The 128,623-nt window shown below is 40.2% G+C and overlaps 3 protein-coding genes, 1 long non-coding RNA gene and 4 pseudogenes across 6 annotated transcripts; 6 read left to right on the top strand and 2 right to left on the bottom strand.

Moving 5' to 3' along the window:
- Positions 1-3,957: 3,957 nt before the first annotated feature.
- Positions 3,958-6,813, top strand: LOC143596721 (receptor-like protein EIX1; annotated as a pseudogene).
- Positions 6,814-11,346: 4,533 nt separating this feature from the next.
- LOC143596724 (uncharacterized) lies at positions 11,347-12,432 on the bottom strand. Of its 2 annotated transcripts, XR_013146760.1 has the most exons (4): positions 12,152-12,432; positions 11,979-12,074; positions 11,764-11,864; positions 11,347-11,598 (listed from the first exon to the last, which is right to left on the bottom strand). It is a non-coding gene; the product is annotated as an uncharacterized LOC143596724 (long non-coding RNA). The 2 variants fall into 2 exon arrangements; XR_013146759.1 differs by having other exon boundaries at positions 11,347-11,864; positions 12,152-12,429.
- Positions 12,433-16,174: 3,742 nt separating this feature from the next.
- Positions 16,175-18,548, top strand: LOC143596720 (receptor-like protein EIX2; annotated as a pseudogene).
- Positions 18,549-23,692: 5,144 nt separating this feature from the next.
- On the top strand, positions 23,693-28,520 carry LOC143596719 (receptor-like protein EIX2; annotated as a pseudogene).
- A 2,348-nt stretch (positions 28,521-30,868) lies between these two features.
- On the top strand, positions 30,869-34,031 carry LOC143596722 (uncharacterized). Its single transcript, XM_077075427.1, has 2 exons — positions 30,869-33,845; positions 33,924-34,031. Exons 1-2 carry the CDS (start codon positions 30,870-30,872, stop codon positions 34,029-34,031), a joined length of 3,084 nt encoding a protein of 1,027 aa, XP_076931542.1. The 5' UTR covers position 30,869.
- Positions 34,032-36,779: 2,748 nt separating this feature from the next.
- On the top strand, positions 36,780-56,016 carry LOC143596718 (chaperonin CPN60-2, mitochondrial-like). The gene is made up of 17 exons (XM_077075426.1): positions 36,780-36,890; positions 36,992-37,123; positions 49,375-49,534; positions 49,620-49,795; positions 49,880-49,975; positions 50,635-50,739; positions 50,823-50,909; positions 51,004-51,093; positions 51,157-51,261; positions 54,459-54,527; positions 54,626-54,703; positions 54,789-54,884; positions 54,965-55,064; positions 55,152-55,255; positions 55,355-55,460; positions 55,720-55,798; positions 55,887-56,016. The coding sequence occupies exons 1-17, from the start codon at positions 36,828-36,830 to the stop codon at positions 56,014-56,016; spliced, it is 1,776 nt and encodes a 591-aa protein (XP_076931541.1). The 5' UTR covers positions 36,780-36,827.
- A 27,744-nt stretch (positions 56,017-83,760) lies between these two features.
- LOC143596726 (transcription factor PIF1-like) lies at positions 83,761-89,155 on the top strand. Its single transcript, XM_077075428.1, has 8 exons — positions 83,761-84,054; positions 84,151-84,572; positions 84,959-85,353; positions 87,699-87,797; positions 87,883-87,948; positions 88,034-88,099; positions 88,187-88,570; positions 89,046-89,155. The coding sequence occupies exons 1-8, from the start codon at positions 83,966-83,968 to the stop codon at positions 89,133-89,135; spliced, it is 1,611 nt and encodes a 536-aa protein (XP_076931543.1). The 5' UTR covers positions 83,761-83,965; the 3' UTR covers positions 89,136-89,155.
- Positions 89,156-89,867: 712 nt separating this feature from the next.
- Positions 89,868-107,658, bottom strand: LOC143596725 (uncharacterized; annotated as a pseudogene). Its single transcript, XR_013146761.1, has 6 exons — positions 107,568-107,658; positions 93,374-93,418; positions 91,375-91,464; positions 90,881-90,969; positions 90,746-90,796; positions 89,868-90,033 (listed from the first exon to the last, which is right to left on the bottom strand). The product of XR_013146761.1 is annotated as an uncharacterized LOC143596725 (transcript).
- Between the last annotated feature and the right edge of the window lie 20,965 nt (positions 107,659-128,623).

The following is a 128,623-nucleotide window of genomic DNA, read 5'->3' as shown; positions in this document are numbered from 1 at the left end:
AAGCCGCACCATTCGAGGCGTTATATGGTCGTAAATGTAGGACGCCCGTGTGCTGGTCTGAAACTGGAGACAATCAATTGTCTGGACCCGAAATAGTCCAAGAAACTACCGACAAGGTTCTTCAAATCCGAGAAGGACTTAAAATGGCACGTGACCGCCAAAAGAGTTACGCCGATGTCCGTCGTAAGCCATTAGAATTCAATGTTGGTGACAAAGTTCTTTTGAAAGTCTCGCCGTGGAAAGGCGTAGTCCGATTCGGCAAGAAAGGCAAACTAAGTCCTCGATTCGTTGGACCCTTCGAGGTACTCGAACGAATTGGTATCATCGCATACCGTTTGCAACTACCCGAGGAAATGCAAGGAATACACGATGTATTCCATGTTTCAAACCTACGAAAATGTCTAGCCGATGAATCTCTAACAATGCCCTTAGAAGACGTAGAAATCAATGAGAATTTAATTTGTAGAACGTCCCATCCAAATTAAAGATTCAAAAACTAAGAAACTTAAAAGACGAACTTTGAAAATTGTGAAGGTTAGATGGGATTCCCGACGAGGACCTGAGTATACTTGGGAACTCAAATCAGAAATGAAAAAGAAATACCCCCACTTGTTCTCGTAAGCAATCTCGATGACGAGATTTATTTCAAGGTGGGAAGGATGTAACATCACGTAAAATTCGGGCCAAAAATGTCAATTTTCAAAGTCGAGGGACCAATTCTGCCAATTTCAAAACCCAGGGACCAAAATGTAATTTCTGGTTTTCAAAAATATTTTAAAGTTTACTAGAGAGTTATTGAGTAACTTTCTTTATAAAGTAACAAATCCATTGTCTTTTCCCTTCATGTTAAAAATTATACTTTTCATTAGTTTATTTACCAACCTAATCGAAGTTTTATTTTTCGTAAAAACCCCAAAATAATTAACGATCTAATGGACAATTTTTTATATTTCACATGGGAGTTACCATTCTTAACGTGTATGCGTGGTTTAACGTTTTCAAGGCTGCTTTTGGTGCGGTTTAATGTTATCGCTACAACTTTTCTTATCGATACCTAACCTTTAGGATCATTAAAAAAAACTTGCTTATTTATGAACATAACATGTAAGCTTTGTGTCAAAATATGATTGAATGTTTATTAATCTAATGACTAGGGCATTGCATTGCTAAAACTAGGTTGCTATGTTTTATATCAAAATGATTTTTTTCACAGTTTACCCCGCCGCAGCGCGGGGGTCACATTACTAGTTATTAACTAATTATTAATCCATGATAAGAGCAAGTGATCGAGATATTATATAACTCAAATTTTGAGCTTTTTGATATGTTTTGTCATAAAATCGATTCTAAAAGAACCTCATATGCTAAAGAAAAAACTGCACATCGATATGTATTTAAGATTATAGTACTATCAATATAGCTATTATAAGATGTAATCATTGACATAAAATAGAGTTCATAAAAAAATATAAAACTCAAAAACCCATACAAATAGGTTAAGAATTGTACCCAAATTGAAGCAAAGAAATATACGAACCGCTTAAGTTTATTCATCATAAATTATGAAATTCGGTGATAGAAGTTTAGAAATGTTTTGGGTAACATGACTTTGAAGAACTAAAGACCAAATGGGAAGTTTTATAATATTTAATGTTTTAAATTTTAGTCAGATTTCAAACTAAGTTTATATGTTCCAAATTTTGAACAAGACTTTGAAACTAAGGACCAAATATTAAGTTTTTAATATTTAATGTTTTAATCAATTTGAATTCATTGAACGTTTTAGTTAATGTTAATTGACTTGAGCAATGTGTAGCAATATAATTTATTGTGTACACTCTCAAAATAATCACCCATTGCCTCTTTTAGCAGGTGAAAACAACATAAGATCCCTAAATGGTGACATCTTGAAAGAGCATATCATGACTTGGAAGAAAATCTAATTTTTGGTTAACTGATTTAAGTTTTTTTTTTTTTTCCGTTAAATAAAAAGCATAAATTATTTTACTAAGAGTGATCGGGGAAAAATTAATGTTATCCAAGTTAAGATTGAGGGATGTTGTGATTAAATTATAACTTGAATATATATAGCTTTGAATAAAGTTATGTAACCGTTAATGGAGTTTATGGAGCTAGATTTTTTTTTACTCTTCACACACACACAATACTTTTCGCCATGGTGACACCATCCATTTGTCACCTTGGGAGCTCCATAACTTTGTTCTATGACCGCATCACTTAATTTCCTCTAAGAAATCCACATTTAAAATTAACTAGTGTCTAAAAACAGCATTAACATGAACAGTGATTTTTAAGCATACTCGTATAACTCACATTATCTCTTCCACAATACTATTTATAATAAGTAATAATTAGTAGAATACAACATGACAACAATGTTTCTACATTATGTTTGTAACAGAACTAGATTCGAGAAAATGATTGTCTCACAAAATAGTAACTAACTTTTAGACTATATAAAGACCAAAACTCGTAGGATAGGTTATTGATTTGTATATGTGGATAATTTGATATTTGACTCGAGTTTCGTTATGCCAAGGCAAAAGAAACCATGTTTATTCCCTAACGATTTGAAACCATGACTGTTTAAAAAGCATGATCCATGGATTATCTTCTTAAACTGTTTTAACTCAATAATGTTATCAATCACAGCTTTAAAAATTCTCTGAGTTATACTTGCTTATTAATATTAACTTTACAGAATCGTAATCTAATTTTATAGCATAGTTCACAAAATTTTGTTCCATAAATTCAAACCGTACCATGCCCCTTTAAATAAATTCAACCCTAATTAATACATCATGTGTGAAAATGTTAAAAATACTGCTTGTTTGAATGCATTGATTCCATATCAATTCATATCATATATAACACCTGTAAACTTTGGTGCCGTAAAGCTTTTATTAGGCCACTTTACGGAACTTTATCGGTGCAAGTATATTTTCTATTTTATTTTAGTTTTTGGCCTGTAACGAACATAACAAAACCAAACGAATGCCAATTTTGTTTTTGTTTTGTTTTGGTTCCGGTATAGTAACCGTAACGAAAGTGATGAAAACCGACCGAATTCCCGAACATTAAAACCGACCGAATACTGATTTTGTTATTTTTTTTAGTTTTATTTTTTTGACTGTAACAAACGTGAAGGAAACCGATACATTTGCGTAGACTGACCATCTCAACGCCCGGAATCGACAACGGCCGGGTTTTACTAGCGACCTATCAACCAACACCATCCATTGGTCCACCTCAATTTTTATAATTTTGTTTGTTTTATTTTTGCTTTAATTCCGGTACAATAACGCGTGTAACCGAAATTGGCTTAATTTGCGTCGATTTGCCGCCCCAACGCTTGGGACTGATAGCACTTGAGTTTTATCATCATCCGGGTCTTACCAACCTACTTGGCGCAACACGCTGAATAAAACACTAGTTTATTATAAAGGTAATTATAAAAACAAAAGAATAAAAAAAATTGTGTGAAATGAAAACAACGTGTTTTTAAATTCCTGAAAAGAAATATATAGAGGGGTCCAAAGAATAAATGTTTGTGAATACAAATGGCCCCCGAATTGACTTTCAAGTCTTCAATAACAAGAAGTTTCTCTTCATTAATTAATCAATAGATTAATTATGTTTATCAATTCAAATGCGTATAACCACCAATTTGATTCGGTGACAAAAGTGTATTCTTTATAACCAAATGCTTATCGATTTTATTCTTCCTTGAGACATGAGGTGGAATGGGTGGAAAAAAAAATAGCTGTAAAAATAAAAAAAAATAAAATTTATATAACTGGAAAGTTTTGTCACTTTGTGTGGAGAATTAGAAAACAGAGCATGACCCAGATGTTATGTGTTTGTGGACACCTATCGCTGTATTGACTTCCAAGTCTTCTAGATCTATAAATGATGGTGAAGTTAATCTCAAGAACACATCACTTCATTATAAGAATCCACCTTTACAGTTCAATATTTTACTAGCTTAATTAATCAGGGCTGTGGGATTAAATTATGGGGAATAAGTGGGGTTTGCGGCTCTATTTCATTTTTGTAACTATATTTTTGGTTACAGCCACAAACACCGGTTTGAGTACTTGTAATACCACTGTGGCTTGCTTTGAGCATGAGCGACTAGCTCTCCTCAAGTTCAAACAAAGTGTCACAGACTGTAATGGTATGTTGTCATCTTGGGTTGGAACTGACTGTTGCCGCTGGGAAAGAGTCACGTGTGATGGTGTGTAACAGGAAATGTTGAAAGTCTTCATCTCAGAGGTGATATCGGTACTTCTTATAGAGAATACTTGGTTAGTAAAGAGCTTGGCACTTCTTTAAGAGAGTTGAAGCATCTGAAATACATGGACTTGAGTGGGAATGATTTTTATGGAAGTCGATTCCTTGAGTTCATTGGATCCTTGAAACAACTGACCTACCTCAATCTCTCCAATTAAGGTTTTTCGGGTATCGTTTCTCATCACTTAGGAAATCTTTCCAATTTAAAGACTCTTGATCTTAGTTCATATGATCCAATAGGAAAGCTGTTCGCTCATGATGTGACATGGATTTCCAGGCTTTCGTTGCTTGAGCATCTTGACTTAAGTTCTGTGAATCTTATGGAAGCGAAAATCCTGGACGTGGTGTTTTACCAAACTCCATCGTTAAAAGTATTAAGTTTGTCAAGTTGTGGTCTTGTAATTGACGACCTTGACGCGCTTCATAATTTGAGCATTACGCTTTCCAACATCGAACACCTGGATCTTAGTAGGAATTATTTCACAGGTCAACTCCCTTACTTTTTTCAAAACATGACATCCTTACAATCCCTAGATCTTTCATTCATTCCTCTTGGTGCAATATCAAACTTTGCATCAAACTTTGAGAACTTGCTAAACATGATTCCTTCTTTATTAGAGCTCCACTTGTCATCTATTAACCACCAAGAGACACATCTGTCTCATATTCTTCATAATTTAACAACCCTTATCCAACACTTAGATCTATCTTCAAACAACTTAACAGGTCCAATTCCAGGATCTGTGAGAAAATTAAAATCATTACAAGTATTTGATCTATCGAATAACAAGTTAACAGGTCCTGTTCCGACATTCCCTCGGAAACTTACTGAAATTTACCTTTCTTATAATGACTTGAATGGTTCAATTCCAGTTTCTATTGGCCAACTCCCTAAACTCCGTTCTCTTGACGTCTCTCATTATTCTTTGGAGGGAGTTGTTTTTGACCATTTTGCTAACCTTTCGATGTTAAAGGACTTGAAAGCAGCTTTTAACAGTAAGTTGATAATCAACGTTTCACACAAGTGGCTTCCTCCATTCCAGTTAATACAAATTGATCTCACATCTTGCCAGATTGTAAACGGATTTCCACAGTGACTTCGAAGTCAGAGGGAACTTCATAGATTAATATTGTCTAATACAACCATGTCAGGACCTCTGCCCACATGGTTGCGAAAGACACCTGTCATTCCTATCTTAGATCTCTCCTACAACAACCTTAGTGGGCCTTTAACCAACCTTCCTAGCGGGGTTCCTAATATTGATGATGATAGAGATTTCGTTCAACTGAGATTATTTCTTCAAAACAACAATTTCAATGAGTCGATTCCGTGGTCCTTGTGCAAGAGGACAGATTTAGTTAATCTTGATCTTTCCAAAAACAAGTTAACTGGGGAAATTCCCAATTGTTTAATGAATCTGCAAGAATTGCAGTTCTTGAGATTAAACTCAAATGAGTTAAGTGGCATCCTTCCAAGTTTTATAGGGAATTTTTCATCATTGAGATCGTTAAACTTGAATGATAATAACTTTAGTGGTGAGCTTCCCATAGGAAATTGGAATTTAACTTGGCTAGAGGTTTTAGATGTGGGTGATAATGCATTTTGTGGAAAAATACCCGAATGGATTGGAGAAAAAATTAAAGGTTTGTGGGTTTTTAGGTTACACAACAATAACTTCACGGGAGATATTCCTCAAACTTTGTGCACAAATTCAGAGATTCAAATTTTGGATGTTGCGAATAACAACTTAAGAGGAACAATCCCTCATTGTTTAGGAGAATTGCAAGGTATGGGTAATAAAAATTACCGTCCTTACTTTGGTGAAGGCACTGAGGAGGTGTTGACTCAGATAATCAAAGGCATCTCTCTTGAATATACGAGCAATTGGTATTATTTCAGTAACATAGACCTTTCAAGCAATAAACTTGTCGGAGAGATACCCGTAGAATTAACTGCACTAAGTGTATTGGTGGGTCTCAATTTCTCCAATAATCATCTTAGTGGAGGCATTCCAGAAAACATTGGAAACATGACAGCATTAAACTCTCTCGATTTATCAGGAAACGAGTAATTGGACGGGCCGATCCCTGAGTATTTCAAAATTGACATTTTTAAGCCATTTGAATTTGTCAAACAGCAACTTGTCGGGCAGAATTCCAACAGGAAATCAATTGCAGACCCTCATCGATCCATCAATATATGCTGGGAACAAAGATCTATGTGGAGCTCCGTTGCCAACGAATTGCTCCAACCATGAAGACCCAACCGCAACAGCCAAGAAGACACAGGGAGCAGCTTATGAGCCCAACAAGGTATGGTTTTATCTGAACATAACTTGTGGTTTTGCAACAGGGTTTTTGGGTGTTGTGATAGTTTTGGTGTTGAAGAAGAAGTGGAGACATAAGATTTTCATGTTTGCTGAAAAGACTATAGACAAGATACACATTGCAATCATGGGAAGCGTTTACAATATGAAGAGAGTAAGAGAAGACATATAGATCCACTAAAATGCAAGTAGTTTACTTATATATTGTCATTGTTAATTCGTTTTTCATTTCAATACTGCTTTTAGGATTTTATAATCGTAAGTCATATACGTGTTGTATGTTGTGAGTGTGCTTCTTATCCCATGGTATATCTATGATTTTTATTTGTTTCCCTGTTACCTGAAAAAGAGAAGTTTCTAACTGAAAAGTATAATTTTACTTAGTAAACAAAATTATGCAGCACGTATGCGACCGCTACTTCTTATCTAGGAGCTGATACATTCACGGGTCTTTTCTATTCAAACATAGTACTGAAATGCAATGAACAAAGTGTTAATCTTGTTTCAAAACTAGTAACAAGAGAAAGAGAAAAAAACAAAGAAAAAAATATATCGTATACTAAATTAAATCGAGTTGTTAGGAACTAGGAATATTATCGGGTATAATATACCGCTGTTACTAAAAATAAAGCAAATCATGTCAAGTATATAATTGGGTAATTAAGCAAGTATGTGTTATCGTGTAATCCGGTCGGGTAGACGTGCATATCAACCAATTCCATACCCATAGGGCGTGTTCGTTTCACGGAATGGAATGGATTGGAATTGGAATTTGCATCGGATTTGGAATTTGAATGAATTGGATTTGGAATCTGAACATTCCAATAGAAATTGGAATTGGGGGGAATTGAAATCCAAATACATTCTTAATGTGTTCGTTTGACAATTGAATAGACATCAAGTTGTTTTTTTTACAATGACACCAGCGAAAACATTCACTACTAGAAAATATACCTTTAGTGACGCGTATTGCGCGTCATTAAAGGGGTAGATGACACGTAAAATCGTGTCAAGGAAGGCCATGTCATAAAGAAAAGCTGACATGCATTTCTTTATCATCTGTTTTTGACACGCATTTATGACACGTTTTTTTACATGCAATTTATGACACGTTTTGGGTCTGCCCGCCAGGTGTTCGATAAAATGTCTCAATGAGTTAATCGGTTTTTTTGGGTTTACGGAGGGGAGAGCAACTGGCGATTGCTCTCCTTTCTCCTCTTAGTTCGGGTTTTTACTCCCAAAACTCAGCTCGAGTTTGTTTGTTAGCCTTTTTGTCGTGAGGGGTTATGACAAGGGCTCGGATTGTCAAAGGAGCCCCATCGGGGGAGGTGGGCACGGGAGGTGGACATGGTTGTCGGTTCGACATCATTTCTCGTGGTGGATTAATTGATAAGGGTGCTATGTCTAAGACCCTAGAAAATAGTGTGGGTTCGGTAGGTGTTTGGCCATGTCCTTTTAGGGGGGGTCCATTGTTGCCCGGATGGACGGGCGGGGGTCAAGGGGGATCTCTCGGTTAATGGCGCATATCAAACGACTTCATTTGTCGTCGGATGAGCGGAAAGGGACCCTACGGGACGCCATTTCCATGGATTGTGATTTATTTATTTCGGTTGGGGAGGCTTTTAAGGCCTCGGACCAGTGGCTATGTGGGGTGTGTATGCGTCCAAATGCTCTTAAACGGACGTGTCATCATGCTGATGGAGTCACCAAGTACAACGAGGGTGTGGGAGCTGTGGAGGAGTTTATTGTGGGGATTGATAAACCACATGTTATGAGGGATGTTGCTCCCTTGGGAGGGATAGTGGTGGATGAGGTTCTCCTTGACCGCGTCTTCTCTCTTCCTATCACAACTGTTAAGAGCATCCCTCATAGTTGTCGTGTTGCTCAAGCGTTAACTGCGGCTCTGGGTAAGGTGGTTGCTATGCCAAACTTTGTTGAGGCATGGGTGAAACTTTTCTTGTTACCGCGGTGCACGCTGCGTGTTTTCAGACCTTCTAAACGTCAGGAGCGCAGGTCCGGTAATAGAAAGTCTTTGCAATGTCAGAGTATTCAACAAGCACTAGCAAGTTGGGGTGCTAAGGATGGTTTTGATGCGCTCATTTTATCCTTTTTTGCCACACCTATAGGGGTGAACTCGAGTCATGGGGAGCCTCTCGCTAAGCACGATGATGTTGTGGTATGCGCCAATGTGAAACAATGTTTACGATAAGTGGCGGACGGGCATTTTACTGCCGCCATTAAAGTATTATGCTCTTCAGGGGTTGCACCTTTCGGCAATGACACTTTGAAAGCGTTAGTGGCTAAGCATCCCAATTTGCCCCCGCCGGTTATGCCTGCTTCATTGCTTTCTGAGCCTCCTCTTGTTGTTGATGAGGATTGTGTGCTTGGATGCATTAAATCCTTCCCTAAAGGGACGTCATGCGGACGAAATGGATTGAGGGCACAACATATTTTGGATGCATTTTGTGGAGAGGGGTCGCCGATCGCTGTTGGGTTACTAAAGGCTACTACTGTGATGGTTAATTTATGTTTGGGGGGGGGGGAGATGCCTAAGGGTTTTGGCAGAGTTCATTGCGTCGGCTCCTCTCACACCGTTGCTCAAACCGGACAATGGGATTAGACCCATTGCCGTAGGTGCCATTTGGAGAAGATTGATCTCTAAGGTGGCTATGAGGGGTGTTGGGAAAGACATTACTAAATACCTGTGCGACTTTCAGTTTGGGGTGGGTGTACCTAGTGGTGCAGAGGCCGTTCTTCATAGCGCGAACAGGTTTTTAAGTAAGTTCCATTCTGATGGGTCATTGGCTATGCTTACTATTGATTTTTGTAATGCCTTCAACTTGGTGGATAGGACTGCCCTTCTGAATGAGGTTCGAGCCCGATGTCCATCTATTTCCTTATGGGTGAACTTTTTATATGGGGAACCGGCCGGGCTATATGTGGGGGATGACCACATTTGGTCCACCACTGGCGTTCAGCAGGAAAACCTTTGAAACCTCTTCTTTTCGCCTTAGTTCTGCACCCACTTATTCATCTAGTCCAGAGTTCCTATAAGCTTCTCTTTCATGCTTGGTACCTAGATGATGGTACAATTATTGGGGACTCTAAAGAGGTTGCCAAAGCTTTAGATATTATCAGGTCGGAGGGTCCCCGCCTGGGCCTTGAACTTAATATTAAGAAAATCGAAGTATTTTGCCCGTCGTGCAATGGGGTTAAGGTGCAGGAGGGGGTGTTTCCCTGTGAGATTGGAAGACCGGTGCTAGGTGTGAAACTCCTCAGGGGAGCCGTTAGCCGGGATGCCGGGTTCATCAGTGAACTTGCTATGAAAAGGGCTTCGCGAGCTGTGGAGTTGATGAGCTATCTCCCGCATTTGCGGGACCCTCAATGCGAGCTCCTTTTGCTCTGCTCATGTATGGGAGTTGGAAAGTTGTTGTTTGGTCTCAGAACATGCCAACCTGTGTATGTAGGGGAAACAGTTTCTGTGTTTGACAATGGCCTTCGGGGGGCGATTGAGGACATCGTGGTTTGTGGTGGTCCCTTCTTTGGAGATTTTCATTGGAGGTTGGCATCACTTCCGACTCGTTTTGGAGGTTTGGGTTTATGTTCAGCTTCAGACGTTTCTACTTATGCGTTTGTGGCCTCGAGGGCGCAATCTTGGGAATTACAAGACCACATTCTTCGAGGTTGTGGTATTGATGGGTTTGACTCCGATTATAAGAGTGCGATAGATCGGTTGCACATTTCACTTCCCGATTTTGAAATTAGCGATTTCTCTAATAAAGACACCGCCCCCCCTAAAGCCCAACATGCTTTGGCGAGTGCTCTTTATAGTGGAATCATCAAGAGTTTGGAAATGAAGTTTGATTTATCCCCTAGTCAGAAAGCGGTGTTTGAGTGTCTTTGGGCTCTTTGGGCTCAAGATTTCTTAAGTGTTCTCCCTATTGAAGGATTGGGCCAACATATGTCGGCTTTGGAGTACCGGGCCATCCTGAAGTATCGGTTAATGATCCCTTTGTTTCCGGTAGATGAGCCGTGCCCGGTTTGCCGTAAGGTTTGTTTAGATTCTTTTGGCGAGTATGCGGTTTACTGCAAAGAGTTGCAAGGGTTTAAGTACAGGCATGATTTGGTGAGGGATGTTCTATGCGATGTTCTTAAACGAGCCGGAATTTCGGCTAAAAATGAAGCCCCCGTAAACTTTCTTACGGATCCTCAAGAAGGAAGATCTACATTACGACCGGCCGATATACTTGTTTTTGGGTGGGTAGGGGGAAAACACGCTTGTGTCGACCTCACAGGAGTGTCCCCTCTTGTTGGGATTAGGGACACTGGATTTGTAGCAGGCCAGACAGCATTGAAGGCGGCATCGGGCAAGGTTGCTAAACACGAGAGAGCTTGTTTGGAGAATTAACACGTGTTTATCCCCTTCGCCTTTGACACTTTTGGTTTCTTAGCTCCGGATGCCGTGGACCTTTTGAATAGGGTTCAGAAAGTTGTGTATAGTAACGTATCATCCCATAAGAATCAAAACTTTGTTTTTAGTAGGATTGGGTTTGCTATCCAAAAGGGGGTTGCGGCGCAGCTTGTTGCCCGCTTACCTGCCACTTCATTGTAAATCGTTTGGATGTTTCTATGAAATATAAAAGGAGCCAATTTTTTACACGCATTTGCGTGTCATGTTTTTAGGTGTTTTATAATAATATTTTTTTTTGATGAATTACTAATTTTCACATTAAATGACAATTAACATCTCAAAATATACAATAAAACAAATACATTGAACATTACAATACATTTCATACAATATTTCATAAAATACAAATTACAAACATCTCAAAATTAACAATATCAATGTCAATGCAAAATTTCACCGGAATATGAAGTTTGCCACAAAAGTCTATCATTCTTCACAAATTCCATCAATATCAACATCGATGCATCTGTCTTCCCTTTTCCCAACCTGAGAAAAAATTTAGGTAACAAGTTGTTTTCACTAAGTAACTAGCAAGAAGATAATTCTTATTAATTCTGGTAACAAAATCTATTTCACTAACTAGCACAAAGATAATATGGTAACAAGTTGTTTTCATGTAAAATTTATTAAAAAGGATGATTGATAACTCACCAGCATGTTGAAACATACTCGGTGTAAGGTGGTTATGAACGATTTCTCGTGCAAATCCAAAATCATATATTTTTATTACATCCTTGGTAACAGAAAGTTATCTGCAACATGATATAGAATTTGCCAACATTCATCCAAAAGAAAGTAGAAATATACTAATACTACCAAACATTAACAGATATCCACATTGATAGTTAAAACGCCATAATAATTACCTTTAAAAGAAGAGATCAGATGTGTTTCCCATTTATTTTTCTTGAACCAGCAAGAATGCCATAACAAGCAATTTCTTTTGCAATGTTTAACAACGCCTGAAGAAAAAAGTTTAAAAAATAAATTTGAGCATGAAAAGAAAACGTATAATTAAAGTGACAATTGTGAAGCTAACCTGGATCTCAAGTTCAGCGACAACAAGGTCACATAAACTGAGCAAAAGCGTCTTCCCTTACAAGAAACTACAGATCAAAAGTAAATTTACATATCAGTCAAAAGATTTCAAATGATATATAATGGAAAATCGGTAGTTAAATACCTGAATTATTGGACTTGAAATTCTATTTGGTTATAAACACCACACAATGCGTCTGTTTCCACCTTGACTATGAATCTTATTAGTAACAAACAAATAGGTATTGCTAAGCAGCAAAAACTTGTGTTGCAGTGAATTATAAACTCAAAAAATAAGAACAGTTTGTTTAGAGATGAAATGATATTAAGAGAAATATAAAAGTACCTTGTCATGTATTTAACAAGTCCTGAAAATGAAGTCTTTATTGAGTGCCTCGCATAACATCTGTTAACACTATCCTCATCAAGAAAATCTTATTTTCTAATGGATGACAAATAAATGTCTGATTTCAAGAAAATAAACTAACATTAAGTAACGAATGTGCCATATGCTTCAACACATAGATCAAAATGCAGGTTTAGAGTGTCCTTACATGAAAAATAACATAACAAAATGATCATCTCATGGCCATTTTTCAACTGGCAAAACAACGGAACTGTGGTGTGCAGTGTGCTAAGTCAGTTGTAGGGGGCTGAAGTCCAGGCCTAGAAATCTTTTGGTCCCTATACGCTTTAAGATCCTAACAGTATAAAATTTAAAATAAATAAAAAGAATAAAATGGCAATACATCATTAGTATGAAAAATTCAAGTACTCACAGTGTTTTAAAAGATGTGTTACCAAAAGGTGAACAAAGTGAGTCTGCTCCTCCCAAGTCACTAATTATCAATTACCACAACTAATCATAATTTCAAGCAAATTAACTAATGTGATATTTAAGATACTACTCACAAGTCTGATAAGTTTGGCAAAAGTGTAATGCTAGAAGGGACTGGCCTGTTCAATCCCACTAGCTTAGATCCATCTGTTATCCAGAAATTCTAATTAAATATGACGGTAAGCAAATGTCTCACAAGCTTTTGAAACTTTGCCATCACCATATGTAATCAGCGATCTTCACATGCACATGCTACTGCCAGACGTCTACATATATATTCATTTGTCAACATAATGAATCATCACAAAACTATATATAACATATTATAGCAAAATAAGGGATGACACATCACAAAACTATATATAACAGATTGTTTTTAGATCATAGTGACCTTGAAACAACAAAATGGTTGCTATTATATATATATATTAAAAAGCCTCCTTCGGTTATCTCACTAATTTTACTATTCATCGGAGGGGCCACTTACGTTTTCACACGTATGAAACCAATCACAAACTTCAAAGTGGGTAGTTAGTTACTAAAGTGATTTCTAGGCAAAACTCCGGCCACCAGCTTTGTAGGAAACATCCACTCCTTCACCCCTCATAACTCACAACCCTTCACTTCTTCCTCCCATCTCGGCCTTACCTTCGTTCTAAGCAGAGACCCTTGGCAGCAACAACACCATGATGGCATTTATGGCGACTTGGTTTGGTTTCGATGGTGTCACGCTGCACTTCTGTCGACTGTCACGGTATTTGCAAGTTTCACCTTTGATTCCGGTCCGTTGAATATATTACAAGTTCCACCTTTAATTTCACCCCTAACTAAAAACTAGGGTTAAGGATATTGATTGCAATTTTCCTTACCATCTCTACACAAGTCACAAAGCAGCTGCAGGTACATGTTTATCTTTGATTATTATGTATGATTTTAAATTTAATTTGAATTTGTGATATCCCATTATGTGAAGTCAAATTATTTGCCATCGGTGTTATGAAAGATATGTGCTTGCAATTTTTAAAATAGTTGTAAGTCCACTAATTATTCTTTTTAGCCGTTTGGTGTAACAGTTTGATTATGTGTTTTGAGTCATGACCGCAAGTAATTGAGTAGTACCCACAAGCCATGCCATCGGCACCATCTAATATGCTAATTTTTTTACCATCTTCATGTCATAGGATCTTATTAACAAACAACGACTTTTACTGAACTTACTATTATTTGTATGCCTCAAGTGTTGTAATGGCTGCATTCTCAACAACTTATACATGTTGAAATGAACAACACTAACAATTCTCTTTAAGCAGAGTGCTGCACACTAAATATTATATCACCATATTTGACTTTTACATTGAACCATATGTACTAAAAAAGGTCAACTTATTAACTCCAAACTGCAGTTTGACTTTATACAGTCAAAATTAAATTGTATTAACCCGTAACACAAATTGATCAGACCGAGAATGTAGTAACAAAAACGAACACAATTAAATACAGACCGAGAATGTAGTAGCAGACCCGAACACAAATAAATAACAAAAATATTGCAGTAAATTACTTTAGAAACTGCAGCTTGACTTTCAAGTAATCAAAAAACGAATTTAACTGCTTGTCATTGACTTAATATGCATTGTTGGAATTTTTCAAAGCCTTTTGTGTGAAGAAAAAGATAAAACATAGCATGGCCAAAAGATTATGTAATTGTGGAGTTATTTGAAAATTATTTATCAAAATGGATGTTTTATTGAAAACTAGAATTTCTTACTCCTAGTTTTATTGGATAAGAATCATTTCTATTATCATTTTCCTATTTAAGTAAAATATAAAAGAAAACGTATTGAAAATAATAAAACTCACTTTTTCTTTGCATCTGGTTTTAAAAAATGATTTAGAAATTGTTTAATATTAGATTTTATTACATAACAAAACCGATCTGAAAAAAAGTTTTATATTTCTGTTTTTGAGTTTTTTATTACCTTTATTATTTTTATTAAGGGGTATTGCTTTTATTTCTACTTAATATCGATAACGGTAACGAAGTTAATCGGTCGAAATTGGTCTTGGGATATGGTTGGTTGGCTTATACAGATCAAGTTAACTTGCTAGTATGAGCTTAATTTAAATAATTTCCTACTAATCTACTATTCATACTGTGATCAAAACCGTTTTAACCTAAACCAAACTTTCGTTTCTGACTGACCCTGACTGGCCCGTTACATGGCCCCACCCAACTTACCCATTTTTCCAGGCCTAGATTTCTCATCTTGAGAAACCTCCAAATAAGACTTGGACTCTACACATTTAGTTTGGTTAAACAATAAGTTTCTAAACTTGAATAATTACAACTCTTTCAACCTCATTCTTATCACATAGTCTTTTTGGTAAAGTAGTAGTCCTGTTATATCTTCTCAAATATTATGTAGCTTTCTTAAGATAATATTTACTACTATCTTGTTAAAATAAAAAAGTATTTTTTTTTATATAAAGTATAGTGATTTAAGGGGTGTAGAAACCAATATATATCTAATGGTGGCATAAGCACGAGTTCATGATCTTCTCCAGTTGCCAAACTCAGTTGGTTGACATCCCTTCTTGATGAAAGGATTAAGGCTTAATGTGAGGGGGATGAGTAAATGAGGCTTCTCCAATGTCAGTTCCTTATTCTATTGGCCAAGTTCTATTTGGGAAATAATAGTTTCCTAAAAGTGCCAGGTATGATGATTTTATATTTTAAACCTACAGCAGGATGATCTAACTTGAAAGACTGAATCGATCCCGCTCGAGAACGAAAAAGTTGTATAAGTCATGAGACTATTTTGTTTGTACGTACAGCCATTTGAATGCTAAGGTTATTTATTCATAATGAATTACATCTCTCAGTAAAAGTTATAAATAGTTAGATTTATAAACTTTTAAACATGTAATTAAATTTGTAAATAGCATATCAAACTTTATTTACATAAATCTTTTGGGCAAAAACTAAGGTCTTTTTACAAAACACTTTTAAAAATAGGCTAAATTTAAGAAGTATGAAAGAAAAATTAAATTTATTTTATACATTTTAAAGTTTTGTACTATTTTGTGGAATGTTCAAAAAAATTTAGTGTTTGTTTGTAAAGCATCGTTTTCCGATCAATTCATATATCGTGTGGAGAAAAGAAACACAGAGTAGAACCCAAAGATTACTAGTTTGTGGATATAAAATGCCTCATTGACTTCCAACTTCCAAGTCTTCCATGGCATAATTTTCTGTTCATTTCTATTATCTATAAATGAACAGTTTAGATAATCTCAAGAGCCCATCACTTCATTATAATAATCCACCTTCAAAGTTCAGTATTATACTAGCTTAATCAGGGTTGTGGGATCAAATAATGGGGAATAAGTGGGGTTTGAGGCTCCATTTCATTTTTGTAACTATATTTTTGGTTACAGCCACAAATATCAGTTTGAGTGCTCATAATACCACTGTGGCTTGCTTTGAACATGAGCGACTAGCTCTCATCAAGTTCAAACAAAGTGTCACAGACCGTGATGGTATGTTGTCATCATGGGTTGGAAATGACTGTTGCCGCTGGGAAAGAGTCACGTGTGATGGTGTAACCACCAAGAGACAGATCTATCTCATATTTTTCATAATTTTACAACCCTATCTAACATCCAACACTTGCATCTATCTTCCAACGAGTTAACAGGCACAATTCCAAGATCTGTGAGAAAATTAAAATCGTTACAAGTATTAGATCTATCGTCTAACAAGTTAATTGGTCCTGTTCCGACATTCCCTAGGAAACTTACTAAACTTCACCTTTCTGGTAATGACTTGAATGGTTCAATTCCAGAATCAATTGGAAGATTAGCTTCTTTAACAACTTTGCTTCTAGCAGGCAATAAGTTAAGTGGGACTATTCCAGTTTCAATTGGGCAACTCTCTAAACTTATTTCCCTTGATGTCTCTCATAATTCCTTGGAGGGAGTTGTTTTCGAATGCCATTTTGCAAACCTTTCGATGTTAAAGGACTTGAATGCAGGTTTTAACAATAAATTGATAATCAACGTTTCACATGAGTGGCTTCCTTCATTCCAGTTAATACAAATTGATCTCACATCTTGCCAGATTGTAAACGGATTTCCACAGTGGCTTCGAAGTCAGAGGGAACTTTATACATTAATACTGTCCAATACAACCATTTCAGGACCTCTGCCCACATGGTTGCGAAAGATGCCCATCATTCCTCTCTTAGATCTCTCCCACAACAACCTTAGTGGGCGTTTAACCAACATTGCTAGCGGGGTTACTAATATTGATGATGATGATGATGATGATGGAGATTTCGTTCAACCGATATTATTACTTCAAAATAATATTTTTAGTGAGTCAATTCCATGGTTCTTGTGCAAGAGGACAGATTTAGTTTATATTGATCTTTCCAATAACAAGTTAACCGGGGAAATTCCAAATTGTTTTAAGAATCTACAAAAATTGTGGTTCCTAAGATTAAGTTCAAATGAGTTACATGGTGTCATTCCGAGTTTTATAGGGAATATGTCATCATTAGTCTTTTTAAACTTAAATAAAAATAAATTTAGTGGTGAGCTTCTCGTTGGAATTTGGAATTTAACTAGGCTAGAGGTTTTAGATCTGGGAGATAATGCATTCTGCGGAAAATTACCCGAATACCTTGGAAAAAAAATTAAATCTTTGCGGGTTTTTAGGTTACACAACAACAACTTTACAGGAGAAATTCCTCGATCTTTGTGCACAAATTTAGGGTTTCGAATATTAGATGTAGCACATAACAACTTAAGAGGAACACTCCCTCATTGTTTAGGAGAGCTAGAAGGTATGATTCACGTTGATATGGGTATCATTATTGACTATGGTATCGAGGAGGGGTTGACTCAGGTAATGAAAGGCATTGCTCTTGAATATACAAAAACATGGTATTTAGTTATAAACATGGACCTTTCAAGCAATAATTTTGTCGGAGAAATACCTGTAGAGTTGACGGCACTTCGTGCATTGGGGGGTCTCAATTTGTCCAGTAATCATCTTAATGGAGGCATTCCAAAGAGCATTGGAAACATGACAGCATTAAACTCTCTTGATTTATCAGGAAACGAGTTAGACGGCCCGATCCCTCCAAGTATTTCAAAATTGACATTTTTAAGCCATTTGAATTTGTCAAACAACAACTTGTCGGGACGAATTCCAACAGGAAATCAATTACAGACCCTCATCGATCCATCAATATATGGTGGGAACAAAGATCTATGTGGAGCTCCGTTGCCAAAGAATTGCTCCAACCATGAAGACCCAACTACAACGGCGAAGAACAAATATGAAGCAGCTGATGAGCCAAACAAGGTATGGTTGTTTTTGGACATAACGTGTGGGTTTGCAACAGGGTTTTGGGGTGCTATTGTAGTCTTGGTGCTGAAGAAGAAGTGGAAACATAAGATATTCGTGTTTGTTGAGGAGACCTTGGACAAGATGCACGTTGCAGTCATGGTAAGAGTTAACAAGATCATGAGGAGAGGAAGAGAAGCCACATAGTTAACAAGATCACGTTGCAATCATGGTATGAGTTAAATGATCTTAGACGAAAGAGAAAAGAACCAAGAAAGAATCAAAACGAAAGAATTGATCAAACAATCTTACTCTCCAGTATTAGATATCGTATATACCAAAATTAAATCGAGTTGTTAGGAACTAGGAATAATATACCGCTCATACTAAAAACAAAGAAAATCAAGTCGAGTATTTAATTGGGTAAACATGTATGTGTTATCGCGTAATCCAGTTTAGTAAATAGGTATATCACCCAATTCCATACCCATCCAAAACGGTAAAAAATTTCAAATGTAATCATATACACATACAAGTCCCATATGTTTCCTTGTCATCTCTGATTCTACCCTTAATTCACTCATCTATCTTTTCCCAATCCTGGAGAAACCAATCTCGCCACCATCAAATTCAAAACCACCAGCATTGCGTATATACGCTTGCAAATCAATCCCCAGAATGGTCTATATATGTTTTTGAATGAATGCCCACCACGTGGTCGTGGGTTCGAGTCCCACGGATGGCGCCAATAAAGAAACACGGATCCGCTCCCCGGGTATGGGTCCTGGATCCAATGAGTCCACATGGTACAATATGATAACTACTACCACGATATGAGTAAGACTTCCCAAAGTTCAGTGACCGGAACCTGCAAAACAGACACCGTGAGTCTCGTTATAGGAAGGACAAGAGGGGGGGGGGTCTTCCTGTAACCACCCTCTGGCGTGAGAATCAGTAACGTTCGTTATGAAGAGGGTACTGAAGTAAATAGACTAAGTGTAGTCAGAATGTAGGTGAGTGAATGAATATCGCATACCTTTTGACAAGGTATTTATAGCCGAATGATGAAGGAAGATCATTGGGCAGCTGTCCTCTTCTAGAAGATCTCTGATAACCATCTGGACAAGTGTCCTCTTGTGATAGGTTGAGCTATACGTCTCATGTGCATGAGTATAACAACCTGGACACTTGTTACCAAATGATAGGACGGATCGCACCCTGGCCATGTGCACGGTTATAACAACCTGGCCAGGTGTCCTTTATTCATTGGTTAGTATGTCACGTATTACCCAAGTTAGAATCGTAAACCTTCTTCTAGAGAGTACTTGAGTGATGACAGCTGTCCCGCTGGCACTGTCTTCCGGTTGTTTAGGCGGACAGATGTCCTGTCTTGCGGATGACTTTTGAGGATGCCAGGATGCTTCTGCGTGTGTTATGAGGACGTTCCTCCTCAATCGTGATATGTGGGTGACCCATGTGTCCCGCGGGTGTCCTACAAGAGGATTTTCTATGACCCACGGGTGGTACTTAAGGGTATTTGGGTCTTTTTGGTACCCTACCTCTACAATGATTATAAAACACTGAATAGTCTCCACATTTTACTAAAGACAATGTCAGCATATGTAGATGTTGTTTGCTAAGAATAATATCATCTGCAACTTAGATTTGATTAATATATATGGTGCTACGGAAAAGACACGATTATAGAACTAGCTTTGGACCTCCAAAAATGTCGAGTCACCCTGGCCGAAAACTTATTGTTTTCCACCACTCGGTCTTCCATTAGTCGGTTTTCCTTCGTCCATAGTTGCTTTGTTTTCGACGATTTTAAGATGAAAATACCGACTTTAACAGAATGACTTCCCACTAAGTCGGAATTTTACCATCACTCTACCATTAACGACCATCATCTTGGTTGTTAATCCACTTTAACTCTATTTTGGACAAATCATGGCTCCTTACAAAGCTCATGAATAGCACAAACCCATAAGTGAAGCAGCTCATGAGCCCAACAAGGTATGGTTTTATCTGGATATAACATGTGGTTTTGCAACAGGGTTTTGGGGTGTTATCATAGTTTTGATGTTGAACAAGCAGCAGAGACGTAAGCTTTTCATGTTTGCTGAGGATATGACGGACGAGATGCACGTTGCTGTCATTGTAAGAGTTAACAAGATGAAGAGATCTATAGAAACCATATAGATCCTTTCGAATGGAAGTAATTCCACATATATATTAGGGATTTGTTATATGGTGTGGAACTGTGGGCTTGTGAATGTATTAATATGTAAACAATTATTTTTCACAAAAAACCTAACTATAAAAAAATATTCCAGGCAGAAAATACGTGCTTCTGTTAATCTGGTTTTAAAACCCATAGGACTTTTATTTTCTTGAAGGCATCAAATGGCCTGACGAAAAAAAAATTAAAAGAAATAAAAGAGGAACCATACCGAACGATTTTACCAGGTGTTCATTTAGAATCATCAGCCTCAGCAAATTAGTTAGAAAGGGTGATGGTGGTGGGTGGTGTTGATTGTCTTGGGATATGGTTGATTAGCTGCTGCTCATCATGTTACTATGTTGGCATGCTAGTATGAGCTTTATTGCAATAATTTTCTTCTACTCCATTGTGACTTTCTTTTCATTAAAACTTCTCATTTCAATCCGAACCCATTTTGATTAAACTCGATTTTGACACAAACCAAACTGACCCGTTTCCGACTGAGCATGCCTGCCTGACCTGTTACATGACCCTACCCTACCCACTCGTTTTGCCTCGCTTAGTTTAGACCAATTCTTATCTCGAGAAGTCTCAAAATAAGACTTGGATTCGACAATTTTATATGGGTTAAACAAAAAGTGTGTTAGTTAAATTTGAGTAATTAACGAGTCTTTCAGCCTTCTTAGTTAGAATGATTCCTAAGGTTAAGTATAGTGGGGCGGCAATTTAGGCGACAAAGGGGTGACTTTGGCAAGGAACACCGCCCAGGGGTGAAAAGTAGGTGGGTGGGGGAGGGGGGGCATATATTTGTCGCCAGCTTGTTTGATGGCCGGACTTGGTGATGTGGCGAGCAAGTAATGGAGGGTGAGGCGATTTGTGGGCTACAACCCACCACCTGGGCTACATATCGCCCCCTTGGCCACGTTTCAAAAATTCTCCAATTTTGTAGTCCATTCACTACACACAGCCTAATATATATAAGCTGCAAAACATTTTAGTGTGTGACTGACTATGTTCCTCTATCAAGTGTTATACATTGGCGAAGTTTACTTAGGGCTGGATGCCCCCCCCTTGTTTTTTTGTGGAGTATTGTAAATCTACCCTCTTTCGGCTGAGATTTATTATACGTAGTGTAAATTTAGCTATGTATGGTCGAAAACTTGAGCCCGACCCTCTTGTTTGTGAAATTTTGTATACATTTTGAGTTCGGCCCTCCCGGTGTCTTAGTCCAAGCTTCGACACTGGTGTTATACATATCATATCATAACATGCGATGAATGGTTGTTTAATTACTGATGCTTGAAATCAAGTAACAAGTATTAAATTCTAGCTAAAAATTTTGGGCTGATCATTTACATTTACAATGGGCTGGCAACGGGTTGGAATGTTGGATAATGAGTCAAAATGGCTCCTATTATAATATTATTTTGAAGAATTTCTATTATTATCATCTCATATAACAAGTTATTTTAAGCATAATTATGTTTGGTATTTTTTTTTTATTAATAACGGGTCACATTCATGGTGTCCGGTTCCATAAAAAGACTAGGTCATGTAAAATAGTGACTGGTCATGCAACCAACTCTTATTATTCTTCTAACTGGACTTCCCGGAATATAGCCCAGTTTTAATTTGACCGGTTTTATTACAATTTTAACCGGGCTATATTGACCAGAGTGTAGTACTGATTAGAAGCATAAAGAGGAGATAGTATTTAAAAAAAATGTTATGAAAAACTATATAAAGACCAAAACTCGTTGGATAAGTTATTCATTTGTATATGTGGATGATTTGATATTAGACTCGAGTTTCGTTATGCCAAGGCAAATTAAAAACTATTTTAACTTTATAATGTTATCAATCACAGTAATAAAAATTCTCCGAGTTATACTTATTAATATTTACTTTATATAATCATAATATATATTTTATAGTTCACAAATTTCGTTTCATAAACTCAAACCGTACCAATGTTTAATTAAAGACATAATTACAAATTTTGTCATTTAAACATATGCAATTTATGGATCAGGTTATTTAAACAGTTTATTTGCAGGCAGTGTCATTTACATTGCATGTTTGTTTGATTTTTGTTATTTTGACTAACTGGCATCCAAAAACCTCTTTAAGTCTTGGCATGTGAGGGCATTTAAGTCTTTTTACGCATACTATTTAAGTGTTTATAATTAAAAAACAAGATAAATATATTATTAAAAAGAAACTAAATAAAATATGTTAAAAAAAACCCGTCAAGTCTTGGAATGTTTGGATTTAACTGAGTTATTAGATGACAACTAATGTAAAGGACAAAAAGCGAATGCATTGTGATCCATATATCGCATATATTTTAAAGACAAAATTTGTAATTCTATCTTAAATAAATTCAAACTTAATTAATACATTATATGTGTGAAAACTGTTTGTTTGAATGCATTGATTCCATATCATATTACATTTATTATAAATATAAATATAAAAAAAAAGATTAAAAAATTTGTGAAATGAAATCATTCCTACCTTGGTGATGGAGTATGATAAATAGAGTGTTAAATAGGAGGTCAAAGGTTCAAACCTATAGATTACAAATATAAATATAAAAAATAATCGTGTTCTTCAATTCCAGAAAAGAAATATAGATAGAGGGGCCCAAAGAATACATGTCTATGACTACAATGGTTGAATTGACTTGAAAAGTCTTCAATAACAACACGTTTCTCTTCATTAATCAGTATATTAATGTGTTGTTATCAATACAAACTTTTATATACAATCACTAACTTGGTTTAATAACAAAGATGTATGTTTTACAACTACACGATTATCGATTCTAGTCTCACTTGAAATATGGGATGAAATTGATTGAAAAAAATTAGTTGTTAAAATAAAAAACCAAATATTTGTATAACCGGAAATATCTAGGAGACAACTGACTTTTAACTTTAAAGTTTTATGGGGAGAAAAAGAAAACAGAGTAGGACCCAAAGAACATGTGTTTGTGGACCAAATATTTGTATAACCGGAAATATCGCTGTATTGATTTCCAGTCTCCACGTCAATAGTTGTCATAGTTTCTGTTCATTTCGAGATCTATAAATGACAGTGAAGTTAATCTCACCCATCACTTCATTATAAGAATCCACCTTCAAAGTTCAACATTTTACTAGCTTAATTAATCAGGGCTGTGGGATCAAATAATGGGGAATAAGTGGGGTTTGAGGCTCCATTTCATTTTTGTAACTATATTTTTGGTTACAGCCACAAATACCGGTTTGAGTGCTCGCAATACCACTGTGGCTTGCTTTGAACATGAGCGACTAGCTCTCATCAAGTTCAAACAAAGTGTCACAGACCGTAATGGTATGTTGTCTTCATGGGTTGGAAATGACTGCTGCCGCTGGAAAAGAGTCATGTGTGATGGTGTAACTGGAAATGTTGACAGTCTTCATCTCAGGGGTGATTTTTCAGTTTCTTTTGGAGAATACTTGGTTAGTAAAGCGCTAGGCACTTCTTTAAGAGAGTTGAAGCATCTGAAATACATGGACTTGAGTGGGAATGTTTTTTATGGAAGCCGATTCCCCAAGTTCATTGGATCCTTGAAACAACTGACCTACCTCAATCTCTCCAATGCAGGTTTTTCTGGGATCATTTCTCATCACATTGGAAATCTTTCCAATTTAAAGACTCTTGATCTTAGTTCAGACATCTATAATGTACATGACCTAATTGCACATGATGTGTCATCGATTTCCAGGCTTTCGTCGCTTGAGCATCTTGACTTAAGTTACGCAAATCTTAGTCAAACGAAAATCCTTGACGTGGTGCTTTATCAGACTCTATCGTTAAAAGTGTTAAGTTTGTCACGTTGTGGTCTTGTAATTGATGAACGTGACCTGCTTCGTAATTTGAGCACTACACTTTCCAACATCGAACACCTGGATCTTAGTTGGAATTATTTCACAAGCCAACTCCCTCACTTTTTTCAAAACATGACATCTCTACAATCCCTAGAGCTTTCATTCATTCCTCTTAGTGCAACATCAAACTTTGTGAACTTGCTAAACATGATCCCTTCTTCATTAGAGCTCCACTTGTCATATTGTAACAATCAAGAGACACATCTGTCTCATGTTTTTCATAATTTAACAACCCTTTCTAACATCCAACACTTAGACCTATCTTCAAACAACTTACCAGGTTCAATTCCATTATCTGTGAGAAAATTAAAATCATTACAAGTATTAGATCTATCGTCTAACAAGTTAACAGGTCATGTTCCGACATTCCCTCAGAAACTTACTGAACTTCACCTTTCTGGTAATGACTTGAATGGTTCAATTCCAGTTTCTATTGGCCAACTCTCTAAACTCCGTTCTCTTGACGTCTCTCATAATTCTTTGGAGGGAGTTGTTTTCGAATCCCATTTTGCAAACCTTTCAATGTTAAAGGACTTGAATGCAGCTTTTAACAATAAGTTGATAATCAACGTTTCACATGAGTGGCTTCCTCCATTCCAGTTAATACAAATTGATCTCACATCTTGCCAGATTGTAAACGGATTTCCACAGTGGCTTCGAAGTCAGAGGGAACTTCATAGATTAATATTGTATAATACAACCATTTCAGGACCTTTGCCCACATGGTTGAGAAAGATGCCCAACATTCCTTTCTTAGATCTCTCCCACAACAACATCAGTGGACCTTTAACCAACCTTCCTAGTGGGGTTACTAATATTGATGATGATTGGTATTTTTTTAACCAAAGATTATTTCTTCAAAATAACACTTTTTATGAGTCGATTCCGTGGTCCTTGTGCAAGAGGACAGATTTACTTTATCTTGATTTGATCTGTCCAATAACAAGTTAACTGGGGAAATTCCCAAATGTTTCAAGAATCTGCATGGATTGCAATTCTTGAGATTAAACTCAAATGAGTTAAGTGGCATCCTTCCAAGTTTTATAGGGAATTTTTCAATGTTGAAATTGTTAAACTTGAATGATAATAACTTTAGTGGTGAGCCTCCTGAAGATATTTGGAGGTTAAGTTGGCTAAATGTCTTAGATTTGGGTGATAATGCATTATGTGGAAAAATACCCAAATGGATTGGAGAGAAAATGAAAGGTTTGTGGGTTTTTAGGTTACACAACAATAATTTTACAGGAGAAATTCCTCGATCTTTGTGCACGAATTCAGAGCTTCAAATTTTGGATGTTGCGCATAACAACTTAAGAGGAGCAATCCCTCATTGCTTAGGAGAATTGCAAGGTATGGTTAACGATCATTACCTTGTTGACTTTGGTGAAGGTACTGAGGAGGCGTTGACTCAGATAGTTAAAGGCATTTCTCTTGAATATACGAGCAATTGGTATTATTTCACTAACATGGACCTTTCAAGCAATAAACTTTCCGGAGAGATACCCGTACAATTAACTGCACTAAGTGGATTGGTGGGTCTCAATTTCTCCAATAATCATCTTAGTGGAGGCATTCCAGACAACATTGGAAACATGACCGCGTTAATATCTCTCGATTTTTCAGGAAACGAGTTGAGTGGGTGGATTCCTCCAAGCATTGCAGCTTTGACTTTTTTAAGCCATTTAAATTTGTCAAACAACAACTTGTCGGGCCGAATTCCAACAGGAAATCAATTGCAGACCCTCATCGATCCATCAATATATGGTGGGAACAAATATCTATGTGGGGATCCATTGCCAAATAATTGCTCCAATCAACAAGACCCCACTGCAATTGCAAAGAAAAAATATGAAACAGCTAATGAGCCGAACATGGTATGGTTTTATATGGACATAACGTGGGGTTTTGCAATAGGGTTTTGGGGTGTTATCATAGTTTTGATGTTGAAGAAGCAGTGGAGACGTAAGCTTTTTGTATTTGCTGAGGAGACCATGGACAAGATACACGTTGCGGTCAAAACAAGATCATGACGAGAGGAAGAGAAGCCATATAGATCCACTCAAATGGAAGTAATTAATTCACCTATATGTTATCATCACGTGTGTTTTTTTTAATGTTAGCTGCTTAATTTAGGATTTTATACATGTAAGCATATGTGTTGTGTCACTGTATTTTTATGATTTTAATTGTTTCCAACGTTATTACCACAAAAATTATAAATTCTTTAAATATATAGTTGTTTAACTTGTTTTTCACTTTTTACTTAAATAACTTTTATATATATATGATTTAAAGTTCAAATATTTAACATTTATTTATTTTATTTTATTTAGAGTTCAGTTTTTTAACAAAATGCAACTTAAATTTTAAATAGTATGTGAAAAAAAGGATTAATTCTTTTTCATGTGTCCCAAAAGTTTATTCCGCTCTAGGGCTTCAAAAATGTTTGCCGGCTCATTCTCTTTGACCCGACCTATTTTTTACCCGGTCCATTTGTGCCCCCCGTAATGAAAATTTCTAGATCCGCCTCTGTATGTAGCTTCTAACACTAAGTTGACATTTAATATTTCACGTGAGTGGCTGCCTCCGTTCCAGTTGATAGCTATAAATCTCAGTTATTGCAAGATTGCAAACACATTTCCACGATAGCTTCGAAATCAGAGGAAACTTACTATTTTAGACTTGTCTAATGCTTACATTTCGGGACCTCTGCCCACATGGTTGCGAAAGATGCCCATTATTCGTTTCATAAATCTTTCTCACAACAACCTGAGCGGACGCATTACCAACCTTCCTAGTGGGGGAACTGAGCATGGTATAAGTTACCCGTTATTATCTCTGAACAATAACATTTTTAATGGGTCAATTCCAAGGTCATTGTGCAAGTGGAAACATTTATATGAACTTAATCTTTCCAAAAATAAGTTAACTGGGAAAATTCCCGACTGTCTTAAGAATCTGCGAAACTTGTATGTCATGATGCTAAGCTTAGATGGGCTGAGTGGCGTCATTCCAAGTTTTATCATGAATCTTTCATCCCTGGGAACGTTACACTTGAATGACAATAACTTTCATGGTGAGCTTCCTCAAGATCTCTGGAATTTAAGCGAGTTAATGGTTTTAGATTTGGGTGATAATGTATTATGTGGAGAAATACCAGAATGGATCGGAGAGAAACTTAAATCGTTGCGTGTGTTTAGGCTACACAAAAATAACTTCACTGGAGAAATTCCTCAATCTTTGTGCTCGAATGAAAATGTTCGAATTTTGGATGTTGCACACAACAAGTTAACAGGAACCATCCCTCGTTGTCTAGGGCAATTGCAAGGCATGGTTTATTATAATGAACATGTGCCGCTGACATTTGATGGCACAGAGGAGGTATTGGTTCAGGAAATGAAAGGCAGTTTTCTTGAATACACGAAAACATGGCAATTTGTTATTAACATGGACCTGTCAAGCAATAAACTTATCGGAGAATTACCTGTACAGTTAACTGCACTTTGTGCACTCATGGGTCTGAATATTTCCAATAATCATCTTACTGGAGGCATTCCAGGCGACATTGGAAACATGAAAGCGTTAATGTCACTCGATCTTTCAGGAAACGAGTTGAGCGGGTTGATCCCTCTAAGCATTGCATCTTTGAATCTTTTGAGCCATTTGAATTTGTCAAACAACAACTTGTCCGGAAGAATTCCAACAGGAAATCAATTGCAAACCCTTCTCGATCCATCAATATATGCCGGAAATAAATATCTATGTGGGACTCCATTGCCTAAGAATTGCTCTTATTCTGAAGACCGAAACACGACGTCCAAGAACAAATATGGAGCAGCTGATGAGCCGAACAAGGTATGGTTTTATGTAGACTTAATGTGTGGTTTTGCAACAGGGTTTTGGGGTGTCATTACAGTTTTGGTGTGGAAGAAACAATGGAGACATAAGCTTTTCGTGTTTGCTGAGAAGACCATGGACAAGATACACGTCGTAGTCATGGTAAGAATTAACAAGATGAAGAGAGGAAGAAAAGCTATATAGATCAAGTATTCTACATCTATATCATCAATGCATGTTTTTCCTTTTAAGACATTTGTTACTTGGTGTTTCTGGTGTGTATAACTGTGTCATGTTTAGTACAACGAATGTTAATCCCCTACAAATGCTATATGTGCAGCAGAACATGTACAATATGTTTCGTTATATATTGGTATATATGTGCAGCAGAATATGTTTCATTATATATGTTTCGCTATAGAGGGGAGGAGGGGTAGAGGACGACCGAAATTGACTTGGGATGAGAGGATTAGGCATGATTTGATAGACCTAAACCTCTCCGAGGACATGGTTGAGGATAGGAATTCGTGGAGAAGTAGAATTAAAGTTAAGGATTTTTAGAGAGAATTGAATACCTTAGGGCTTAGACTTAACTTATTTAGGTCACATACCATAATGGTATTTCCCTTACATACTTTATTATTATTATTATTAGCTTTTATATTGCGGTTAAACTGTGACCTTTTTATTAATATTATTATAATTAGTAGTAGTTTTTTATATAACTGTTAAACTTTGATTTCCTTTTTTGCTTCATACACATGTTCTTAGAGCCGAGGGTCTCTCTGGAAGCCACCTCTTTATTCTTTTGGATAGAGGTACGGTGTGCCTACATCCCACCCTCCCCAGACCCTACCTATAGCTCTGCTGTCGGTGGGATTTTACTGGGTATGATTGATTGATTGATTGATATATATTGGTATACATATTTGACAATTATAATTACTTCATGAAAGTTTCCATTTTCCAAATTTTTTTTGTAATTACTTCATTGAAATGAGAAACTATTTCACTCTCTAGATGAACAGTGGGCAAGATCTATGGTTCTGATTCAATATTGTTACGAGCTTTCTTTGTTCTCTAGATCTACGCTTCTAATTCAATATTGTTGCCAGGTTTACTTTGGTGGATTATGGCAATGAGGATTTGTGTCGGGCCTTTTGCACGTTTGTCGGGCCTTGTGGCTGATTGTCGGTTCGAATCCTGAGTCCACCTGGGTTTTCGTCCCACCGTGTGTTATGCAAGAGATCGAGTTCTGCTCTTATGATCGACGGCACAAACTATCAAGTGGTAGCCGGCGGTATATGCTTCTAAGGAACGCCCGAGTCAAACTCTGAAGTCAGCGTGGACCCGGTTAAAACAACATAGTCTGGCGGGTGTGGGGCAACGGGACTCTCCAAATTTAAAGAGTGCGATAGCTTAAACACAAGAAAGTCGATGCTCTTAAACAAAAAATGTTTTGAGATTGTATATGTCAATACAATTTTAACTATTTCTGTTGATTCTAACATTTACAAGAATGATAAAGTTACTTGAAAATTTTCCTTTATTATTGTTAATATTATAATTATGTTACTTTCTCTCTATTCTTCCTGGTGATGACGGGTTTTGTACAAGTTTAAATAATAACCTCATACCCGTCCCAGTCGCCAATGACGAACCCAGGAATTTTTTTAATGTGGGCAATGGAGGGGCTTAACACTAATTTAAGGTGTGCAATCGGGGTTCTCACATACGAATAACACTAAAATATATATCATACCGTTTATACTTTACCATAAATCATGTATATTATATAACGCATATACTTGACATAATTTGTGTTGGTCGGAACTATGAATATCATTTGGTATATTAAATACCCGAGTTTCTTTATGTCAAGGCAAATGAAACCATGTTTACTTTTTAACAATTTCAGTCGAAGAAACCAAGACTGTTTAAAAAGCATGATTCATGGATTATCTTCATAAACTCTTTTAACTCTTACATATTATCAGTCAGTAATAAATGTTCTTCTGAGTTATATACTCTTATTAAATATATGAGCTAATACTAAGTAACTAACTTTAAAGAATCATAATACAAGTTTTAAAGCATAATTTGTTCACAAACTTTCATTTCATACAAACCGTAGGACACTAGGACGCATGTTTGAATATAGTCAAGTTTAATTAATACATTAGACTATGTGTGAAAAATTTTAGAAATACTAATGCCTGTTTGAAACCATTGCATTCCATACCAATACGTATTTATTATAAATGTAAACACAAAAAAATGTGGGAAATTGCAATCCATATCAATTTGTATTTATTATAATTTTATAAATGTAAACATAAACAAAACAAAAAAACAAATTGTGTGAAATGTACAAAGGGGTCTGTTGACCAAGAATACATATTTGTGAATACAAATGGCCGAACTGATTTTCCAAGTCTTCAACAATAACACGTTTCTCATCATTTATGGATATATAAATAAACTACATCCTTAATCTAATGAAGCCATCAATTCATCAAAAAAAAATCATTTTTAGTGAGTTCTGGCTGAATAATGGGGAATAAGTGGGGTTTGGGGTTCTACCTCATTTTTGTAACTATTTATTTGGTTGCAACAATAAACACTTGTTTGTCTTGCTTTGAGCACGAGCGACTAGCTCTTCTCAAGTTCAAAGACAATGTCACTGATGCCTATGATATGTTGTCATCATGGGTTGGCGATGATTGTTGCAGGTGGGATAGAGTCATGTGTGATGATGTCACTAAAAATGTTGTAAGTCTTAATCTGAGAGCTTATCTTTTTGGTGGTGATGAGTACTTAGTTAGTAACGAGGTGAGCGCCTCTTTGGGAGAGTTACGGAGTCTGAAATACTTGGACTTGAGTGGGAATGATTTTCAAGATAGCCCGATCCCTGAGTTCATTGGATCCTTGAAACAACTAAGATACCTCAATCTTTCTCTAGCAAAATTCTCAGGTATTATTCCTCATCACATTGGAAATCTTTCTAATTTAAAGAAGCTTGACTTCTATGCAAACTCATTCGAGGTACATGATATGGCATGGATTTCTGGTCTTTCATCGCTCGAGTATCTTGATTTGGGTTATGTGCCTCTTAGTGGAGCGAAAAACCTTGATATGGTGTTTTACATGATTCCTTCGTTGAAAGAGTTGCATTTGTCAAAATGTGATCTTGTCAATTCTGATTTTGGTCTTCTTCGTAACTCGAGCACTACACTTTCCAAAATTAGACATTTAGATCTTAGCTCCAATTTTTTCGAAGGTCAACTTCCTCCCTTTTTTCTAAACATGACATCCTTACAATACCTAGATCTTTCATCCTTTAATCTTAGTCTCACACGGAACCTTGCAAACTTTCTTAGCATGATCCCTTCTTTGTCAGAGCTTCATTTGTCATCATGTAACCTCAAAGAGGCCCATCTGTCTCATATCCATCATAACTTCACTAGCCTTTCTAATATCCAACACTTAAATCTTAGCAAAAATTTCTTCCCATGGAGATTTCCATCCATTTTAGCAAACATGACTTCCTTACGAATCCTTGACCTTTCTGGTAGCGTTTTGAATTCATCTGTTCCAATCATGCCTAAACTTCAAAAACTTGACCTTTCGAATAATCAATTTAAGCACGTCGAGGATGTGGGAATATGGAGACAATGTTATCTAAAACAATTGAGGGTGTCTTCAAATTATATCCGAATGCAATCTCTTGACTCGCCAACAAACTCATCACAATGCTACCAATATGATTTGGAAAGTTTGGATTTAGCTGGGAGTTTAAATGGTACATTTCCAGAATCCCTCGGAAGAATGTCCAATTTAAGAGGCTTATATTTATCTCGTAACAAGTTAGAGGGTTCTATACCTGAATCGCTAGGAAGATTAAGATTATTACAAGTATTAGATTTACATGAAAACGACTTAACGGGACCCATTCCAACATTTCCCGAGAAACTTATAAAACTTGACCTTTCTTTTAATCATTTGAATGGTTCAATTCCAGAATCTATAGGAAGACTTGTTTCATTAGAATCATTTTCAGTGTCTTCAAATTTCTTAAGTGGGGCACTTCCGATTTCAATTGGCCGACTCTCCAAACTTCGTTCTCTTGATATGTCTCGTAATTCTTTGGAAGGAGTAGTCATTGAAGCTCATTTTGCTAAACTTTTGATGTTGAAAGACTTGAATGCAGATTCTAACAGTAAGTTGGCATTCAACTTTTCACGTGAGTGGATACCTCCATTCCAGTTGATCACCGTTGATCTTAGCTCTTGCAATCTTGCAAATGGATTTCCAGAGTGGCTTCGAAATCAAAGGAAACTTGATAAATTCGACTTGTCTCATGCAAACATTTCAGGACCTCTACCCACATGGTTGCGAAAGTTGCCCATCATTCGTTCCTTGGATCTCTCTAATAACAACCTTAGTGGGCCTTTAACAAACCTTCCTAGCGGGAGACCTTATATTGGTTTTGGTGATTTTTATAATCAACCGGAACTGCGTTTGCAAAACAACCTTTTCAATGAGTCGATTCCATGGTCATTGTGCACGAGGATAGATCTGGAACTACTTGATCTTTCTAGAAATAAGTTAACAGGAAATATTCCTAAATGTCTTAGGAATATGCAAAGGTTGAATTTCTTGATGCTAAGCTCAAATGGACTAAGCGGCGTCATTCCAAGTTTTGTAGGGCCAACTTCCACGTTGGTATGGTTACGCTTGAATGACAATAACTTAAGTGGTGAGCTTCCTCAAGAAATTTGGAATTTAAGTGCATTAATGTTCTTAGATTTGGGTAATAATGCATTCAGCGGAAAAATACCAGAATGGATTGGAGAAAAAGAAAGTATGTTGTTGGTTTTCAGGTTACACAAAAATAACTTCACTGGAGGAATTCCTCGATCTCTGTGTAAAAATGCATATCTTCGAATTTTGGATGTTGCACACAACAATTTAACAGGAACCATCCCTCGTTGTCTAGGAGAATTGTATGGTATGGCTAGCTCTCCTGATGGTGGACCTAGAAGTATTGAGGAGGGGGTGACTCAGGTAATGAAAGGTGTTGATCTTGACTATACAAAAACACTGGACCTTGTCATAAACATAGACCTTTCAAGCAATAAACTTGTGGGAGAAATACCTACAGAGTTAACTGCACTTCATGCATTGGTGGGTCTTAACTTGTCTAATAATCATCTTAGTGGAGGCATTCCAGATCACATTGGAAACATGAAAGCGTTAAATTCTCTCGATTTATCAGGAAACAACTTGAGCGGGCCGATATCTCCAAGCATTACAGATTTGAATTTTTTGAGCCATTTGAATTTGTCAAACAACAACTTGTCAGGACGAATTCCAACAGGGAATCAGTTGCAGACCCTCATCGATCCATCAATATATGTTGGGAACAAAGGTCTATGTGGGGCTCCATTGCCAAAGAGTTGCTCCAATCATGAAAACCCAATCACAATTGCCAAGAAGATATATGAAGCAACTAATGAGCCCAACAAGGTATGGTTTTATGTGGACGTAGCATGTGGTTTTGCAACAGGGTTTTGGGGTGTTATTGTAGTTTTGGTGCTGAAGAAGCAATGGAGACAAAAGCTTTTCATGTTTGCTGAGAAGACCATGGACAAGATACACGTTGCGATAATGGTAAGAGTTAATAAGATGAAGAGAGGAAGAGAAGCCATATAAAGTTAGTGTGTCTAGTCATTATATGTTGCAAATGATTTTTTGTATTTTCCTTGTTTATTTCTCCATGGCATTGTTAAATTTTCTTTCTATGAAACTATGTAGAAAAGAATGTTTTTTTCTGATAAGAAATTGATCTAATACTCATCTCTATAAACAATCTAAACATCTAAATCATGTTTCTTTAACATTAAGTTATATATTTAAAAAGTAGTGGTTACATCGAAACAAAATGCAAACGAGCAATAATCATGTTTGTTAATAATTCGAACTTTCTTCCATAAATAGTAAATATGTGCAATGACTTTAATAAAATGGCAAAATGATTCGAGCATGATTATTGTGTATATATGGTTGTGGCAATTTCAACCTTACACTTGAGCATGGCCATTGTGTATTTATAGCTTTGGCAATTTTAGTCTTTTTCATATATAAACCGGTTGATTTGCTTGTGTATTTTGTGATTAACTAGTTTTTCTACCCGGCGCGTTGCGTCGGGCAGCTGGCAAAACCCCAGCGTTGAAACCCGGGCGTTGGTAAAATTTGAGCGTTACAATTATGAGTCGACACGAATTCGATCAGTACCAGCTGCGTTCGTTACGACATTGGTAACATTGAAGGGTTAAAACACAAAAAAATAATTTGTCAAATTAACATATAAAACATTAAATATAAGAAAACAAAATATATAAGATTATGTTTATTTGGTTGGCAAACCCGAGCGGTGGCAAAACTCTTGTTGGCGGTCCCGAGCATTGAGGCGATAACTTGACACGAATTTGGTTGGTTTTAATTACATACGTTACGATACTGGGACTAAAAAACGGAAAAAATATAAAAATTGAGATTGACCAACGACCATTTTTTTAATGGGGGGGGTTTTGGTTGGTAAACTTGTCCATTGGTAAAGTGGAGCGTTGTCGGTCATGGGCTTTAAATAAGGTCGCAAGTCTATATGAACTCAGTTGGTTTCTATAGGTTTGTTATGGTATTAGAACTAAAACAAAAAAATGAAGTTTGGTCGATTTTCATTACATTTGTAATGGTAACTGAACTAAAAAAACAAACAAACAAAATGTACTGATCAATAGGGTGCCGCCAAGTGGCTCAATAGGCCACTTGCGGCACCAAACTTTTAAATTATATATAGTAATAATTGTAATTGATTAAAAAGCTTAAGATTAACAACTTTAACTAAAAGAAAATAGTTAAATGGGTTGAAAGTGGCCAAATTTAGAAAAATTAATTTTCCTGTAAAGCCCATGCACAACGACGTAATTATCAGGGGCACACTCTACCACTGAGCTAATAGTCCGTCGTGCTAGCCCCCATCGGAGCCCACTATGCCAAAAGCGAGAGAAACCCCATCCCTCTCTTTCCATTTTTCGTCCTCATGTCGCCAGTATGGTGACATGGGGACAAAAAAGGGGGTCTTATCAACTTGTTCCGACCTGAAATAATAAACTCATGAGTTTGGTCTTACTTCACTATCTAGAAACGAAAGAAGACACCTCCAAGTTTAACTCAAATGCATCTCCCTTCTTTTTGGTTGTGAAGCAGTGTCAAACCAAAATACCCAATAAGCATTGCTCTCACTGAAAATGAGGTGATCCAACCGTACGTACCAACCCCAATTTTGTGCACAAGATAAAGTTTGAACTAATTAATATCTTTGCTAATACTAAGTTTCACTGTAAACATTGTTAACAACGTAAAATAGGCTTAGTATACCTTACTTAGACATAGCCTTCTCTTTCGATAGAAAATCCTCCATTGGGATTGGATTTTAATAAAAGCATTATACCAAGACCCTTCAATTATGTGATTATGGGGGCTTAACCATAACAATAACCATAACTATAAGACCCATTCACATTTTAACTCACAACATTTAATGCTCCTTAACTCATGAAGGGAGTGATATACCACTCGTTAACTCTTACCAACTCAACTTTAACGTTTTGAGCGTTAAGGTATACCCCTGAACAACTTACGAAATGCGAGTATACCATTGTTAGGGATAAAAGTGCACAAAAAACCCGAACCCGGAACCGAACCCCAAAAAGAACCTGGAACCAGTTTTTTTTATACCCAATTTTTTAATACCCGAACCCGTACCCGTACCAGACCCTACCCGTATGGTACGAATAGGGTATGCATTTCGGTACTAAAACCTGAAAACCTGAACTGGTTCCATACCCGGGTTATTTCTATACCCGATTTATACCCGAAAAATACCTATAAAATACCCGAAAAATACCTCTAAAAAGTGCAACCTTTTAAAAAATCCACTATATACTCGAAAAATACATGGAAAAAATCCTGAAAATAGGGTTCTTTCAATACCCGAAAATAGGGTATTCAAATACCCGGTTCTATAGCCGACCCGAACCCGATGCATAGGATATGGTTTTTAGAGACAATACCCGAACCCGAACCCGACCCGGGTAATATCAAAACCCGATTTTTCTGTACCCAGTCATACCTGAACCCCAATTCATATCCAAAACCGGGTATTTGAAAAACCCGAATTGTTAGGGAAATAACATAAGTAGGGCTGTAGGGCCGAAAAGTATTTGTTTCAGGGCAGGCCCAATAACTTTTTCGGGTCGGATCATCAACCCAACCCGATAACTCAAGCTGGCATCCGGGTCATCGTAAAACCCTAAACCCAATCTGAACTACTGCTTCTGGATCCTTCTCTCTCTCGTTATATTATTATTAATATTCTCCACATAGTCTCAACTCATTCTACACTCTTCGACTAATCTAATAATAATCTCAACAACCGCCGCCGCAATGTACCGTGTCGCCGCCAACCTCGCATCCAAATCAAGGATCGCAAGAGCCAATGCTCAGCAGGTAATATTATTATTATTATTAATATTATTGTGTTATTGTATATATGTATAATAATATGTTATACGTGTTTGTGATATATTTGTAATTGTGTGGTGGTTCAGGTGAGTTCAAATTTAAGCTGGAGGAGAAACTATGCAGCTAAAGATATTAAGTTTGGAGTGGATGCAAGGGCTTTGATGCTTAGAGGTGCTGAAGAGCTTGCTGATGCTGTTAAAGTTACTATGGGACCCAAGGTTGTTTATAGATCTGTTTATTAAATCACAATACATTTCTTATTTGATGGTGTTATGATAAATGATAAAATGATAATTAACTTGATTTGCATAGGAGTTTTAGCTTCTTATAATAATAAAAATCTTATTTTTATCACAATAATGTTCTTTCAATAGCTCATTTGTTAACCTTTTGTGTAGGTTCCCTGGATGGATCTGCACGGGATATCTTGATCTACACAGGTGCGGAATCCCTGCGTAAGTCGTTACGAGCGTAGAACACGACTCAAACAAACACACGATACGAATAAACGAACACACGTTATATTATAACCGAAACACGTGATATAATCACTGAATACAGACTCAATACTCTCTGGTTCTCACGTCTCTCGACTCACACACGTCTGTATACTATTACCTTCAACAACTCTAAACAAGTCGTATAAATACACGACAACTTCGCCTGATATGTTCAGGCGAAGTTGTTGCTAACTTCGCTTGACTAACAAGTTCGCCTGATAAGCGAACTTGTCAGTAACTTCGCTTAAACATAAACAAAACACAATTAACATTACAGACTAGATTACAGACACTAGACTATGAACTACTGACATTATGCACCAACAGACTCCCCCTTGGCAGTAGCTTCATATCTTTATCTTTAAGCACTTGTCTTGTAATCTTCATGCATGCACTCCCTCTCTTACACAGACCGTGACTACTCGCTGATATTTCCTCGCTTCGTCTTTCCAAGCAGGAATATAGAATATCTTCTTCTCGTTTAACACCTGCAGATCAGCTTTAGATAAATTAACAAGATGCATCGGATCATACACTCTTAGCACTTCTTGTTCGTCTTCGTCTTCCATCACGGCTTCAGCAGTCTGGCAATCCACATACCACCATTTCAGATCTTTCAGCACATCTTGAGGCATAGTCTTCATTGGAACCTCTTTCAAACACCGAATCGGCTGATATTTCATCACCATCCAAGGTTTGCCATCTGCTCTCATTCCTCTTTCAGTATCTTCAACTAATTTTTCTTTCTATGGTTTTAACAACTCAAACTTTTTCTCTTTAATACTTTCTTTCCATACTATCTTCCCGATAACTCTGGCCATATTATCATCACTTCTATTAATCAACCCAAGTCTGGCCAAATCCTTTACCTCACACTCAGGTAAGGTATTTAGAGATCTCAACGTCCTCTTAAAGTATTGGATCCCATCATATCTTTTCACCACGAACACTTTTAGCTGTTCATCATATAACCAACAGATAATGCCTTTCTTTGACTCAGCGTACCCTTTAATATTATAACTTTTCTTGAACATTGTAGGTACCACTGGCTTCTTCGTTTTGATAAACCAATGAGCATAGCCTTCCTTCCATCTAGGCTGCTCCTCTCATTCTGTATCATCAACTACTGTATCTTCACATACATTCGACTTCTCAACGGTTGGAAGCTCGTGTTCAACATTCTCCTCTACAATTTCACCTTCTTCAACATCATCTTCTATCACTATCTGTGCACCAATCTTCTCAATTTCTTCTAATGGCAGCACATCATCATCACACACATCATCATCATCTAACATATCATCATCCAACTCCTTCAAGGCATCGATCACATCATCTCCCATCTCCTCGTCATCTACCATCACCACCTCATCACCACCAGAACCGCCAGCTGCACCTGCAGACTCCCCCTGAGCTGTGGTTGTCCCAAGAGCTTGAGTAGTTCTTGGCAACTCACCACCTGCACCTTTCGATGCATTGGGATCATCGTCTCTGTCATTCTTCTTCTTTGTCCTGAGCTCGTCGCCTTTACAGCTCGTCTCCCCCTGAGATGCCAAGAACTCCTTCATAGCATCTATAATTTTTCCATGTTCAACCAGGAGGAACGACTATAGTTGATTTTCTGCTACTAGGCGCTGAATAGCCTGGGTCTGGATAAGATTCACCCTTGATTGTTCTACCACGACCCGTTCAAGTGCAGCTATTCTTTCCGAGTCTGATAGGGTTGCATCGAAATCGAACCTCATGTGAGATATGGCTTGAGAAATCCTCAATGTTGGGCAAGGAAATCGGCAGAGTTGTCGTAATGGCGTGGAATATCCGCGAGCGTAGCAGGAATGTGATGATTTCGCGGAAATCATCTACTCCACTCGCGTCTGGGTCAAGTGTGATATACATGTTGTGACCCGGGAAGAACTGTCTTTGTTGATCACCTCCGTCATCACCGCCTGCACCACCTGCTCCAGCAACAGCAGCCATATCTGCAACAAACGAACCAAGTTAGATAAACGTTAAGGCATAACACAAGTTCGCTTGTTACCATGAGCGAAGTTGTGATAAAATCTGTATAGGCGAAGTTAAAGGTGGGGCGAAGTTGGGAACAACTTCGCTTCATCTTTAAGTTCGTCTAATAACTAATAAGTAAAAAGGTCCAGGCGAAGTTAATGATAACTTCGCCTCACTACAACATCGCCTCAGGCGAAGTTAAACCTCAGGCGAAGTTACGGATAACTTCGCCCAAACTGTAAGTTCGCCTGAATCTGAATCGGCGACAGTAAGGCGATTCGAACGACGTGCAGTTGGCGATTTTGGAGATCGAGGACTCAAAAACGCAAGATTTTAAGAACCTCTGGACGATTAGTTTGTTCATGACCACGTAAAAACAATGTTTGAAATCGGTTTTAAGGTCCGACCAACCGAGGTCACGACAGAGATCGAAACGACCGTCGATAAACAAGAATGAACATATAACACGAAGTACCGACACCACATACCGTGAATCGATAATCGAAACTGAGAAAGAAAAAAAAAAGAAGGATTCGAAAATTTTATCGATAAGTTCGCCGGTTGACAGGGAGTTAAGTTCGCTGGGTTTTTGAAATTATAATCCTGTTTGACCTTAAAACTTCTTTATATAGGGTCAAAGTTAGTACAGGCGAAGTTATCGACAACTTCGCCTATTCCAGGCGAAGTTATCAACAAGTTCGCCTGTATTTACAAAACACACCCCTATACTTTTAATAATTTTCAATAAAGTTTTAAAAACATCCTTTAAAGCGTTAAATGATACGATCAAGACCAAGTAACCAGGTATAAAATCAAACAATTTCAAAAGTAACAAAAATTTGAAAAATTAAAGTACACGGGATCAAATTTCAGTCTCGACGGGGACTACCTTGTTTTAGAAAAGATCCGAACAGGAATCATACTAATTTCGTGACTGTCACACAGATCCGTGTTCAGCTGTATTATGACATAAAGAAACAGGTTGTAAGCAGGTAATCTACTTAGAATAGTTTTCATCGTTTCTGTTATACGAGTTAGGTTCAATTAAGCTCAAAACTTAAGTGGGCAACAACTCAGAGATTATGATGCCTCCTATCTATTCTCAAAGCGTATTTGGCTTTCCCCAAGTCACCCCGAATTGACTTCAACCCATAGTGTCTGATTAAGTTTGTAAGTACTCTTCATCTGCTTCCCGTTCTCTTTCTTACTCCATGATTGAGAAGTCTTGACATTGTCAGCTCTAGAATGTTTCAATAACTCATAAGGTTTTTTTTTTTTTTTTTTTTTTTTTTTACGATAAACATGTACATAGACTTCAGAGTAGTAAACAACTGCAAGTCCCGAAACTGGATCACTGCAGTTTCTTCACACACTATCTTTACGGGAATCAGAACACTTACGGGCTCGTGTATGACTGGGTAATCGCTTTTCTGCATATCATTCGGAAAGATATATATGAAGACATGCAAAACTCTTAAGGAGTTTCCACGTAAAATCGAGTAGATTTAGTTAGTATCACTTCTACTTTTACGCACCATAAAAAGCTACCATGACATACAATGATTGTTCTAAAGCCTTTTACGCCTAATAACTTCACTAGTTAAGCACACAGAATCAGTAAATCTATCATTTTCCAAGGTTGGATCAATTTTCTGTTAAAACATAGTAACAGAACTTCTTACGAAGTAGTAGACTTGAAAAATAATTTCATTTCCCTGGAAAAATTTTTGACTTCAATCGCCCCGATCAGTTCAAAGTCTTCAGGTAAACGGTTATCCTGAGGATCCAATGGATCCGCTGGACCGACCACATACAAGTATGTGTCCTTCTAACTAAGTATGAACGACTAATTTTCAGCGAAAGAATAAAAACACATCATAAACCGCCCCGGTCACATTCAGTCATCTGGTTAATGGCAACCCTCAAACTCTACAAGTAGAAAATGAGGACCAAACATATCCGAGGATATGTCCTTCAAACTGAGGTAACCGACATAATTTTAAGCGATAGTGACATTTTTTTTATATATATGCACAAAAAGCATGGTTACTCGGGATTGATCATCCCATTCAACTCAACAAGGTTTTGAAATCTTGATTTTTCAAATGCTTTAGTATATAAATCAGAGAAATTATCAAGCGTATCCACCTTTTCAAGCACAATCAGTTTCTTCTCAGCACAATCCCGTATAAAATGATGACGTATGTCAATATGTTTAATTTTACTGTGCTTTACGGGATTATTAGTTACTGAGATCGCAGCAGTGTTATCAATACAAATTGGAGTAAGTGAGAAATTCAGACCATAGTCGCGTAACTGTTGTTGAATCCACAGAACCTGGGAGCAGCAGTTGGATGCTGCCATGTATTCTGCCTCACATGTTGAAATGGCGACTGATGTCTGCTTCTTGCATTGCCAGGACACTAATCTGCCTCCTAGAAACTGACATCCTCCAGTAGTTGACTTCCGACTCTGATTGCACCCTCCATAATCAGAATCTGTGTAAGCTACCAACTCCAAGTCTCCTCCCTTCGCGTACCACAACCCCAGCTTAGGTTTGCCTTTGAGATATCGCAAGATCCTCTTCACACCCTTCATGTGAGATTCCTTTGGGTTTGCCTGAAAACGAGCACAAAGACAAACTGCAAACATAATATCAGGCCTAGAAGCAGTTAAGTACATTAAAGAACCTATAATAGCCCGATACTGAGTTGGGTCCACATCTGCGTCATTGTCTGTCTCAGCACCCAATTTATGGTTGACGCAGATTGGAGTATCGAATGGAGTGCTGTCCTCCATCTTGAAGCGTTTGAGCACATCATGGACATACTTGGTCTGATGAATGAACATCCCATCCTTCTTCTGATCAACCTGCAATCCTAAAAAGAAAGTTAGTTCACCCATACCACTCATTTCAAACCTTTTCTTCATGACGGCCTCAAACTCCTGACACATGGAGACTTTTGATGCAGCAAAGATAATGTCATCCACGTAGACTTGCACCAGCAGGAAGTCGCTTCCTTCTCTCTTGAAGAACAACGTGCTATCTATCTTCCCTCTTTCAAACCCATTTTCAAGCAAGTAATCTGATAAGGTTGAGTACCAGGCACGAGGTGCCTGATGTAGTCCATACAACGCCTTGCTTAACTTGTACACGTGGTCTGGAAAGTCTAGGTCAGGAAAACCCGGAGGTTGCTCAACGTACACAACCTCATCAACTTTCCCATTTAGGAACGCACTTTTCACGTCTAACTGAAATACCTTCATCTTCTTATAAGCAGCAAATGCCAAAAACAATCTAATGGCTTCCAATCTTGCCACAGGAGCGAACACTTCATTATAATCAATCCCCTCTTGTTGATTAAAACCTTTAACGACTAGCCTCGCCTTGTTTCTTATAATAATCCCTTTCTCATCTCTCTTGCACTTAAAAACCCATTTTGTGCCTATCGCATGCACATTCTTTGGTTTTTCAACCAAAGTCCAAACTTCCATTTTCTTGAATTGAGCCAGCTCTTCTTGCATGGCTTCGACCCACGAGCTGTCCTTTAGAGCCATTTGATAATTCTTTGGTTCAATCTGGCTGATAAAGCAGGTGTACAAGCATTCGTTGATTATGCCTGTCTCCTTAATGCTTGTGTAAACACAGGTGTGCTCATTCAAGCTACGTCTTGTTTGTACACCGGAGGACACATCACCAATCACATTCTCCAAAGGGTGATCTCTATGAATTCTCGTGGTCGGAACCGAACCGACATGCAAATTGTCTTCCAAGTTAGAAGAGAGCTCGTCAATGGTTGTTTCTTGCTGAGAGTGAAACGGATTGAAAAATTCTTCTTCAGGAGAGGCAGCAGGGGTATCGATAGCATTTGATGAGGAAGGTTGACATTTATCAAACAGCTGTCTTTGCACTAGATTTTCTTCCTCATCAAGGATCATCTTCGTAGCAACTCTTTCTTCTACTTCTGCACTATCCAAATAAGGTATGTTAAAAGACTTAAAAAGTCTATCATAGTCGAAAAACTCAGCAGGTCCGTTGCTTGGTTTTGGCGGTTTGTAACTTGTGATATCGGTGTTACACACCACCTCAACCTTGCCGGTCGATGTATTAAAGACACGTCTGTTGGGAGTCCCAACAACATAACCGACTAAGATTCCTTCATCGGCTACTTCACCAAATTTAGAATTTGTCTTTAAAATCGAACAAGGGGACCCGAATGGTTCAAGACCACTCAAGTTGGGCTTCCTCCCATGCATAAGCTCATAACACGTTTTATTAAGTCTTTTAACAGTCAAGACTCTATTCAGGATATAACAGGCTGTAGCAACAGCTTCAGCCCAGAACACCACAGGAAGCTTCGAATCAGCCAGCATAGTTCTGGCTCCTTCAATTAACGTTCTATTCTTCCTCTCAGCCACTCCATTCTGTTGCGGAGTATACGAAGCGCTGTACTGGTGCTCAATCCCTTTCTGAAGGCAGAAGATCTCCATTTCAAAATTCTTGAACTCCGTTCCATTGTCACTCCTGATGAACTTAACCCTTTTATCCATAACGTTCTCAACTTTGGTAATCAAATTCTTCACCATCTGAGCCGTTTCATCTTTTGATTTCAGGAAATATACCCACGAATATCGTGAGTAATCATCAGTGATCACCAAGCAATAAGAAGTACCTCCTAGACTTTTAGCATTCACGGGACCGAAGAGATCCATGTGAAGCAATTCTAGAGTACTGACAATAGAATTGACCTTCTTGGTGTGATGGGATTTCTTGTGCTGCTTTCCCTTCTTGCACGCTAGATATTTGTCTTCAAAGTTGAAACTTTTCAAGGGAACGCCCAGCACAAGTCCATTCTTGACAATGTGGTTCATCTTCCGAAGATGAATGTGCCCCATTCTCCTATGCCACAATTCGGACTCCGATTCGCTCGCTTTTGTCATAAGGCATGATTCTTCCGTGGCCATTTCAGTCGACCTCATATCCATAATATACGTATTCCTCTCACGTGGAGCCTTCATCACAATCCACTCCTCTGGTATCTGAAAACCAGGATGCAACACAATCGCCTCATTCTTTGTAAAATGTACGGTGTACTCCTTATCACAGATCTGCGACACACTCAGCAGATTGTGCTTCAATTCTTCGACAAAGTTTACTTTCTCTAGAGTCATCTTTCCATTAGACACCGTTCCCATTCCTGTAATCTTGCCTCCACTTTCTCCAGCAAAGCTCACTCTTCCTCCTTGAACAGGTTTCAAATCGTGTAACAAGATTTTGTTACTCGTCATGTGCCGGGAACAGCCGCTATCCACAACCCAAAGATTATTGGCAGCCCTGTTCAACTGTTCCTGCACGATTAAAGCAAAAGATTAGAATCTAGGGACCCAAGACCAATTGGTCTTGGATCTATACATCCCGAACTTTGGCTTTCCAAAGTTAGTCTCTGTATAATTCATGTAAGTCCTATTAGTATACCTCCTTGTAGATTGATTGTGAGGCCTTCCAAACCTTTGTGAATTGAAAGAATTATAACTTACTGTTTGGTTATCAGCAGTGTGAAACTGAGATTGGTTTCTTTGAAAACCTGAATTAGTCTGATTTCTAAATTTTAAATGGTTTTCACTTTTACCAGTATTATAATTACCATTAGGCTTAGTCTCAGTTTTGGTATGCCTCACACCTCTGAATCGCTGCTTCAGAGGGCAATCTGCAACTAGGTGCCCTAATTGATTACACCTAAAACAACACCTATGCTCAACTTTCTTTTCAACAGTTGTTTTGGTTGTCGAGGCTGTACTACCGCCCGTTCGTCTCACATATGGTGGGACATAAGGGTTTAGCGGAGAACTCTTTTTAGTTGTTTTATCTTTCTCTCCACTATTTGGTAATACAACCTCCTCCTTTGTCTTACCCGACTCGAATGACTTATCCGAATCTGATGAGACCGGACTCGGAACAGAAATTTTAACACTTGACACAGGCGGACTTGTTTCGCCTCTACTAACATCTGGTTCTTTACTAGTTACCTTAATTGGAACTGTCTGAACAACCTCAAAGTCAACAGATTTCTGATTACTAGGATTAAAAGTGTAATTGTGATTATAAGGTGGTGGAACCTCATGATAACCAATTCCTCCCCTCTTAACTGAGGAACCTTGATCACTAACAAGGTGATCAAGAATAGCAGAGGAATTTCTGAACTGCTCAAGTTTTCTATTCAGTTCCACCATTTTCACCTGGTGATCAGCAATCTGTTTTTCTCTTTCAGCTATTAGTTTGGTTTTTTCTTCCAAAACTTCATAGCTTAGATCAATCACTTGAATTTTTTCAGCAAGTTTTGCTTTTAGACTTTTAATATCTTTTTCACAAGCTTTTATTTTAACTTTATAGCTATTTTCTCTTGCTTTTGTAAAATGATGATCTTCTTTTAGAGTTTTAAACTCAGCATCCAAACTAACATACTGATCAGTTATAGTTGCTAATTGCTCAGACAAGTTTTCACATTTAGAACAAGTAGGTTTAGAACATACCTCGGAGAGCTGGTCTTTAGCATCAGCCATGAAAGCTTTTTCTTCTCCAGTAGCTTTCTCACCTTCTTCATTTTCCACATTCGCCAAATTTGCCTGTTCAAAGATTTCTTCAGAATGCAGGTTCCAGTTATATTCACCATCTTCTCTGGAAATCATGGCACTATAATCTTTACTACCCCCATTATGCTGTGTAGACTTGCCTTGACCACGTTCTACACGCTCATTTCTGCACTCCTTAGCAAAGTGGCCGTTTTGCTGACAGTTGTAGCATCTTACCTTCATCTTGTCAAACCCTGGCCTTCCACCGACAAACTTTCTTCCGGTCTTTTTCATAAACCGTTTCACTCTTCTCACGATCATAGCCATCTGCCATTGCAGATCCATTTCTTCCATATCATCAGCATCAATCTGGTCATAGTCTTCATCCAACATAGCTGGATCAACAATCTTCCCCTGAATGTAGTTCTCATAGGAAGCAATAAAAGAAGCATAGAGAGCAAACTGCTCTTCAGCAGATTTGACACTCATAGGCATCTTAGAGTAGTTGTTGCTAGGAATACTTGGAGAGCAACTACTCTTGCTTGCTTGCGGTTTAGATGCACTAGATCCACCTGCTACAAAGCAAACATCACCATTCGTGTTGACTGACACATGCCCCTCATGTGATGAGTTGGCGCCCGACTCTCCCTTCGAGTAATAGGCAGCTGATTCAGTCTTCAAACCTGAACTAGAGTTGACTTTAGCACCATACATACCTGGATCTTGAACCTGATCCGTAGGTGTCTCCTTTCTAACCATGTTAAGCTCAAAGGTTCGGAGCTTGTTAACTGCTGTCTCAAGGTCATAGTCAGCAAAGTCTTTATCTTCTCTCATCAACACAGTATACATCTCCCATTTTGGTGGGAGAGCATCAAGAAGCTTCTCAACAATCTCATTTTCTTTGTATGCAATTGAATAGTTGCTGAGTTCAGTCATCAGATGATAATATCTGGTGATGATATCATCAAGTGATTCGTTTTTCAGATACTTGAAGACCGAGAATTGAGTTTTGAGCAATTTGATCTTCGAAGCACGGATTCCCACATTTCCTTCAAACCGTTTCTCAAGAGCTTCCCAAAGCTCTCTTGCTGTCTTGTACTTTCTAAAAGTATGAAGGATCTCTTGTGGAAGAGCCATAGTGATAGCAGCATGAGCCTTGCTCTCGGCCTCATACATCTTTTTCTCTTCTTCTTCCATTTTGCTGTACTTTTTGATCTGATCACGACCTTCGTACTCCATAGTTGGTGGAATATAACCATCCTGGATGCATACCCACATTTTTGCATCCTGGTACTTGACATATTGTTCGAACCGATCCTTCCAAGCAACGAAGTCGGTTCCTTTAAGCAACTTTGGGGCATTAGTAGCTGACCCTGCTTCTACTTCCATCTTAACTAACTCTGAGATGTTAATTGACGACATCTTTCTCAAAAACTAAGAAACCCGAAAAAAAAAATTTCTTCTGAAAAGTACTGTAGGCGAAGTTACGGATAACTTCGCTTAAGTCTTAACTTCGCTGAAGAACTTCGCTGATTCTTAACTTCGCTTGAGGTAAGCGAACTTAGGAGGTAGGCGGAGTTGTAGAGTACTTCGCTTGAGTTAGGCGAACTTGAGAAGGTAGGCGAAGTTGTGGATAACTTCGCTTAACCTTATATCTTCGCCGAAACCCTACGAACAGTGACGGCAACTTCGCCTGATGAACACGAAGTTTCTGCAGATCTGATTTCTGGGTTTTTCGAGGTTTTTGACGGTGTAAAGGGTTGAATACGATGGTAGGAGGTAAGAATGACACAAAAACACAGAAAACACGTCCCGCGAATAGTCGAAACGGGACGATTTCTACACCCGCGTGAATATCCCGAACCACACAATTGAGCAATCGCTCTGATACCAATTGTAGGTTCCCTGGATGGATCTACACGGGATATCTCGATCTACACAGGTGCGGAATCCCTGCGTAGGTCGTTACGAGCGTAGAACACGACTCAAACAAACACACGATACGAATAAACGAACACACGTTATATTATAACCGAAACACGTGATATAATCACTGAATACAGACTCAATACTCTCTGGTTCTCACGTCTCTCGACTCACACACGTCTGTATACTATTACCTTCAACAACTCTAAACAAGCCGTATAAATACACGACAACTTAGGCTGATATGTTCAGGCGAAGTTGTTGCTAACTTCGCTTGACTAACAAGTTCGCCTGATAAGCGAACTTGTCAGTAACTTCGCTTAAACATAAACAAAACACAATTAACATTACAGACTGGATTACAGACACTAGACTATGAACTACTGACATTATGCACCAACATTTTGTAATAAAAATCCTATTTTTATTACAATAATGTTGTTTCGATAGCTCATTTGTTAACCTTTTTGATAAAAATCCTATTTTTATCAAAATAATGTTGTTTCGATAGCTCATCTGTTAACCTTTTTAATAAAAATCCTATTTTTATCAAAATAATGTTGTTTCGATAGCTCATCTGTTAACCTTTTTGATAAAAATCCTATTTTTATCAAAATTATGTTGTTTCAATAGCTCATTTGTTAACCTTTTTGATAAAAATCCTATTTTTATCAAATAATGTTGTTTCAATAGCTCATTTGTTAACCTTTTTAATAAAAATTCTATTTTTATCAAAATAATGTTGTTTCAATAGCTCATTTGTTAACCTTTTTAATAAAAATCCTATTTTTATCGCAAGAACTCGCTAGGCGCTGGTGAGGTACCAACCAGGGATTAATCGGGTTGGTTATATACACACACAAAAACCTTTTTATATATAGTTTTCTGTTTTTTATATATGGCGATTTGGTTTGACTAGGATTGATTTGGCCCGACTAGGGTGTTTTAGTTCCTTATAATGATAAATATCATTTCTTTTTTCAGAATAATGTCCTCTCAATAGCTCATTTGTTAACCTTTTCGTATTTGTAGAACTTGCTAGGCGCTAGTTGGCCGGTGGAGTACTGACTAGTGATTAATCGGGATTAATCTGATTGGAATTTTTATATGTAAACTTCGGTTTTATATACACACAGAAAAACTTTTTTGTATATAATTTTCTGTTTTTTATTTGTATCTTGAAAATGGCTGGTGATTTGGTTTGACAAGGACTGATATGGCCCGACTAGGGGTGATTTGTTCGATTAGCGACTAAGTTGGCTGATTAGCTAAAAACTTGTCGGTTGATCTCCAACTTATTAGGCCAATTAGCGACTGGTAGTTTTCTTGATTTTCCCAGCACTGTGCATACTCTAATCTAGATTTGTTACAAACTCTGTAGGAAGATTGATGTTATATTGCACTTTAAACTCTTGTTTGTTTTAATGGTGTTTATTGACACGATAGCTAATTTTAAACCTTTTTTAAAGGGACGGAATGTGGTCATAGAACAAAGTTATGGAGCTCCCAAGGTGACTAAGGACGGTGTCACAGTGGCAAAGAGTATTGAGTTCAAAGACAGGGTTAAGAATGTTGGTGCTAGTCTTGTAAAACAGGTTGCTAATGCCACCAATGATGTTGCTGGTGATGGTGAGTTTTTTTTAATTTTCTTATTTCTGTATTTTTTTAAAGTTGAATCATTTTCTTAAAGCTTACATGATTCATTATATTTCAGGCACCACTTGTGCAACGGTTCTCACACGTGCAATCTATTCTGAAGGCTGCAAGTCAGTTGCAGCTGGAATGAATGCCATGGATCTTAGACGTGGGATCACCATGGCTGTTGATTCAGTAGTTACTAACTTGAAGAGTAGAGCTAGAATGATTAGTACATCTGAAGAAATAGCTCAGGTGTGTTAGGTTTAGTAAAAGTTAGTTAATTTTTAGTAATAAATAATTAATTACTAAGCGGTTTTGCTTCTTTGGCACTGAAAGGTTGGGACAATATCAGCAAATGGAGAACGAGAGATTGGTGAGCTTATTGCCAAGGCTATGGAGAAAGTTGGCAAAGAGGGTGTTATTACAATATCTGTAAGTTATGCGTAAAGTTCTTACTTTTAGGCTTGTAAAGAACCGAGCATTCAGTGAACCGTTTTGCAGGAAGTTTGTTTATGTTCGTTTATTAAATAATTTATTAAATAAACGAATGAACACGTGTCTCATTTGTTTGTTTATGTTTGTGAAAGTTCGTTTAAGTTCGTTTATGCTCATTTGTTTGGGTTCATTTTTGTTCATGAATATATTCATTTGTATTTTTAGGCTGTTACAATTTAGTCTAGTTTTGATAACTTTTTTGGACCAACTCATTTTTCATATTTACTTTTATCTGTTTTTAGCATAGTTGTGTTCATTTGTCTATGTTTAATATTCAAACGTGTACGTTCGTGACAGTTTGTTTATAGTGTTAATGAATGAACCTAAGTAAACACTAACGCGTTCATTTTCTTACTGAATGAACAAGGACGAGACAACCCTTTTCGTTTAGTTGTTCGTGTCCGATTGTTTGTTTGGTTAAAGTTAAGCCAAAGAACATGAACATGCTTTGTTTGTTTTTGTTCAGTTTGTTTACAAGCCTACTTACTTTCATTTACTTTAACCATGCAACCACTAGACTTGTGAAAGTTCAGATCTTTAGTGGTGTGAACTCTTAAAAACTTAGCATCTTTAATTGCATTGATATTCTGTTGTAGGATGGGAAAACACTTAACAATGAATTGGAAGTTGTTGAGGGAATGAAGTTGGACCGAGGCTATATATCACCTTACTTCATCACCAATACAAAGAACCAAAAATGTGTAAGCATGAAAACTCATCGAAATCATTAATAAGAAAGTCTTTGATGCTTACAACATTTATGATGATTTCTCTATTTCTGCAGGAATTAGAAGACCCTTTGATTCTAATACACGAGAAAAAAATCTCTAGCTTAAACTCCATTGTTAAAGTTCTAGAACTGGCTTTGAAGGTAATAAATGATTGAATATACATGATACTTGATACTTAGTTTTTGTTGGTTATTTTTGATTGAACTCATTGTTTACTATTTTTACGCATTTCAGAATCAAAGATCACTTCTGATTGTTGCTGAAGATATTGAAAGTGAGGCATTAGCTACACTCATTCTTAACAAGCTCCGTGCTGGCATTAAGGTATTAAATTACTTTTTTTTCCTTGTATCTATTTCTTAGTTTTCTAAAACATATTTTTTGTAGGTCTGTGCCATTAAAGCCCCAGGCTTTGGAGAGAACCGAAAGTCAAACTTGCAAGACCTTGCAGTTAGAGGTGCACAAATCGGTTTTTTTGAAAAAACCGGTTCGGTTATTAACCGGACCGGTTTTTTTTATCCAGAAAAAAACCGGTTCGGTTAATAACCGGACCGGTTATTAACCGGTTTTTATTGCTGAAAACTCAAACCGGCCAAACCGGTTTGGACCGGTTTAAAAACCGGTTAGAACCGGTTATTAAACCGGTTTTTTATAACCGGTTTTTAATAACCGGTCTAACCGGTTAACCGGTTTTTTTTTTTTTTTTTTTTTTTTTTTTTTTTTTTTTTTTTTTTTTTTTCTTTAGGGTTTAGGGTTTAGGGTTTCGTTGTTAGCATTCTTTGCTTGGAAGATTAAAAACACATAACTTTCATTTATAGCTTTTACATTAAAAATACAAACATTAAATCGTTATCGCATATTCGTAACTCAAAAATACAAACATTAAAGAATGCTTAGACACGATTACATTAACAAGTTGATGTTTGTTACTCATTTTCTTCGCTACCCGATCCCGAGCTATTCCTTAGGTAATCGTCGTACGCGGCTTCTTCATCGGTCATTGGTTGAATGTGTCCTTGATTGACCTCGTCTTCATACAAGGCCGCCTCATAGTCCATTTCCCCCTCGAGTGAGCGTTGATGTTGTGCCCTGTCTAAAGAGTCCAAGTAATCCTTGTAGCAAATCGACATCTCTACAGCTGCTGGAGTGAGTCGAGTCCTCCTAATCGATATAACCCTGCCAGAAACAGAAAAAGCAGACTCCGAAGCTACCGTGGAAGCTTGGACCGTTAGTAAATCTTTGGCCATGGCGGCGAGGATCGGAAACTCATCCTCCTTACCTCTCCACCAAGCCAGCAAATCAAGACTTCTAAATTCATCCGGAGTCATGTGTTTCACAAAGTTGGTACCACCATACCTTCCAAGTTCACTGCTTGGGGTGTTTACCCTTTGACGTTTACCGGCGTCTTCCCAAATCATGTAGTACATCCCCATTTCAAGGTCGGTTTGGGATTGGGATTGGGCAACAGCTCTTAACGAGTCATGAATTTGGGAAGACGACCCGTGTTTTGTAAGGTAAACATCATACATGTTTGCCAATGTGGTGTTGAAATCATTCTTTAAAGTTTGGCTATAATAGGGGTTTTGATCGTCGTTTAACCCTAGCTCATCACAAATTTTTTCTATTAAAGCTTCAACACCACCAACATTGATGCAAGGGTTTAACGCAGCCGCACAGGTCAAAACAGCGGGTAGTTGTTGAAAATATTTTATAAATTTTTCTTTCATTTTTGCACCCATATCAAAATAAGGTGCACCCCTACAATGAATTTCAGTCAACTTTGTGCACATGACAGCAATTTTTGGTAAAGCAATGGGGCTTGTTGGATAGTAAACCCCGGATAAACTAGTTGTGCAAGATTTAAAAATTTGAAGAACCTCCGTAACGATCTCAATCAATAACCAGTTTCTAGGATCGTACGGTGCACATTTACCCCTACTTGACATTATTTGATGAAACGCAACTAGTGATTCTTTTTGTTGGATGGCTTTCTCAAACATATCACAAGTCGAGTTCCATCTTGTTGGACAATCCCAATTGGGCCCCAACCATTGACAATTAGCTTCATCACAAAATTTTTTGTATCTTGAAAATGTTTTATTGTTGCTAAAAACATCTCGTAACATTCTTTTAAAATTGTTTCTTTGCGTTTCGATCACGTTTAACCCATCTTGCACGGCCAAGTTGATAATATGTGCAATGCATCGGCTATGAAAAAACGCTCCATCACAAATAGGTTTATACTTTAATTTTAAATGGCCAACCGCGGCCGTATTGTTGGACGCGTTATCAAACGATATTGAAAAGATTTTATCTTCAATCTTGTATTGTCGAATGACTTTATCCAAGAGTTTAAAAATATTTCTACCCGTGTGCGGGTAATCAAACAATTGAAACGCAACGGTTCGTTTCATCATTTGCCACGACCGGGGGTCAACCCAATGAGCCGTCACACAAATGTATGAGTCGGGCGAACCATTAGGTACCGACCACACATCCGTTGTTAAGTTCACACCAGTTTGTAAGTTTGAAAAGTATGAAATTAGTTCGGATTTAGCGTTTTTCCATGCTTTAAGCATATCTCTTCTAAGGGTCGAACGACTTACGTGTTGGTAGCGTGGTTGAACATACTTTTGCATCATCTCCGTGAATTGAGGGTTGTCGAAGTGGTTGAAAGGAAGTGATTGTTGAATCACAAAGTTGCCAAACTGTTGACGTACCGCTTCAAGGTCGTACGTAAACACCGTTCCTTGATTCGTCATCTCCGGCTGCGAACTACTTCCGGATTCGTCCTTCAAGACCTTGCAAGAGGGCCTTTCTACATGAGCTCTTAAACTGGAGTTTGCTTCTTTGTTATAAAACTTCAAACAATGTTTGCATCTAGCTTTTTGGGTTCCGTTAGACATTTCGCATAGGTCGAAATGTTGCCAAATATCTTGGTTTTGTTTCGTGGGGATGACCCGAACGACGGTTTCTCCCGTGTTCGAGGCACCCATGTTGACCGATGAAGCAGCACTTTGGGAGGCCATGATAATCGACTACGAATTAAGAGTGGTATACTCGAGTATGAAATAAACGACTACGAAAGAAGAGCGTTTGGAGTTATAATCGCGTATGAAATAAACGTTTAGAGCTTTTGGAGTTGTATAATCAAGTGTGATCTAACCAATACCCAACCTAAACTATATATAGATGTTTGTGGGGGTAAAAAAACCAAAAAAACGGCTAAAAAAACGGGCAAAAAAAAAAAAAAACGGCTATAAAGCCGTTTGGTAACGTTCGAAAACCGGTTTAACCGGTTAACCGGTTATTAAAAAACCGGTTAACCGGTTTTTTTATAACGGCTATAAACCGGTTATTTTAAAAACCGGTTAACCGGTTTTTTAATAACCGGTTATTAAAAAAAACCGGTTTTTTTTATAACCGGTTATAAAACCGGTTTTGGCTCCAAAAAGTATAACCGATACGTAAACCGGTTACGTAAACCGGTCAAACCGGTTTTTAAAAAAACCGGTTTTTAAAAAACCGGTTTTCCGGTTAACCGCCCAAACCGGTTCCGTAACCGGTTTTTTTGAACACCTCTACTTGCAGTCCTTACCGGTGGAGAGTTTTTTTTTATACTTAACCATGATTATCATGCGTCACTTTTGTAACCCTAATAATAAAATACGCTTGCAAATTTGGTTTAGGTCATAACCGATGAACTTGGCATGAATCTAGAAAAAATGTCACCAGAAATGCTAGGAACTTGCAAAAGGGTAAACCCTAGCTTTCTCACCATTGCTATTATTTACTGTAACTGTATATATCTGTGTATAAAGTTATGCTAAGTTTTTGAACACATGTATAAATTTAGGTTACAATATCAAAGGATGATACGGTTATTCTTGATGGTGCTGGTGATAAGAAAACCATTGAAGAAAGATGTGAACAGGTTTGTTATTTGTACACCAACCGATAGTTATTAATAAATGAATTTCAATACGACTTACATGTATTGTTTTTTTATATTGTTACAGTTGAGATCATCAATCGAGTTAAGCACTTCTGACTATGATAAGGAGAAGCTGCAGGAGAGACTAGCTAAGCTCTCTGGCGGTGTTGCTGTTTTGAAGGTTTGCCTTTCATCTTTATATTAACAACCTTATTAGTTATTTCATTATAAAAATGAAATAATAAGTTATAAATTGATCAGATTGGAGGAGCTAGTGAAGCTGAAGTTGGTGAGAAGAAGGATAGAGTTACCGATGCTTTAAATGCTACAAAAGCAGCAGTTGAGGAAGGAATTGTACCAGGTAAACTTAAATTTTAAGCTAAAACCAAAACGGGCTAGATCAGTTTTTTTTCTTCTAATTTGTTAACGTTAACTTATGTATGTGCAGGTGGTGGTGTCGCTCTTCTATATGCTTCAAAGGAGCTTGAAAAGCTTCAAACCGCCAACTTTGACCAGAAGATTGGTGTTCAAATAATCCAAAATGCTCTCAAGGTATATACTTTAAATCCATCACATTTTATATTGTACATTAAATAACCAATATCATCAATTTGCTTGTTTCTTTATTTTATTTTGTTTTTTTATGTGAAGGCACCGGTGCACACAATTGCTTCTAATGCTGGAGTCGAAGGTGCGGTTGTTGTTGGAAAATTGCTGGAGCAGGATAACCCTGATCTTGGATATGATGCTGCTAAAGGTATCTCTATATACATACATACATATACATGTATGTGTGTGTGCATCTCTCCTTATACTCGTGTGTCATGAATTTACGTTTCTTTTAACTATGATATGATGCTGCTAAACGAGCCCGTGCCAGCCCGTTTAATAAATGGATTAGCCCGACCTGAATCTGTTTATGTTAACCGATCTTTATGTCTTCATGGTTGAATAACCAATCTTTTTACTCAACATGATCATGATGCTTAATATTATCATTATCGTTTTTCGAATAGGTCAATATGTAGACATGGTCAAGGAAGGAATCATCGACCCCCTGAAGGTTATCAGGACAGCATTAGTAGACGCTGCAAGGTAACTTTAGCTTTATACCCCTTCTTACAAAACCATTCATACGTTTTTCACATGTAAAAACTAAGTTTCTTTTTATTGTTGTATTCAGTGTGTCATCTTTATTGACCACAAACGAAGCTGTAATCGTTGAGCTTCCAAAAGAGAAGGAATCACCGGCAATGACTCCAGGCATGGGTGATGAAGAAACACTAAGTGAACCCTGGGCAGATTATAGATAATCTGGGGGTTAAGTAATGTTTCCCACGAGGATGAGGTCTAGCAGAGAAGGTTGTTCTTCAGGGGACCTGCAAAACAGACACCGTAAGCTCGTCACTGAGAAGGGGGGGTTCCTCCTTGTGACCACCCTCCGGCGTGAGAATCAGACTAGATTGCTCTGAATATAAGTGTATATTAAGAGATTGCTAGATAAGATTGAGATATCAGATCCTGTCCTTACCATTCCAAGGTGTTGGAGTATTTATAGCCGAAGGTAGGTTTCCTAGAAGGTACAGCCGGCTGAATAGTATTCCTGTTCCACCAACAGTGGACTACGCACAGGACATGCTGGTTGGTGGATAGGCTACGGCCAACAGTAAAGGTCGGCTGTATACTGTTCCTTTACTGCCGGCTACGCATTGTTCCACCAACTGTAGGCTGCGCACGTCCCATCGTAAGGGTTGGTGAGTAGGCAGCGGCTAATAGTGACAAACAGTACTAGAGGGTGCTCCTCCTCGTATTGTTGTTGGTGAGCTGTCACCCTGTGATTGGTTCATGGGCTGCTCTGGTCAAATTGTCTGTTCCGCCCATACCTTAGTAGGTATAGTACGAAAGACCTTCCAGAAGCATACGGACTGGCTCATTTAGGCGGGAGTATTCCCGCCTTGCTCATGCCTTCATGTGACTACTGAAGTAGCGAATGCCTTGTGCGTGTAGCCTTGCTGTTAGTGCGGGTAGCCTTCCCTGATGGCTTGTATCCGCAGCTGCGGGAACAGGCGGGGTACTTTACCATTGGGAGGCTTTCCCTGCGGGTACAGCTGGCGTACTGCGCGTAAGGTTCTCTGAGCATGGTGGGTCCTGCTGGAGCAGTTGGTCATTGCGCAGACGTCCCTATTCAAGGTGAGTCTTGCGGGTCCAACTGGGCTCTGCTGGGACCTACCTCTTCAAGTCCCCCCAGTCCAATGTTCTTCTCATGAATTATTAATAAGTGAGGTGAACTTTTGGACTTAGCAAGGGGTTTTTGAAAAGGGTTTAGTTTTTAGGTTTTCCGTGGTGATTCTTCCCGCGGATTTCCTGATGTCACGCAGAAATTCCCGACTTTTCTGCTTGATCTTTGGGTGTGAAGCGGGTAGGTTTGTAACCTCCTCGTACGTCAGGAGCGTTGAGTCCCACTTGTGTGGATTCTCCATGGGGTTTTGGTAGTTTTCAACATACTGATCAATTATGCTAAAACCACCAATCCCATCATGGAGTTTCGAACAATATAGTTCTCGACGTTCCCGTCATGCGGGGATGTTATTCCCGTTTCCGCAAGCATGGCCCAGAAGATCCTTCTTGGTTTGAATTCCCTGCAGAGTGCTAAGTATGTGAAGGGTTTTGCCTTGACACTGTACCCGCACTCGTCTTACGGTTACTTTACTTCCAAGGTATTCCTGGCGTCAATTCCCTGCGGGTGCTAAGTATGTGAAGGGTTTTGCCTTAACACTGTACCCGCATCCGTCTTACGGTTACATGGTTGCCAAGGTAAGGGGTATTTTCCCGCTTACTTTTGAATCTTTTTGAATTTTGAATTTTGAAATTCGAAGAGTTGGTGGAAGGATAAGAACAGTCCAAACCTCTGAAACGTCGTGCGACGGTTTCTTCTGACTGTGTCAGGACGTGCAGGAAGTTATGGTGACGTGACAGTACATGGTCATTCCAGACGCTTTTTCAGGCGCGTAGGCGCGATTTTTCGGGCGCGTGGCCGCGAAATTAATGGTATGCGTCCTATCAACAGCTGTTGCCAGCTTGCTTTTTGCCACGTGTCATAGTTTCATTGCACCTTCGATTTCTCTCTCTTCCGCATTAAATGCATCGCATTAATTGCGATTAGTATATAAAGGGGGAGAGGGTTCTTTGTAATCCACACTTTCACTCTTCTCTTCATCTTCTAAGCGATTTCCGGCGAATACTCACCTTTTTAGGCAAGCATTCTCCCGAATTCGTTTTCTTCTTTCTTTTGCAAGATGTCGTCTCGTGATCTCGATTCTACAGCCGATGACAAGAGTACTGCTGGCGAGTGCCAGTGTGCTCTGCCTGGCGATCTGTATCATTACATCGTCAGGAAGTTCATGCTCGAGTCTCTCGAGCCTGAGTTTCCTGAACCCCACCAGACGGTGTATGATGCCCCCAGAGGCAAGATCGGGGTTTATGCTGCATTCTTTGTTTATGGGAATCTTAGGTTCCCATTGACAAAGTTTGTTTACCGTGTCCTTGAGAGGCACGGTGTGCACCTGACCGAGGTGCACCCGATGGCGATTGCCAAGATTCGGCACTTCGAGTGGGTGTGCCGGATTCTGGGCATTGAGCCCTATGTTGACCGCCTAATGACCTTCTACACTTGGAGGTGCATCCAGGGGTGGTACACGTTGATAACCCGGATTAAGGGTTTGAAGATTTGCGCAACCGAGTGCAGTCTTCGCTCGTGGAAGAGGGAGTTCTTCTACATCTCCGCTCGCGCCATCCCCCTTGCCATGAAATTCAAGAACGGGCAAGCACTTCCCAGCCTTCACGCCTCCAACTACGAGGAGGCGGAATGGTTTTCGAATATATCCCGGGTCCAATCTCCGGTTTACCGGTTTGCGGAGTCCGGGATGGTGATGTTGGGGATGAGCCGAGTGTGGAAGGAGGCGGATGCGCGAAAGATTCCGATCGTCCTCGAATACGGTTCGAACTCTGTTCCTTACGGTATGCTTTGTTTCCTTTTGTTGATTTTGAATTTCTTCTAACTTGTTTCCTGTTTATTTCAGAGGGGAACGACTTGCAGTCGCTCCTGATCCCGCGGGAGGCTGACGGTCCCGTTCGGATGGGTACTCGCGCTCTAGACGAGAACGAGTTGCCCATCCTAGAACAAACGGCGGATCGGTTCGTGGAGGTCTACCCGCTAGGCCACGAGATCCTGAGCGTCAGGCGGCCAGGTAAGGCGCTCTTCAACCCTCGACCCCTCAATGTTGAAACCTCTGCTGGAATTCCTCTAATCGTATGTTCTGATGAGGAATCCGCAGATGGTCCTCCATTGGTGCGGAAGAAGAAGGCTGCCGGCGGGAAGGGGAAGGAGAAGGTGGCCTCCACTGCCGATCCGGCGCCTCGGTCTGATTCGGAGACCGAGAGCGAAGAGGTGGTGGGGAATCCCGGTGGTGATAAGACCACCGCTCCGGAGGCTGCGACTGTCACCTCCGGAGAGCCCAAGAAGACGACGGTGATCGGCGCAAAGAGGCCGGCTCCATCGGGTTCGTCCCCGCCTCTCCGTACCTTTAGGCTCAAGAAAACCCGTAAGTACAATCTTCCTTTCTTTAACTTCGTAGTTTAATATCATTAACACTTATCTTCTTTACGCAGGCGTGGATGTTGACGCATTCCAGGGTGGAGCGCAGAGGAGTACCTCTCCGCCAATGACGGTAGGCTTGGTCAGCCTTCCTGAGGCGACAACCCAGGCGCCTGCACCTGCTTCCGCTGGTTCAGTCGCTCACTCCTTTGAGCCGACTGTTCCAGCTGTGATGACGTCACCGCCGGCTGTGAGTGCTATTTTTACAGCATCTTTCACCGAGCCGGCGGTTACTATTGCTGCGGATTCTGCAGCGGCCACCGTGGCGGCCGCCACCATGCCTCCTCCGTCATCGGCAACGACGGCCGATCCTTCAGGTATGCATGGGGCGTATCGCCAAACTCTGCCACCTTCCCATCTGCCTGACCTCTTGGATGGATTTCCCTTGGGTTCAGGTGATGGGTTCGGCGGCTATCGGCCTGTTATTGACCCTACAGGTGCGTAGGGTTCTTTTGGCCTATTTTATATTTTTCAATCATCTTTTCCTAACTGCTCTTTGTTTTTTGCAGTGTCGGATTCCAATGAAGTGTATGTTCCACGATGGAACATTCGCCGAGGAACAACCCTTCGCACACCTGTGGAGTGCGTGGAGTGGGCTCGTCACGCTGCTCCCAGTGGTGCGTTGGGGGAAGCCATGGCTAGCTACCAGGAGGGTAGGCTAAGCAATGAGCTTCGGGTTCTCCTTGCCCGGATGCAGCCACGCGTCGAGCTGCTTTGTCGTGAAAACGACAAGTTAAAAGCAGCTCGCCTTCAGGAAGTAGCTCAGGCGCGGGCTGTCCGGGAGGAGAATAGGAGGCTTTCCGCCGCGGCGGCGGAGAAGGAGAAGGCGTTCAAGGCCCTTGAAGTCGAGGTTCAGGCCCGTCTCGAGGCTCGCTCCAAGGCTGCCCAAGCTGTTAATGAACAGCTTCGGCTGGCTAAGGAGACTGCTAGGAACGCGACTGAAAGGGCCACCAAGGCTGAAGCTGTTGCCGAGCCTCTACGCCTGGAGAATGAAGAGCTTAAAGCCAAATTAGAGGCTCTCCAGCAGGCTCATGATGCCTTGGCGATGGAGGACGCTAAGAAGCTTCAAGAAATCCTGGACCAGAGGGGGGTGCTTGACCATACCGAGCGTAAGCTAAAGTGCGTCGAAGAGGCTGCGGCTAAAGATGTGTTGCTTGCCAACCTCAACAAGAGTGAAGCCGAACGCGCCCGTAACGAAGCTCAAGCTGCCCTCCAAGAAGCTCTGGTTGCCAAGGAATGGCTTCTTCGAGAAGCGTTGTCTCAGGTATGTTTAGCTTTATGTCTTCACGCTTTTCTTTGTAAATAGAAAAGGTTCTGATACTTGTATTTTTTCTTTGTAGGTTGTGCATCGGGTCTTCTCAGAGACGTCTTATGACGATGCTATGAGCGCAGCCCTCAACGCTTCTCATGAGGATGGGGAAAAGGCCGGCTTCCTGCTTGGTCTAGGGTTCGTTGAGAAAGGCATCCCGCCTTCCAACTTCCCTTTGTATGATGTGGATACTGAAGCTATTTACGACCAAGCAGTGAACCAGTATGCCGCCTTCCCGCATCCGGTGGTGGAGAAGGTGAACGAAGTCGCTGCTGCTGATGATGGGCTAGCTATTCTTAAAGCCTTCCTTGAACCACCCCGCTCTACTGATGGAGCGGGTTCAAGTGGAAGTGGTCCTGAAGCTTGATTCTGAAGATCCCTTTCCACAATTAGCGTAGATTTTTGCTTTTGTATAGCTATCTTTGTAATATTTGAATTTGATGAAATAAAGATTGTGTTAGTTTTTTGCCTTGTTTATTTTACGCATGTTTTGATCTAACTTAGCAATTTCTTTAGTACTTAGATAAGTTAACTTTTTAACGTGGTAAATTATAAGTTTGTTTCGCTTCCTCTTTCATGATTGTGCGGGTATGACCGTCACTTACACTTAGTAGGATGGCTTAACTTTACTTATATCTGACCTGCGTGGAAGTTTTCCTCATCTTTTCCTTCGAAATTTTCTAAGTGTTCAGAATAAGTTAACCTTTGAACGTGGTGGATGATAGGTTGAAGTTTTGCTTCCTTGTTCGTGATTGTGCGGGTAAGACCGTCACTTGCACTTACAAGGATGGCTAAACTTTACTTACATCTGACCTGCGTGTAGGTTTTCCTTAAAACTTTAAGATTTTTAGCGTTGTGTTTATGCGGGTTTGCCGCCTTCCACACGTAACGACTTACTTCTTCCCCCATTTATGCGGTGAATACCGGCACATCAGTGTGGGAAGTTCATAAGTATAAAGGTAAGGCTATCAACACATTGTGAAAGGAGAATCATTTCCATTAGAAGTGGCTCTAGGCCTTTTCTTTACAAGTTTGGAATTGATCTACATATAACATTTGCGTAATTGAGCTCAATTCCATGTTCTTGGGATGGGAGTGCCATCGAGCCTTTCGAGCCGGTACGCGCCCTTTCCCAGAACTTCTTTGATAATGTATGGCCCTTCCCAGACCGGGGCCAGTTTTCCTGGGCGTTGTTGGTTCGAAGCCTCGTTGTTACGCAGTATGTAGTCTCCTACATTGAAGTTGCAGAGTTTTACCCGCGTGTTGTAGTACTTTTGCATTTGTCGCTTGTAGTTCTCTTCACGCACTGCGGCTAAGTCTCTGCGTTCCTCGGTTAGCATAAGGTCCAACCGTCTTTCAGCATCATTGTCTTCTGGCTGAATCAAGACCCTTGGTGAGGGTAAACCAATTTCGACCGGGACCATGGCTTCTGTGCCATAAGTGAGGCTGAACGGGGTTTCTCCCGTACTGGCCTTCTTCAGCGTTATGTTTGCCCAAAGGACGTGCGGAAGCTCGTCCACCCAGCCGGATCTGTGTTCCAAGAGTCTTTTCTTGATGCCTTCGACGATGCTCTTATTTGCTCTTTCCACCTCACCATTACCTTGCGGGTGTGCCACTGAGGTAAAGGTGTGGGTGATTTGAAGTTCTTTGAGCCACTGTTGTAGCTTCTTGTCAGCAAAGTTGGTGCCGTTATCGCTCACCAAATTCTGTGGAAGTCCAAAACGACAAATAATAAATTCCCAAATAAATTTTTTGATATGTTTTGCGGTTGTTTGGGCTAAGGGTTTTGCTTCTATCCACTTGGTGAAGTAGTCGATGGCTACCACTAGGAACTGAACATTTCCTGCTGCTGTAGGAAATGGGCCTGTCACATCGATGGCCCACTTCTGAAATGGCCATGAAGAAGTGACTGGAACAAGTTCATTCTTCGGGCGGTGCGTGTTGGGTGCGTAAAGCTGGCAAGACCTGCATTTTCTGATGTATGCCAGTGCATCCGTATGCATCCCCAGCCAAAAGTATCCCGCGTTGTTTAGCTTAGCTACAACAGCGCGGGGACCTGCGTGTACTCCACAGATGCCTTCGTGTACTTCCCTTAGGAGGTAGTCAGCATCTTGGTTGTCCACGCATCTTAAGAGTGGGCCAAGAAAGTTACGTCTGTAAAGGATGTCATCGATGAGTTGATAATTCAGTGCTTTACAGCGTAGTTTTCTTGCCTGTGTTTTTGATTCTGGTAGTGTACCTGCCGCAAGGTATTTTATTATTGGTGTCATCCACGTTTCCGTGCCGGTTTGGATGACACAAATTTCCTTGTGCGGGACCGAAGGTGCCTCGTGGAGTTCAATGCGGATATCCTTTCCTAAGTGGGTGAAGGCTAATGATGCAAGCTTGCTTAACGCATCCGCAGATTTGTTTTCACTTCGCTTGACGTGTATGACTTTGCAGTCGTTGAAATCGCGCATAAGGGATTTTGCTTGTGCGAGGTACAGGGCCATTGTGTCGTTCACGGCCGTGTACGTCCCGTTGATTTGATTGGCTACCAACATGGAATCCACATGGGCTTCCAAGTTTTTCACCCCCATCTTACGCGCAATTCTCAGCCCAGCCAAGAATGCCTCATACTCGGCTTCGTTATTCGTACTTGGAAAATCCAGTCGAATAGCGTAAGTGTATTCTTGGCCTGCTGGGTTGGTTAGTTTCAGCCCTGCGCCTGAACCCTCGTTACTGGCTGCTCCATCAGTGTAGAGTCGCCAGACGTCATTGATGTCTTGTGCTGGAGAGGGTTGAGCCTCTTCCTGGCACTCTTTTTCCCGCGATGCAGGCACTTCTGCAATAAAGTCGGCCAGAACCTGGCCTTTTATGGCTGGTCTTGGCTTATACTTTATCGCGTATTCCCCCAACTCAATTGCCCATTTGGCTAGGCGTCCCGATAACTCGGGTTTGCCTAGAACGTTTGCAAGTTTGAAGTTTGAGAGAATGGTGATTGGGTGACCCTGGAAATATCGTCTTAACCTGCGTGAAGCGTGTATAAGTGCTAAGACTAATTTTTCGAGGGTAGAGTACCGGGTTTCTACGTCTGTTAGGATACGGCTGAAATAATAGATTGGCATCTGGATGCCTTTTCGCTCTACTAGCAGGACTGCCCCGGTTGCTCTATCTGTTGCGGAAAGGTATAGGATTAACTCCTCTCCCGCTTTTGGTGCTGTGAGCGTTGGGAGTTCGATCAAGCGTGACCGAATCTCCTGAAAAGCTGCTTCCGCTTCTGGTGTCCAGCGGAAGTGCGTTTTCTTTAAACAGTTTCTCAACGTTGACACGAAAGGAAACGACTTTTCTGCGTGGTTTGCCAAAAAGCGATTAAGTGCCACTAGTCGTCCATTCAGTGTCTGAGCCTGTTTGATGGTAGTAGGTGATTCCATTTTGATAATGGCTTCGACCTTTTCAGGGTTCGCTCTAAAGCCATCTTTAGTGACGATGACCCCCAAGAACTTCCCTTCTTCCATTCCAAAGGCACACTTGCTCGGGTTGAGCTTCATGTTTATCTTCCTGAGCGTGTTGAAAGTCTCTTCGATGTCTTTCAACATCGCTTCTGGGTCAGGGCTTTTGATGACCAAGTCATCCATGTAGACTTCCAAGTTCCTCCCAATTTGGGCATGAAACTGGTTGTCCATCAGGCGTTGGTATGTGGACCCGGCATTCTTAAGTCCGAATGGCATCATTTGGTAACAAAATGTGCCATCGGGCGTCCGAAATGCGGTTTTGTCCTGATCATCAACGGCCATGTGGATTTGATGGTACCCCTTATACGCGTCCAGGAAGCATTTAAGGCGGAACGGTGCCAACGAGTCCACCTTAAGATCAATTTCGGGTAACGGATAACAATCTTTGGGGCATGCTTTGATCAAGTCCTTGAAATCTATGCACATGCCCATTGTTTGTAATTCTTCGGTACCATAACGGGATTTGCAACCCAAGTTTGATATCTACTAACGCGTACGATGCCTGCGTCAAGGAGTTCCTTGACTTGGGTTCTACACGCGTTAGTTTGTTCTGGCCCCATTACTCTGCGCTTTTGTACGATCGGCGTAACAGCCGGATCGCATTTGAGCTTATGCTCTGCCTTACTTCGGGGTACACCAGTCATGTCAGCTGGTGTCCACGCGAAGATGTCAGCGTTTTTTTGTAATAAGCGCTTGAGTAAGGTGCGTGTGGGATCAACAATTGTTGGGCCAATGGTGACGGCCTGGTCAGGGTACTTGCCGTTGAAGGCCCATCTTTCTGGTTCGGTGATGGTTGGTTTAGCCATCTTTGGTTTGGGTTTAGATGAGACAGATGCGATGCATACCTGGGGAATGCCGGTGATCATCGCTACACCCTCAGCTGTTGGCCATCCCATCATGCCGTGGACTGAGGATATCACGGCGTTGAATCTTGCCATCCCGTCTCTCCCGAAGAGGATGTCGTATGTGTGGTGTGGCTTCCTCATCACGACAAAGTCCACATCTTCTGTGCGGGAGTGTTTCCCTTCCGTAAGAGTGACGGGAAAAGATAGGATACCCAGGGGGGTGTTTGTGCTGCCATCAAACCCTTCCATCGAGGCGCAGATCGTTTCTAGGCGTTCCTTGTCCTCGTCATCTAGCTTGTCGAAGAACTGCCTGTACATCACCGTTGACGAGGCGCCGTTGTCAGCAAGAGTGCGAGAAGTGATGTAGTGCCCCAGCTGGCTTTTGATGATGATAGGGCCTTCTTTGCTGGGTCCTCCTGGCACTCGCGGGAAGCGCACTTCAGCTTCCTTCCACGCACACGGTTCTGTCGTTCGCCTTTTTCTTCCTCTGATCTTACCATGAACCATGTTGATGCTGATGTCAACGGGCTTTCGTCCGTTGCCTCGGTACCGGTTGTCGTTCCTTCCTCCCTTCTTGATTGATGCCACCAGGTGTGCCAGTCTTCCATCATTGACGAATGCTTCAATAATATCCTTCAAGGATGTACACTCTTCCGTACTATGACCTTTTGTCCCGTGGAAGTCACAGGATTTACTCTGATCCGCATTAGGTCGCTGCCGGATCATTGGAGCTTTTGGCCATGGTAGCTTTTCAGTGGCAAATATCTCCGTGACGCTTTTGGTAAGTGGCGTCCACCGGTGCTTTTGGCTTGAAGGGTGTGTGATTTCTTCCGCCAACAAGAGGGTGAGAGCTGGATGAGGTGTCAAAGTTTACCCTTGACTGCCAGATACCTAGCTTCCTCTTTTTGTTCTGCCGGGCGATCCGAACATTGTTCTCTCTTATCCTCTGCGTGTAGAGGTGTGTACTCTGGGGAAGATCCCTTCCCAGTTGCTTCTCTGTCTCGGCAAAGCGCTTTGCCGCCGTCATGATGGCATCCCATGTTGATGGCATGCCATCCTTACCCGTCAATGTGCGGATAAGCTCTGGGTATTCGGCGCCTTGGATGAAAGCGGCGCGAACAAGATCTTCACTTATGTTGCCGAGACTTAGCTTTTTGGAGTTGAAGCGGGTGATGAAGTCTAGTAAAGATTCATCCTCCTCTCTAACGCAGTTGAGGATCGTCCACTGTTTTTCAGTATATTTCCTCTGCTGGCTGAAGTGCTGGCTGAACTTGTTCTGAAAGTCCGCCCAATCATAAATGTGGTGGACCGGCAAACGATCGAACCATGCCCTGGCCGCTCCAACCAGAGTCATCTGGAACATATAACACCACGTGGGTTCTGTCCAGTTACTGACGGTTGCCCCCGCAATGAATCTGTTCAAGTGGTCGTCTGGGTCGGATACACCATCATAAGTGCCAATGTTGGACATTTGTTTGGCACTTCTCGGGGCGATTGCTTCCGCAATGTCCCTTGCGAACTTTGACTTTCCTGCATTTGTAGCAGTTGGTCTAAAGGTTTTGGAGAAGTCACGCGGGTTTCTCTCCGCATTTGTTGGTTTAAAAGCTTCCCCAAAATTCCTTTTCGGTTGGAAGTCCGTTTCCTTACGCTTCCCTTTCGCCTTATGGCGAGGGTTTGCGTCGGTATCGGATTCTTCCCTCTCGTCGTCTGAGTACTCGCACTCACTGTTCATATTGAGATGTTGGCGAGTACTGCCGAATTCGTCAGCCTGTTGAACTGAACGCAAGCGTTCATCCAATTCAGCTTGGAACTCTCTCTGACGTGCTTCGGCCCACGCCTTCACTTGATCTAGTGTTTGGCGAGGGACCCTCGTTCGTTTTTCCAACTGGGCATCAGTGAACCCCAGTGGAATATTTACTGCACTTGCCCCGGCTTGGGTAGCCGGGGTAGTGTTCGTAAGATTTGTATAACCGCCGGTGTTCCCAGTTATTGGGGTTGTGGTCACCGGAGTTTCTTGGTCACTTACTGGTCTTGGGACCGGAGTAACGTTAACCATTTCTTCAGAAACTTTGAAAAAACTAAGAATTAGTTCTAGCTTTTATGCACGGATGGCGCCAATGAAGAAACACTAAGTGAACCCTGGGCAGATTATAGATAATCTGGGGGTTAAGTAATGTTTCCCACGAGGATGAGGTCTAGCAGAGAAGGTTGTTCTTCAGGGGACCTGCAAAACAGACACCGTAAGCTCGTCACTGAGAAGGGGGGGTTCCTCCTTGTGACCACCCTCCGGCGTGAGAATCAGACTAGATTGCTCTGAATATAAGTGTATATTAAGAGATTGCTAGATAAGATTGAGATATCAGATCCTGTCCTTACCATTCCAAGGTGTTGGAGTATTTATAGCCGAAGGTAGGTTTCCTAGAAGGTACAGCCGGCTGAATAGTATTCCTGTTCCACCAACAGTGGACTACGCACAGGCCATGCTGGTTGGTGGATAGGCTACGGCCAACAGTAAAGGTCGGCTGTATACTGTTCCTTTACTGCCGGCTACGCACTGTTCCACCAACTGTAGGCTGCGCACGTCCCATCGTAAGGGTTGGTGAGTAGGCGGCGGCTAATAGTGACAAACAGTACTAGAGGGTGCTCCTCCTCGTATTGTTGTCGATGAGCTGTCACCCTGTGATTGGTTCATGGGCTGCTCTGGTCAAATTGTCTGTTCCGCCCATACCTTAGTAGGTATAGTACGAAAGACCTTCCAGAAGCATACGGACTGGCTCATTTAGGCGGGAGTATTCCCGCCTTGCTCATGCCTTCATGTGACTACTGAAGTAGCGAATGCCTTGTGCGTGTAGCCTTGCTGTTAGTGCGGGTAGCCTTCCCTGATGGCTTGTATCCGCAGCTGCGGGAACAGGCGGGGTACTTTACCATTGGGAGGCTTTCCCTGCGGGTACAGCTGGCGTACTGCGCGTAAGGTTCTCTGAGCATGGTGGGTCCTGCTGGAGCAGTTGGTCATTGCGCAGACGTCCCTATTCAAGGTGAGTCTTGCGGGTCCAACTAGGCTCTGCTGGGACCTACCTCTTCAGGTGACTATTAAAGTCAAAAGTAACTTGGTTTATTTTCCTCATTTAATCATGATTAATTTTCAAACTGTACAATAATTTGTATCAGTACCATTTTTGGTAGCCATTTAGATACGTATCTCTTCCGCTGAGTTTTTCTTTTTTCGATATGTGATTCTTACGGATGCCATCATGTCATGTATTGACTGAACTGTTACGCTACTAAAACTAAATTATCAATAACCTGGATGCTATATTATAATATGATCAGTTCATTACCTGATAATCAACACATTAAGCTAGTACAAAAATATTGCATTTATAAACTGTTAGAAACCGATTGAATCGGTAAGCTTAGCTGGTTTAAGATTTATTCAGCCGGGTGTGTGGTTAATGGTTGGAATCCAGTTTAATGGTTGAAACTTGATTAAATCGGTAAGCATAGTTGGTTTAAGATTATTTAGTCGGACGTGTGGTTAACAACGGTTAGGAAGCAAAATTAGAGGTGCACAAAAAGGTTGGATCCGGACCCGACCTGTGTCCCGGTGTACCCAACCCGGAACCGGTTACTACATGTACCCAACCCGCGGGTAGGACTAGGCACCGGAATCGACCCGGAACTGGTGGAATCAGAGGAAATATCGGGTCAAAACCTGACCCTACCCCTACCCGAAACCTAATAAAAAACCGGAGGAACTAGTCAAATACCTTATTATACTCGGAACCGGTTCCTACCCGGACCTGGTTTGACTTTTGTTGACCATACCTAGACCCGGTTCCGGGTTTAAAAAATATCCGATTTGTGCATGTCTAGTTTAATGGTTGAAACTTGAAAAACGTTTTGTAAGTTTAATCTAACTGGTACAAATTTTATTATGTAAAAAAAGTTTACTGTTAAGTACATGTATAAAAATCGATCCGAACTGTTTTATTGGTTTCATTAATATTGATTTTTAATCGGATTCTAAACATTAGTTTAACCGATCTAACATGTGGCGACTTAAATCTTTCTCTAATTCAACTCAAGTCGAAACCCGAGTCTTGTATGAAACCCAAGCCGACGCCAAGAAGAGTTTGTGACAAACCGATTTTATAAATTTCGATTGTTACCGGAAACAAAGTAAGATTGGTTTTGTTTTGTTGTATGAATACAAGTACACATGGAACTTAAAATAATAAGAATGTTTATGACCTAATTTTCTGACACTGATATATTTGTTGGTGGGGTTGTGGGAGACAAATTGGGGAAGTTGAACTTGAATGAGTCTAGTGCACATGCAAAGTATCTGTGGCCATAATGTTGATTGATATATAATACTATATCATATCCACTGCCCAACAATTACTTTGATGCCATTCAAACCCCCTTTTCGTGTGCAAATAATTACATGATAATAATAAGTGGATAGAATAACATAATCTTTCCATGTACAAGTTTTGATAATAAGATGTCAAGTTTAAGAAAAGAATAAGTAAAAAGTTTCATTTACATGTTTGAAAGCTATCATGCGACAGAAAGCTGGTCGGTATCGGTTCGGTTTATTATGGTAAAAGTTGTGGCAAAAGTTTTTTTACGAAGTTGATGAGCCAAAAAGTAAATATGTAAATAAAAAGTGTAAAAGTTTCATCATCAAAGTTGATGGGCTAAAAAGTAACTATGTGAAACTAAAGTTGGGAGGCCAAAAAGTATTTATGTAAAATTTTGGTGGCAAATGTCTAAGAAACCAGAGTTTGTATTTAAAATTAAAGGGTCAAAACTAAATATATTTTTGTAGCAGAATTTTAAAAAACTAAAGTTTGCAACTTGTCTTTATAATTATAAGAAAAGAAGTGTGTATGAGTATTTACATAAATTTTGAAAAAACACTATGTTAAAAGTGACTGTGAAACGGGTTATCAAGAAAGTTGAAGGAGTTAAGTAAAGTGTTTTAATATGCTTATTTTAGTATGGTAAGAATATTATGGCTTATTTAGTTTCCTAGAATAAGTTTTCTTGTGAAACGGGTATTGTAATTTGTTTTATAATAATAAAAAAAGTCGAACAAGTTGTTTAATCTCGTGTTTATATGTTCGATTAATGGCCTGATTTTCAACACATAAAGAATATGATTTGAAAATGAATGTCTTAGACTAGAAAATAATATTTATGTTTATAATTCCACGATCGTATGCGTTACAAAAATATTTTAATAACAAAATTAGTCAATAGTGAACCAATTCTTTTTTTTAATTGGTCATATTATGATATTTAATTCAAATTTTAGTAAACTCTAAAAACGAAAACGTTTGAAGTCGAATTTAATACTTTAACCACAAATGGACACCCTTAGAAAAAAATAGTAATAAATGTATACACGTCATATTTATCATATATACTGATCACTTTGTAAAAAGTTAACGTAAGAGAACAATACATGTGAAATCATTAAAAATATATAAAGGAAAAAAAATTGATTTGCACAATATAAAAGCAATCTCACCATTCTATATGTATATAGATTTTAGTGTGGTCTAGCACAGGATATGCATAATTTAAAGTTCCTTTTTTAAAAAATATGAACATATAAACCAAGCATAGGCAGGAATATAATAGTTAAGAAATTGAGCATCAAAACTATATCTATAAACGCCAAATAAAAACAACAAAATGAATTGATATATACTTGTAAGATCTAAAGATAAATATGCTATTTATACATGAAAACCATTTAAAACGAAGATACAACATTAAAATTTGTATGTTGTAAGATAATATATAAAAAGATATCGCCACACTTGCACAATGATGGATAGTTATTTTGATGGATTTTAATTAATTCACCTTATGTTCAATCCTCAATTCTTCTGTCAAGAGTTTCTTGACTATCTACTTTCTAAATCACAATATTACCATTAATAAACTTCATAATTATATGGTGCATATTTTCAACAACTTCTTTATCTTGGCAAAGATAACCATTCTTTCTAATTCTTCTTTCAAATTAAGGTATGGACTATTGGACCATACTTATATCCTCATATGGATCAACAAGTTTCAGTCTGATCAAAATACGATCGGATTTGACAAATTTTTAATTAATTCACCATTTCACCTTATGTTAAGTAGGCCGTGCACAATAACTTATCGATGCCGAAGAATTTATTTTCAGTATAAACGAATTTGTCATTCAAAAAGAAGTGGTGGTGCAACTTATTTCCCGCTTACATGCCTCTATATTGTATTAGATCCTTTTATGTTAATTCAATATATTGTTTATAATTAGACATCACCTTTAAAACAAATCCTAATTTTTTATAGAAATCACCACTTATAACATAAACTTGTTTTGAACCAAACACTACGATCGAATTCAACGCAAAACACTTCTCTTGGTAATACATGACCTCACTTCTAATACAAGAAGTGTTTATAGAACCATAAATCACTTAGCAATGTATATGAAAACTATTGCAAAACTTTAAAAAGTATAAGGGGAATGCAATATGCATAGTTGCTTAAATAATTAAATCAAACACCACTAGCATTAATAACATATATCCTCAAATATTAGTTGATTTTTACTAAAACTTGCACACAAACAATGTCTCATATTAAAAGCTAATTTAACACACTTATGAAAGAGCCTTTTTACCAAACCAATCATTTCAATTTTGAAAGGAGATTGAAGGTTGGTTTGTCAATGAGTAAAGCAAAGGATGTTTAAGTATTTTAATTAACAAATTATTATCTTAAAATATCCTTTAAACGGAAGATTCTTTCTAACTTTTTGTTTTATCAAAATAAGCTTAGCCATGAAAATAAACTTCCACATGCGTTATTGTTAATATCCAAATTGAGTTAAGCAATTAAAACACGCATAGCCTTAAAATAGACATATTTTAGTATACCTATTTAGGAAAATTAAAAGCTATATACTCACGTTAGCATAATAAGCTTCTAAATTATTATTGTTTTTTTAAGCGGCAAAATGATTATTGTAACATCCTAAAATTTAATGTAATATCTTATAATATAGTACTGGAATAAAATAAACGTGTGAGTTACGTAAGAAATTACGTATAAATAACTAAATATGGTATGCTGGTAAACTTCATATGAATCAACTTTAAGATTTAGTGCACAAGAAATATATGGGTGAGTTTTTTATCTCTTGAACTATATCTCTCTTTTTTAACTATCATAGGAAAGCCATCATAAAAGAGAAAACTAATATCCGGCCTAGAACCCCTGTTTTGTTACTTATATTATATACGGTTGAGGTAGTGAACCATTTTGCCATATTATGATAAGAAAAATGAGAATTAAAAGAATAGAAACTCTTGTCTTGGTCAATATGGACGAAAAAGTCGTAGGGGTGATCTAAGGCTAAGAGTTTAATATGGTTCTAGAGAGAGACGATCATAGAGAGAGAGAGAGTCAATAAGGATTTTGAATTTTCGGAAAGAATTGACAATCAAAAAGCCTGGTAAGTTTTGACTTTCGACCTTAAACATTAATGTGTAGAAACTAGGTTATGAATTTATGCATCATGAAACTAATTCTAGGACGGTATTATCACTTTTAGCAGTTTAGAAATGCTACAAATGTTTTATTAATGGTTTCTAATATACTCATATATATATATATATATATATACACGTCTTGTAAGATTTAAACATTCTACTTCTAAGATAGAAGAGATACACCTTACCTTTACGCTCTAGGATATCCGTTGGGGATTGCTACAATTGGTATCTAAAACTAGACAATACATGTTTAATTGGTAAAACTTAAAAGGATATTATCTTACTCATGTGTGTGTGAGTACATTGTGACGAAATAAGTCAAGAACAACACGATGAAAATTTTAGAAATTGGTGTAATTAAGACACAAAATTATTAGTCTAAATTAAGTACAAATTTATGGATTTTTTAAACAAAATATAACTAAAAAATTTCATAAAAAAATATCCGTGTAATTGAATGATATCAATTATTAACCCCATTATTCATCTATAACATCAAACCAACATTTACAAAAAAATGTGTTACCCGGTCAAGTCGACCATTCTAACCAATATATTGTTTTTACATGTAGAACCCACCTAACACGTCCATTCTATCACTTCTAACTCGAATAAAAACAAATAACATTTAAGTATAAGTTAGAATAATAAAAATATCGTTGCACGTAGGGGTGTAAATGAGCTGAGTCTAAGCTCGACTAGGCTCGTTTTGACTTATGGGTGCTCAAGCCTAAGCTTGTTTCGTTTTGAGTTCTTTTTCTAAAGCTCGAGCTTTACTCGTCAGTTGATTTTTCAAGCTCAGTCTCGGCTCCTTTTTCATTTATAATTACTTTATATACTTTTTTAAATTACTTTAGAAAAAACTTTAAAAAAGCCTAATACACAGAAGTCTAAAATTAGGTAGAACTTAAAAACACACATGGCTCGTTAAGGCTCGGCGAGCCGAAACGAGCTTTCAATGCAAAGCTCGAGATTGGGCTCAGGATCGATAACTCAACGATCTTATGAGAGCTCGAAAAAGTTCGCCTCGTTTTGAGCTTTTTATCAATCCGAACTTGAGCTACTTACAGTGTTTTAAAAACTGGTTCGTATAGGCCAGCTGAACCAGTAATACCAGGTTTCGCATAACATACCGGTATTAGGAGCCTGGTATTTTTGGGAAGTTTGCTAAAACATAGAACCAACATTTTTTCTAAAATACCGGTTTAAACCGGCAAACAAAGTTTTTAAATTACAACGATTAAGGGGTTGTTTGTTTACATCTGAATGGAACCATTCAGATGTAAACATCTGATTCATTCAGACTTCAGACTGTTTGGTTCCAAACAAAAAAACATCTGAATGGTTAAAATTAGGTCTGAATCATTCAGACTCATTGTTGTTACTGAATGGGACAGAGGTTCATTCAGATCTGACTCATTCATATCTGAATAAACCAAACAGCCCCTAACACTGATACGAGTAAACTTTGGGATTATATTTTGAAAATCAAGTGCTTTTGTATTTTTTTTTATTATGGATTAACTTTGGGATTATATTTTTACATAATCATATACCTTTGGGTTATTTTTGGTGTTGAAGATGCATTTATTAAAATTAGAAGTTAAAATATTCAATCCTGTTGAACCACCTGATATAACCCAATTTAACCGGTTATATAAGTTTTTAGTTTAATTCGGTACGAGTGAAAAACCGACTTTTAAAACATTGGTTACTTACAAGCGACTTGACTCGAGTTGCACAATGTCAAAAAGAAAATATCCTCTCTCATGATTATCATAAGATTAAGAAAGGTGCTCTCTCACAACATATGGCATATATTAAGTCCAAGGGTGACAATGATATTGACAATTCAACCCTACAGTTTTGATATTAACGTAAATGGACCCAATTGAATTGACGACTACAAGTGTATGGTCCCCCATTGGTAAAGTTTGATTGTAATTGATTCATTCATTCCCCACTAGTTCCCATTTTTCAATCAGTTTTATATGTATGTAATTTGTGGGTTATTGTAAAATTTGAATTTTTTTTCACTTGCATAACGTATAAAAAAATTAGTATGTGACATGTGTATTTGTGTTTTTTAAATTACTAATGGCTTTAGATGCATCGTATAATATATAATGGTTTGAAGACGTCGTTATATTTATATGCATACAGTTTGGTCATGTATTTGATCTTGACAACTTAGATGTGTTGTTCTAATTTGTTTAAATACGTCATTGTAATTTGACAACTAAGGCCCACCTTTATAAGTAGTCTATATATATTGTTTTAGACAAGATTGTGTCAACATTTTATTTAAGCAGTGTCGTTTTTAATGAGAAATATAGTTATTATGTACGTGATGACAAATTTTCAGTTTTGTTTTATGAGTTTGTTAAAAGTATAATAAAATATATAAAATTACTTAAGCTTAAAACAATTAATGAAACTAAATTTAAATAAAAACTAAAGTCAACAGTTGAGTGTGATTCATATTTTGGCATCCTGGCTTCTTCTTTTTTTTTTAACTTGCTAATATTTACAATTAAGATATTGAGATTAACTTTGCACGTCACTTTGTATGTTTCTCTTGTAATTCTTCTTTAAAAAAGTTATATATATGTTGTACTTTTCTCGTCTCATTAAAAGTGTCATGATTTGAAAAACACAAAGTTTAAAATTAATTATATGATTATTTTTTTTCTTACTAAATGACAATAATGTCCTTAAAAATGAGTCCATGAATATTGTTTATTAATGTTAGTTGAGTGTGTTTAAGGGTAAATTTAGAAATTGGCTAATTAATTTTAAAAGTGGACATTTGTAACAAAACAAACAAAAAGGAATTATGGATTGGACGGGTGAGTATATATATAAAGGGTCATTCATTTTAAAAGACAAATAGCATGTTAAGAGCATTCTCATTCAACCCTTTATTTTATGTGAGTGGTGTGTTTACAATTTAGAGAATGTAAAGTTTTTATATTTTAGAAAACATAATGATTTTTCTGTATATTTGAAAAGCTACTGTTCACCTCTTATAGTTTTTTAATATATTTTGAAAGTGGTTGGAAGTGAATGAAAGATAAATGATAATAATAAAATTATAAAAGAATATTATTTAATTGAAAAGAGAGAGAAAATGTAGTGTGTTATAATGTAATTTTAAATTTAAGGATAATGAATTGGATGAGAATACTCTAACAATCGTAAAATTATTAAAAAATGTAAAAGAGAGAATAAAGTACATTGTTAGAGGTCAGCTAATTAAACTTAATTGACTAATATAGATTTATTACTTTATTAAGCACTTAAGTAGCTATCATTAAGATTTGATTGTGTCGGATGACATCACAGTTATAAGTTATTATTTTATAAATATTTTATATCGTTATATCCTGCTTACTCAATAAAAAAATTAATATATCTTGATTCTTGAACATCATTAAGGCCGAGGGGTGCGGAGCGCTAGGAGGGGCGCGAGAAGGCGTTCGATAGCGCCCCGGGGCGCGAGAGCCACACCACCGGGGCGCGAGTGGGGCGCGAGAGGGGCGCGAGAGCGGAAAACGAGGCAGGCGCAAGGGAGGTAGCGCTCGTTATGGGCTGTGGGAAAAGGAAAGAGCCGTTGGGAGGCTTAAATAATTAATAAAAAAATATTTTTTTTTTTAATAAAATCATCTATATATATCACAATACATATCAAACACCAACCATTCTCACATATCAAACTCCAACCATTCTCACATACTACAACCAAAACCAATATCACATACCACACACAAAACCCAAAATCACCCTATCTTCGAAACCTTTAAAAATAATGTCGTCGTACTCGTCTGATTCCGACTCCTCAGAAGAGGATGATTTGCTTCTTCAAGTAGGGGGAGTTTTGACCGCAGCCGTGGTCAATCTCTTGCAAAATCAAGCCCATCAACCCCGACTCCCGAGGGTTAGAGCACCACCTCGTGATCGTGATCGATCGGGTGCTAACGAAACTTTGATGAGGCATTATTTTAGCCCTCAACCGGTATACGCGGAGTCGGATTTTCGAACTCGTTTTCGAAAGAGCAGGCAATTGTTCACGTCGTACTCGTCTGATTTCGAACTCGTTTTCGAATATTATTGTTTGTTTAATTTTTAGTATGTTTTTTTTATTATGAATTTTCAAAAAAATGTGTGTTTTTTTAAATAATTTATTGTTTTTTTAATAATACGTTTTTTTAATACATTTATAAAAAAATAAAAAAATAAACCGCTCGCGCCCCCTCTCGCGCCCCTCCACACCATGCCCCGGGGCGCTATCACCACTACCAACACCCATCTTATCAAGCTTCTCTCTCTGCCACACGTCACAATATTATTGGATGGCGCCCCCACTCGCGCCCCCTCTCGCGCCCCCCACACCCCTCAGCCTAACATGAGACTACAAACAAAAAAACCTAACTTAGAGTCATTTAAATGGTATAAAAATCCAACAACTCTTAGATGTTAAAGTTAAAGCTATTATGTTTATCAATATAAACAATAGAAAGTAATATTTTCGATCAATTTAGTAATTTAATGAATTTCTAGTTGAATTTCACATTTTGACCGTCACGGGTGTTAAATTAGTCATATGCATACTTGACAGATCCATTTTAATAGACATTCCATAATTATGGCAGTCAATTCCACTAATTATGCCAGCCAATATTATTTTTATTGTATTGTATTTACTGTATGAATCATCTCCAAATATAGGAGATCTCATTGTATCTTTATATACTGAATATTGTGAATGAAGAGGGGCAAGCATTTTGACAAAATCATAATTCTTATATGGTATTATACCTACGATCCTAAACTTTCTCTCCCTGCCATCTCTCTGTTTGTTTCCGATCCTCCTCCTCACCCTATCAATGGCCGATAACAAGATTCATCCAGCAGTCACGATTACCAACATCCGAGCCTCTATCCCCATCACCCTTGACAATGAGGCTGCCGACTATAACACGTGGTCGGAACTGTTTCGTATTCACTGCACGGCGTTTCTCGTATCTGATCATCTAGCCCCTCGCCCCACGCTTTCTGCTACCTCCTCAGCCGACAAAGACAAACAACCGGCAGCCTCGTCTGATGCCTCGTGGGAACGCCTTGATGCCATAGTCCTTCAATGGATCTATGGCACCATCTCCACGGACCTCCTCAAAACCATCATTAAACATAAAACCACCGCCTATGACGCTTGGAAGGCCATTGAAAATCTCTTCCAAGACAACAAAGCACTCCGAGCCCTCTACCTTAAACAAAAATTCAACAACATCCGCCTGGAAAACTTCTCTTCCATGCATGCCTATTGTCAAGAGATCAAGGTCTTGGCAGATCAATTGACGAACGTCGATGCTCCAGTTGACGAACAAGATCTTGTTCTACAAACTCTTGCAGGCCTCACTGAACAATATGAAACCGTGGCTACCATACTACAAAACACCAAACCCCTTCCAACTTTCTTTGAGGTTCGGTCGCAATTATGTATGAATGAGACCACCAAAGCTAACCAAGCTCTCCATCTGGCCTCCCAATCCGCCACTGCCCTACACGTCCAAAGCCAAACCCGTACTCCCTCCTCGGTCAACCCAAACTCACCCGGTTCTCAGGTTTCATCTGACACACGTCAGGACTTCGGTCGTGGCCGAGGACGGTCCCGTGGACGTGGGAGGGGCCGGCCCACCTCTTCTCAGCCGAACCGGTCACCAGGTCAATCCTCCTATACGGATCAACAACATCCATATATCATCTTTCCAAACAATTGGGCCATTAACAAGTGGACTTCCCTCCCGAACAACCCGGCTCCACCCTGTCCTTACCCATCTATGCCTCGCCCCAATGGAATTCAAGGGATACTGGGCCCGCGGCCTGCTCAGGCCCATATGGCCACTTACAGTCCAACACCAACTGACATTGCTCAGGCCCTTTACACTCTCTCTATGAACCAGCCACAAGACCCAGTTGGATACATGGACACCGGCGCCACAGGCCACATGGAACAACCAGGTAGTCATTCTCCTTCTATTTTTAATGCTTGCACTAATAAACAAATAATAGTTGGCAATGGCACGACCATTCCTGTTGTTGGACAAGGCAACAAAACTCTACCACCACCCTTCCCACCATTCAAACTAACAAATGTCCTATATGCCCCTAACATAATTAAAAACCTCATATCAGTCCGTCGTCTAACGACGGACAACTTACTTTCAATTGAATTTGACCAATTTGGTTTTCTTGTGAAGGATCTCAAGACCAAGGCTCCTATCCTACGATGCAATAGCTCGGGCGACCTCTACTCTCTGACCACCAACTTCATCAAGTCTCCCACCTCCCCTACTGTTTTTGCTGCTATCACTCAAGACCGTTGGCACCAACGCCTTGGGCACCCGGGCACCTCTTTATTGCAATCGTTAAAGTCTAGTTCCTTTATTAATTTTAGTAAAACGAACCATGAACTTTGTCAATCTTGTGTTTTTGGCAAAAGTGTCAAACTTCCATTTCATGACTCTATCAATAAAACTACTTTACCTTTTGATATTATTCACAGTGATTTATGGACCTCCCCGGTACTAAGTACCGGTGGTCACTGTTATTATATTTTGTTTCTTGATGATTTAACGAATTTTCTATGGACATATCCTCTTACCAATAAATCTCAGACTTACAAAACATTCAACAATTTTTATAATCACATCCACACCCAATTTGAACGAAAAATAAAGCAGTTTCAGTGTGACAATGGCATAGAATACAAAAACAACAATTTTAAACAATTCTGTCAAGTCAATGGGATGCAATTTCGTTTCTCCTGCCCGCACACCTCCTCTCAAAATGGAAAAGCGGAAAGAAAAATTCGAACCATTAACAATATGATCCGCACATTGTTAGCCCAAGCCTCCTTACCCCCCACCTTCTGGCACCATGCTCTAGAAACTGCCACCTATCTCATCAATATTCTCCCAAAGAAAAATCATAAATTTATGTCTCCCACTACCCTCCTCTACAACGTCCTTCCAACCTACACGCATCTTCGCGTGTTTGGCTGTTGCTATCCCATCACTCCATCCACCACCATACATAAACTCACAAACCGCTCCAAACCCTGTATATTTCTTGGCTACCCCTCAAACCATCGCGGATATAAATGTTTGGACCTCACAACTAATCAAATATATATCTCGCGACACGTTCAATTTGAAGAATCCATTTACCCATTCTCCATACAACATCCCACCACAACCCAAACATATAACTTCCTTTCCTATCCTATCTCTCCACAGTTGTGGAATCACATTCATAGCCCTCCACCCACTGTCCCACCTAGAGGTGCACAAAAAAACCGGTTTCGGAACCTAACTGGTGGAACCGAACCGGAACCGGTTCCAGTTCCTACCCGGTTGGCCCAATACCCGGTTTGGGTATTTTTATACCCGAAAATCGTACCCGGTTCTCCTATTTGTATGTCCCCATCGGTTCCAACCCGGTTCCTACCCGGTTCTTAATTGTAACCGGTTCGGATCCTACCCGAAAAAACCGGTTCCGGCGGGTTTTTTTTTATTAGTCAAACATTGGTCAAATTAGCCGTTGGAACCGGTTCCAACGGTAATATAGCCGTTGGAACCGGTTTTTGAGATACAAAATAGCCGTTGGAACCGGTTCCAACGGTAATATAGCCGTTGGAACTGGTTTTTGAGAGAGAATAGAGCCGTTGTAACCGGTTCCAACGGTAATATAGCCGTTGTAACCGGTTTTTGATGCCCGAAACCTATATATAACTTGTTTTCCACCACTTGTTTCACCACCAAACTCAAAAACAAACTAAAATACTACTCCGTCGTTGTTATGGTGATCTCATGTGAGTCGGTCATTAGACACAAATCGTAATGAACCCAAACATCGGGGCATCTTGTTGTTTCGATCACCATAACAACGTCGTCATTAGTTGCCATTTGTTGTCGGTTTAAGCTTAATTGTGTTTTGGAGTGTGTTTTATAGTTTTGGAAGTGATTTAACAAGTACACACTCATACATTGGTATTTATAGAATGAAAAATTGCTAAATATAGTAATAAAACCGGTTCCAACGGTCAAAAACGGCTATATAGCCGTTGGAATCGGTTTCTAACGACTATATTGTTTGAATTTCAAAAAAAACCGGTGGAACCGGTTTTTACGTAATAACCGGTCCGGTTCCAACCCTACCCGGTTCCTAAAAGTTTGCATTTCTGGGCATCGGTTCGGGTTGGGAACCGAACCGGTTCTTGACTGGAACCGGTTTCATTTTCTACCCGGTGTGAAAAAAACCGGTTCCGAACCGGTTCGGGTTTTCAAGGTGAACCCGATTTGTGCACCTCTAGTCCCACCCTCTTCAACTCCGAACACACCCCACAGCCCATCACAAGCCAGCCCATTTCATGTACCCATCTCCATTAATCAACAATCCACCCCATCCAGCCAAATAACCCCCACCTCACAGCCCCACTCTCCAGCTAACATCAACCTACCAGACCAAACACCCACTGTCCCAAACACCTCGTCGACCTCGACGCCACCACAGCCAATCCACTCGCCTCTTGCTACTCAAAATCCTACCCGTACAATGCGAACTCATGCAATGGACGGCATAACCAAACCCAAACAATTATTCAACCTTAACACTACTACCATTCTCCCTATTCCCAAGACCCCACACGATGCCTTGTCCACACCCGAATGGTAAAATTCCATGCACAACGAATTTAGTGCACTTATTAAAAATGACACTTGGGAATTGGTACCTCGTTGCCCAGACATGAACATCATTCGTAGTATGTGGTTATTTAAACACAAATTCCGTTCGGACGGCACTTTAGAGCGTTACAAGGCAAGGTTGGTTTGTGATGGTCGTAGTCAACAAGTTGGAATGACTGTGGTGAAACATTCAGTCCGGTGGTCAAACCAACCACTATTCGGACCGTTCTTACACTGGCGCTTTCTCGGTCTTGGCCAATCCATCAGTTAGATGTTACCAACGCCTTCTTGCATGGGAACCTGCAGGAGACCGTATTTATGCATCAACCAATGGGTTTTCGACATCGTAACCACCCTGATCATGTCTGCCGTCTCAAGAGGTCACTCTACGGCCTAAAACAGGCCCAAGGCCTGGTACCAGAGATTCACTGATTTTGTCATGCAACACGGGTTTTCTCAATGTAAAACGGATAACTCCTTATTTATCTATCACCATGGTCATGATATCGCATATCTTCTAATTTATGTCGATGACATCATTCTCACCACCTCTTCGGACCTACTACGACAGCAGCTAATGAGTATTCTTGCAGGGGAATTTGCTATGAAGGATTTGGGGCCGTTATCTTACTTTCTGGGTATTTCGGTCACTCGGACGGGTGACACACTGTTTCTGTCTCAACGTGCATATGCGAAGGACATCATTCAGCGCGCAGGCATGGATACGTGCAAGCCTGCGACTACCCCTGTTGACACTCAGAGTAAATTAGGTAGCAATCCGGATTCGTTATTCGATAACCCTACCACATACAGAAGTCTCGCAGGTGCCTTGCAATATTTAACCTTCACCAGGCCTGACATTACATACGCGGTTCAGCAGGTATGTATGCATATGCACTCTCCTTGTCTCGCTCAATGGAATGCCCTCAAACGCATTATACGGTATCTTCAGGGCACCACCGACTATGGTCTGCACCTTACCCCCTCCCATGCGCTCTCCATTCGCGCATATACTGATGCTGACTGGGCTGGTTGTCCTGACACCAGGCGCTCTACATCCGGCTACTGTGTTTACCTCGGCGATAATCTAGTATCCTGGTCCTCTAAGAGACAGTCTACCATCTCTCGTTCCAGTGCAGAAGCCGAATACCGCGGTGTCGCAAATGTTGTTGCCGAAATATGTTGGTTGCGAAATCTACTTCTGGAGCTTCATCGTCCCCTGTCAAAAGCCTCCTTGGTTTACTGTGACAACGTCAGCGCTATTTACTTATCTGGAAACCCGGTTCACCACCAACGAACCAAGCATATTGAGCTTGATATTCACTTTGTGCGGGAACATGTTCAAAAAGGTCTTTTACCTATATTGCATATGCCATCTCGCTTCCAAGTTGTGGACATCTTCACCAAGGGTGTGCCTCGGGTTCTATTCGATGACTTTCGGTCCAGTCTACGCATCCGGTCGCCTCCCGCTTCGACTGCGGGGGTGTAATAGACATTCCATAATTATGGCAGTCAATCCCACTAATTATGCCAGCCAATATTATTATTATTATTGTATTGTATTTACTGTATGAATCATCTTCAAATATAGGAGATCTCATTGTATCTTTATATACTGAATATTGTGAATGAAGAGGGGCATGCATTTTGACAAAATCATAACTCTTATACATTTGTTGGGTCACCAATGCTGGATAGTGTATAGCCGACATGACGCGTTCACCTTTCACTTGCCTGTGCGTACATTTCACTTGTACCCACACCCACAAACAAATCCTTAAATGTTTACTTATCGTGCCCGCATGTTAAAATTTTTTCTTATCTATGTTAAGTTAGTTACTATATTAGATATTTTTATTAATGTTGTGTTAAAATTAAAGTTAATAGCATAGATTTTGAAGTACTTTATATTATTATATAGTCTGATACTAAATAAATAAATATTAAATGTTTTTCTAGGAGTTTTCATCGTTTTCTAAAGATGAAACAAACATGATCGATCAGATCAGGTGGAATGATGAATCACTACTCATTAGTGTTTTAATGTAACATCCGGCTCCTCACACCACCAATATTGTCTGCTAATACTTCTTAGGAGGTCATTCATCCTGTTAATACTCCCACTTGAGCACGCTAGCTTAATTGAGGAGTTATCCTCTCGTCCACTACCATTAAACCCAAAACGCGTTGGTGATTTAAGAGACGAGACATCTATTTATAAACCAAGAATCTCTCATGTTCACGACCGATGTAGAATTTGCCTCGAATGTTATATTTAAATAGCCGTTGTAAAAACTAAGATGAAACGTAGAAACAAGTAGATTGCTATTTACATATGCTATTTACATAACATTTAATACTTCATGATTAAAATGCCACACATACTAATAAGTCAATGGTGGCTCTCACCCAAAATAAAATTTGAACAAATACACACAATCAAATACACAGCCAGCACACACCTTATCTTCTTCTTCCTCCTTCGTCTTCATACAACTTCAATTCCCACCTAACAAAATTACCTTCTCACTTTCTTACCACTCCACATCATAATCATATAGTTTCGTAAACCTTGTTCATCTTCCCGCGGTTGATAGTAGACTAAACCAGTCCATCAAGATTTACATGTGTTTATTTCGATTCAGAGGATGAATCATTACGTTCCTGATTTCGAACTGGACGACGACTACTTGCTTTCGGATTCTTCGAGCTTAAAACGACACAAAAAATCAACTATGTAATTTACTTATTAATATTTATATTAATATTATTATTGTTGTTGTTGTAGTTCTTCTTGATATGAATTTGTTTAGATCACTTTATTAACTTTTAGGGGAGACGAAGATATAATGGAACTACTCTGGCAAAACGGCCAGGTAGTAATGCAAAGCCAAAACCAGAGATCTGGTAACAATAACATTAACAAGAAGCCGGAAACGACGTCGTGTAGAGACAACAGATCCGGTGGTATGGAGGATGAAACGACGCCGTCGCCGTGTAATTTGTTCATGCAGGAAGATGAGATGGTGACGTGGCTTCATTATCCTACTGATGATAATAATAATTTAGATATGTACCTTCATAATAATAATAATAATGATGAGATTTTGTATTCTGGACATTTTGGAATTCAGTCGTCCGGTTCGGTTGTTATTCCTTCGCTTTCGCAGCCGCCGCCACCACCGTTACCGGTTGTTTCTGCTCCGTCGCCTCGGCCTCCGATTCCACCGTTGAAGCGCGTGGATGAGGAACCAGGTAGTTAAACTATTATGTGTGTGTAATTAGTTATAGTTGTATTGATAAGGTGTAATTAGAGTATGTGTGATGTGTCTATTTGGCTCATACTCTAATTACATTGTGTGGCTGTCATACTTTGACTATCTGGTTTTCGGGTTTGAAAATTGACGAATGTCACAGTCTCTACTTGGTCTGGTTTCGGGTTTGAAAATTGACGAATGTCACAGTTTTTTACTTGGTATGGTTTTCGGGTTTGAAAATTGACGAATGTCACAGTTTTTTACTTGGTATGGTTTTTGGGTTTGAAAATTAACGAATGTCACAGTTTCTATACTTGGTATGGTTTTCGGGTTTGAAAATTGACGAATGTCACAGTTTCTACTTTTACATTGTGTATAATACAGGTCAACAGAAGTTGTCAAACTTCTTACATTTCTCGAGGCCAGATAAACAAGGCCTGGCCCGATCGGCTCCTGCGACTGCGACGTCTAACAAGGCGTCGCAGTCGCAGGCACTGACGCAGTCAACGGTTGTCGAATCAAACGATCGGCCGCCATCACGAGCTTCGCGCGTGGATAATGGAGCTAACGTAGGGTTTCGAGGGAGTATGAGTAGTTTTGGAGTCGCCAGTGCATCGAGAGAACCCGAAACTTATGATCTCAGTGCTTCGTCGTCTCCAGGCACCGGCGGCTCGGGTGCGAGTGCTAGCGTTCAGCCGGTTTCGCAGAAGCCGCCGCCGGTGACCGAGGACCGGAAGAGGAAGGGAGTGGATACCGATGATAATGAATGTTACAGTGAGGTAAATGACTAACTATTTACTGCTTGTGCAATCATGGAGTTGTACTTTAGCATGAATTATGCAACTTCTAACTGCATTGATTGTGGTACCTTTTCACAACCATACAACATATAAGACACAAATAGTGTTTATGGTCCAGTTTGTTCGGTTCGGTTAAAAATGATAGATTAGAACCGATAGGTTGGATCGGTTCGGTTAAAAATGATAGATGAGAACCGATAGATTGGATCGGTCTAGCTTCAACTGGACTGATTCATTTCATTTGTTAGTTTAGTTCATGCTGTTTGAACTTGGTTTTTTATAAATCACTATGTTGTATTATAATTTTTAAAGAGATCAATACGATTCATGATTATAAGAATTTATAATTATTTCAAACATGCATACTAAAGATTAAACATTTGTTCAGTTATATGACCAGTTTATATTTTATCAAATTAAATCATTAATCTCTGAAAATCAAACTATTCGGATTTAAACCGGTCAACCTAGCAGACTTGTGGTTTAGATCTTTTAATTGGTTTCGGTGGGACCAAAAGCATTATTATTTTTTTAAATTAATATCAAATAATAACTTTTATATATGTTATTTTTTAACGACGTTTTATTTCACCGTAAGTCAATAAATCTATCAATTATCAATATCTGAATTTGAGTTTTGAAATGAAATTTCAACCGTTAATTATTAGTATGAGGTTACATACAATACATATGTAGAGTTTCAAACATACTTTTTTATACCTTTTAATTCACAATTTTTATGTGATTTTTATTTTATAATAAAGGATATTTTAAAACATTAGAATACTATAAAAATAACTAAAAATATCGTTGGTGAAATCCAAGCTAATGTATAAATGTTGGTGCAGAAAGTATAAATGATTACATCATTCTCAATGAACCTTGATCGACTCTGTGAACAAGATTATTATGTTATATTTTGTAGCTTTTAGTCGTTAGTTAATTTGTCGTCTAGTGGCAGGACTCTTAACGAACCCATTACATGCAAGTTTCGATGCACTTTTGGACCGCTGCTAAAACCGTATTTGCCACGTCGAACAACGGCTTCACACGTGGCTTTATACACTGACACGTGTATTCGTAGTGGACCCTCATAGACTCCACACACTTTCATACATTTTTAGAGATTACAATGGACACCATCTTCATTTTCTTATAAGTATCCATAAGTATAATAGTTTTTTTTGCCATATATTTTATTATCCTCGCACTATTTTAAATGGTCATCCAGATAAAGATAAAGATTAGACGGTTGTTTTAACTAGAAATTTTAAACATTTGATGGTATATGGTTTTTGTCGTTCAGAATTCCTCCAAAAGACCATTTTGACCTATAACTTTCAAAGTTTGACCATACTCTCCTACTGTGGTCATAATGTTTGCTTCGACATTGTTCAAACGACCAGTTATTATTTATGTTTTGACTTTTCTTGGTCAAAACGACCGTCTGGGTGTTTTGTAGACGGTCGTTTATGATGTGAAAGGAGAAAGGGGTGGTGTAACTAAGCATCACCCTGTTAGGGTCTCCGTAGTGGTGCGACAAATTCCCACCAAGTTGGGCCATTTTGTGGGTGAACTCCGCCCACAGGCGATAAATGGGGCGATAAGTGAGGGAGGGGAGTGTTTTTTGTCGCCGAAGAACTTTTAAAGAATATTATTATTATATTGTGTTGTGTGTGGTGTGTGTGTGTGTGTATATATTGGCCTACAACATCACTACACCCTTAAAATAAAAACTCATCATTTGATGACTGGACGTCAAATGTCACAAAACGCCCCATTTTGTAGTCCCTCCACTACACATAGCCTTAGAAAATGTAAAGCATTTGTGTACGTGTCATGTATCATGCATGTGCAGGTTGTACGTTTACAATTCTCGATCTTTATAGTACAAGTCTTTTAAGCATTTTATATAATCAGTCTCAAGTGTACCAATGTACCATAAGCATGCTCTGCTATTTTTTTGTTCAATACTATCATGCTACAATTTGTTCATTAATTTTATGCACGTTTCTAATTCCAATTTTGGTTGTACGGTACAAGTGGTTCATGCATGCAGTACCAAGTTACCAACCATGTGGTTGCATTTACTTTGCCTCCTTTTTTGCCTTCATTTTTAACATTGTTTGCCTATATTTGGATCATAGTGTCAGGTCACCAGTTTTATTAATTTCAATAAAGTCTTAACATATTTGTTCATAATAATAATTGGTGTTCAGTGTCTTTTGAAACTATTTTAATGTGACATGAAATAATGCAAATTTGAACATAATGTTTGTTAGTTGCACTAATAATAATTTGTAATGTTTTATGTTTAAACAAAGGATGCCGAGTTCGAGTATCACGACACGAAGAAGCAAAAACGTGGAACGACGTCAGCCAAAAGGACTCGTGCTGCGGAAGTTCACAATCTCTCAGAAAGGGTTTGTACTTTGTCCGCTTACAATTTTTTTTATAAGTTTTAATATTATTTTATAATAATTATGCGTCTGAATTTGATTTATGTAGAGACGTCGCGATAGGATTAATGAAAAGATGAGGGCGTTACAAGAACTAATACCTCGTTGCAACAAGGTTTGTTTGCATAATTACATATGTCTATGAGGTCGTATATTATTAATGCGTGTTAACACGTATTTTTAACATTTTTGATTGACAGTCTGATAAAGCTTCAATGCTCGACGAGGCGATCGAGTATCTAAAGTCACTTCAAATGCAAGTCCAGGTACTTTAATATTGTATTGTTTGTATATAAAAAATTGTAAGTAAACAATATGTATACATATATGGATGATTATGTGTATATATGCAGATGATGTCAATGGGATACAACATGGTTCCGATGATGTTCCCAGCCGGCGTCCAAAGTTACATGCCAGCGATGGCTCCAATGGGTATGGGAATGGGGATGGAACATGTTGGAATGAACCGGCCCATGGTTCCATACCCGCCGGTTCTTCCTGGTTCAGCTGCCATGCCGAACCCTGCTCATGCTGGCCAACGGTTTCCTGTTCCTCGGTTTCAAATGGCACCGGTCCCCATCATGGGGCCCACAAGTGGTCAAACGGCTAACCCGCCTGCAGACCCAATGATGAACTCGTTTCCTATGCAGAACGAGAACCAACCGCAGGGCCCATTTGCGGATCCGTATCAACAGTATATTAGTCTCCCTCAAACACAAATGCTACAACCCCAGGCACGTTGAATATTAAGACTTCTTTTAGAGCAAAATTTATTAACTTATGTTTAAATATTGAAAGTTTTAAACATATATGTATATGATTATGTAGTGTTGGGTGAAAAAGTTGGTTGTCATATATTGATTTTAACATTATGAAATGTAAATAAAAATATATACATATATTTTGAGGCATATAACTGTAAGCATGTATGACCTGTAAACTGTAATTTACACATTGTAAACGGTCGTTTACTCGTTTACAATGCTTCTTTTTTTGGGGTCTTTATATGTAAACGTTTGAACCGAAAAAGGTATTTCTCAATAAGAACAAAACTTAAAAGACTTATAGCTACTCGTGTTCATAAATAAAACTCATAAAAGGCTACACATTTACACATCACATGTAATGGATATTACGTATTTTGTTTAGAGCTTACGCCTTGTTTCATACGTATTTTCATGAATACTCACGGAACCAATCTTCGTGCAGAATCAAACAGGCATGCCAGCAGCTACTAGTAAGCCTAGCAGCAGCAAAGATGCCAGAGATCCGCAGCACCACCCAGCCAGTAAGTCTTAAGTAGCCCTTATGGACAATAACTTAATATCCATTTGATACTATTTAAGATGGCTGTATCGACCAATATGCTGGATTATGCAGGTTGACGTCAGCGGAGATGAGGTTCATATAGCTGACTAAATTTTGTAGTTAAAAACGGGATATGAGAATCGGATGCATTCTAAACCGGATCGGTTTTACACACCATATAACATAGTTGGCGCGTGATTATTATACCACACGATAGCAAGCACGCACGCATTGTGTAAAAGGTCAAAGAAATGCGTCTTACGTATTTTAACTATTTCGTGACGGATTTGTTTGTAAGTTTTTCACAGGAAAACAAATAAAGGAAAAAGAAAGGTGAGTTACACTATGTGAAATAACAGGTATATACTTTATGAATGAGAATGTAGCTTTTTTGGTTTGTGGGCACTGATACATGTGATATAAGAATCTGTGTTGGAATCAATTGTGTGACTTTAGATCCAGAAGAATATGGGCCATGATTCTAAGGGGACTCTGACAGCCAGAGTTTTAGAACATATACCTTTACATTATTTGCAACTTGTATACAACGAACCGGTATTATTTGAATGGATGTCTGAGAACTCGTGGAATAAACGACTTTTTATCAGGCATGTACTTTTCAACACGTGTGGGTTCAACTCAACTCAGTTACATCACTATACTACATAAATAGAAAGCTTCGATATCGAATAAGTAGTGTTTTATAACTTGCATGATATTGAATATATTGTCTTGAAATATAAAAGATTACATAAACCATTATAGGGCTCGGATTGAGATGAGACCGTTTTAAGTAACAAACTTCACATAAATATTAAGCATTCCTCATTCGCATCGCTTCACATAGCTATAATTGTTGATTGTTGGGCTGATTTAGGGTAGATAAAATCTAACAGAAGAGAAAACAATAGGAACATATTATTTATTGCAGAAACGAATAATATACCGAGAAGTAGAGGTGGCAATGTGAGTGGGTTGGGTTGGATTTGGGTGATGGGTTAGAATGGGTATGGGTTAGGATGGGTATGGGTCATGATGGATTTTTAAAATAGAAGGTTAGGATGGGTATGGGTCAAGATGGGTAAATTAACCCATCTTGACCAAGTGAAGGTTAAAATACAAAGGGTTTCAAAAACCCCTCAAAAAATATTCAAAAAAATTAATAAAAAAATAATATCTCAAAAACGCAAAATGTAAAAAAAACTAAAATGGTTCCCCCGTCATCCTCGTTGATTAAAAAAATAAATAAAATAAAAAAACCGGTTTTGTATCGGTTCAGGTTCGATTTCTTCGGGGTTTTTTTGGGTTCGGTTTTGCTAATTTTCATTTCGGTCGGTTTCGGTATCTTTTCGGTTTCGATTTCTCGGTTTTGTGGGTTTTGCTGAAAATAAAATTGGATTTAGCTTGTTTTAATCCATTCTAACCAATAACCAAAAGTCACTAGTATTTCCCCAACCCATCTTGACCTCCTTGGAAAATTCTTTTGATCCATCCTAACTTATTCCAATTTTAAAAATTATTCATATTGACCCAAAACAACCCATTTGGGTTTGTTTTGCCATCCCTACCGAGAAGTATATCGAATCATAAAAGATGATTACCTTTTCTGTAAATAGGCGAAATGTTTCATCATCCATTGCTTTATCGAGTTCCTAATTAGATTAACAAATGATATTTAGTGTTGTTAATTGTGAATTTAATTGGATATATTAGATAATTAGGATTATATCACTTACAGTTTCAGCATCTGTAGAAGAATCTATTTTGTGTATTAGCTTTTGTAGCTCCTTGTCTTTCAAAGCATCAATGATTTCGGTGTTTGAAGCTGTAGTCATATTATTATGTGTCAACCAATGGGGTCGTTTTGTTGAATTAATAAAAAGTAAAATGCGTGGGCATGAGTCGAAACAGGTCCAAGTAATCAACTGATCATCTTTGGGTCGAAACAGGGCTATAAATGTTTTGTATCCATTTATTTTACAATCATTTATAAATACCAATTACTCAATAGTTACATGATGACAAGTACAAAAACAATATTATTATATTGGAATAAAACGATGTAGGAGTGATAGACATTAGGTGACTTTCAACCTATTTGATTTGTTTGAGCAGATTGACCCGCTCTCCTTTTAACTAATTTTACTTCGACCCGTTTTAAATAAAACGTAACCAAATCGACTCATTAGTAATAATAAACTTTAGGACAAAATATGCATAAAAAGCATACCTATGCACTCTAGTTGTGACCTCTATAGCACCTCATCAGCAGCATCAACATAACATGGTCTATCAACATCAACTGTTGTAACAGGTGCGCCTGAAAATAGTTAAATTAGTTTCAGATTAAAAACTCTAATCGAAACTTAGGAAGCGGAAATACTTAAATTCCACCCCAAAACGAGTGCCTCGGGGTTTCAGTATTGGAGGGTGTGACATTGACCATCAGTGGCGGAGCCATAAAATTTTTCTTATGGGTTCGCTATCATTTACAGAATTGATTTATTATTATCTAGCATCAAAGTTTTCGGGTCGGATCGGGTCACATAGCATACATTTGCTGACGGGACGATATATAACCTTTTAACTCAAAAATTATTCTACCATAACTAAAACTCTAGAAACACAAAAACAAGACATAGCTCAAATATTTCATTGCCAATATCCATCCAAAAATGACACAAGTGGGATTCGAACTTTAGAAAGTTAAAATGATTAAAGAAAAACTTTAGAAATTTTAACAAATCTAGTTATAAAAAGTAAAAGGAATTCCTCAATTATTTGCGAGAAAAAATAGAAAAAACTATAGCGAAAATCACAAAATCTAATAAATATTCTAATTATATATAGTAACGGTTAAATAAAAATAAAATAAAAACTACTATATAAATATATGAAGAATAAAATCCTAGAAAATTAACATACTAATATACTATTATCTCTCAAAGTAAGATAAAACAAAATTTGAAAACATTATTTTCTACATGGTGTCAGTGCTTTGTTTCTTCTTCAGCAAATAGAGTCAACTACCAATTCCTCCATCAACGTTCCTTCCGTTCACCGGAAAAATTATGATATGCTTTCTTCGGTTTTTCGTTTCTTAATGAATGGGTTCGGTCACTAAAAATGAATGGGTTCGTTCATTAATACACTACTCATCATCATCATCATCATCATCATCATCATCATCATCATCATCATCATCGTACTCAGTATATCCCACCAATAGCAATGCTATGGTAGGGTCTGAGGAAGGTAAGATGTAGACAGCCTTACCTCTATCCCATAGGGATAGAGAGGCTGCTTCCGGTGAGACCCCCGGCTCGATAGTAGTTTTGCATCAAGCCTTGGACATAAGGCACATAACACTCAATCATCGGGACACCGGCTGATTGGTGCATGTGCCCTTGTCTTTCGGCTATCAACGCCACCACATGATGCCGGATTAACCTTCCGCCACTTTTAACGTTATTTTCACGTGATTAGTAAAATAACGTCAAAATTAGTGCAATTTTACTTTTGTCCACCCAAGGGTTCACACATACGCTCTAAATAAAACCGAAAATAGAATGGGTTCGGGCGAACCCGGTGCCGTATGAGTGGCTCCGCCACTGTTGACCATATCCTCGTATTATTGATATATGCTTTAATCTACAATGTGATTTGTTTATCTTATTGGAATGTTTATAAAACTTGTTTTTTATAGAGTTATAAAATTCACTTTCAAGAACTATTTTACACCAAAAGGTAGCACATCATATCGGGTAGCAATATAAACTTACTTGCATCATTCTCAGAAGCAGCAACTGGTTTAACACGTGGAATTTCTGCACAAGATCACGCATCGTCAAATTAGCTTGCAAATCATAGTAGTCAAAGTTGCAGACCACACCAAAACTAATAACAATTCACAAAAAACAGCATTCATTGTAGGAACGCAAATACAGGTTAAAATAAATCTCTGCACACATCTAAACACGTAGGAGTGCGTTTTTGATTCCTATGTTGCAAACTACTCTACTACCCCAAAACGAATGCTTATGGGTTCCACTATTGAAGGGTGTCGCATTGACCATATCCTCGTATTATTGAATGTTTTAATCTACAATGTGATTTGTTTCTCTTATTGGAATGTTTTTAAAACTTGTTTTTTATAGCGTTACAAAATTCACTTACGAGAACTATTCTACACCAAAAGGTAGCACATCATATCGGGCAGTAATATAAACTTGTATCATTCTCAGAAGCAGCAACTGGTTTAACACATGGAATTTCTGCACAAGATCACACATCTTGAAATTAGCTTGCAAATCATAGTAGTCAAAGTTGCAGATCACATTAAAACTAATAACAATTCACATAAAACAGCATTCATTGTAGCAATGCAAAAACAGGTTAAAATAAAACTCTGCACACATCTAAACACGTAAGCGCGCGCCTTGTGCGTTTTTTATTCCTATGTTGCAAACTACTCTACTGCTCAAGAGTAAGACAAAATAGAAACCTATGTTAATAATAATAAAACAAATAAGACATGCACGAGCTACACTAGAATCCTACGTTTTCCAGACAAATAACATACATAATATAGTCCTGTATTTTATTATAAAAGCAAAATGTATCTTCCTGCTCCCATGTATTTCATCAGTATGACAGTATGACGGTGCGTCCACCTCTGCAGGGCCGGCTCTTAAGGAAGGCTTAGTGAATCGACGGACCCTGGCCTGACACCCTGCTAGGCCCAAAATTTTTATTTTATTTTTAAATTTATATATATTTTTATGAAAAAAAATAGGTATTTTTGATGTTTAAACTCATTTACTCAACTCATTTAAGCCTATTTTTATACAAAATTATTTTTGCACAACCCAAATCATAACCAAGTAAGCCCATTTAAAAACTTAATTATTTAAAGTTTAAACCCAACCAAAAACCCTTTAACTAAAGCCACAAAAAATATTTCGCCTTCGGCCCAAAATATTTTACAATTCTAGAGACGCCCTACAGGCCAACTTTGCCCAACATACCTAGAGTCATGCAAGGCTCTAACTTTTAATTTACTACACATACCTCACAAACATAACTACAATTGTAGTGCTGTTCAAAACTTAAGCGAAATTATGTTTCATCCGAATAAAACTTTCCATAAATTACTTCAACAACTAATAACACTATCTAATAAATTTAGTAACAGCTTCAGTTGTACTCTCAATTGATTTGTTTTATCTTCAAAGATCAACTGCTGCAAAACTGTTCAAATAAGAAGACTCAACCGCCCCTAATCCTTAGAAGATATGCATCCAGTTAAAGAATAACTAAATGATTAACTTCATGTAGGGCTGTAAACAAACACGAACAAGGCCTTGTTCATGTTCGTTTGTTAAGAAAATAATGTGTTCGCGAACGCTTGCCGAACGAGATTTTATGTTCGTGTTCGTTTGTTAAGAAAATAATGTGTTCAGTGGCGAAGCTTGGACAAGTTCGTCCGGGGGAGGGGGGGGGGGGCTCAAAATGTATTTAAAAAACCATAAACGAGGGGGAGGGTGGGGCTCAAATTTTGGGCCACAAAAAGGTAAATTTACACTACGTATACAAACTTTCAGGCGAAAATGAGTCAATTTACACTACTGCGCAAAAAACAGGGGGGCGGGGCCATCCCGGGCCCTAAAGAAGCTTCGCCCATGAATGTGTTCACGAACACAAAAAAATCGGCGGAGCCTAGAGTTTGAGATCGATGAACTCACCAATGTGAATGATGGAAAAGGAAGTGTGAACAACGCAAAAACAATGTGAGAATATGATTTCTTATTTTATGTTAGAGGTAATAAATTAAATAATATAAAATATTTAGATAAATTATATAAATCTAAAAATATTTATTTATCCATATAACTCGAAAACAATTGTATTCGTAAAAATTGTTTATTTTTTAAACTTCTCATACATTTGATTCCTCATATTTATTATGTATATTCAACTAAAGAATATTTATTTATCCCCTTTTTCCTATGATTTCTTTTTCTCATACTCACAACAAATAATATATGGAGTCCATATATATAATGCAAAATATGATAAAACTTTTACATGTTTTCTTAAATTTTATGATTTTAGATGATACAGGGATCCAATGTGTGTAACATTTGCCCATCCCAACTTTTGAGGTTGTTATGTAGAATGCAAATATAAATATTTATTTTAGTCTTAAATGAAACAATTTCTCCATCACTATATTTCTTTATTCCTTTTTTAATCTATTTGTTTCTGTTTCTTTTGTGCTTAAAGTACAAATCATAATATATCTTTAATTTTAAAGATTTCATCAATAGTAAATCTCTACAATTTAACCTTCAAATTTTCAAGATGGCGATAAAGATTAGGACGAGGAAGAGAGCTAGACTGAACAGGTAGGTCCCAGCAGAGCCCAGTTGGACTCGCAAGACTCACCTCAAAGAGGGACGTCTGCGCAGTTGAACCCGCAAGACTCACCTTCAAGAGGGACGTTTGCGCAAACACTAAACTCGCAAGACACCCCTTGAAGAGGGACGTCTGCGCAAAAACAAACTGGATCCGCAGGACCCACCATGCTCAGAGACGTGACGTCCTTATGCGCAGTACGCAAGCTGTTCCCGCAGGAAAAACCTCCCAATGGTCGACGTACTCCGCCTGTTCCCGCAGCAACGGATACTAGCCATCAGGGAAGGCTACCCGCGCAGCAAGGCTACACGCACAAGACACTAACTCTTAAATAATTCAGCAATGTCACCTGAAGAAGGAGTGAGCAAGCCGGGAATACTACCGCCCAAAGCCGGGAAAACTCCCGCCCAAATGAGCCAGTCCGTACGCTACTGGAGGATCTTTTGTACTGTACCTGCCAAGGTATGGACAAAAGATCTGACCAAAGCTGCGACAGCTCACTGACAACAGTACGACGAGCAGCACGCTCTACTACTTAATGTCACTATCAGCCGCTGCCTACTCACCAACCTATCGTAGCACGTGCATAGCCTGCAGTTGGTGGAAAAGGAATAGTACACAGCCGGCCTGGTCACTATCAGCCGCTGCCTACCCACCAACCATCAGCATGGCACGTGCGTAGCCCACAGTTGGTAGAACAGGAATACTATTCAGCCGGTTGTACCTGCTTGGAAACCTACATTCGGCTATAAATACTCCAACACCTTGGAACGGTATCATTATCTTATATCTTCATATATTATCTGATATCTGCTCGTCATTTCTCTTAATATACACTTATATTCAAGAGCAATCTAGTCTGATTCTCACGCCGGAGGGTGGTCACAAGGAGGTACCCCCCCCTTCTCAGTGACGAGCTCACGGTGTCTGTTTTGCAGGTCATCAGAAGAATAACCATCTTGCCGGACCTAACCCTCGTGGGAAACATCTATTTAACCCCCAGATTATCCGTAATCTGCCCGGGGTCGATTAGTGTTTCTTCATTGGCGCCATCCGTGCATAAAAGCTAGAACTTATTCTTTTTCAGTTTTTTCAAAACTTCTGGAAAGATGGTTAAAGTCACTCCGGTCCCAAGGCCAGCGAGTGACCAAGAAACCCCGGTAATCACAACCCCAGCTACTGGGAGGAACACCGGCGAGTACACATATTTTACGAACACTACCCCGGTTACCCAAGCCGGGGCAAGTACAGTAAATTTTACGAACACTACCCCGGTTACCCGAGCCGGGGCAAGTGCAGTAAACAATCATCCCCTGGGATTCATTGATACCCAGGCGGAAAGACGACAGACGAGGTTCCCCCGCCAAACACTTGATCATGTTAAAGCGTGGGCGGAAGCACGTCAGAAAGAATTCCAAGCTGAGTTGGACGAACGCTTACGTTCCATCCAACAAGCTGACGAATTCGGAAGCACTCGACAACAGCTCAACATGAGCAATGAGTGCGAGTCCTCGGACGATGATCGGGAGGAATCCGACAGTGACGCAAACCCTCGCCATAGGGCGAAAGGGAAGCGTAACGAAACGGACTTCCAACCAACAAGGAATTTTAGAAAAACCTTCAAACAAAGGAACACGGGGGGAAACCCACGTGACTTCTCCAAAACCTTTAGACCAACTGCTGCAAATGCAGGAACGTCCAAATTTGCAAGGGACATTGCGGAAGCATTCGCCCCGAAGAGTGCCAAGCAGATGTCCAACATCGGCACTTATGATGGTATATCCGACCCAGACAATCACCTGAACAGATTCATAGCGGGGGCAACCGTCAGCAACTGGACGGAACCCACGTGGTGTTATATGTTCCAGATGACGCTGGTTGGAGCGGCTAGAGCGTGGTTTGACCGTCTACCGGTCCACCACATCTACGATTGGGCGGACTTCCAACACAAGTTCAGCCAACACTTCAGTCAACAGCGGAAATATACTGAAGAGCAGTGGACGATCCTCAACTGTGTTAGAGAGGAGGATGAATCTTTACTAGACTTCATCACTCGCTTCAACTCGAAAAAGCTGAGTCTGGGCGCTATAAGCAAAGATCTTGTTCGCGCCGCTTTCATCCTGGGCGCCGAATACCCAGAGCTTATCCGCACGTTGACGGGTAAAGACGGCATGCCATCCACGTGGGATGCCATCATGACGGCGGCCAAGCGCTTTGCCGAAACAGAGAAGCAACTGGGTGGGGATCCGCCCCAGAGTACAAACCTCTACACGCAGAGGACTAGAGAAAACAACGTCCGGACCGCCCGGCAAAACAAAAAGAGGAAGCTAGGCATTTGGCAGTCAAGGGTAAACTTTGACACCTCATCCAGCTCTCGCTCTTTAGTAGGCAGAAGGGATAACACGCACCCATCAAGCCGACACCCCCGGTGGTCGCCGCTTACCAAAAGCGTCACGGAGATATTTGCCACTGAGAAACTCCCATGGCCAAAAGCTCCAACGGTCCGGCACCGACCTGACGCGGATCAGAGCAAATACTGTGACTTCCACGGGACAAAGAGTCACACCACTGAGAAGTGTACATCCTTGAGGGATATTGTTGAATCATTCGTCAAGGATGGAAAACTTACACACCTTGTGGCATCAATCAAGAACGGAAGGAAGAATGACAACCGATACAAAAGCAACGGACGAAAGCCCGTTGACATCAGCATCCACATGGTTCATAGTAACATCAGAGGAAGAAAAAGACGGACGACAGAACCATGCGCATGGAAGGAAGCTGAGGTGCGCTTCCCGCGAGTGCCAGGAGGACCCAGCAAAGAAGGCCCTATCGTCATCAAAAGCCAGCTGGGGCACTACATCACTTCCCGCACTCTTGTTGACAACGGCGCCTCGTCAACAGTTATGTACAGGCAGTTCTTCGACAAGCTAGACGACGAAGACAAAGAACGCCTGGAAACGGTCTACGCCTCGATGGAAGGGTTTGACGGCAGCACAAACACCCCCTGGGTATCCTATCCTTCCCCGTCATTCTCACAGACAGGAAACACTCCCGCACAGAAGACGTGGACTTTGTCGTAATGAGGAAGCCACACCACACATACGACATTCTCTTCGGGAGAGACGGGATGGCAAGATTCAATGTCGTGGTATCTTCAGTCCACGGCATGATGGGATGGCCAACAGCTGAGGGCGTAGCGATGGTCACCGGTATTCCCCAGGTATGCATCGCATCTGTCTCATCAACGCCCAAACCAAAGATGGCTAAACCGACCATCACCGAACCAGAAGAATGGGCCTTCAATGGCAAATACCCCGACCAGGCGGTTACCATTGGCCCAACAGTCACTGATCCTACGCGCACATTACTCAAACGCTTACTACAGAAAAACGCTGACATCTTCGCATGGAAACCAGCTGACATGACTGGGGTACCTCGAAGTAAGGCAGAGCATAAGCTCAAGTGTGACCCGGATTTTACGCCGGTCATACAAAAGCGCAGAGTAATGGGGGCGGAACAAGCTAACGCGTGTAGAACCCAAGTCAAGGAACTCCTTGACGCGGGCATCGTACGCGTCAGCAGATATCAAACATGGGTTGCAAATCCCGTCATGGTACCGAAGTCTAACAAACAATGGCGCATGTGCATAGATTTCAAAGACTTGAACAAAGCATGCCCCAAAGATTGTTACCCGTTACCCGAAATTGATCTTAAGGTAGATTCGCTAGCACCGTTTCGCCTTAAATGCTTCCTTGATGCGTATAAAGGGTACCATCAAATCCACATGACCGTTGACGATCAGGACAAAACCGCATTTCGGACGCTCGATGGCACATTTTGTTATCAAATGATGCCATTCGGACTTAAGAATGCCGGGTCCACATACCAACGCCTGATGGACAAAGAGTTTCATGCCCAAATTGGGAGGAACTTGGAAGTCTACATGGATGACCTGGTCATCAAAAGCCTTGACCCATAAACGATGTTGAAAGACATCGAAGAAACATTCAACACACTCAGAAAGATAAACATGAAGCTCAACCCGAGCAAGTGTTCCTTTGGGATGGAAGAAGGGAAGTTCTTAGGAGTCATTGTTACTAAAGATGGCTTCAGAGCGAACCCTGAAAAGGTCGAAGCCATTATCAAAATGGAATCACCTACTACCATCAAGCAAGCTCAGACAATGAATGGACGCCTAGTCGCACTTAACCGCTTTTTGGCAAACCATGCGGATAGGTCGTTCCCATTCGTGTCAACGCTGAGAAACTGTTTAAAGAAAACGCACTTCCGCTGGACACCAGAAGCGGAAGAAGCTTTTCAGGAAATTCGGTCACGTTTGATCGAACTCCCAACGCTCACAGCACCAGAAGCGGGAGAAGAATTAATCCTATACCTCTCCGCCACAGATAGAGCAACCGGGGCCGTCCTGCTAGTCGAGCGAAAAGGCATCCAGATGCCAATCTACTATGTTAGCTGTCTCCTAACAGACGTCGAAACCCGGTACTCTACCCTGGAAAAATTAGTCTTAGCACTTGTACAGGCTTCACGCAGGCTAAGACGATATTTCCAAGGTCACCCAATCACCATTCTCACCAACTTCAAACTTGCAAACGTTTTAGGCAAACCCGAACTGTCGGGACGCCTAGCCAAATGGGCAATTGAAGAGGTAGGTCCCAGCAGAGCCCAGTTGGACCCGCAAGACTCACCTAGAACAGGGACGTCTGCGCGGTTGGACCCGCAAGACTCACCTCAAAGAGGGACGTCTGCGCGGTTGGACCCGCAAGACTCACCTCGAAGAGGGACGTCTGCGCAGTTGAACTCGCAAGACTCACCTTAGAGGGACGTCTGCGCAAAGACCAACTGGATCCGCAGGACCAACCATGCTCAGAGACGCGACGTCCTTACGCGCAGTACGCAAGCTGTTCCGCAGGAAAAGCCTCCCAATGGTGACGTACTCCGCCTGTTCCCGCAGCTACGGATACTAGCCATCAGGAAAGGCTACCCGCACAGCAAGGCTACACGCACAAGGCACTAACTCTCAAATAATTCAGTAATGTCACCTGAAGAGGGAATGAGCAAGCCGGGAACACTCCCGCCCAAAGCCGGGAATTCTCCCGCCCAAATGAGCCAGTCCGTACGCTACTGGAGGACCTTTTGTACTGTACCTGCCAAGATATGGACAAAAGATCTGACCAAAGCTGCGACAGCTCACTGACAACAGTACGACGGGCAGCACGCTCTAGTACTTAAAGTCACTATCAGCCGCTGCCTACTCACCAACCCCTGTCGGGGCACGTGCATAGCCTGCAGTTGGTGGAAAAGGAATAGTACACAGCCGGCCTGGTCACTATCAGCCGCTGCCTACCCACCAACCATCAGCATGGCACGTGCGTAGCCCACAGTTGGTAGAACAGGAATACTATTCAGCCGGCTGTACCTGCTTGGAAACCTACCTTCGGCTATAAATACTCCAACACCTTGGAATGGTATGAACACATTATCTCATGATCTTATATCTTCATATATTATCTAATATCTGCTCTAGTTATTTCTCTTAATATACACTTATATTCAAGAGCAATCTAGTCTGATTTTCACGCCGGAGGGTGGTCACAAGGAGGTACCCCCCCCCCCCCTTCTCAGTGACGAGCTCACGGTGTCTGTTTTGCAGGTCATCAGAAGAATAACCATCTTGCCGGACCTAACCCTCGTGGGAGACATCTATTTAACCCCCAGATTATTCGTAATCTGCCCGGGGTCGATTAGTGTTTCTTCAGCAATAGAATTGGGAGAATACGCGATAAAGTATAAGCCGAGGCCAGCCATAAAAGGCCAGGTCTTGGCCGACTTTATTGCAGAAGTCCCCGCCTCGCGGGAGAAAGAATGCCAGGATGAGGCTCAACCCTCTCCAGCACAGGACATCGATGATGTCTGGCGACTCTACACTGATGGAGCAGCCAGCAACGAGGGCTCAGGCGCAGGGTTAAAACTAACCAACCCAGTGGGCCAAGAATACACTTACGCTATTCGACAGGATTTTCCAAGTACAAATAACGAAGCGGAGTATGAAGCATTCCTGGCCGGGCTGAGGATTGCGCGTAAGATGGGAGTAAAGAACTTGGAAGCCCACGTGGATTCCATGTTTGTAGCCAATCAGATAAACGGGACGTACACGGCCGTGAACGACACAATGGCCCTGTACCTCGCTCAAGCAAAAACCCTCATGCGCAATTTTAACGATTGTAAAGTCATACACGTCAAGCGTAGCGAAAACAAATCTGCGGATGCGTTAAGCAAGCTTGCGTCATTGGCTTTCACCCACTTGGGAAAGGACATCCGCATTGAACTCCTTGGAGCACCATCAGTCCCACACAAGGAAGTCTGTGTCATCCAAACCGGCACGGAAACGTGGATGACACCAATAATAAATTACCTTGCGGCGGGTATACTACCAGAGTCGAAAAAACAGGCAAGAAAACTACGCTGTAAAGCACTGAACTATCAACTCATCGATGACATCCTTTACAGACGTAACTTTCTTGGTCCACTCCTCAGATGCGTCGACGACCAAGATGCCGACTACCTCCTAAGGGAAGTACACGAAGGCAAAAGGGAAGCGTAAGGAAACGGACTTCCAACCGAGAAGAAATTTCGGAGACACCTTCAAACCAAGGAACGCGGGGGGAAACCCACGCGACATCTCCAAAACCTTTAGACCAACTGCTGCAAATGCGGGAACATCCAAGTTTGCAAGGGACATTGCGGAAGCAATCGCCCCGAGAAGTGCCAAACAGATGTCCAACATCGGCACTTATGATGGTATATCTGACCCAGACGATCATTTGAACAGATTCATAGCGGGGGCAACCGTCAGCAACTGGACGGAACCCACGTGGTGTTATATGTTCCAGATGACGCTGGTTGGAGCGGCTAGAGCGTGGTTTGACCGTCTACCGGTCCACCACATCTACGATTGGGCAGACTTCCAACGGAAGTTCAGTCAACAAAGAAAGTACACTGAAGAACAATGGACGATCCTCAACTGCATCCGAGAGGAAGATGAATCTTTGCTAGACTTCATCACTCGCTTCAACTCAAAGAAGCTGAGTCTGGGCGCTATTAGCGAAGATCTTGTTCGCGCTGCTTTCATCCAGGGCGCGAAAGATCCAGAGCTCATCCGCACCTTAACGGGTAAAGACGGCATGCCATCCACATGGGATGCCATCATGACAGCAGCTAAACGCTTCGCGGAAACGGAAAAGCAACTGGGTAGAGATCTTCCCCATAGCACAAACCTCTACACCCAGAAAACAAGAGAAAACAACGTCCTTACCGCCCGACTAAACAAAAAGAGGAAGCTAGGTATTTGGCAGTCAAGGGTAAACTTTGACACATCATCCGGCTCGCACCCTCGGTTAGGCGGAAAGGACAACATGCAGTCGTCGAACCGGAACTCCAGATGGACGCCACTCACCAAAAGCGTCACCGACATATTCGCCACTGAGAGGCTCCCATGGCCAGAGGCTCCAATTATCCGACAGCGTCCAAACGCTGATCAAAGCAAATTCTGTGACTTCCACAGGACAAGAGGCGACACTACCGAAGAATGCTTAGACTTGAAGGACATCGTCGAAGCATTTGTCAGAGATAGGACGCTCACGCACCTCGTGGCGTAATGAACGCTGAGCAGGCTAATGCGTGTTGAACCCCAGTTGGGAAAAACACGAATGAAACTGCAGCTTCAATGTTGGAGACTACATACTGCGTAAACAACGAGATTCCGAACCAAGTGCATATCGGCTCGAAAGGCTCGATGACACTCCCATCCCAAGAACATGGAAGGGAGCTCAATTACACAGGCTGCATGTAGATCAATTCCAAACTTGTAAAGAAAAGGCCCAGAGCCACTTCTAATGGAAATGATTCTCCTTATCACATTGACGCTGATGGTCTTACATTTATACTTATGAACTTTCCACACTGATATGCCGGTATTCACCGCATAAATAAGTGTGAAAGGAAGTCGTTGCGTGTGGACAGCGGCAAAATCCGCATAAACACAAAAAACGGCAAACCTTCACGCAGGTCAGTTATAGGTAAAGTTTGGTCATCCCACTAAATGAAAGTGACGGTCCTACCCGCACAATCATGATAGAGGAAACTGAACATTAACCTATTGACAACCGCGCGTCGAACGGTTAACTTATTCAAAACACTGATGCCGGTATTCACCACATAAATAAGTGGAGACGTCGTTGCGTGTGGACGGCGGCAAAACCCGCATAAACACAAAAAACGGAAAACCTTCACGCAGGTCAGTTACAGGTAAAGTTTGGTCATCCCACTAAATGAAAGTGACGGTCCTACCCGCACAATCATGATAGAGGAAACTGAACACTAACCTATTGACAACCGCGCGTCGAACGGTTAACTTATTCAACACTGATATGCCGGTATTCACCGCATAAATAAGTGGAGACGTCGTTGCGTGTGGACGGCGGCAAAACCCGCATAAACACAAAACGGCAAACCTTCACGCAGGTCAGTTATAGGTGAAGACTGGTCATCCCACTAAATGAAAGTGACGGTCCTACCCGCACAATCATGATAGAGGAAACTGAACACTAACCTATTGACTACCGCGCGTCGAACGGTTAACTTATTCAAAACACTTGGAAAATTGCTAAGTTAAACTAAAGTATGTACGAGCGAATCATATATTGTTTATGCGGCAAAACAAGTGCCAAATTAACCTATAATATGCATGAGCAAGTCATATAACGTTTATAAAGCAAGTCATCCAGTGAAAGTGGCAGTCCAACCCGCACAAACATTTATATTTCATAAAAATTCAAACATTACAAGAATGGCCGGGTATCTACCCGCCTACAGAAATATAAATCTATCCTAGCGGTGGGAAGGGATCTCAAGGTTCAAACTTCAGGACCACTCCCTCCAAACCCACTTGTACCCGCACCATCAGTTGGCTGTGGCGGTTCAAGGAAAGTCTTGAGAATGGTTAGCCCATCATCAGCAGCAGCAATCTCGTTCACCTTCTCCACCACCGGATGCGGGAAGGCAGCATACTGGTTCACTGCTTGGTCATAAGAAGCTTCAGCATCCACATCATATAGAGGGAAGTTGGAAGGCGGGATGCCCTTCTCAACAAACCCTAGACCAAGCAGGAAGCCAGCCTTTTCCCCATCCTCATGAGAAGCGTTGAGGGTTGCGCTCATGGCATCGTCATAAGATGTATTCGTGAAGACTCGATGCACAACCTACAAGAAAAAATACAAGTATCAAAACCTTTTCTAAGCACAAAGAAAAGCGTAAAGATATTATGAAGCTACGCATACCTGCGACAACGCTTCTCGTAGAAGCCATTCCTTGGTAATCAGAGCTTCTTGGAGGGCAGCCTGAGCTAGGTCACGGGCGCGTTCGGCTTCATTCTTGTTAAGGTTGGCAAGCAACACTTCCTTAGCAGCAGCCTCTTCAACGCCCTTCAGCTTACGCTCAGTATGGTCAAGCATACCCCTCTGATCCAAAATCTCTTGAAGCTTCTTGGCGTCTTCCATAGCCAAAGCATCATGAGCCTGCTGAAGCCTCTCTAGTTTGGCTTTAAGCTCCTCATTTTCGGCGCGCAGAGGTTCAGCAACGGCTTCAGCCTTGGTGGCCCTCTCGGTCGCGTTCCGCGCAGTTTCCTTAGCCAACCGAAGCTGTTCGTTAACAGCTTGGGTAGCCTTGGAACGGGCCTCGAGCCGGGCCTGCACTTCAACCTCGAGGGCCTTGAAGGCCTTTTCCTTCTCCGCAGCAATTGCGGAAAGTCTCTTCTCCTCCCGGATAGCCCGCGCCTGAGCCACTTCTTGGATACGCGCAGCCTTTAACTTGTCGTTTTCACGACAAAGCAACTCGACGCGCGGCTGCATCCGGGCAAGGAGAATCCGAAGCTCATTTGTCAGCCTACCCTTCTGGTAGCTAGACATGGCTTCCCCCAACGCGCCACTTGGGGCCGCGTGACGCACCCACACGACGCAGTCCACAGCCGTCCGAAGGGTTGTTCCCCGGCGGATGTTCCACCGTGGAACATACACCTCATTCGAATCCGACACTACAAAAACAGAAAGCAGTTAAGAAAAGATGATAAAAATATAAAAAGGCCAAAATAACTCTACGCACCTGTAGGGTCGACAACAGGCCGGTAGCCGCCAAACCCATCACCCGAACCTAACGGATAACCATCCAAGAGGTCAGGCAGATGGGAAGGAGGCAGAGATTGGCTAGAAGCCCCGAACATAACTGCTGAACCGGCCGGGGACGAGGTAGTCGCCAATGCCGGAGGCACGGTTGAAGCCGCCGCGGTAGAGACCATCGGAGGTGAACTCACTGGAGGTGAACTCACAACCGTGGCCGCCGCTGCGGAGGAGCCCACGGAAACAATCACCGCCGGCTCAGTGAAGGATTCCGTGAAGATCGCACTGACAGCCGGTGGGGATGATGTTACAGTTGGAACAGTTGCCTCAACAGGATGAGCAACTGAACCAATACTGCAAACAGGCGTAGCCGCCTGGGTCATCGCCTCGGGTAGATTGACCAAACCTACCGTCATGGGTCCAGAACTGCTCCTCCCCGCATCACTTTGGAATGCAGTAGCATCCACGCCTGCATGAAGACAAGATATTAAAAACAATGGCGGAAAGAATTGCGGGTAAGATTAATTTACACTTACGAGTTTTCTTGAGCTTGAAGGTTCTGACAGGCGGGGACGAACCCGATGGAGCCGGCCTCTTCACGCCGGTCACCGTCATCGTACTGGGCGGATCGGAGGTGACAGCTGTCTCAACCTCCGAGACAGTTGTCTCACCACCACCAGGGTTCCCCGCCGCCTCCTCACTTTCGGTCTCCGACTCAGACCGGTTCCCCTGATCGGCAGTGGAGGCAACCTTCGCCTTGCCCTTCACGCCGGCAGCTTTCTTCTTCCTCACGAAGAAAGGACCATCTGTGGATTCCTCATCAGATGACAAAATTAGAGGAATTCCAGCAGAGGTTTGAGCATTGAGAGGGCGAGGGTTAAAGAGTCCCTTACCTGGCCGCCTGGCGCTCAGAATCTCGAGGCCCGGCGGGTAGACCTCCACAAACCGATCCGCCGTTTGCTCCAAGATGGGCAACTCGTTCTCGTCGAGAGCACGAGTACCCAGCCGAGAAGGACCACCGCTCTCACGCGGTTGCAGAAGCGACTGCAAATTATTCCCCTCTGAAAATAAACAGAAAAGCAGTTAGAAGGAAAACTCTAAATCAGCAAAAAGATATGAAGCATACCGTAAGGGATAGAGTTCAAACCGTATTCGAGGACGATGGGAATCTGTGGCGCCTCTGCCCCAGCATCCTTCCATACCCGGCTCATCCCAAGCATCACCATCCCAGACTCCGCAAAGCGGTAAACCGGAGTCTGGATCTGGGAGATCTTGGCGAACCATTCCGCCTCTTGGTAATTGGAGGCGTGAAGGCTAGGGAGCGCCCTCCCGTTTTTAAACGTCATCGCAATGGGGACGACGCGAGCGGAGACATAGAAAAACTCCCACTTCCAAGAACGAAGACTGCGCTCGGTAGCGCAGATCTTCAAACCCTTGATCCGATTGACCAAGGTATACCAGCCCTGGATGCACCTCCAGGAATAGAAGGTCATCAGGCGGTCGACGCGGGGCTCAACGCCCAGAATATGGCACACCCATTCAAAATGGCGAACCTTTGCGATCGCCATCGGGTGAACCTCCGTTAGGTGTACACCGTGTCTCTCCAAAACACGGTACACAAACTTCGTCAATGGGAACCTCAGATTCCCATAGAAGAAGAATGCAGCATACACCCCTATCTTGCCCTTGGGGGCATCATACACCGTCTGGTGAGACTCGGGAAACTCAGGCTCGAAAGGCTCGAGCATGAACTTCTTGACGATGTACTGGTACAGGTCGACGGAAAGAGCACACTGGCACTCGCCAGCAGTACTCTTATCATCCTTATCAGACGCGGACATCGGATTCTCGGTGTATACTTCGGACTCCTCGGCAATAGCCTCAGGATCACGAATGGAAGACATGTTTTGGAAGATGGAAAGAAGAACGATTTGAGGAGAATGCTCGACAAAAGGAGAGTATTCGCCGGAAATCGCTTAGAAGAAGAAGTGAAACTGTGAATTGAGATGCATCCTCTCCTCCCTTTATATACCCATCGCAATGAATGCGATGAATTTAATGGGGGAGAGACGGAAAAGCGCAGGTGCAATGAAACTATGACACGTGGAAAAAGCAAGCTGACAACAGCTGTCGACAGAACGTGCGCCGTAAACTTCGCGGCCACGCGCCCGAAAACTCGCGCCCACGCGCCTGAAAAAGCGTCTGGAATGACCATATACTGTCACGTCGCCATAACATCATGCACGTCCTGAAACTGTCAGAAGAAACCGTCAGACCACGCTGACGTCCCTTCAACAGTTGGACTGTTCTTATCCTTTCACCAACTCTTCGAATTTCAAAAAGATTCAAAAGTAAGCGGGACTTTACCCCCTTACCTTGGTAACCAAGTAACTATAAGACAGGTGTGGGTACAGTGTCAAGGCAAAACCCTTCACATACTTAGCACCTGCAGGGAATTGAAGCCAAGAATACCTCGGCAACCAAGTAACTATAAGACGGGTGCGGGTACAGTGTCAAGGCAAAACCCTTAACATACTTACCACCTGCAGGGAATTGACGCCAGGAATACCTTGGAAGTAAAGTAACTATAAGACGAGTGCGGGTACAGTGTCAAGGCAAAACCCTTCACATACTTAGCACTCCGCAGGGAATTGAAACCAAGAAGGATCTTCTGGGCCATGCTTGCGGAAACGGAAATAACATCCCCGCATAGCGGGAACGTTGAGAACTAGATTGTTTGAAGCTCCAAGATGGAATTGGTTGTTTAACATAATTGATCACTATGTTTAAAACTACCAAAACCTCATGGAGAATCTACACAAGTGGAACTCAACGCTCCTGCCTTGCGAGGAGGTTACAGACCTACCCGCATCATACCCAAAGATCAAGCAGAAAAGTCGGGAATTTCTGCACGTGACATTAGGACTTCCGCGGGAAGAATCCCTATGGAAAACCTTAAAACTAAACCCTTTTCAAAAACCCCTTGCTTAAGTCCAAAAGTTCACCTCATTAACAATTCATGAGAAAAACATTGGACTGGGGGACTTGAAGAGGTAGGTCCCAGCAGAGCCCAGTTGGACCCGCAAGACTCACCTCAAAGAGGGACGTCCGCGCGGTTGGACCCGCAAGACTCACCTTCAAGAGGGACGTCTGTGCAAACACTAAACTCGCAAGACTCACCTTAGAGGGACGTCTGCGCAAAGACCAACTGGATCCGCAGGACCAACCATGCTCAGAGACGCGACGTCCTTACGCGCAGTACGCAAGCTGTTCCCGCAGGAAAAGCCTCCCAATGGTGACGTACTCCGCCTGTTCCCGCAGCTACGGATACTAGCCATCAGGAAAGGCTACCCGCACAGCAAGGCTACACGCACAAGGCACTAACTCTCAAATAATTCAGTAATGTCACCTGAAGAGGGAATGAGCAAGCCGGGAACACTCCCGCCCAAAGCCGGGAATTCTCCCGCCCAAATGAGCCAGTCCGTGCGCTACTGGAGGACCTTTTGTACTGTACCTGCCAAGGTATGGACAAAAGATCTGACCAAAGCTGCGACAGCTCACTGACAACAGTACGACGGGCAGCACGCTCTAGTACTTAAAGTCACTATCAGCCGCTGCCTACTCACCAACCCCTGTCGGGGCACGTGCATAGCCTGCAGTTGGTGGAAAAGGAATAGTACACAGCCGGCCTGGTCACTATCAGCCGCTGCCTACCCACCAACCAACAGCATGGCACGTGCGTAGCCCACAGTTGGTAGAACAGGAATACTATTCAGCCGGTTGTACCTGCTTGGAAACCTACCTTCGGCTATAAATACTCCAACACCTTGGAACGGTATCATTATCTTATATCTTCATATATTATCTGATATCTGCTCTAGTCATTTCTCTTAATATACACTTATATTCAAGAGCAATCTAGTCTGATTCTCACGCCGGAGGGTGGTCACAAGGAGGTACCCCCCCTTCTCAGTGACGAGCTCACGGTGTCTGTTTTGCAGGTCATTAGAAGAATAACCATCTTGCCGGACCTAACCCTCGTGGGAAACATCTATTTAACACCCAGATTATCCGTAATCTGCCCGGGGTCGATTAGTGTTTCTTCATAGACAAATACTCAGCAATATATAGATGGAAAGATAGAGAATAGTATATCAATGCTCATAAGATCAGAAATTATGTTGGATTTAGTGATAGAATATAAATTATTGGTAGATACATTGATTATTAAAATATATTATTTTTATTACTACAAATAAACGTATTTTTGCACTCTATTTCAAGATGTGGTAAGCAAAAAAAAAACGTATTAAATTGACAAGATTAATTGTTACACGGAGAGAAGACATGTGATTGATACAATTATCAACTATAGAATGATCACAAACTTATGATTTATAAAGAGTAGCTCAAAACGTGCATGATAACCACATAGTCGATAAGAGAATCATCATAGATTACCACAAGATTTCAAATGGGTAACATGGTCGATCCTTGATCCACGATCGTACCTTGCATAGACCATATGGTAATCGAATAGAGGTTAACAATTTGATAATTTATTAGTTTCCTCAACAGTATAAAAAAAACACACAACAAAGATGGATATTTTATATTAAACAATGTACACAACCAAAACTGATAATACCACAATAAAAAAAATAATAATTAATTAGGACAAAGTTTTAGAAGGTATATGATGAAAAATCATCTAAAAGGTATCATAAATTTCAAACAAAGTTTTTGTTAAAGTAAGATGCTTATAGAGAAATTCTTATAAATTCAAAGGAGGTTTTATAACACTTAAAACTTTTATAAAACCAAATACTAATAAAATAAAAATTAAGACTTTAATATTTTATTAAATAAATCAGGTTTTTATAAAGTTATCAACTCTTTTTATGTTAAAAACTAGTCGAGTAGTTACTTATTTAAAATAGGTAATTCAAATTCATGCCGTTCAAGAAAAACAAAAGAAAAGTAATTCACATTCAAATCAAATAAAACAAATAAAGCTTCTCTTTTTGTTTATAAAGAAAAGTTTTACGAATAAAAGTTTTTTTCTTTTTTTTAAAATATAAAAATACCATAAGTTTTGAATTTGTTTAGGTGGAAAATGGGCACACGTGATATAGGTTGGTAACTTGGTACATGTAAGCAGGTATGCTTACGTGGACATTTGTTAGTGGATAAAGTGATAGTAACGGCGGTAACACTAGATCTGACGGAAGGACGGACGGCGAAGTACGTCTGGTACGTCATTGGTGGAATTTGACAATGGACACGTGGCGATCAAAGAAGAAAGGCACCGTTTGAAAAACGAATCCTGACAAACTAAACCCTTATCCTCTTGCTTCTCCTCTCTTCCAAGCTAACCTTTTTTTTCAAAATTAATATGTGTAATATAATATTATATATATATATATATATATATATGGGTGAGTTAACATACAATAATCGCTTAACGTACTGAAGAAACACTAACCGAACCCCGGACAGATTACTGGTAACCTGGGGGTTAGATAGACGTTTCCCACGAGGGGTTAGACCCTTGGAAGATGGTTCTTCTGATAACCTGCAAAACAGACACCGTGAGCTCGTCACTGAGAAGGGGGGGGTTCCTCCTTGTGACCACCCTCCGGCGTGAGAATCAGACTAGATTGCTCTTTAAATATAAAAGTATACTAAGAGATTGCTAGAGCAGATATCAGGTATAATATGATGATAATGTAGTAAGATATGTTGTGTTTAGATGATCATACCATTTGGGGTATTTATAGCCGAAGGTAGGTTTCCAAGGAGGTATGGCCGGCTGCAACAGTGTTCCTGTTCATCAACAGTAGCCTACGCACGTGCCCTGCTGGTAGTTGGTGGGTAGGCAGCGGCTGATAGCGACCAGGCCTGCTGTATACTATTCCCTTTCCACCAACTGCCGGCTACGCACGTGGTATGACAGTAGTTGGTGAGTAGGCAGCGGCTTAATAGTGATACAGTACAGGAGCATGCTGCTCGCCATACTGTATCAGTGAGCTGTCGTATCCCTGATCAGATCTTTCGCCCATACCTCGTCAGGTACAGTAAAAGGTCCTTCAGTATACAGACTGGCTTATTTGGGCGGGAGTATTCCCCCTCCCGCCTCTGTGCGGGATTGCTCCCGGCTTTGCTCATTCCTTCAGGTGACACTGAATGATCGAGAGCTAAGTACCTAGTGCGTGTAGCCATGCTGCGCGGGTGGCCTTCCCTCATGGCTTGTATCCGAGGCTGCGGGAACAGGCGGAGTCCTTCACCATGGGAGGCATTTCCTGCGGGACCAGCTTGCATACTGCGCGTAAGGACGTCACGTCTCTGAGCATGGTTGGTCCTGCGGATCCAGTTGGTCTCTGCGCAGACGTCCCTGTTTAAGGTGAGTCTTGCGGGTCCAACTGGGCTCTGCTGGGACCTACCTCTTCAAGTCCCCCCAGTCCAATGTTCTTCTCATGCGTGTTTAATAAAGTGAGGTGAACTTTTGGACTTAAGCAAAGGGTTTTGAAAAGGGTTTTGTAAGGTTTTCCATGGGAAGTCCTTGTCACTTGCAGAAATGCCCGAGTTTCCTGCTTGGTCTTTGGGTATGATGCGGGTAGGTCTGTAACCTCCTCGCAAGTCAGGAGCATTGAGTCCCAGTTGTGTGGATTCTCCATGAGGTTTTGGTAGTTTTGAACATAGTGATCAATTATGTTAAAACCACCAATTCCATCCTGGAACTTCAAACAACGTAGTTCTCAACGTTCCCGCTATGCGGGGATGTTATTTCCGTTTCCGCAAGCATTGCCCAGAAGATCCTTCCTGGTTTCAATTCCCAGCGGAGCGCTAGGTATGTGAAGGGTTTTGCCTTAACACTGTACCAGCGCTCGTCTTACGGTTACTTTACTTCCAAGGTATTCCTAGCGTCAATTCCCTGCAGGTGCTAGGTATGTGAAGGGTTTTGCCTTTACACTGTACCCGCACCTGTCTTATAGTTACTTGGTTGCCGAGGAATATTTGGCTTCAATTCCCTGCGGGTGCTAGGTATGTGAAGGGTTTTGCCTTTACACTGTACCCGCATCCGTCTAACGGTTACTTGTTCGCCAAGGTTTACTTGGCTTCAATTCCCTGCGGGTGCTAGGTATGTGAAGGGTTTTGCCTTTACACTGTACCCGCATCCGTCTAACGGTTACTTGTTCGCCAAGGTTTACTTGGCTTCAATTTCCTGCGGGTGCTAGGTATGTGAAGGGTTTTGCCTTTACACTGTACCCGCATCCGTCTAACGGTTACTTGTTCGCCAAGGTTTTGGCTTCAATTCCCTGCGGGTGCTAGGTATGTGAAGGGTTTTGCCTTTACACTGTACCCGCATCCGTCTAACGGTTACTTGTTCGCCAAGGTTTACTTGGCTTCAATTCCCTGCGGGTGCTAGGTATGTGAAGGGTTTTGCCTTTACACTGTACCCGCATCCGTCTAACGGTTACTTGTTTGCCAAGGGGTAAGGGGTATTTTCCCGCTTACTTTTTAATATTTTTAAATTTTGAATTTTGAAATTCGAAGAGTTGGTGGAAAGATAAGAACAGTCCAAACCTCTGAAACGTCGTGCGACGGTTTCTTCTGACTGTGTCAGGACGTGCAGGAAGTTATGGTGACGTGACAGAACATGGTCATTCCAGACGCTTTTCCTGGCGCGTGGGCACGATTTTTCGGGCGCGTGGCCGCGAAATTACTGGCACACGTCCTGTCAACAGCTGTTGCCAGCCTGCTTTTTGCCACGTGTCATAGTTTCATTGCACCTTCGATTTCTCTCTCCTCCGCATTAAATTCACCGCATTAATTGCGATTAGTATATAAAGGGGGAGAGGCCCCTTTGTAATCCACACTTTCACCTCTCTTCTTCTTCTTCTTAGTGATTTCCGGCAAATACTCCCCTTTTTCAGGCAAGCATTTTCCCGAAATCACTCTTCTTTCTGCAAAAATGTCTTCTCATGATGCTGAAGCTGTAGCCGACGATAGGAGTACTGCTGGCGAGTGCCAGTGTGCTCTACCTGTCGATCAGTACCAGTACATCGTCAGGAAGTTCATGCTCGAGTCTCTCGAGCCTGAGTTTCCTGAATCCCACCAGACTGTGTACGATGCCCCCAGTGGCAAGATCGGGGTATACGCTGCATTCTTTGTTTATGGGAACCTTAGGTTCCCATTGACAAAGTTTATGTACCGTGTCCTGGAGAGGCACGGTGTGCACCTGACCGAGGTGCATCCGATGGCGATTGCCAAGGTTCGGCACTTCGAGTGGGTGTGCCGGATTCTGGGTATTGAGCCCTACGTGGACCGCCTGATGACCTTCTATACTTGGAGGTGCGTCCAGGGGTGGTACACCCTGACAACCCGTATTAAGGGTTTGAAGATCTGCGTGACCGAGCGCAGTCTCCGATCGTGGAAGCGGGAGTTCTTCTACATCTCTGCCCGCGCCATCCCCATTGCTATGAAGTTCAAGAAGGGTCAAGCGCTTCCGAGCCTTCATGCTTCCAGCTACCAGGAGGCGGAATGGTTCGCGAAGATATCCCGGGTCCAATCTCCGGTTTACCGGTTTGCGGAGTCCGGGATGGTGCTGTTGGGGATGAGCCGGGTATGGAAGGATGCGTCCCGGTTTCCCATCCTTCTTGAATACGGTTTGAACTCTATTCCTTATGGTATGTCTTGTCTTTCTTGATGATATTAGTTAATTTTCTAACTGTTTCTTTTTCTTTCAGAGGGGAATAATTTGGAGTCGCTCCTGTTCCCGCGGGAAGCTGACAGTCCTGTGCGGGTGGGCACTCGTGCTCTGGATGACAATGAGTTGCCCATCCTGGAGCAAACGGCGGATAGGTTTGTGGAGGTCTATCCGCCGGGCCAAGAGATCCTGAGCCACCGGCGGCCAGGTAAGGAGATATTCTATCCTGAACCCCTCAATGCTGTACCCGTTGCTGAAAATCCTTACATCCTGTCTTCTGAGGAATCCGCAGATGGTCCTCCCCTTGTGCGGAAGAAGAAGGCTGCTGCCGGCGTGAAGGGGAAGGAGAAGGCCTCCACAGCTGATCCAGTGGTTCTCTCTGACTCGGAGTCAGATAGTGAAGAGGTGGCGGGGAAGCCCGGTGGTGAGAAGAGCACTGCTCCGGAGGCTACGACCGTTACCTCCGGAGAACCAACGAAGACGACGGTGACCGGTACCAAGAGGCCGGCTCCATCGGGTTCCTCCCCGCCCGTCCGTACGTTCAGGGTCAAGAAAACCCGTAAGTACAGTCATAATGTCTTTGCAGATTTATCACTATAAATTTAACACTTTCTTCTTTGTGCAGGCGTGGGTGTTGACGCATTCCGGGGTGAACCGCAGGGGAGTATCTCCCCGCCAATGACGGTAGGCTCGGTCAGCCTTCCTGAGGCGTCGACCCAGGCGCCTGCGCCTGCATCCGCTGGTCCAGTTGCTCATTCCTTTGAGCCAACTGTTCCGGCAGTGATGACGTCACCGCCGGCTGTGAGTGCGATTTTTACAGCATCCTTCACAGAGCCGGCGGTTACTGCTGCTGCTTATAAGGCGGCGACCACGGCGGCGACCACAACGGCGACCACTGCGGCTGCCACCATGCCCGCGCCACCGGCACCGATGGCCGGACCATCAGGTACGCGCAGGGCTTCACGCCGATCTTTGCCACCTTCCCGTCTGCCTGACCTGTTGGATGGATTTCCTTTAGGTTCAGGTGATGGGTTTGGCGGCTATCGGCCTGTCATTGACCCTACAGGTGCGTAGGGTTCCTTTCTTTTTCCCTTATGTTTTGTATCATTTTTTCCTTACTGCTTTTGTTTATTTTGCAGTGTCGGATTCCAATGAAGTGTATGTTCCTCGATGGAACATACGCCGAGGAACAACCCTTCGCACACCTGTGGAGTGCGTGGACTGGGCTCGCCACGCTGCTCCTCCGGGTGCGTTGGGGGAAGCCATGGTTAGCTACCAGGAGGGTAGGCTAACTAATGAGCTTCGGGTTCTCCAGGCCCGGATGCAGCCGCGCGTCGAGCTGCTTTGTCGTGAAAACGACAAGTTGAAAGCAGCTCACGCCAAGGACATATCTGAGGCGCGTGCTCTTCGGGAGGAGAACCAACAGCTGGCGGCAGCTGCCGCCGACAAGGAGAAGGCCTTCAAGGCCCTCGAGGTTGAAGTTCAAGCGCGACTCGAGGCCCGCTCCAAGGCTGCCCAAGCTGTGAATGAACAGCTTCGGCTGGCCAGGGAGACTGCGCGAAACGCAACCGAGAGGGCTGCCAAGGCTGAAGCCGTTGCTGAGCCTTTGCGTGTGGAGAATGAGGAGCTCAAGGCCAAATTAGAGGCTCTCCAACGCGCTCATGATGCCTTGGCAATGGAAGATGCCAAGAAACTCCAGGAAATCCTGGACCAAAGGGGGGTGCTTGACCAGACCCAGCGGAAGCTTAAGGGCGTCGAAGAGGCTGCCGCAAAGGAAGTTTTACTTGCCAACCTTAACAAGAGCGAAGCCGAACGCGCCCATAACGAAGCTCAAGCTGCCCTCCAATGGCTTCTTCGAGAAGCGTTGCCTCAGGTATGTTTAGATTTATCTTCCCGCTTTTCTTTTGTAAGGAAAGGTTCTAATACTTGGTGTTTTCTTTGTAGGTTGTGCGTCGGGTCTTTTCAGAGACCTCTTACGATGATGCTATGACCGCAGCCCTCAACGCTTCTCATGAGGATGGGGAAAAGGCCGGCTTCTTGCTTGGTCTAGGGTTTGTTGAGAAAGGCGTCCCGCCTTCCAACTTCCCTTTGTTCAATGTGGATACTGAAGCCATTTATGACCAAGCATTGAACCAATACGCCGCCTTCCCGCATCCAGTGGTGGAGAAGGTGGACGAAGTAGCTGCTGCTGATGATGGGTTAGCTGTCCTCAAAGCGTTCCTCGAACCACCCCGTTCTTCTGACGGAGCGGGTCCAAGTGGAAGCGGCCCTGAAGCTTGATCCTGAAGATCCCTTCCCATTGCTAAGACTTGTATAGTTTTTTTTTTTTCTTTTAGGCGGGTAGTTACCCGGCCATTCTTGTAATATATTCTTGAAATATTAATCTTTTTGCGTATAAGATTGTTATTTCCTTCTTTGGGTTCCTTGCTTTATAAACTTATGACTTGCATACTTAGTTTAAATTAGCAATTTTCCAAGTGTTTAGAATAAGAACCTTTGAACGTGGTTGATAGTGGGTTAAAGTTTCGCTTCTTCCTTCGTGATTGTGCGGGTAGAACCGTCACTTGCACTTGGTGAGATGGCTAAACTTTAACTTTTATCTAACCTGCGTGTAGGTTTTTCTTACTTTTTGAGGATAAGTTAACCTTTGAACGTGGTTGATAATAGGTGTGAAGTTTTGCTTCCTCTTTCGTGATTGTGCGGGTAGAACCGTCACTTGCACTTAGTAGGATGGCAAAACTTTACCCATACCTGACCTGCGTGTAGGTTTTTCTTACCTTTTGAGGATAAGTTAACCTTTGAACGTGGTTGATAATAGGTGTGAAGTTTTGCTTCCTCTTTCGTGATTGTGCGGGTAGAACCGTCACTTGCACTTAGTAGGATGGCAAAACTTTACCCTTATCTGACCTGCGTGTAGGTTTTTCTTACCTTTTGAGGATAAGTTAACCTTTGAACGTGGTTGATAATAGGTGTGAAGTTTTGCTTCCTCTTTCGTGATTGTGCGGGTAGAACCGTCACTTGCACTTAGTAGGATGGCAAAACTTTACCCTTATCTGACCTGCGTGTAGGTTTTTCTTACCTTTTGAGGATAAGTTAACCTTTGAACGTGGTTGATAATAGGTGTGAAGTTTTGCTTCCTCTTTCGTGATTGTGCGGGTAGAACCGTCACTTGCACTTAGTAGGATGGCAAAACTTTACCCTTATCTGACCTGCGTGTAGGTTTTCCTTATCCTTTTTAAGAATTTTGTTTTGAACCGTTCGACGCGCGGTTGTCGATAGGTTAGTGTTCATTTTCCTTTCATGATTCATGCGGATAGACCGGCACTTTCATTTAATGGGATAATTGAACTCTTCTCCAACTGACCTGCGTGAAGGTTTGTCACGTTATTGGGTTCGTGCGGGTAGGACCGCCTTCCCATGCAATGACTTCACGTAATTATGCGGTGAAAACCGGCATATTAGTGTCCAGAAAAGTATTAAATGTAAAATCATCAGCTTCGATATTCTTAAAGAGAATCATTTCCATTAGAAGTGGCTCTTGGCCTTTTCTTTACAAATTGGAATTGATTTACATGCAAACTGTGTAAATGAGCTCCCTTCCTTGTTGGGATGGGAGTGCCATCGAGCCGATACGCACCTGGTTCGGGATCTCGTTCTTAAGCAGCATGTCGTCTCGATTTTGAAGCTGGAATTGATTCGTGTTTTCCCCAGCTGGGGTTCTATACGCACCCGCCTGCTCAGCCTTTATTACGCCACGAGGTGCGCGAGCGTCCCATCTCTGACAAATGCTTCAACCATATCTTTTACATCTATGCATTCTTCAGTGTTGTGGCCCTTTGTCTTGTGAAAGTCACAGTATTTGCTCCGATCTGCATCGTGACGATGTCGGATTATTGGAGGTTTTGGCCATGGGAGCTCTTCAGTGGCGAATATCTCAGTGACGCTTTTGGTGAGTGGCGTCCATCTGGAGTTCCGGTGCGACTGTACATTATCCCTTTCGCCCAACCGATTTTGCAAGCCGGATGAGGTGTCAAAGTTTACCCTTGACTGCCAAATGCCTAGCTTTCGTTTTTTATTTAGTCGGGCGGTGAGGACGTTGTCTTCTCTCGTCCTCTGGGTGCAGAGGTTTGTGCTCTGTGGGAGATCTCTACCCAGTTGCTTCTCTGTTTCCGCATAGCGTTTTGCTGCTGTCATGATGCCATCCCATGTGGATGGCATGCCATCTTTACCCGTTAGGGTGCGGATGAGCTCTGGGTCATGTGCGCCCTGGATGAAGGCAGCGCGAACAAGATCTTCACTGATATTGCCCAAACTTAGCTTCTTTGAGTTGAAGCGAGTGATGAAGTTTGGCAGAGATTCGTCTTCCTCTCGTATGCATTTGAGGATTGTCCATTGCTCCTCGGTATACTTCCGTTGCTGGCTGAAGTGTTGGCTAAACTTCTGTTGGAAGTCTGCCCAGTCGTAGATGTGGTTGACCGGTAGACGATCGAACCATGCTCTAGCAGCCCCAACCAGCGTCATTTGGAACATGTAACACCACGTGGGTTCCGTCCAATTGCTGACGGTTGCCCCTGCTATGAACCTGTTCAAATGATCGTCTGGATCAGATATACCGTCATATGTGCCTATGTTGGGCATTTGTTTGGCACTCTTTGGGGCGATTGCTTCAGCAATGTCCCTTGCAAATTTGGACGTTCCTGCATTTGCAACGTTTGGTCTGAACGTTTTAGAGAAGTCTCGTGGACTTCCACCTGTGCTTTTTGGTTTGAAGGCTTGTCCAAAATGCCTTTTCGGTTGGGATTCCGTTTCCTTACGCTTCCCTTTTGCCCTATGGCGAGGGTTCGCGTCGGAGTCGGATTCCTCCGAGTCATCCTCCCAATATTCGAATTCGTCGGCCTGTTGTACGGAACGCAAGCGTTCGTCCAACTCAGCCTGGAATTCCTTTTGTCGTGCATCCGCCCATGCCTTAACTTCATCGAGAGTCTGGCGGGGGAGTCTTCGTTTCTCAAACTGGGTATCGGTGGATCCCAGTAGGCGATCATTTACTGCACTTGCCCCAGCTTTGGTAAGTGGGGTAGTGTTCGTAAAATTTACTTCACTTGCCCCGGCTTCGGTAGCCGGGGTAGTGTTCGTAAAAACTGCGTTGCCGGTATTCCCCCTAGTAGCAGGGGTTATGGTTACCGGAATTTCTCTAACCATCTTTGTAGAAGTTTGAAAAAACTGGAGAAAAATAAAGTTCTAGCTTTATGCACGGATGGCGCCAATGAAGAAACACTAACCGAACCCCGGACAGATTACTGGTAACCTGGGGGTTAGATAGACGTTTCCCACGAGGGGTTAGACCCTTGGAAGATGGTTCTTCTGATAACCTGCAAAACAGACACCGTGAGCTCGTCACTGAGAAGGGAGGGTTCCTCCTTGTGACCACCCTCCGGCGTGAGAATCAGACTAGATTGCTCTTTAAATATAAAAGTATACTAAGAGATTGCTAGAGCAGATATCAGGTATAATATGATGATAATGTAGTAAGATATGTTGTGTTTAGATGATCATACCATTTGGGGTATTTATAGCCGAAGGTAGGTTTCCAAGGAGGTATGGCCGGCTGCAACAGTGTTCCTGTTCATCAACAGTAGCCTACGCACGTGCCCTGCTGGTAGTTGGTGGGTAGGCAGCGGCTGATAGCGACCAGGCCTGCTGTATACTATTCCCTTTCCACCAACTGCCGGCTACGCACGTGGTATGACAGTAGTTGGTGAGTAGGCAGCGGCTTAATAGTGATACAGTACAGGAGCATGCTGCTCGCCATACTGTATCAGTGAGCTGTCGTATCCCTGATCAGATCTTTCGCCCATACCTCGTCAGGTACAGTAAAAGGTCCTTCAGTATACAGACTGGCTTATTTGGGCGGGAGTATTCCCCCTCCCGCCTCTGTGCGGGATTGCTCCCGGCTTTGCTCATTCCTTCAAGTGACACTGAATGATCGAGAGCTAAGTACCTAGTGCGTGTAGCCATGCTGCGCGGGTGGCCTTCCCTCATGGCTTGTATCCGAGGCTGCGGGAACAGGCGGAGTCCTTCACCATGGGAGGCATTTCCTGCGGGACCAGCTTGCATACTGCGCGTAAGGACGTCACGTCTCTGAGCATGGCTGGTCCTGCGGATCCAGTTGGTCTCTGCGCAGACGTCCCTGTTTAAGGTGAGTCTTGCGGGTCCAACTGGGCTCTGCTGGGACCTACCTCTTCACGTACATTACGTACGCGAAATACGTTCCACTAAAACGTTCAAGCAAAATTCACAAAACTTTAAACGTTCAAGGTTAAAAACACTAATATGCTCAACAAATTCACAACCTTTAAACGTTCAAAGGTTAAACCTTTAAACGTTCAGGTTTAAAGTTTATCAAAATTGATCGATTGAAGCTTCAAATTGATGATTAATTGGATCGATTTCAAGGTTAATTGATCAATTAGGTTCAACAATTTCAATTGCTCAATTTTACAACTGACATGTGAGCAACGATTGATGGTTGTGTCGGAAGAAGATGGTGGTCACAATGGTAGACGATGGTCGCGACGGTGGATGGTGGACGGAATTGTTGAACGGCGATGGTGAAGGTGGACGGAATCGACGGGAGAAGAGGTTGACGGAGACCGGCTCGCGTAATTATGATCTTAGGGTTATTGAAGATCGACGTTTCATAGCCTCGCGTACGTAATGTACGATAAAGGATTTTCGTATTCTATCCTTTATCTATATATATATATATATATATATATATATATAATTTTAATAACCTAAAGTATAATTTATCAGCGAATATATATAGTTTTTAAAAGAACGGGTTTTACAATTCAAAAATAGTAGCAGCGCAGCTCGTTGTCTGTTTACCTTATGTTTCGATGTAATCACTACCTTTTAAAATCAGTTTGAATATTAATGGTCAAATTTATAAAGTGAATATAATTTACATTGTTATTTAATTAATGACATTCATAACTTTCAATTTCAATTCTTCTAACTATTGCTAAAACAATGTTTTTGCAGTTTTTGTTACACTAATATTATTGGTCATTTCTAATTACTGATAAAACACTATATGCCTTTAGTGTCACTTCTTTTAATGCCGGTCTTTTGTAGAGAAAATAGTTTTTTTGAAAACAATAACTATATCAATTGAGATAGAGGTATGGTTGTCGGTTGTTTATATTTTATTTTTCTTAGACTCTAGCTACCAATAGTTTTGATATAGGTGAAGTTTTACTGACATGACTGTTGTCGTCATCTCTAGTTAACAATTAACTTATTATCATCTTAATTCGAATGTTATAAATTGTTTTGAAACTACAAAAATTAAAGTTGCTTTTCCATTATATTGAGATTACTTTGATAATAAACGTGACTGTGAAATATGGTATTGTCATTATAAGTTGAAGGTATGAGAACAATTCAATATAATTTTTGTATTATAATTAACTTAAAAAAAACTAAACATTAGTGATGATGTACGAGAAAATAAATTATAACTCATCGGTTTCAATAATACGTGAATTTATTGTGATGATGTATGGTTGTTATCATAAAAAAAGAAATGAATAAAATCCTTTGAAATTAAAATGATCATCAACAAATTTATTTGTTATATGACTCATGACGTATGTATGATTTTTATATTTAGAACTTACTATATATAAAGGTGGGCCATTCTAATTTTATTGGATACTGAAAAAAGAAAGAAAAGATTATTAAGTTTTGTTGAGGCTGTTGCAACGTATCTCATTAAAATTTTGAACTACATATACTTATCTTCATATAATATGAAAGGGTGTTCCTTTTAAATTAAAAAACTACACTACCTTGGATACCCAAGCTCACTACCCGTAACCCACCCGCACCTCCCTAGTTAAACGTACTTGTATATACACAATTGTTATTTCGTTACAGGATTACAAATTTGGACTTACTTACATGGGTGATCGAAGTCATGTGTCACACCCTAACCTAAGGCGGAAATGTCGGGGCGTGAACTGATTGTCACAGCTCTCAAGGTGCTATCATACAATATTTAAATGACAATATATATTAATTAAATTCAATTATCAAATAAATCGATACAAACAAGTACATAATTCATACAACAATACAAGTTTTATATTTCTTGATTAAACTATTATTCTAACTAAATTCTTCACTAAGTCTTCACCAACCTGCATTAAATTCTACGATAACCTGCATATGCATATAAAATAGAATTTTTGTCAACACATGTTGAGTGAGTAAAACACCAGTTTAAGACACAACAATAATAGTATAGTAAATAAAGAAAGATGCAAACTGTTCCTGTGAGAATAAACAGTTAAGCCATAGCACATACACAATCAATCAAACCATAAAGAAATCAACCATAAAGAAAGGACTCAACCAATCCATATAAATGGACATTGGTTACTGAAGAGGTAGGTCCCAGCAGAGCCTAGTTGGACCCGCAAGACTCACCTTGAAGAGGGACGTCTGCGCAGAAACCAACTGGATCCGCAGGACCAACCATGCTCAGAGACGTGACGTCCTTACGCGCAGTACGCAAGCTGGTCCCGCAGGAAATGCCTCCCGATGGTGAAGGACTCCGCCTGTCCCCGCAGCCTCGGATACAAGCCATCAGGGAAGGCCACCCGCGCAGCAGGGCTACACGCACAAGGCACTTAGCTCTCAATCACTCAGTGTCACCTGAAGGAATGAGCGAAGCCGGGAACTATCCCGCACAAGGGCGGGAGGGGGAATACTCCCGCCCAAATAAGCCAGTCCGTACGATACAGGAAGATCTTCTACACTGTACCTGACGAGGTATGGGAAAAAGATCTGACTAAAGATACGACAGCTTATTGACAACAGTATGGCGAGCAGCATGCTCCTGCACTGTATGTCACTATTAGCCGCTGCCTACTCACCAACTACTGCCATACCACGTGCATAGCCGTCAGTTGGTGGAACAGGAATAGTATACAGCAGGCCTGGTCGCTATCAGCCGCTACCTACCCACCAACTACCAGCAGGGCACGTGCGTAGGCTACTGTTGGTGGAACAGGAACACTGTTGCAGCCGGCCATACCTCTTTGGAAACCTACCTTCGGCTATAAATACCACAAATGGTATGACCATCTCATCTTATCATATCTTACTACATTATCATCATATTATACCTGATATCTGCTCTAGCAATCTCTTAATATACTTTTATATTTAAAGAGCAATCCAGTCTGATTCTCACGCCGGAGGGTGGTCACAAGGAGGAACCCCCCCCCCCCCCTTCTCAGTGACGAGCTCACGGTGTCTGTTTTGCAGGTTATCAGAAGAACCATCTTCCAAGGGTCTAACCCCTCGTGGGAAACATCTCTCCAACCCCCAGGTTACCAGTAATCTGCCTGGGGTCCGGTTAGTGTTTCTTCAGTTACCAAAGCAAGGACTAAACTGGGCCATAAAAATGGACATCGGTTGCCGAAATAAGCATACAACGTTCACATAAAGCAAGTAGCAAGTTAGGCGTAAACCGATATACACACAAGGATTAACATTTGCGGTTTTGAATACTATATAATAGATAATATGATACGATACGCATATGTCCCCAAAAAGGTTTAAAAATAAGTAAAAAGGGGAGTGATTACTCACCTTAGCAATAAGCAAGAGATAAACGAATGCGGTAAGAACGGTAGTAAACAAGAGTTACGCTCCTCGGAAGTTATCGACGATAAATCCTAAGTAACAATAGTTGAGGAATAAATATGAATTGAATAATGAAGCTAAAACTAGATGGATGTTCGGTATTCGATGATCGGATACATTCTAACGAAAGTTTAATATTAACAGATTTATTACTAATTTTATTATCAAAGTTTATAATATGATTTAATTATATAAAATACTTAAATAAATATTTGTAAAACTTTATAGTTTATATAAAAAGGTTTGTTTTAAATGTTTAAAACTACAAATAAGTTTGATATATTTATTTGTATTTTTATTATTTAATAAGGATTTCTTTTAAATACATATTGTAAATAATATATAATAAATAATCAATAATATATACTAATATTTACATACAATATGATATTTTTATAAAATACTTATACTATATTTTTAATAAGTGAATTTACATGATATACATATGTTAAGTTAAAACTCCTTTTCAAATAAATTAGAACATTTAACAAATTTTAATAACTAAAGTGTGTGTATACATAACCCGAAGTTCGGAAAAATGATCGATTTATATGTCGGTTTTAGTAGTATAACGTTTATTTGATATTTAATGTTAACTATATTAAATTAATTAAACCTTTTAGATTGTACAACAATTAAAACAAAAATAAATAAAAATCTGCCATGGCAGGGACTCGAACCCGCGCCATGGCCGGCTCAAGGAATTAACAGCCACGCGGCCAAACCAACTGATCTAGGTTGATCAGTTGGTTAAACCTCAGGAGAAAAAATTATATAATCAGACAGAAAAGTAACCAGATTTGCCTATGAACCCAAGAAATCCCAATCCGCTTAAACCCGTCAATAATCGAACAGTTTATGTTAGGGCTAATGAAGAACAAATCAAGACGAACAAAAAGGTATAACATAATTACCTTAAAGATGATTAAACAAAGGTCAATTTGAATGATGAACAGCCGCCAATAAGCAATTCTGAACGAGCAGTAAAAGCAAAAGGGTATATAATTGAATAGAGGGGTTAGATTGGCGATGGGTAAGAAATGATATCTGTGCGTTTAATTGCATTATTACGTTCCCTATCTTGTATAACACGTTTAAGTTAAGGTCGGCTCGCATAATAGGAAAAACGGATCAATAATGATCGAATTAGCTTAAATAGATGGACGGTTAGGCCGCTTTTTGATGATATAACACATTTATTGATACAATTTCTATAACAAATACGAGAATTTAGGTCCAAGAAATCCTAATTGTAATCGGTTTCACGAAATTTGGGTATCGGGTTTGGGTATCCAGATTGTTGATGGGTATAATAATAATATTTGCATTTGAGTCCTTGGAGATTAAAGATGGAAACACATTTGGGTAAAAGTTTAAGTTTGGGTAAATTTTGCCAAAGATATAAAAGTTATAAATATGTTTTATATAATTAATTAACTAATAATATAATAACTTGATTAACTCGAGAAAAACGATAAAATTTCCCGAACATCGAAATGGGTCGGGTTTTTGATAAAAATATAGATTTCGAAAAGTCCGAGTTTTTACAGTCTCCCCTACTTTAGAGAATTTTGTCTCGAAATTAAATGATACTATAACAAACCATTAAACTTTAAGGAAAAGAAGATTTTTAAATAAAATTTAAAAATTTATCATAGCACAGATTTTTGAATAGTTAAAATAACGCTTCAAATGCAAATTCGATAAAGGCACTTATATATAGGATGTACCAGCGGCGTATTCACCATGTCTTTATCATCTTTGCATTTGTACCGTTATCCCAACTACTTTTGATTCTATATTATGACACACAATCTTACGCATCATGATTTCCATGCGAGGACTTCGATAATTATGTTCCGGACCATAATTATTTTCATCGTCGGATGGTCCACATGATTCTGCCAAAACGTTTGAAATACAATTTTAAGAATAGAAATCCTTTAGCAAGAAGATTTTTAAGTGAGACGTCTTTAAATAGACAAAAGTTTATAGTTTGTTTATTTAAAATAGGGATTTTATAAAGCCACCCTTCGATAATTTTAAACTTTACTCGAGGGGCATAATAATAGAAAGTTTTATTAGTACTTAAATAATTTGTAAAAACGTTAATTCAACATTTATTAAATAGTCGATACAAGGCAGAAAGGTAAAATTCAAGTAAGATAGAATACGACGAGCGACAAAGTCTTCTAGTAGTTTAAATCTTCAATTGCGCATGACTTGAAACTCGAGGGTTAACGGTTTGAACATAAAGGTTGCTTAATTATAGTAGGGTTGGTAAACTTGAGCTTGCAGGTGCGGTACTTGGTAAGTTTGGGTTAGGTAAGGTTGGCCTTGATTTATGGGAGGTTTTTGAAGGACAAGAGTTCAATAGGTTTGGACTTGATGAGAAGTGTAGTAAGGTGTAACTATAGTTTGAATTTGATTAATTTAGAAAATCTAAAGGCACATATCGTGTAGAGTTTAGGGTCTCCTGAATGGTAGCAAGCACGGGAGTAGGGCATGTATTTGCAAGGATGATCGAAGCGATTACATTGGTAGCAAGATTATTGTACTCTATCTTTTTTATATATAATTATATTAAAAATCTCTATATATTTTCTATACTTTTCAATTAAATAATATTTTTTATACTTTGATCATTTTGTTTTATTTTTTTAACTCACAACCATTTTTAGAAAATATTAAAAAAATATTCGATTTGAATAGTGTAAACTCAAGTTTAACTTTCACACATAATATTTTCTCTATGAATGCTATGGTTATGAGTGAGTTTTGTAAATTATATAGTATGGTTATAAGTGGTTGTAAGTAGGACTGACATATCGTGTATACCCGCACACGATAAGACACGAACACGAAATGTGTATACATGTACATGACACAAAAACTTATCATGTACTTGTATCCCAAACCCAAACACGAACTTGTTACTACCTGGTATACACGATAAAACACGATAAGATATGTTTAAAATACATATTTGACAACCTGTTTAGTGAACAAAAGCCGGAGAGGGAATGCTCGTGAGTGGTGAGTAGTGACGGCTGAGAAACATAAAGTGAGATTGCTTTGCGAATTTAGGGTTTATGATAACTTATAATATTATATATATATATATATATTATAAAAATCTAATTAGGTACTTAACATATACTTAACAAGTAAACATGTATTTTACTTGCTTAGATACTAAAATTAACAGGTAATTTCGTGTTTACATGTTTAGTACACGAAACTTGTTAAAGCTTTACCTGTTACATGTTAAAGTCGTGTAGCTGCAAGTCGTGTATTCATGTCTCGTGTATAGAGTCCTACTTGTAATTACATGAGAGAAAAAAATGTTATGTGCAAAAGTTAAATACGAGTATATTCTATTCACACCGAACAACTTTTTCATATTTCCTAAAAGTGATTATAAGTGGAAGAGAGAAAATAGAATAATAAATGTATAAAAAAGCTATTATTTAATTAAAAATGATTGAAAAAATATATTGATTTTTAGTACAATTATATGAATATATGCTCTAAGTGGTATACATATTTGGGATTTTTTCTCTCTCTATTTAATCCACCCATAGGCAATTTTCTAACTCAATCTATCTATATATATATTATGTTAGATTTTGTGCTATAAACCGACGGAAATTAGTAAATTCGTCAGCTAGACATATATAATTATACATTTGAATATTAGATTATTTATTTGTATAATACTTATAAAAATTTTATAAATATGTAAAAAAAAAATATTCAGCTGTTAAAATCGTCTCTAAGATTTCACGTATCTATTTAGTCAATAAACTTTTTCGAGGATCCAATACCGACTATTATTTGTACGAGAAAACTATAAACGACAAATGGTGTATGTGTGTACAAAATTTTCTCACTTTTCAGAAAACAAAAATACAATAGATCATAATCAAAAGTTTTAACAACCCATTTATATTCAATATATAAAGATACGAGTGAAGGTTATAACATAATAATATAGATTATTGACAGAGTAAATATAAAAGTTTAAATCACTAAATTTTTTTTTATTATAAATGCTTCATATTTTAATTTTTTTATACTTTTTATATTCACACAAATAACACTTATGTCTAGGTTATATGTTTTTTTTTCTAAACTCTAAACGTAAATTTTTATGGCCTTTATATGTATATTAAAAGTATCAAACTTATATGTTTAATTATACTGCTTTTTAACTTGATACCGTTTGTCTACATTTGGGTGTTAGAAAACAAAAACATATTCTCTTAAGTAAACTATGGATAGCATAGCATCATTTCCTTAATTGAAGATTCTTGCCCGCTCACAAATTGCAATTACAGACCGTTGCATTCCAATCAAAGGAGATATGCTAGCAAATAATTTTTATTTCCTTTCCTTTGTAATATCTATTTAAACCCTTTGTGGTTCTTTGTAAAACACAC

This window comes from Bidens hawaiensis, unplaced genomic scaffold, assembly GCF_021521415.1.
Source record: "Bidens hawaiensis isolate Kalapana, Puna unplaced genomic scaffold, B.hawaiensis_p1.1 tig00046897_1, whole genome shotgun sequence".
In the NCBI taxonomy this organism is placed as follows: Eukaryota; Viridiplantae; Streptophyta; class Magnoliopsida; order Asterales; family Asteraceae; genus Bidens; species Bidens hawaiensis.
The sequence above is the reverse complement of the archived record's forward strand: the minus strand, read 5'-3'. Positions and strand labels throughout refer to the sequence as shown.

Excerpts from the sequence above, each read along its gene's own strand:
- LOC143596722 (XM_077075427.1), top strand. The coding sequence starts at position 30,870 with ATGGGGAATAAGTGGGGTTTGGGGTTCTACCTCATTTTTGTAACTATT. Across the intron at positions 33,846-33,923 it reads CAACTAATGAGCCCAACAAG|CAATGGAGACAAAAGCTTTT; the intron begins GTATGGTTTTAT and ends GTGCTGAAGAAG.
- LOC143596718 (XM_077075426.1), top strand. The coding sequence starts at position 36,828 with ATGTACCGTGTCGCCGCCAACCTCGCATCCAAATCAAGGATCGCAAGA. Across the intron at positions 51,262-54,458 it reads TTTTTGAAAAAACCGGTTCG|GTCATAACCGATGAACTTGG; the intron begins GTTATTAACCGG and ends AATTTGGTTTAG. Across the intron at positions 54,528-54,625 it reads TGCTAGGAACTTGCAAAAGG|GTTACAATATCAAAGGATGA; the intron begins GTAAACCCTAGC and ends GTATAAATTTAG.
- LOC143596726 (XM_077075428.1), top strand. The coding sequence starts at position 83,966 with ATGAATCATTACGTTCCTGATTTCGAACTGGACGACGACTACTTGCTT. Across the intron at positions 84,573-84,958 it reads GCGCGTGGATGAGGAACCAG|GTCAACAGAAGTTGTCAAAC; the intron begins GTAGTTAAACTA and ends TGTATAATACAG. Across the intron at positions 88,100-88,186 it reads CACTTCAAATGCAAGTCCAG|ATGATGTCAATGGGATACAA; the intron begins GTACTTTAATAT and ends GTATATATGCAG.